This window comes from Sylvia atricapilla, chromosome 1 (genome assembly GCF_009819655.1).
Source record: "Sylvia atricapilla isolate bSylAtr1 chromosome 1, bSylAtr1.pri, whole genome shotgun sequence".
Classification (NCBI taxonomy): domain Eukaryota; kingdom Metazoa; phylum Chordata; class Aves; order Passeriformes; family Sylviidae; genus Sylvia; species Sylvia atricapilla.
In genome coordinates this window covers 126,891,568-127,035,746 of record NC_089140.1, presented here as the reverse complement: position 1 = coordinate 127,035,746, position 144,179 = coordinate 126,891,568, and the positions used below count along the sequence as shown (strand labels likewise).

Below are 144,179 nucleotides of genomic sequence, written 5' to 3'. Positions count from 1 at the left end.
AAGGTGATGGCTGTCTTTCTACTGCTGAGGCCTTCACCAGCTTTGATTACTAATTGGCAGTTACAATGACTTATGACATAGGTCCTATTTTTTCAGCTCTGGTTTTTGAGAAAACTTGGTGTTAACCTGATGGACATGTAAAAACTCTACCGACAGCGTAGTGTGTGAGTTTGGCCATGATGTTTCAGCACTGCTTGTAGTACAACTGACAGTTTTAATCCCCTTATGCCATTTTGCCCTGTTGAAATACCTCCATTTCCCACTGCATCTAGTAAAGAAAGAATTTCAATTTCTGTATATTCTGTTTCTTTAACAGTTTCAAAGTCATAATCAAGATACTTGAATCACTGTCTTAGGTTTATTGTTTAATGGCTCAACTGTGTTTAAAAGTGAGGTGTAGAGCCTCTAATCAGTATGCTTAAAAATTTATCAAAGCATTACTTAAACTGATTTTTTAAAATGTCCTAGCCATATAATGTGATACTAATTTAGAATATTCGCTATGTTTTTTTCTTGTGTTGTCTTTTGTTACTTAAAACTGAAGACTTTGGAGAAAGGATAAATGGTATTTAAAAAAAAATATTATGAGTCTTTCACGTCTTTAGTTTGCAATTGTGTTTACTGAAGAGTTCTATCAAGATAATGTGACTTCAACTAAGCCGTCAGAAATGCATTTTGTGCTTCAGGAAAACAAAACAGAGAAAAAACCCAAACTTTTTTAAAAATACAATAATCATGGCAAGGAAAGTTCTTCAAACCAATTAAAACTCTGCTGTCCAGTTTAGAATATTATTTCAAATATTTTCCTCACATGTTTTTTGAATCAGAGAATTTTTTGTGAGTCAGTTTCAATTTTACATCGCTTTTACTCAGGAAAAATGCTGTTCAAATGCACTGTTACTGTATCTGTCATTTTCATCCTAGGTGAAAGGGAAGAGAGTTTCTCCCCAAGTTGTTCCACAGATTTTATTCCCATGTCCTTTAATTTGTGGAGAAACTGAAAGAAAATATCCTAATTAACATTTCATGCAGTGTATGATCTCATGGCTTGACTGAAGAAGATGACTGTAATCCATAATTTAAGAGTGTGAAATGCACTTTATGCAATTAAACCCAACAATATTAAAGAAATACTTTTCATATTAGCTGGCCAGCCTTTAAAAAATTCAGCACAATTTATTCGTGGAAGGAGAAGTTTCTATTATGTAAATTCTGACTCAAAAAATTACACTTTAATTCTTTTTGGTTAGTCCAATGGGTTGAATATCCTTTAGTGCTGGCTTACCTTAATCAGCTTTTGATTAAAGTAACACTGGCATGAGTATAACAGAAAAAGAAGCATGTGAGGATTCTCATGACACATCTAAGCTTCTGTAAAGACTGCAGAGGGGAGTGGCTGTCAGGGAATAGATGTTACCTGTGCCAATTGATACATCTATAAAAGAGGTTGCAAGTAGAGAAACAAAATTTAGTGTATTCCCTGTACTGCTGGGCACTTCCTCCATGCCTCAGTCTTCTGCATCTGCCCACCTTCCTGTGTGTGTTGCTCCAGAAATTGCTGCTAGTCTGGGGATGCTTCTGTCATAACAATGAGCATGAACATTGCCCTGAAATTAGTCTGTGTTATTCAGTGTGCTGTTGTTAAAATTAGAAAGGATCAACTTCAGACTAACTTGAAAAGCATAAGCTTCCAAAAAACATTTATAAAAGTTAGATTTAAGTAAAGCATTAGTAAAAATAAATACTTGAGGGGTATTCTTAGAGTTATAGAACGTTTTGGATTGGAAGTGACTTTAACATTGAGTTCCAACCCCACTGCCATGGTCAGGGACACCTTCCACTAGTCCAAATTGCTCAAAGCCCCACCCAAACTGGCCTTGCGCACTTGCAGGGATGGGGCATTCCATAACTTCTCTGGGCAATGTCACAGTTTGAAAGCGCATTGATAGTGTTGAGACTAATGGGGCTCCAGAGAGGTGATTGGCGATGGTGGCTTGGCTTTCCTTTTTTCAAATAGCTTGACTGAATCTGACTTTGCTGTTCATGAGGCACTTCTTATGCCTTCTGGTAGAAGGTTGTCTGACAGCAGTCAGAGGTAAAAGCTAGGCGGGGTTAAGTTCTTGAACTGACAGCCATGAAGTTGCAAAACCAACAGACTAAGTAGGGCTCAATTCTCTTGTTAGCTATTTTCCTTGCTGTTAGCTTTGGTTTTTTTTTTTTTGTTTGGTTTTTTTTTTTTTTTTTTTTTTTTTTTTTTTTTTTTTTTTTTTTTTCCAGAAATTTCTGAATTTTCCTGATTTGAGAACTTACTTTTTAGTTCATGGCACCCCATGTCAGCCACTCTTGTTGTAGGGCAGATGTTTGTAAAATTTCCTTTATAAGAAATTCTTCAAAAGAAACCAAAAGGCTTTTAAATGAATAATTAAATATGTAAATTACCTTTAGGTTTTATTGGAATAGAACTAGATTACTTAGCTTTGTAAGAAAATTCAAAGAGTTTATGAAAGGCAATACAAATAAGAATAAATACAAAATGAGGTAATTGCAAAAAAGAATGTGCAGCAGATACTTTCAGAAAAATACTCAAGGCCCCTGCATGAAGTATTTTTTAAAATATTTTTGTCTGTGCATGATTTTAAAGTTGTTTTCCTTCCCTTATACATGCTGACAGTTTTTTGATTTCATCTGAAAATGTTTCTACTTAATTACAAGGATGAGTGAAAGATTTTTCATTGGGGGTCGCTTCTAAATGTTCCTTCAAAATACACTCAAACAGAGAAGTATTTCTCTGAATAATCCATAGCGGGAGTGTTGCATACACTTTTTTAATATGATGATCAGTAGCTTTTCCTCTCAAAACAGGGACTTAAGAGCAGTGACCCTGGTATTTGAGAAAAAGTCATTCAGTCACAGTTTGCTCTGACTGTGCTACTCTCCCTGTAAGCGTGCACATGTGAGTTCATGGGCATGGTGATTGTGGACATGGATGAGAGCTTTTTCAGGAGTCAATCTTATGAGTCCAGAGTCCTTTAGTCATCCCCTTGGTGACAGGCCAAGTGTCCAAAGAAATGCCGCAAGCTGTTTTTCCTTTCATTAATTGTGTGGTTTAGCTGGTCAAGTGTGTAGGTTGGACATATGAAAGCCCTTCTGGTGTGATGTGATAAGTGACTGTTAGAATTGGGCACTTTTCCTTCTGAAATAGGTTGTATGGGTTTTGTAAGGTTTGCTTGGTGTGCAGCTCTAGATGAAAGCAAACTTTTAGTTTCCATAGAAATAAGTACAGCATGTGTTTAAAAGCTTTGAATCATAGCTCTATTTAATACTATCAAAAGAGATGTAACAGCAATATAAATCTGCCTGCTGAATTTGCAAGCTCCTTGCCACTTTATTGCTATTTAGCATTTTTCAGTTTCTGGAAATATTTGTATATGCATTGTTTCTCTAATTTTTGAAAAGAATTATTGCATCAGCAGCTGTATAGTAGATTAAAGCTGAACATTCATTCAATTTACTGCTAATGTTCACAAATCAAAGTAAAAAAAGAGCTTAATATGTGGCTTTTATTTCTGCTGGTTACATGTGACATAAAAGCATTTCTGTCTGTCTAAAGCAACAACAGTGCAAAGCAGCTCAGTAACTGTGTATGGAAAAGCTTTGACAGAACATCATACTGGGCATGTACTGAATGTTATTTGGGTTGGTGGCTAAGTGTGAAAAAATAAGGAGAATGAAGAAAAAGACGTGTGAAAGTTTTGGCACAATTTGATCAACAGAGGGTTTCCAGGTCTGTTTGTCATCCTGCTAATACAGCCTAATGCATGTGGAATCTTGGAAGAAGTGTCTGGCAAGCAGTCTGTGATAAACTGGAGCCTGTCATTCAGAAACTGAATTCAAAGAGAAGATGGCTATTTAAAAACCAGACAGTAAGTCAGTGGGGTCAGCATTTCTTCTGTAGTAACTAACACTATATGGAAATGGTATTTTTCCATTCCTTTTAGGATATGGAAAGTTTTGCAGGAGCCTCTTGTTTTGGTGAATAATATTCTAAACCAGTATTGCACAGAAAAAAACACAGAATAAATGAGAAAAGCAGGCTTACAGCAGTTAATGCAATGCAATTTCCCTTTTCAAGCATTGACAGCCATTTCTCTAATTTCAGCCTGCTTCAACTTGAACATGGAAGTCAGTCCTTACAGTCTCAAAAAAATATGTAAGTGTGCCAGTGTCTTAAAGAGGTGGTGTGCCATTATAGGAGAAGTCCAGATTTTCTTTATAGAAATAATTGCATAACCTTATAGTTGTGATTACATTCTAGAACAATGAAATCTTATCTTTCAGTATTTCTCTTCAATAGAGAGTGTGTATCCCTGCAATAGATTTTTATGGTTTGGGATTCTTGAGGGGCAGTTTGTTAAGTGGGTAGAAAAAATCCTGAACTGTTACGACAGATTATAAATTTAAAGCAGGCATGAGCATAAGCATGGTAATGCTGATGTCCTAACTGAATATTTGGTATTTTAGGACAGTATCTAGATAAAGAACAAAAACTGAATGTACAGAAGGAAAGTATGCATGGTAAGAGAGGCTTATCTCTTTATATAATTCAGGAGACTTAAAATTCAGATTTGTTTTCAGATCATTGAAAACTTATTAAAAAATTCCTCATATCAGGGTAGACATTAGTGGAATATGAACTGGTAAATTCATCCACTCTGCAGTGTAAAGTGCTCCTTAAAGTATCAGAGTATCACTTGTAAATCAAAGTGTGAAAGCATAATTTTTGAAAGCAAAATATCTGAGGAATGTAGAAGAAGCCTCCAGGTGAAGGCTATGAGTAATAACTGGCTGTTCTGGCTCAGGAATAGCAGGTACTGTTTCTGTAACTGTTCATAAAACTATTGGACTGCTGGGAGTTTAAAACAGTAAAGAGATTTCTTGGTATAACAGAGTAGGAAGATGTGGGAAATCACTGCAAGTGAAATAAGCTTGCATTACAAAGTCAAGGCATTTTTAAGACTCAGCTCCCATAGTACCATATCATTCAGGGTTTATTATTGGAGCATGTTGTAATTTGGGCATATGCCTGGAACAGAAGCTGACAATCGTGCTTGCTGATAGTTATGAAGTGCTTCACAAATTAACCTGAAACTTACTGAGTAAGAAACCAAGAGTTTGTGATAGTAGCCAGGGCCCAACTAAAAACAAATTGATGGGTTTTGGTGTTCTGAGTCAGTTCAGATGGGAAAGCTCAGCATCCAAAGTGTTTCAAAGGCCATGAAGCAATCTATGTTCAACAAAAGATACACCACCTTGGACATTAAAATCTAAGAGAAGTGTAGTGTCAGATCTCAGGAACTCTTCTGGGGAATGTTCCCATGACATGATGCAGTGGTTAGTCTAATTAGCCATGGCAGAACACTTCTATAGTGCAGTTATACTGCCTCTAGTATTTGAGCTGGCTTGTGCAACTCCACAGGCAGCATTATATCCTGCTGACATAGGTTGGAATTCAGCTTACTGCCTATGCAGAACAAGAGCATTGCAGCTCAGAGCTAGTCTGCATGGAAAGTCATGTGATGAAGTAAAAATACAAGCAGAAGAGTAGGAGTCTGTTTTCATTAAACCCATTTCCTATGTCAGATTGTCTCACTGCTTTCTTTTGACATTCCTGTCCTCACCATGCTGTACCTCCCCATTGTTCCATAGCAGAACAGCTAGGCCCTTGATTATTACTGAGTGAAATGGAATGGATGGGTAAATCCCAGCTTCCAACAGTACCAAAGCAAGAGTGGCAACTCTTCCACTGATTTGTGTTGAATAGTCTGTAGTGATAGGACAAGAAGTAATGGGTACAAACTGAAAGAGAAGAAATTTAGGCTACGTATTAGAAAGAAATTATTCACTGTGAGTGTGGTGAGATATTGGAACAAGTTTCCCAGGGACATTTGTGCATGCCCCAACCCTGACAGTGTTCAAAGCCAGGTTGGATAAGGCCCAGTCTAGTGAAAGGTGTCCCTGTCCATGAGAGGGAAATTTGGATTAGCTAATCTTCTCTTTCAAAAGTGAAATTCCCTTCCAAACTGTAACATCCTATAATTTTACGATTTTTTCTTAGTGTAAATATATCATGGAGAGTTATTTGGAGGTTGTGTAGTCAGTGCCTGCAGCTGTACATAGAAAATTCCTCCTCCCTTCCCAAGTCAGGAGGTTTGAACACAGCTGTTCTAAACAAGCCGTTTTAGGGACAAACAACATTTCTGGAACCAGCATTAATTACCTCAATATCAAATGGAGAGTATAAAATAAACCTTTCTTTGGGCTACCAGTAAATAAGAGAAAAGACTCCAAATTGCATCTTCCTTCACTGAACCTCACAAACAAATGTCATCTGTTAACAAATACTAGTAAAAGTTTGATGTCCATGCCTGGTTGTTGAAAAAAAATCTGAATATTAATTTCTTCTGGCACAGGTTTACTTAGATATTTCTTCACTATCTTTGTTCTTCATTCCTTTTTTTCTGTTTATCTTACTCTTTAACCAAGAGTTTCTGTTTTACCTCCTGCTAGAGACCAGTGTTGTTGGTTCTTTCTGCGTGATCTCGTTCACATGCAACAGTGACAATGTCATGGAAAAACATTGGCACATCCCTGCAATGCTTAGTACTCTGCCTCCCAGCCTCATCTCTGAATATTTTTTTATCTTTTTTCCCTCCTCTGAGAGCAAAACTGTAAGGAAATAGTCACAGATGGAAATAGGAATTATAGAGACAAGTGCTTGTATAAAAAACCTCCAAGTAGGAGAAAAAGGCCTAGAATATTCTGTTCAAAATTAAAGGCAATGCCAAAAGATTAAGCCATAAGTTTACCTCTTTTAATGTAATTTCTTATAAGTTTAGACAAAAAAGACCTATGTTCATTTTGAAAATGAGAGCGAGATTTCTCTTATCAGTGGCTGGAATGGGAAAAGAGTTGCCCTCCTGTTTCATTATAATGATTATAATTATAATTATTATAATGGTTTCATTATAATCATATTTGTTGCCTGGGTGTGTTTCATTTGGATGACTTGACAGATAATCAAGCTAAGACATTATTTAAAGATTTTGTTTGATCCTTTTAGATATTATCTGAGTTAGCAGTGGTTCTAGTGAAAGAAGGTGTGTTACTTTTTCATTACTGATGATTAGTTCTGAAATGACCTTACTGCATGAGGTGGATGCAGACATGAGTGACAGTTTTCAAGGAGGAAGTAGCTATTGACCCACCACATGTTTTAGTGATATTGGTCAGTCTGCAGCACATATGTAGCATACATGAAAACATCTTCTCTCTCTTTAATCCCTTCCAAGAAAATATGCAGAAAGCATTCTGGTACATGAATGGAAATTCAGGTGGAATGTTAGGACTTGGATTGAAAGAGAGTTCTTCCAAAGCCCTGCTCAGAGCTGACCCCTTACCTACAGATGCTTGGAGAAAATATAATATTTCTTCAGGTGCTCAGGACCCATAACCCAGCTAAGGTTATTGAAACTTCTCAAATGATGAATCCTTAAACTCTGTAGTCTCCTTAGCAGTCAATGACAATTTGAGGAAATTCAGAGAACCTCCATAAAATTCGAGGATTTCTTTTATAACCAGTGCAGTTGTGTTTCTTTTGCTCTAAACAAACAATTCTAAATAATCTCTTAGGTAGATATTTACTACAGAGAAAAGAATTCTGATTTTCAGAATATCAATCAAAACAATTCTGGGGGTGAAAAATCTAGTATATTCTTAGATTATCTCTATCTGAGGCCAAAAGGCAGCACATCTTTTACAGACATTGAGAAAACTCTGAAAGGATTTCCCCTGTTTAAACAGGATTAGATTACCTGGAGGTTTATTTGATATGTTGAGGGATATGATAAAAGAGTCAAGGGTTAAAAGTATTTAATGAAAAGCAGGATGAAATTTGAATTTCTGGATAATCCATGTCTTATAATTCTGAAAAATAATTTCAAGTATTTGATGAACACAGTTTGGTTAAGGGGTCTTTACACATCAGTGAAGAATGTTAAAGCAATAGTATACTAAATTTGATATTGTAATAAAACAAGACTACTGTAAGTGATCAAACTCTGTTTTATGAAAATATGACATCACTGCAGAAATTTTGGAAAGTCATCTTTAATGAGGCCCTGTCCTGGGCTAGCTTTTTCAGTAGAGCTTTCATTTTGGATATAGACTGTATAAGGGAGCTCTCACAAGATGTAGCACTCTGAAAATATTTTTATTGTATTGTTTGGTTTATGACTTCAGTGGAGCATTTCCTACTCACTGCTTTTAGCATAGAACAGGAAAAGGTAAGAGCCAGATAGGCTATTTTTATTGCAGAAGAGCACGTGTCAGAAAACACTTGATAAACCAGAAAAATTTGTAGTTTATCTTTTCTTCTACACTTATTTTCTCCTGTGATAAAGACTCATGAAATATTGGGTGGGTTTATTTTCTCTGTCTCTGTTTCTTTGGGTAAATCCAGACTGGTGATTCAGAATTTATAGCCTGGTGCTGTGAATGATGGTTACATTACAACGTTCTACCTAACAGAATCATTTTAAAGTGTGATAGCAGTTTCTTGATAACTGAGGCTTACATTGATTTTGTTATATTTTTATTGAATTTCCTGATCTACTGGCATAAGCACTGGAAGGAACTTAAGGGCTCCAATAGCCTCCACTCAATTTGCTTGTTACATTTTTTTTTTTAAAGCAATATGGTCTTCTTAAAAAAATATAAACTTTGGCTGTAATTTTTAATATATTAACTTACAAGGTGCCTGACATGTGGAGTGATAACTCCCTATTTTCCTGCCTTTCTATCTATGTTTCATGAGGCTGTTTATGGTGAAATCACTTAATCATTTGTTTTATAACTTGGAAAGACTAAGAGCAGAAGGTGTTATTACATCAGATAAAGTGTTGCTATGTACTGCAGATGCCATGCTAGTACAAGATACACAGTCTATGGGGACATCCTCCCATATGGTCTGTGGTAAGCTAAACTCTTGGCTGATGCTGATGCCCACTATATTTAGTGTTATTCTGAATGTAAATGCTGATTTGTAAAACTTGAGTAAGCATTTGTTTAAAATATATCTTCTGGATGGCTGATTGAATGTTGATTTTGGCAAGCTCTCTAAGATATTCAGTTGTTTTTTTGTTTTGTTTTCTTGTATATCCATTGAAATTTAGAATGCATATGAAACCTATTATGATGAAATAGGATTGTCTTTTTACAAATGGTATGTTTTCATTCCACACTCTGATGCCTGGATCTTGAATTGCTTGTACTATCTCAATAAAAATGATGGCAGCTGCAAAATTTTATTTAATCCTGGAGGATAGCACTTTGACTGTTTGAATCTTCCAGAATTATCTATGCATGTTTATTTTAGATTGTTCAGAATATGATTACTAGTCAGATTTCTAAAGCAGAGAGCCAAAATAGGCTGCTGAACTGTATTCTTGGGTTTGCTGCTAACTTGAATACCTTACCAGGAAGATATTGCAAGGAGCTGTCTGCTGTTCTAGTGTCTGGTTCTAATACTTTAGAGTATCTTTAGAGTATCCTTAAATAACTGGATAGCTGCTTCCTGTGACCAGTTGAAAAGGGAATAAATGCCTACTTAATGAAATGTGTTTTTAGGAACCAGTTTTTTATTTTGCTTGATTTTATTATTTCAAATACAAACATTCTGACATTTCAAAGAAGGAAAAAAGTTTTGCAAGCAATTCTCAAATTCCATTACAGTTTCCATCAAGTTGTTTTGGTTTTTATCTATTTGTATTTGCAGTTGGTATCACATAGCTCTATCTGTGTGTCTGATGAGGTTTGAGAAGTGTCTTGAATGTTTTTACATCTAAGGACAGAAGATACTTTTTGGGGGAGAATCCGCATGTTCATACCTACCTTTGGTTAAAGAGACTGCATCAGCTGAAGTTAACTAATTTCCCTGTAAGAAGGTGAAGGCAGAGTTAAAAGGTCAAAGAAAAGGTGATTTTGTTTTCTCATCCTGAGATTTTAAAAACCTTTAATATTTAAATAGACAAAACTATTTTTTTCACTGTTATATCTGGAAGTTACTGACTAAGGTGAACGTTGCCTTCAATATTAAAAAAGCTCACTATGGCTTCCTGTTTGTTTTTTTTTTTTCTTTTCCTTCTTCCCTTTTTCTGTTCTCTACTTTCTGCCATTATCTGTTTGCCTTACTCCCTTTTCCACAGAACCTGACCTAACATTCTACTTCTAGAATGCTTTCATAACTGCCCTGTGTCCCCAAACTTTCTGCTTTTTCTTTCCCTTTTCTTCCTCAGCTTTACTTCCCAATCTTATTACTCCTTCCATTGTATTTCCATTTGTCATTGTCCATGTCCCTCCCTGGACACTGTCCCATTAGCTACCATATTCTATTCTCCATTTGCAATGCCATGTCCCAGCTGATGAAGTTTTGATAACATCTCAAATGAGAATATGGGATGAAGCAACCACAGAACATACCCTGCGTGACTGCAGGCACAGCAGGTGAAGCAGATATCAAAGCATAGCAGAGAAATGTTTAAGAAAAGTAAGCACTCCACAGGTAGGTCTGGCAAAAGCTATTTCAATAATACATTGGAATACCAATATATGCTTAAAAATTTAGAACAGACAAGCTTCTGCAGAAAAGTTAAAGGGGAAGGGGTGAAGAGAAAGCTTTTGTGCTAAGCTCATCCATCTACACTGAAGAGAAACATGTGGTTCTGCACATTTTCTTGTTCACTTTCTCAGCAATAGACATCCTACACTGCTTATCCCAGAATTCATCAGCTAAAGGCAGCTGTACCCAAACCTCTGACCTTAACTTATCTTGTCTAGGCTAAACTGTGGCTGATGAGCTACTGAAAAGTTTAATCCCACAATACCAGCTAGCTAAAGCTATTACTCTAAGATTTACTGTTGGAAAAACTTTACTTTTCTGTCTGTAAGTGACTGCTGAGTCAAATACATGTAATTCAGAGATGAACTGCAGTGCCATAAATACAACTCACTTCTTGCCTGCTACAAAGTGAAATACTAGCTCCAGTTTTCTGCTGAAACAAAATACATGGAAGATTTTATTATAATTTTTAATATGCTAGGCTCCTTAGACAAAGTAATTTTTTTAATAATATTGTCACATGGGCATGCACACATGAGTTTTTGTTGTGAATAACACCTTTGTAAAAACAAGGGATTTTTTTTTCAGTGTAATAATAATAAAAGAATTCAGCAACTCAGTCCTCAAGGTCACTCTGTCTCCCTTTCCCAATGCCTTTGAAGATGTAGATCTGCAAATAACTAGAGCTATGTATTTGTAGGTAAACTTGTAATTGGCTCTGTATATCATTCATTTACAACATATTATGCATACGGTATTATTTGTCTGGTTAATTTTTTCTTTGAGACAGAAATAATTCTTGTATAATAATTATTCCTTAAATTTTTTTCTTCTCTCTTAATAGAAGTCAGTCTCGAGGGCATGAGCACAGTGATGTTACTATATCAGCAGTAAAAGAACCAACCCCAGCTTTTTATTCAGGTCCTCAAAGATAATGGAATCAGACTACTTTGATTGCAGTGTTGCCAGAAGACAAACAGATATTAGTCTGTCATGATATATTATTAAGTAATAGCATGTCAGGCATCAGGCTCAGCCACTGAGTGTTATCATCTGCTGGGTTGTAGTCGTCAGATCCCCCATACCTACGACAGGTCACTGCTACTCTAGTGTGATATTAGGATTCCTAAAATCACTATTTCTTTGGAGTACACATTGATTTTGGTTCTTTGACTGTAATATTGATACATTTGAAAAGTAATCACTATTCTTAGGGTTTTGCAGCTAGCAGTCAAATGGTGGTAGCATGCAGGCAGAGATATATGGAAATGTCAAGACACTATGCAAGTTGACATTACACTTGTTAAACAAATGCAAGCATGCAAGTTTCACTTCTGATCAAGGTGAAAGGAGGAAAATCAATGCTTTCCAAATATATATCAGTGTAAATATATTAAAGGTTGTCTACGTCTTCTCTTACTTAAAGTTACAGTTTCTAATGGGTTATTCCCATCAATGCACTGAAAAATATGAACATCATTGATAATTTTCTTACCTGAAAAGGATAGAAGAGCACTGCTAAAGAGAAAATATTTTTCCTTTGAGTTCTTGGCTTATGTTTGGCTTATACATTTCTGAATGTATAGATTTCCGAGAGCGTGGAGTTAAAAACACGTGGTTTATGCATGTTATATGTTGAAATATCCATTTTAGGTAATAATAGACATCTATACTTTTAAACATATAAATGAGAATAATTTGCATGGTTAAGAAGGAGCACTTGACTGAAATAAGACAATAAAGAGAAGCAAACAATGCTTGATGGGTAATGAGTTTGGTCTCAATGACCTCTAGTCTAGTCTTTGAAAGGATACTGTGCTATGTGGGCTCATATACTAGACTCATACTAATATAATACATAAGATGTCATTTTCTGAGAATTTAGCTATACTAGCAGTGAGCAGTTTCTTGAAATACCATTTGCTGAATAGAAACGAGACCCTAAAATAAATGCTGCAGACTAAAAAGAGTGATACAGAACTCTCAGATCTGAAAGGATTTGCAAATTCAGGATGGTAAGTATCATGTGCAACATAACTGATATGTGTACTGCTCTGTAGGGGATTAAGACAGTTCCTAGCCTTTGTTCTAATGCAAGCACCACCTTCTCTCCATTCCTTTGAATGGGCTTTGTACTTTTCTATGGGATTCATTAGATAGATCTCATAGGATCTTTGTGGGTAGATGTATAAGCACAAGTTTTGATTCTTTTAGAAGCTTAACCCTTTAGTTTTGTAGTTTGCATAAATACAGTTAACAAAACATGGCACTGTTTTACAGAAGCATTCCCACAATTCCATCAGGAAGCTTTGGTGGGGGAGAATGCACATTCAGCAAATTTCCATTTAAAGACATTACGCGTTTGATGTCTTGTGATAGAAGCCACTGTGTTGCAAAAGGTTTTTTTTTCCTCTCTTGGAGGGGCTGATGTTTATACTAATTGTATAAGATTTTTTCCTAACTCTTAAGGAAAACAAGTCCTTTTTTTCCTCTTCAGAGCAACCGTATCTGTAGAACAGGTTTACGCTGCACATATGTACTACAAAGCATAAATTTCTTCATTTTTGATACACTTTATCTGCTCTATTTTCCTTCTTTCATTCATTTACTTTTCACCCAGCACTCTGTGAAAGTGAACCATTTTAGCTGCTTTTGAGTAGTTCTTGCTTTTATTATAACCTTTTTCCTTTTTTTTTTTTTTTTTCCCTACATTTTGCGTAGTCAAATAGAAAGAACTCTTTAGAAATGGAGTCAAAAAGACAGACAATTTTGCTTCCTGGAATTTTGTAGTCTGTAAGAGAATTTTATGTTCCTTAAAAGTTATTAAACCTGAATTAATATGTCTCAAAGTGCTCTGTAAACATAAATGGGTTTAATTATTCCTTTGTGGCATTGCTATGAAAAAAATATTGTGAACATTTTTACACTGAACTTTCCTTCCAACTTTTTGTGCACCTGTGCACATTTTTAATAATTCTATTTTCAATACATATAATCTGATGTTATTCTCTATTTTTAAATAGCTTGAATGAGATGTGTAACTCCTCTGAGGTAATTTTGGATGTTTGAATGGAGAAGGAGCATAGTTAAATATTCAGGAAACTTTTGGGTTGTTTTTCTGTATTGTACTGAATTTCAAAACTCTGGCAGTTTTGGATCAAGTTACAGAGTCTTAGAATAATGGAATAGTCTGGTTTGAAAGAGATTTTTAAAGTTCATCTAGCTCACTGGTCCATTCTAGCTCACTCAGGTAAAATGCCACTACATGAGTGGGACAAACCTTGCCTAGAGAGACTAATTGTATTCACCCCTCAGCGAGATGCAGATGTGAAACTGTTTCTTTCTCTCCAGGTACACTACAAGGTCCTTCTGCAAGCAAATCCTTAATCTTGCCAGTGACCTGTACTTAGACCTTAGAGCACGACTGCTTCTGCAGTCTGTGTGCTGGTACTAACCTTCAACTTTTCCACAGGAAATTCTCAGCTTTTTAAATAGACCCCTCGACTTAGATAATATCAATTACATTCTTGGTAGTTAAATAAATGTTTGAATTAAAGCCTAATGGAACATGAGAAAGTATATCTACAGTACACAATTCTGGGCATTATTAAGATACAGTTAATGAAGATAATATTTAGAGTATGAGGCAAACTGTTTAGCTTGGGAGGAATACCCAGGCAAAATCACTTTATAACATATTCATAGTTGAGCACCACTCCTGATTATACCTATATGAGTCTTAATAGAGTCTGAAGCTTATATTCTAATTAAAACTTCTGAAAAGATCTGATGGTGGGAATTATGACTATTTCATAACTAGCCATCTTCTTGATCTATTTAAAAACACTTTACTGCTGAAGAATGGTTTTAGGAAAGTCAGCCAGGGCTTATTATTTGCATGATTGATGTTTTAGTTGTTGACCTTGAACACTATAGCTCAGTGCTGCACCTTTAATTACACAGCCAAGTGCTGCAAAATGCAGGTGTTTGATTAGGTAATCTAGAATTTAACTTCTGACTACCTAAAATATTATGAAAGGTAGAGGTTCTTTTTTTGTGCAGTCAGAATGATTAGCTGCCAAAACTTAATTCTTTGCTAACAGAGATGATAGTTTACCTGTAAATATTACAAATGAGATATTGATTTATGGTGAAAATGTAAGGGGGTTTTATTGTGCTTGTGTAGTTTTTAAAAATATGAAAAACCATGAATACTAGCAAACATTAAAAAAAAACGAAGTTGGGGTGTAGTAATTTGTATCCTTATATAGCTTGGATTTACTCAGCAGGTGAAGGTGATTGTAGCCTTCCTCTTTAGTTTTGCTACACAGTCTTAAGTGCTACAGCTGCCTGACTGTATTTCCTCTCCATATTTTCTGCCTGTCTCCCATCTGCCAAGCTCTCAGACTGTGGTAGCATCCATGCTGATACCACTGTCCTGCATGCTTCACTGCCGGTCATTTGGTGGTGAGATCCCAGCCCTTGCTGTTGATGCTCTTTCTGTAGCAAGAGCAAGTGACAAACTGTTATTGAATTTTATGCCCAAAAATACGTATCTATTTTTCAGTGTTGCTTAAGTCATGTCATTTTTAATTGAAATACAGCTGCCCTTTATTCAAGGTGAGTTTCTAGAAATTGAAAGTGGCTAGTCCCTACAGAACTCAGTGCTTCATGGTGATTACAGAGGAGCATTCTCAAATAGTCACATTAATCTTTGGGGTCGCTACTTGTGCTGCCTTTCTGGTGTTACTTGCCTTCAAATAGCGTGTAAAAACATTTACTTTCAAAGGTGCACCTGGAGTTGGTATTTGCCAAGAATTTGGAATAGGTTGCAGATATGTTCTAATATGTGTATAGAATTTCTCAATATTATCAACCAAATAATTATTTTCAGTTAAGATAATTATTCCCTCCCTGCATTCACTGATGAGGGCAGTACTTCAGATAAATTATTCTTGCTGTAGTTGTCCCTTGGCTGTGTACAAGCTGGATCAAGGTTACTGGGGAAAATGTGAGAGAAACAAGCTTTCTGGTCCCATGCTGACAGCTTGAGAGTGGCTGGAGGAGGGAGTGGCATGCTTTGTTATAATCTTGTTACTTGTAAACTGATTGATAGATGCCACTAAAATACAGTAAACACTGAGCCATGCGGTGCTGTTTTTGCAGAACGATTCCTTGGAGTTGAATCATCCATTAAAATTAACTGTGCTCACTAGTTTAAGAAGCATATTTTGTTGTGCTACATTCTGTGACCAGATAATAGCTAAGGTGCCATTGGGACTCTAAGTTCTTTGGGGGTGTGTTTTCTCAGTGTGTATATCTGTCTTTCATTCTTATGTTGAATATGATTGTTGCTAAGACTGCGAGACTAAAATTTTCTACGAGTGAACTATTGCCCAGTGTGGGAAGATGTGAGAGAAAAGCAGTGCTACTGACATTGATTCCCTTTGGGAAAAATGTGAAAGTTCTTTAAGCAGTGCCATTTGCTCTGAGCAGCTCTCTGGCCAGAAATCCAGTAGCAAATGACAGGAGCATTTGAGCAAAAAGAACTGCCACTGAAACAGCAAAAGTAAGAATATTTTAAAAGTAGCATGCTGTCTGGACAATGAAAGCAACTTTTGCCCAGAAATGTAATAGGAAAGGGGAAAACAAAGTAGCATCTGGATGAGCATAAAGTTCATTGGAAGTTTGAGAGGTAAAATTTTATTCAGGAACCTGTTGCTACCTTAAGGAGCTTGCTTCTCCCCCCGAATTCTTGGTTGTTGTTTTTTTGGTGTTCTTGTGGGTTTTTTTTTTTTCCTTTTCTTTTCTTTTCTTACTTTTTCATCTTTTTCTTCTTTTTCAGGAGAATAGCATTTTTGTGTGTTTTAGAAATTCCACTGCTGAAGCTGAATTCTTTCTTTGTATTACCAACTTGTTGTTTCAAAAATTAATGATAAGCCACGATCTCTGGTACAGCTGTATTTTCTAGGAGAAATATATTCAATTAACGATGGTACTTAGGAGGCTTGAAAGGCTGTTCCAGAGTTGAGGCAGCTTAATCTGAGGATCCTACTCGGCTGAAATAGTGTCAGATTAGAAGTTGCATTGAGAGAGCCAAACGTAACCATGATTTTCACCCACTGCATAAACAGAGGGAACTTTATAGTGTGTGAAGGTCTGTGCATTCTGTCAAACAGACTAGCTTTCAGTGAGAGCAGCAGAGCTGAACCAAGCTGTGACAGAGGGCTTGGTTTTAATGTTATCAAGGATGAACCTATTGAAAATACATACTTGTTAGATAAATACTGAAAGACAAAAAGAAAAATACCTGAACAGCTATATCATGGATTTTCAATAAATTGAACAAGGAATAGATTATAGGCTTGTCATTTTGCTATTAGCATTATTTAAGAAACAGGAGGCAGCTGGGGTTAGGACCATGGTGATGATCAGAGGGGATGGAGCACCTCTCCTATGAAGACAAGCTGAGAGAGTTGGGGTTTTTCAGTGTAGAGAAGAGAAAGCTTTGGAAAGAACCTCGTTTTGGTCTTTGGTACCTTAGGCTGTCTTAAAAAAAAGAAAGGGTGAGACTTTTGATATGAGCAGGTAGTGTCAGGACAAGGGGAAGTGGTTTTAAAATGGAAGACAACAGGATTAGATTACATGTTAAGAAGAAATTCTTTGTTCAGAAGCACTGGAACAGGTTGCCCAGGGAAGCTGTGGGTGCTACATCCCTGGCAGCGTTCAAGGCCAGTTGGATGGGGTTTGAGCAACTTGGTCTACAGGTAGGTGTCCCTAACTCAGGACAGGGGGGTTGGAATGAGATGATTTTTAAGGTCCCTTGCAAACCTAAGCATTCTACAGTTCTGTGTTTCTATGATTCTAACCAATCCACTGAACTCACAGGAAATTCAAAAATTTTGGTTGCATGAAATAAGAAAAATTAATAATATTTGGATACGGATATTATTTACAGGAATGCATTGTGTGGCAAGAGACTATCACAAGTCTTTAATGTCTGAGTAGATAGTAAAGAAGAATTCAGAATTTTCATAAGGAAAAACTGGATGTATGGATACTGTTTTTTTTCTCAGTAGAATATATAGTGCTGGCTACTGGAGCATTGTTTTGCATATAGTTTGCATATGGAATATATTTCACTTAAGAATGAATCAAATAGTGTTTTGAATTGAATTTTAGACCTCTTAAAATAAGCAAACTAAAAAAAAATAAAGTTTGTAATGTTTTGTGTCTGGTAGAATTATGGCCTTCACTGATTTGCAGTAGTAAATCTGTAATGGAGAGAAACATTGTACTAATGGGAGAAGTAGGGGTGTGGACTTCAGCCAGACATGGCATTTTCTCATTTGTTTTTTTGTGCCCTACTTTTGCCTTTCCCCTGTCACATAAGAAGGTTCTTTTTTCAGTGTCTGCAATTAGATACTTCATACAGTCAAGTGTTCCTACCCAGTTACAGTAAGGAAATTAATTGTGCTACATGAGTGAACTAGTGCTTCTCATTCTGCCATGCATCAGTTATATTTGAAGCAAATTGGAGTGGTCTGTCTCCTTTGCAAAAGAGATATCAGTATGCAGTAGCCGTTTCTTGGGTTTAGCATCTGTCCCAGATAGGAGCAGTATCTCTAACATCACTGCTCATGCAAATGAGTTTAAGTTTGGAAAAAGATGAATAGCTTGCAGAGTTACTTTGCTCTTTCACAAGACTAGAAAGATGCTCGAGATGCATCTTTGTGCATTAGATCTACTTAAAAGGAGTGCTAATAAATCAATTCTCACTCTTAGTGTAGGTGCTTTACACTACAAAAGAGGGGAGAAAAACAGTGTTAGCACTAAGAAACAGTGATTGTAGGAAGACAAATTGGTGTGGGCATTGTGAGCCTATTGTGTACATGCAGCAGTGTATTTGGAAACTAAGATTATTTCTTACTCCTAAACACAGATGCATGTTGTGCAGGTCAGTATGGGTACATTTTTTTTTTTTTTTTTTTTTTTTTTTGTCTGTAGCAGAAGATTACAATTTCTGATCTTGCAAGTACTTAAGGCAATGATCTGGGTATACTGGAGTACTTTTAAGTAAGATAAGAATAGATTTTATGAGGTTTATTTTAAAGCTTTGAATTTGTGTAGATCATCAACATATCAATGTTTTATGCAAACCACAAGCAATGAAGATTTACCCATAGCTGTAATTAAGCAGTTGGAATTCAGAACATGATGTTGCTGTAGTAGACTTAACTAATGATAGCTGAAAGATGGACACTTGCTTTTTCATTTAGGAAGATAAAGTCTTGCCTTGCCTAAATTACACTTTTAATGTAGTTAGTTACACTGGCACTGTATTTCACTCTTTGTTTTGAAATGTAGAGGAAATTTAGTGCCAAAGTGGCACAGCAGAGCAGTGAGCCAGAAGAGCTGGATTCTGTACTTTACTTTGGCTGGAGTCCATCACTGAAAAGAGGAAGACATACTGCATAGTTAAAATGACCATAAATAAAAGTTCTGGGTTTTTTTAAATTTTATTTTATTTTTATTATAAAACAGTTGAAGACACCTCTAATGCAATTTCTTATGGGACAAGGATAATAATTAACTTTTAACCTTTCAGAATACAAATTGAAAAATGACGAATGGATGCATAGTTTATCAAAGTGATTTTTCTGTAGAGAATGTTATTTATCTTGGACTACTAAATAAAAAAAATATGGTGTTTTAGTAGTTTTTCAGGTCAGTCTTCTTTCAAAAGATAGATTAAAGGGAACTGAAAATCATCTGATCGTTTAGAAATCATCTTCTTTCGTAAGACCTCTCTGGCTATCTACAGGTTTAATGGGAAATAAGACTTCACAATTCAGCAGTTCCAGAGGAATTATATAAGGTTATATTTCATAAATATCCAGAGGCAGAGGTGTATGCACATTCTCAGGAGTAACTGCCATTCATTCACTTATGTTGGTTCGTTGGTCAAGTCTCCTGTGTGGCCTCTGAGTTTCTGTGGAAGTGACCCAGCAGGAGCTTGCTGGGAGACTGAGAATTGGCTTTGCAATTGTGGCAGCATTATCCAAGTAAACAGTGAAGTGGCCTTGTTTGTACTGTGGATATAAGAAAATAGGGAGGATTTAATGACTATTGCATATCCACAATTGAATTTAATTTTTATTCATAATGAAGTGATTGCACCCTGTAGAACTCACCACAGATTAAAAGATTTGCAGGTCTGTAGATTTAAATGAAATGTAGATTGCAAGGATAAAGATTGCCTTAAGAGGCTATAATATCCCAGCATTGTTGATGTCAGAGGCAGAGAACCTTTTAACTTCACTGAAAGTGGCATGGAACGGCTGCAGAGTAGCATGGTTTGGATGATAGCATATATTTTAGTCTGAAAGTGAATTAGCACAATTGTAACAACAAATGATACAAGTGATATCTTAAAATAGTAGGGAAAAAGTCAGTTTCAGGTCTAGTTATAGGTCTTTTTCTAATGCAGTTTTGAAATGTGCCTGGATCTATAATTAAACTGTCTTTTTCTGGAACAGCCCACAATGGGCATTTTTCATTCAGAGAATGAGAATTGATTCTCTTCAGCTGATCCAATGCTCATCTCTTTGATCTAAACTCAGGACAAATAAAGATTTATACAGTTGGATCTACAAATAAAGCAAAAGAAGTGTTAGTAGCTACTTACTGAATAAGAATTTAAATATAACTTCACAACAGCAAGAGCTGAAAACAGGGATTGTTTGTTATTGTTTGAATTCACCTTTTTTTTCATGAAGTGGCTGCAGGCTCTTTTAGGGTCCGAAGCCATTAGTGTGTGAAATTACTGTATCTAATTCTATGTGTTTGCTGGGAGATATTGAGAAGTTGCCTAATGATGACTACTGTTCTTTTGCATCTAAGGTTTACTCATTAGCCTTACACGTAATTGCTTCATATTTTAAGCTTTTTCAAAATGGAGTAAAACCATATTAAAAAATCTGACGAACAACCAAACAAAAATGAAAACCCCACCCCTGTTCATTCTTCTGTATCTTTTTTTAGTCAAATGTGACATATTCTCAAGCAGGTGCAGATGTTTTCTCCCTAATGCTCTGAAGGCATCTTCTCATTTATTTGGCAGTATGACGAAAGCTATTTAGAACTACTAAATATAACATTTTTGCCTTGTCAGAAATAGAAAGGTGCAAATTAGTTTATGAATTAAGCAAAGATAAAACTTAAGGATTTTGGGAGAGGCAGAGAAATAACTGAAAGCTGAGTTTGCTAGCTGCATATGTCTCCTTCATTGAACTCATGCCTCAAGCCCAGTCAATCAAAGGAAAAGTTCCATGAGCAGCCTTTAGTAATGCACCTGCTATATGCATATAAATCTCATGGATATTGGTTTTGAGAACTACTGAAAGTTCTTAATTGAATAAAAAGTTAAGCACATGTAACTGTTCAGGAAACGTGGAAATCATGATATTTAATTCCTTGGAGTTGTAAATGTAGTCTTGTTTTATCATGTCAGCACATGATAAAATAGAATTCTACACTGCCAATTTCAACTGCACTTTTCAGAAAGGAGCAAGTATGGTAGAAGTCTTTCAGAATTTGTGATCATCTACTTCCTCTGTAAGTATCAAGTCTCCTACTGCAAAAAAAAAAAAAAAGTTGGAGGAAGTGAATTGCTCATTGGTAAAAGCATTATGTTCTTTCCTTCCTCTGCACTCTTCATTCTACATCCAACAGATTCTTGCGTGTATCCTGAAACTGATTCCAAAAGAGTCCAGTACTTTATTGTAATGATGAAAGGCAGAATTTTTAAAGGATTTGTGTCCGGTTGGTTGGGGTGGTTTTGGAGGTTTTTTGGTGGGTTTGTTTGTTTGTTTGTTTGTTTGTGGGGGTTGGTTTTTGTTTTTGTTTTTAACTTTAGCTAATGAAAACATGTTTGTGAGAAATGAAAGATATTATTGAGAGTGGTTGGTCTAGAAATGTTGGACTCCCTGCTCTAGATAAAAGATTTGTGACATGACCCATATTTATTTGCAAAACATTCCATTTGTCTTAAATTCTGGTGATGAACAATTCATTCTCTTTCATTTATAGGACTTTAAATTTCACTAGACTTTTTTTAGAATTCTGTTTTGTCATAAGTTCTCAGTCCAGTTCATACCTTTATCTGATTTTGTAACTCTGATTCTTGGACCCCACTGCCAGATAGCAGAATATGTGATATTAGTAAAAATCTATGAATAGAACAATAACGTTGGTTGGAGGATCTGGTACAAGGATCTAATTCCAGTAAATTATATTAAATTTTAACACATATAACCTTTCTAAGTGCCTACAATGTATCACAGAAAGATTTTCTTTACAGATCTTTCCCGCCTGTTGACATATTTTTTGATTTGGGGATTATCTGTTTCATTTAACTAAAATGTCTCTTACAGTTTTTGACAAAGTTCTTATAAACTGGAACACATTCAACCATTGTTTTAATAATCTCCTTTAAGTTTCTTTAACGTTTTAATCTCATCCAATGAGCAAGATTTTCTTCAAGGTATAAGGTGAACTTTGGGAAAGTTATGGAATTTCTAGGACATTTTTCTTCTAATAAGAGAAAAAGCTTTGTTCCTTTCTAGTGGAAACTGTAAAAACATCTTACTTTGTTGGTTCAGGCACTGTAGGCTACTGCAGAAACAGAGCAGAGCTAACTTATTATTTTAACATCAAGGATGAATAAATTTCTTTGTAACAAAGTCTAAGATGGATTCATAACGTCTGACCCTTCTATTTTTTAATCTTGAAATCCTTGAATTTTTGAATTTCCCTTGAAACTTTTCCTGGTACTTTTTTTATAGACTATATTACACATTTCAAGACTTCTTTTAAAGACTTCTTTTCAATATTTTCACCATTACGGTTTTATTTCAGCTTTGACATTTTTAGTAAATTGGGACAGTGGAGAGATGGTGTTAATGCATCCTAGGGAAATCTGGGTCTTTTGTTGATTTTAATGTTCCTCTTTGATTTAGAGAGCTATAAAGTTTGCATTGGGCCTTTTGGCTTCATCAGGAATGTTTGTGCAATTCTGAAGGTTGTTGTGCTATAGCCTAATTAAGGTGATCTAGTGAAGAAATGTCTAGTGAAGAGATGTCATCTCTCAGTATTTAGATCTTTGCTGCTTCTCTTCTTTAATTTCTGTTTCTTCTCTGCATCAACTGCCATTATCTGATTCACTATAATAAGATAAACTATGAAAAAACTGTTTCCCCATTTTACTCTCTTCAGCACAGTGTGAGGAAGGCACTTTACATGATCTGAAACAACACCAGGTTAAGGCACCTTTGGAAATGATGGAATAAATTAAATGCTTTTTTGCTGTCTCTGATAGTTTTGGGTTTGTTTTTTTTTTTTTAAATAATACTATCTTGTGGTGGGAAAGACTTAATGTATACTGTTTCAATGATTAAATTTACATAACCTTAAAGACCCCAAAAGCAATCTCCTATAACTTCTTTAATAGAAGGCAAGAACAAACTCAAATGAGCTGAGGATAAAGGTCATTTTAGTGGAATAGACATTAAAGACAGTTGCTTTTAAATTGACATTAAAGAAAGTTGCCTTCTCTCCATATTTAGGTCCAGGTAAAATGAGTGGAAAAAAACATGAGAGAACTTCCGATAGCAGCCTATTATTTATCAAAAACACGACAAGAAGCTGAGCTTACCATCTTCTGGAGAAACTCAAAATACTTTTAAGAATGTGCAACCACAATGATTGACATTTTCATAAATGTTTGTACTGTAGAGAGATTGTTAAATTGCCAGGCATTTGGTAGTGAAATGTAAAAGAAACCCTCTCTTAAATATTAAGCTATACTGCAGAAGGCTGAAAAAGCTTTGCTGTATCAGAATTTTGTATAAAACAATGCTGAGAAAATGACTGCTGATAAATTCTCATGTGAATGCAACAATAGCTAATTAAATATAAATTAAACAGTTAAAATGCAAATAATGGTTCTCTACCAGTTGATAGTTACAAAATAAGTGTTTCAGTTCATTTGTTTTCTGATAGTGATGTGAAATGTGAAATATGCTATTGTCTATTACTAAAATATTCAATCTTATTGGAATTTATTGTTTCTTGGAATTCTTTTTTTCATTTAATTTGCTTTTAAGACAAAGGAGTTCTACATTTTTGATTCAGATGCCCAGTCTTTCAGTTGGTATTAATCTGACATAATAAATCAGTCTTGATTTACCATAAGCATAAGGTTTCAGAATATAATGGATCCTTTTAAACTTTCATTACATTTTTCTGATATGTTTATAATGCAAAATGCATAGACACTTTCTAAGATTTCTTACATCCATTTAAATAATACAGATTATGCATTTATTTCAAATTATTATATAACTGTGAAAATATTTGCATGTTTGGATGTATTTTTCCATTGTTAGATATGCTCCTAAAATTGTAGATGTTATTACTATATTTTTAATATAAAGAATTCTTACATGTTCAGCAGATTGCCTCAAAGTTGCATCTGGGAGTTGTATTGTCAGTGATGGAATTTCCTATTGCAGATCGACCCCTTTTGCACAACTACCTCCACGCAGCAAGTGCTGTCCAGTGTTTTGAATACACACTTGCAATGCCTATTTTAGTGTGAACTAAATGACTTACCTTAAGTCACACTTCTTTCGTTGTAATATTTGTAATTCTGAACTTCCCCACAGTTCTGGAGATAATTTAATGAAAATTCCAGCCATCATGAGATCAAGGGACGTGACTGACAGGTATTCACATCATACGTACTACTTTAAAAGGCACTTAGGATTGCATTGCTTCTGCCTAAAGCAATGACAAAAATGTTCAAGTCTTAAAAGACATATCTGTAACGGAATAGTTTTTAAGTATTAATTTTGAAAGACTTGATTAATATGGTTAATGTCTTTTATTGTGGAGCGTACAGATTTTATAAATACCTTTGTTTTCCCTTCTTTTTGATTTTGCTTCTGTTAGCCAAAATGTGTATATAGGCACACAATTAATAGAACTATTCTGATGAATTTCAGGAAGATAACACACTCAATTTTCAGCTCACTCAGCCATGAGGAGAGGACATTCAGATTGGAAAGCACCATAGAAAGGTTTTGATTGGAAGGGACCTTTTCAAGATCATCTGGTACAACTCACCTGTAGGCAGGAACATCTTCCTTTAGGCCAGATTGCCCAGAATCTGATTTCACCTGACCTTGAACACTTCCGGAGATGGAGTATCCACAGCTTATCTGGGCAACCTGTTCCACTGCCTCGCCACCAACGCAGTAAAAGATTTCTTTCTGATGTCCAACATAAATTATTCTCTTCCTGTGTAAAAAGGTTGCCTCTTGTCCTACTGCTGCAATTTTTTTCCTGGCAAAAGGTCTCTCTCCAGCTTTCTCATATGCTCCCTTTAACTATTGAAAGGCTGCAGTAAGTCTCCCCTGACCTTCTCTTGTCCAGGCCAAACAACCTCTGCTCTTACAGCCTTTCTTCACAGGAGAGGTGCTCAAATCCTTTTCACTCAATTTTTAAATGTGTTAATGACAAAGACCTACTTGTAAGTTAAGATATCACTGATAGGCTGAACTATTCACAGAACTGAAAATTGAGGCAGGAATATGAAAATTATAGAAGGATAATAGGAAAGAGTGAAGATTTGACTGGTAAGCATTGAGAGTTCTCTACAGAAATGTCTGTAGGGCATCTAGAAATGTTGCTTGGTATGAATCAAAATTTTGAATGAACTTTGATCCATGATTTTGGACTGGTAGGTTAGAAGGGTAAGACCTGTTTAGAAAAGACAAGCCAAGGAAAACCGGTAGAGTTACATTTCATTTGAAAAATGTATTTCTACTTTTCTGATGTTCAAGTGAGAAAGTGAAAAATAGAATTCTTAAAAGCACACCTTCATGGACTATTAAGGGAAAAGGGACGTCATCGTCACTGGAATCTATTTGCAGGCAGCTTAGTCAGAAGAATGGATACACTGGAAACATCTGAATGAATTGGTGTGGTTGAATTGTAGAGCATTGGATATTCAGTTCCAAAAGTAGTGCGTAAGCGTAGATAAGGTCTTACATATGAACAAGCTTATTTTAAAAGATAGAGAAAGTTGTTATTATCACAATCAGATTTGACTGAGACTAAGAGATTTCTTAAACTAGATGAGTATCTCCACTTGGAAGCCAGTTTGGGTGAATGTGACTGTAAAATGGCAATATTTATGGGTTTAGGAAAAATCAACCATAGTAGAATATGAGCAACTAACTTCAAAAAGAGCATAGTTTAATGAACTGGGGACCTAGTAGAAGTGATCTCCTGGGAGGATAATCAAAAGGATAAATGAGTGAAAGAGAGCTGGCAGTTACTTAAAAAGAACATGTTAAAACCAGAGCTGAAAACTGTCACAATTAGCAGGACTCATAGGAAGTATGCTCAAAAATATGGATGCATTAGGGTACATAAATAAACATTAAAACTTTGGGTGAAAAATTCTGAAGGTGTTAGAATGATGCATTAGGATGATAAATGGATAGCCCTGATCCATTACTCAGCAGAAAAGAATAGCAAGAACAAGAAAAAAAATCCCCTTTCTGTAGGCAAGTATATCCCCTTTCTGTAGGCAAACAACCTTGCCATTATCAAACAGAATTGGGAAAGAACAATTTACAGAATATTAATGTAACATGATGTATTCATGTTGACAGGATCCAATTAAATTTGCCCTTAAGTAATTAGAAAACCTAGCCAGCTTAATCTCTGAACCATTAGGAAACATAGTACCTAACCTTAAAAAAGGAAAAATAGACTATTGTAGAATTACACATGAATCAGTGTAATTTTAACATCTGGGAAGTTACTGGAACAAGTTATTAGCATTCAGTATGTGTGTACAAAGATAAAATAATAAAAAACAGCTAGAATGGTTTTGTGAAAAACAATCACATCAATGTACTTTAATTACTTTCTTTGATAGGATTTCTGGGTTAATCGGATCTGGGAACAGATGGGATTAATTTTGACTTCAGGCAAGGTTTCTGACACTGTCCCACAAAGAAGTCCATAAATAAATTAGGTCAATATGATCTAGATGAAATTAAGATGAGGTACATAACTAGTTGGAAGCAATACTTAAAGCTGAGTTATCAGTATCTGACTGCCAAGAAGCGTCAACAGTGGGCCTGTTTTTTTTCAATATTTTTATAAATTATTTTGCAGCAGACTAATAAGTATACTTCATATATTTTATGGATGAAATAGGACAATTTGGTAGCTTTTCAACAATAGGAAAGAAAAATCATTATCTTGGGAAATTTTAGCTGTTATGTATCAGATGCTGAAATTCAGTAATAATTGTAAAATTATTAGTGAGAAGAGGGAAATGCACAAATAGAAAATTAAGATAAAGAACAAGGTATTTATTCTGAAGATCAGTATCTGAATGCTAGAGTGGAACACAGAATTTGTGAGCTAAAAAATAGTGATGGTTTTGAAAAATACGCCTCAATGTTATTCTGGTTGTTTTAACCAGATTGCTATATGCAGGGTATGTAAGTTAGCAATTCCACTCCAGACCTGGTGAAGACTTCACTATGAGGTAATTTTGAAGTAATGCATCCACTCTTCGCCTCTCTACTATAGAAAAGAGATAACTAAAATTTATAGCATGCTCAGAGTAGAGTTGCAAAATTGATGCCTTAAGTTTTAGCTTTCATATTTTCCAGATTCTGCGCTGCATTAGTATATAACTCTGAACTTCGTATAAAATGTTAGCAAGTTCTCCTCACATCTTTAGATAGACAAACCAAGCCTTCAGTCTGAGAACCAAGGACACCATTGCAGCTTGAGGGCCAAAAATTATAAACAGCAGTGAATTGAGGAGAGAAAACTGGGAGGATGGGACTTCATAACCGGAAGTTGTAATTGGACAATTAACCCCAACATGTAAATGGACCAAAATTTTTAAGAGTGTGAAAATGTGTGATCCATTGTCCATCTTGGGTGGAGCCATGGCCAGGCTCTTGTACTGCCCAAAGTGTATCCTTTGAAGGCCTTTTTAATAAATACCTGCTTTATTCCTTTAACGCTGTCTAGCCTCTTAAGGCATCAAAATTATAAGGGGTATGGAAAATTCTCTTTAGAGCCGAAAGACATATTAAATTAATTTAAATTAGTTTAAATGGTGGAACTCATGATAAAAGATTTCCAGTATGCAAAAGACTGTTATAAACAAAAACCATATGTATAAACAGGTAATAAATAGTTTAGTTTTCAAGAAAAACCCTAGAGGTTTTTCTTGAAAACCAACCACATGCCTGCGCTTTAGTTTTGGTATGTAGAAAAACTTTAACCTTTGAGAATGAAATGAAGGAATGCTGAGTAACAGGAAACAGTGAAGGTTCTCTCACTGGGATTTTTTAAGGAAAAAAAAAATCTGACCTATATAGTCTAGCTGCACTTTATTCTGCTTTTGGGATAAGCAAGTGATTTCGTTACTCTTGTACACTCAGGCAACCTTTTTTTTTTTTTTTTTTTTTTTTTTTTTTTTTAATGGTTCTTTGCAAAATTTATGTCAAAATTCTGAGTTTACCCTTATCTCTATTCTTTTTAAACTTCTGTTTAGCTTAATGTGACCTTTAAATTGGTCTTCATATCTGGGCAACTTGACAGGTTTCCTCAAATGTAATGCCTTCCTAATTAATCAGTTATTCCAAATAGGTTTACACATACAGAAGCAAGGAACAGCGTTCCTAAATCAGCTCAGGGTGAGTGACTTGCCAGACTGTTGCTATTAATTACTGCACAGATACTTCTTTCTGCAGTTTTGCATGAATGCTCTTCTGTCTCGTGGATATTCCAGATGTGCATCTGGAACACAGCAGCCTCTCTCTGCAGTGGACTGAGAATGTCACCTCTCCAGGCTACAATCTTATCTATTTGGGGCTTTTTGATGGAAATGGCAGCCACCATATCTGAACACATGACATTACAGATAGCTGGAATCACAAATTTTGTCCCAAGGCAATTCTAGTCTTTTGACATTTGTTTTCTGTCTTCCTTACTAGATTAGATCTCTTCAATCACATTGGTTTCATTTAGACTGCAGTGTCTCATGGAAGATGTAGTTCAGAGTGTCTAACAGGTGTTTCACCACTGGCTTAGAATTAGTTGTGCTGGATATTCCATTTGCTTGCATGATTCTTTTACCAGATAGGTTATATAAGTTTTCATAAGCAAGTTTGTCAACCTGTGTGATTCAGTAACAAAACAGGACCTTATTTTGTAATTGGAGGGTTGCAGGGCTTTTCTCAAAAATATTTCCTGCTCTTATTTAAGAACTGGGAGATTTATATGAAGCACAGGTTTTGTTTTCATTGATGGTGAAATTAACTTCCACAGATTTGCACATCTTTGTTACTTCAATATATATGGGAAACGAAAGTCAAAAAACCCTAACCAACCAACAAAACAAAAGATACTTGGCTGGAGTAAGGGAAAAAATGGCTTCAGGACCAGCACTAATGTAATAATGTAATATTTTGCTTATTTTACTCCTGTCCAGCTGATGGGTGGCACTTAAGGGTATTCTGGATTTTAAGCAGGATTCTTCTGGTTTCCACTGTTAAATTGATTATGTAGGCAAAATTGTTAGTTGGAGATTTTTTATTATTTTTGGAAAAACACTCACATTTTCCCTGAATATATTACACTCTAGCATAAGCAGCTTATTTGTTCATAAAAATAAATAGTGTACTACCATGTCGTATTATTTTTCCATGTAAATTCACTAAATCTATAATGTTCCTTGAAAGCATTACAATATTTTCTATTTTGTGGATAATGAAAGCAACCTCATACAGAACTTCTGTCCATTTAAACTGTAGCAACCATATTTGTTCATCCATTGTAATGCTCTTGTTTCAGGCCCAACAAATGACAAGTGTAGTTTTCATTATTCATTTATCTTCATTGATTAGTTGTGCTTTTTCATTTCACTTCTCTTTGTCATTGGATTTTTTTTTTTCCACATGGCTCACATCCAGTAAGTGATGGGAATTTCCTGACTGGTCTTATTTTATAGCCAAACCTGCAGAGGTGCTTTCTTGCCTTTATATGTTATTTTCATGGGTCTTGTTTTCAAACTCTGCTCTTTTATATGGGAAGTGATATCTAGTGTTTACATTTTTCTTCAGTCCTCAACAAGAATAAATTATTCTGGCTTAATTTCCTTTCCTCTTCTTAGAAGAGCATGGGTGGAAAAACCTAGTAAAATGACTTCTAGGCCAGGGATTCCTAGAAATACCTGTCTAGTAGAAAATCCATGTGAGCTTGCTTCTTTGTCCATAACCAACCCTAAGGTGTGTCTGTTCATGGGGGAGTGTGGAAGGTCTCTTTCATGGCATTAATAGGCCCAGCAAGCACTGAGTTAAAATAGGAGCACCTTATCCAGCAGGACCACCCTGCTCTCTCTTCAAGATAGCTTTTCAATCATTTTGAGTTGTGTCTGCTTCTATCATAGCTGGAGTTTGGCTTGTCAGTTTACTTCTAGTAGTAAAGTCAAACAACACTAATGCCCTGCTGCAGAGCTACATCTACTGTGCTGGCTTTTATCTGTGACATTAAAACTCCTCAGGGCTTTGTCCCTGTTATTCAGTATAATTACATATTTTAAGCACTATGTAACTTTTGGCAATACCAGCTTATATAACAGAATGCAGAAAAAAAAATTTTGATAGCATTGGTAGGATGTATTTTTCATGAAGCAGGATGATGTTTCAATTTATTTGTTTGGATTTTTGATAAAGCAAAATCTTATTAGAGAAAGCTAAATTATACTGCAATCTCTAGTAAAGCAGACATTCAGTTGATTAAATAATTTACTACTTTGCCTTTTTCATATCATTAATTGAATCTAGCTCATCTCAATTGGACAAACAGGGCTCTTTGAAGTTTTTCCTTTATGTCAGCTTCCATGTATGGCTCTATATAACCAGGTTTGAAGCTTGTGCTCAACCATTCTTGTAACAGTAATTAAATACAATATTTAAAAAAGAGCACTAGAAAGCATGGTGATTATTGCTCCAGTACTTTGATGTAAGTCTTGCAGGATGGAACACCAGCTTTTTCCCCTGATTGCTTCTACAAAAGCAAGGAATAATTTCACCAAAGCCATCAGGATTAATGAGAGAACCATCAGATCTCTTGTTTATCCAAGGCCTGTAGGGGTGAGAGGAGACTTGTATTCAGGACAGGCTGATTTTTCAAGAGTAAAGCAACTGAATAAATAATAAAGCTAAAATTTGGTAAATCTTCCATTAAAATCCCAGGATTTTAAGGCCTTTTTTACTTTGATATTCCAGGTTAAAAGGCAAGTTTTCTTATTGTGGCAAATAAGTGAGAGTCATATAAGTGGTTTGGGTTCAGCCATGAGCGTAAGCATGACCTCTTACCTGATAAAAAACACCCAGAGACATTATAGTCAAAGGTGGCAAATGGGCAGCAGGAATTGAAAGAAAAGAAATGAAATCGACTTTCTTTAATTCGTTATCTAGGGGGCACAGTCAGCAGAACTAGCTCTACTCTGGATTTCTTGCATGTGACATTGCTCAGAAGTGCAAAACTATATGGGGATTGTCAACTGCTGTCTGATTTGAGCTAACTTTGCCATTGGGTGTCATTAATGAGGCTTCCAAGAAAGAGGGAAACAAATTGCCAGCAATGGGAGAAGGGGAAAGAAGAAGGAGTCGTGAATAGTTTGAAAAGCAAGAAATGGACCAAAAGCTTAAAAATCACAGATTTGTTGAAGTCTGGGAGGCATCCCTAGAGATAATCAGATCTACCTCCCTTTCTCAAAGAATGATCAGCTAAAGCAGATTACCTAGGGCTATGTTCAGCTGGATTTTTAATGTCTCCAAGGAGATTCCAGGACTTCTCTGGACAGCCTTTTCCATTACAAACCTCACAGAGAGAAAGATTTTTCTTAGGTAAAAAGAGAATTTATTTTATGTCAATTTCTGTCTGTTTGTACTTGTTGTCCCTTGTCTTGTCCATTGTCCTGTCTCTGGAACTCCTGACAAGAGTCTACTTTTTTCTTCTTGCTCTTTCTCATCAGTTATTTACACTGATGAGATCCTTCCTGAATCCTTTTTTCCTGCAGGCTGAACAGTCTCTGCTGTCTCAACTTCTTCTGGTATGACAGGTGCCCTACAGTAATCTTCATGACCCTTTGCTGAACTTCCTTCCATGTGTCTATGTCTCCTTTGTACTGAAGAGTCCAGAATGGGACACTGTAACTCATGACATGATGGTAAATGTATTCAATGTGTGGAAATAGGAAAATCAAAAAAACAAAGAGGCAGCATTCGAATCAGGGCAGCTGTACCTAAGTGAGGAACAACCTAGACTAGTGATCCTCTATATCCACATTGTCTTAGGTAGTGCTGACTCAGGTGCTTTTGCATCTTCAGCAGAAATTTTGTGCAAAGAAGTTTTTTATTTATCTTTAAATCCTGAACCCTCCAAAACTACAGAGGAAATACCAAGAGTAAACAAGAGGGAGTACTCTTGAGTACTCTTTTCTTTTTTTGCTTTGTCCAGGATGGTTTCCACACATTTGTATGAATGCAATGTGGCGTTTGTGACAGGAAGAAGAATTAGAAGAAAGAGGAAATGTCACTTAAGATATTCCATATGGGTATTTAGAGTCTCACATGTGAGCTCTGAGAAAGAGCAATATGAGTTGATCTGAGTCCGAAATACTTGTGTCTATTGACAGAATGCTGAGTTTGATCTGATGTATTTCATTATCTCAGGAGGGCTTTTTAAATTCAGGCTTAGCTCTATATAAAGCAGGTTAATCTTGGCTAGCTCATAGATTGGGCAGAACAGACTCATTACCTCCTGTAATGCACTGTGTAGACTCATGTGGGCCATTGCCAGAAAGGCTGTAATCTGCCATGGAAGCTGTTGGCTTGGAAAAGGCAGGCAAGAAGGCCAGAATAAAGTCTGAGTGAAGTGAGTGAGCAAGTGTGGCACTCAGAATTCATGCTTTAAATCCCGAGGCAGGTAACATAACAGGAGGAAAGGTAACATTTTCTTAAAATTTGTAGAGAGGTCAAATGGGGTGTAAGTAGAAATAATCCAGAACTGTGTAAAAATTGAGCAAGGCAGAGGCAGTGCTTTGAATATAAGTCTACGAAGGTAGAGAAGACAGGTGGATGACAGCAGGGAAAGCTTTAGGAAGAGTGTCAATCAGGTTTTCAGAGACAGACAAGTGGGCAAATAAATGGAAGCAATATATACTGTCACATAAAATGATGTACTTAATATGCTTTTAAAAAGGAAGACTGTCTAAATAGCTGGTTCATGAAGGAATGTCTGATTCTTCTAAACTCAAAAATGTATTGCAATTTATTTAATTCATAAAGAAGCTGTGGTGAAGCACAGTGCAGTTGATATTTACTCCCTCTCTCTATTGCTACCCCTTTGTAATCAGAGGGCAAAGACATGAAGTTGTTGAAGATTTTTCCAGCTGCAGTTTCTCTCTTTACAGTATAATCAACACACAGCTGCTTTAGAGCATACTTCAGGTTGATCATGTGGATTTAGTTCTGCTGATGGCTGCCTGCATGTTTTTATTTGAGAAAGCTTATGCATGTCATTCTGTAATGGTTCTTATTTCCATTTTAGGTCAGTATGCTTATGATGGCAAACTGCTATAAATGGCTCCACCAGGTGCAGGCATAAGAAACCAAGCAGAAGAATCTATCATCACAGTATACCCACAAGTTTTACCCTTGACAGCAGTGTTTCTCTTCTGCAAGATACAAACCCTGTGTTTCTAAATAAGTTGTCATAACATTCATAAAAAAAGATGTTATACTGCAGAATTATCATTTGTGAGACCTTGATCTTTTATAGTGGAAGTCAAATGCCGTTTATGTATTTGGAAGGTGATGGGCTGTGATGTGCTCTGGGTCATCTTTAGGCACATTTGTGTAAATGTAGCTGCTTACATGGTAACCAACAGCAATAGCATGGATGTCCTTTTCTTATCTGAGACAGATCTGACTATAACATATAGTTCTGACTTTCACATTGCATTAGGGTAAGCAATAGGTAGCTTAGTTTTCTTTTTATTCTGAATGGAAATATACAAGTGCATATATGTTCCATAAATCCCACAGACCTGTCATCAGCCTTCACATGCCAATCTACCAGCTGCTTGTGTTTTTGAAATTATTATACTTTTCTTTGTATCAAGGAAAACCTTAAGGGCTTCTTTTTGTTTATGAGTTGTGTTTTGGTTTATGCTTTCCCTCAAATATGGAGAAAAGTATTTCACAAATGATGTGGGGATTATTTACGAATAGGAGTAATTTATAAAAAATCAATTAGCAGTAGGGCTTAAACCATATACAGCTTCTGCCTCCTGCACAGTGTAGGTGAGAAAAATTGTTTTCCATGTGTCATGGCAAACTGCAAAATGTTTTCTGTAGGCAAATATTGGAACTTATTTAGAGTCAATTGAAATTTTTATCTTAGAACTTTGTTTACAAAGTTTTTATACAAATTTGAGTGTATACTATTCTCATCTTTTATGTTTTACAGCCTACTTATATTCCACTTTTCTCTCTTCCTCCTTCCCAGAGGTACCTCAGAGGAGTTCTGGAAATTAACAATCTCCCACATCACATGTGATGGTTCATTTTTCTTAAATCTTTTATACAGTATGTTTTGACCATGGAAATCACCTGCTCCAACCCACTTTTTCCTAGAGATCTGAGAGATTGTATGAGCAATAGCTGGGTGAGCTGTGATTTTCAGGTGGTCAAATGTTCTGAGAAAGATTATTGAAAGGATGAAGTAATGTTGTAATAGATATGGAAATGGAAAAGGAGAGAAAACTTCAACTGGTTAGAATTGCATGTAATTCCTAACTCCTGTTAACTCTTTTTTATTATTATTTTTAAGTATACCCTCACAAGTGCCAGAAATATGTGGCTGTGTGGGATGTGTAGTTTCTCTGAATTACATATTCTTGTATCTTAGAGTTGTCAGTTTTCCTAGACACTTCAGCTGTTTCATTTCTGTTCTGCTTTTGCTTAAAACAATACTGAAGTGTTGCTAGGTTGTATTGTACAATACTACTCAGGAACCATTGGGCTGTTTTCAGAGCTGGGCTTTTTAATTCTATCTGTAGCATACTATTAGACTTCAAAAGCAATAGCTGAATGTTGCATTATTTTTAAGTTACTTTTATCACAGGATTAAAACAGAGAACCTTACAGTTGAAATTCAGATTTTTCTCTGTCCTGTTGTGTTTCTGGACTTCTTTTGTCTGCATCTGTACTAAGAATGATATTGTCAAGGTAGCTGGAACTCATTCATAAAATGATCTGCTTTGACAGTTGTACCATCTGGAAGCTGTTACCTTTTTAAAGTGAAGGATGTAGGGGTTTTCTTGCAAGTAGTTGAGATTTTTATTTAGAGTCATAACTGTAAACAAGTAATGGTTAGCACATCTGAAGTGGAGGACAGTGCAAACATCCCTTCAAGCCAGGCTGGTTTCTCAGGAAGCTGGTCTCAGAGCACAGGGGAAGACTCCAAGTGGTGTGTTTTGACTTGCACTGGCTGTCTGTGACCCCAAAGGACTTTTAGGACAGCAGTGGCTTTGATTTCCTTTGTCTGTGTTTCCTGCCAGGCTTTACTGCCGTTAGCTGGGGCTGGTGAGAGCTTGGTACAAGCTGTCAGGATCAGAAGGTTGAATACATTTCATGCTCTAAAAATGTATGGGGGTCACTGTTCATCTTGACTGTCTGGAAAACACTGAGTTAAAATAGGAGCGTGCAGGGCTCGCTGTATTTATCATTGCACAATAGATGGGGAGCATCACTCTAATGCAAATGTTCTAGTTGGGCTTCTTCTTGACACCTGTGGGAATGGGCTACAGCCAAGTCTGAATTGATTTTGGGTATAGCAGAACTGTCTACTGCCATTGTTTTAGTCCAGAACATGATTGCCAAACTGCGGCATACCTTTATTCACCATTCAGACACCATCTATTCCATGCAAACCAATAAAATGGTATCTTGCTCCTTTATTCACAGAGGAGATGAATGACAGCTGGTAGGCAGTAAATGGTCCCTCCTGTATCTGTGTTTGGCACAGGGATGTGCCAGCTACTACCATTGCCGTACGGAAGAGGTGGGAACCAGAGCCCTCCTAAGTGTGTGTGTGTGTGTGGGACTCTGCCCTGACTCTGCACAAGAGGCTGCCCATTTTACAGGGAACCCCTTGGAAAAACTCACATATTGGAAATCATCACAAGCCAGGGGGACTTGCCAGAGAGCTAAGGGGCATTTCCACATGTTTTATCAATACTGTCTAGCTTTCATGTGCTATGTTTTGCTTAAAGATGCCAATGCACAGATGATGATGATGATGATGTAAAATAGGTTTACAGTTTAACTTAATATCAGCCGTACATGATTCCTTGCTCCCTACCATCCCAGTGGGACTTAGAAATACTAAACTAGCATGCATGAAGAGTTGAATAACACTGTCACACTCAGTATTTTGTTTGGAGTACTCATTTTAAAGCATTCTTTAAAATAGTGGTATAGCTGAGGTGACTTTAGCTGTTTATGCTCATTAGGTGGCACTACAGCAGCTAGAAGATGTGATAATCTTTAAATCATTCTTATCATATTTAATTCATCTAACCACTGCAAACGTATTTTTAAGTTTGGCGACTATCATAGGTTTGAGTGTCTTCATAGTCATAGTTTTCATAGTTTTATTTTGTGTTTGTGCTTCTACCTGTAGGCTGCTACACTAGATTGGTTGCAGGAGACCATCTAGTCAGCATGCTAAATATTACTATTACTGAATATTTCTTTCAGTGGTTGAAAAAATGAAAAGGAGAAACAGCTATGCATTAGAGTATGTAGTACTTCTGGAAGTTTCCCTCTTACTTTAAGTTACCTTGATAGTTAGAAGATATCATGAACTATTTAAAGAACTAAATAAATTATTTAATTCAAGTTTACTTAACTGCTCCATCCTGCCAAAGAAAAAAATCATCATAATTTATGAATCATTATTGTACATAGTATTTCAACAGTAGAAGGCAATGAGAGAGTTTGGGCCACATTTATACTCTCTTGTAGTCTTCTGACTGATTAGTTACACCTAGTGTACTGTGGAGATCAAGCAGTGCTTGATATTGATTTCAATAAAGCACTTTTTAGCTTTCTGTCATGTTACTTCTACTGTTTTTTCCTACATAATTTTCCTTAATTCTGCACAGGGTTCATTGTGTCTATCCTTATTTCCATGTAGTGTTTGTACTTGAATTTTTCATAGTTACCTATGAAACTAAAAAGGTAATGCTGAGCTTCCTTCAAGACTCAAATGTCACCAGATTACTGTAGTTATTTTTCTGACATTTCCATGGAAAAAGTTGAACTCTGAGCAAAGCAAAGTGTGAGTAATTCTACCTTGCTGTCACATTTTGAAGAGGAATACAGAAGGTCAAAGTGTTCCTGCAGATCAGAAGCTCTGAAAAGTTGCTGAAGGGCATTGTCTGCATAGACAGGATTGAGTAACTCATGAAGGAATAAAACAATTAAAGTAGGTTCATGGTCTGGAGGTTGTTTGATTGAACAACTTTGTAAGTAGTTAACCAGAATTTAAGCTTATATGAATTTTTCAATTAAACATAAATTTACAAATACTTTGAAGCATTTTAAAAGCTGTCATTTAAAGAAAACACTATTTCCTGAAGAACTTTTTTCTGATAACTTTTCTTATTCATTCTTTCAACAATGTCAAATAGTTTGAAGTAGGCTCCCAAAGTGGAGTATTATGCAGATTTGAAGGTGACAACATCAAAGAAAAATCAATATTTGCAAACATGTTAGTACTTATTCATAGTATATCCTGATATATCATGATTGATAAGACTAAAAGAGAGTATTTTCTTCATCCAGGCTGCTGAATTTTGTTGTGATGGATATAGCAAGCAAGGTTATCCTTCTGCATTGACCTTTCTAAAGCTGAACATGTCAGATTCTCATCACAGATGGCATTGCTTAGAGGTTCTATGTCAGATCCCTTGTCACTGAGATTGTGTTTGAATTTTGGGTCAGTAAATATAGGCTGATAAAAACCTTGAGAGTTATTTGGATATTATCTGAAAATGCAGCTCTTAAAATCCGCTATGATACTATTATGTGTCAGAAAGTTGATAATTTTTTTGCCAGCAAAATCAGGTGAAATAAGAACTGCCCTTCCAAAACACTCTTTATATTTTATTTAAGTTCTGAAAATACTAAAAAAGTATTGTTTTGCAATTCTTGATCAAAAAGAGAGCAAGTAGTTGACACCAAGTCTGACTTGGTGCTGCTTTTAAGCATTTCACAAGATTAAACATCTGGTGAGGCTGCTTTAATCCCAATTTTAATAATATCCCATTTAGATAATGAACTTCTGACTTTCATGTGCTTGAAGCTAAGCCTTTCCTCATGTGCAAGCTTGCACATGAATCTTTAACACACAGGGAAGGACATCTGGATCTGGATTTAATTCCATGTTTCCACAACCAAGTGTTGAAAAAACAACTTAAACTTAAGACTTTGTGTTTGCAGTTCATTTTATTAATTGGAGCACAGTTATCAACAAGAACTTGAGTGTTACAAGCAACATTAAAAGCATTACTCTGATACATTGAAGTAGGGTGAAACACGCACTTCTAAGTATGTACAGATTTTCTTACAAAAGTGGAAGATATTGAAAGTCAAGCCATTGTTACTGGGCTCAGTTACAGTAAAATGATAGTATTTAAGGTGTCTTATGGGTCTGTGTGCCTTATTGCTGATAATAGGACATGAAAAATTCCTAATATGAGCTGTGCTTGTGAAGCCTCTCTGTCTAAATTAAAAGATTCTGCCTAGCTTCCAATTTGAGTCATTATTCTATGTTGTAAAAAACTACCAAATGTATACCATAATAAAACTTAATTTCACAGTAAACTGAAATACAGTATGTTTAATCAAATGAAAAGCATTTTAAATAGTAGAACAGGGGTAAAACTGCCTGTGAAAGACAGTAGGCAGAGTCCAGTGATAATCATTAAAGTATTTTGTAACTATGAGACAGTAATGTAATTAATGTAGTAGTAATGGAAATAGAAAGCAAACACACTGTGAAATTCATTACTCATTTCTATCTGGCTGCAAACAGCAAATGCATATAAGTTATTCTAGTTTAATCAGACTAGTACATGTAGTGTCTGTCTGTAATTTCATTGGGAAAAATCCATGCCTTTTTGGTTTTGTCATGTAGTTAACATAAAAAGAACTAGTTGTGGTTTCAATAGCTCACTATATATTTTTGTACTTTGGATGCATTGTATTATTAATGTATATGGACTCTATTATTGTTTCCATTCCTTGTTTTTATTTACAATTGTAGATTTTTTAAAACATTTTATAGTAATGACCAATGTAAAAGTCAGGCATGTGCAACTATATACGAAGATATGCATTTTATATAGTTTTGTATATATTTTACAAATATTCAGATTAGTAATGAGTAGTATGAAAAAATTACTTTATTTGGGGAAAAAACCCAAACATTATGCTATAACCATCCCGGCCAGAACTGTGTAATGAAGAAATACTCACAATATGTGGCTTGTGTACAGTTCCACCTGACCTACTCAGCTGTGTTCCAGAAAAGCCTTGATTTAACTTTTTGGGCTTTTGATTTTAGTGGACACATTTCCAGATTATAATTTGCTGCTTTCAACTGACACTGAATATGTGTTCAAATTCACTATTAGGTTTCTCACTCTGCCTCTGAGTAGCTGCTCTGGACTTAAACAGCTTAAGCTACTATTTGAGGACTTTTGAGGATTTGTTGTAATTATTCATGTTATTCTTCCTTTTGTGCCATCTCTGAGCCTTCCAAAACCCTAGATACATTCCAGATTTCATATATGAGGGTGTGGAAGACACTTAAAATATGGGCTGGTTTTGATCAGAAGGGTTAATGCCTCCCTAGGTTGCCTGCTGTCCTATATAGGACCTGATTTTTATTTTTCTGTTGTTATGCTCTTTTTTTCTAAATGCTTTGAACATTTTCAGCAGTTCATATTGATATTCACTGTAGTGTATCCTGTGTGCAGTCACGTGTGAAAATGTCAGACCCAGGAAAACAAGCAGATGTAATGTGACAAAGTTGGGTGTTAGCAGGGCTTAGACTGCAAACAGAATTTAAAAAATCATGTCCCAAATCTGAATTCTTTTAACAGGAAAGGGAGAACAGGGTATTTATCCTCACGGGTTATAAGTTACCTTCAGCTTCCTCTCACAACTATGGACAAGGGAATTTATTTTTGTCAGTTGCTCTCCTTAAGCCTTGTCAAGTTAAAAAAGCTCTTTGAGTAGCATGGTCTTTGAAAAATACTTTAGCTGGTACTAAAACATCAGATTTTCCATTGAATTTTTTTAAATAAAGCATTTGTTCATATTCTAGGCTCTTCTTTAGCCCATCCCTTGTAATAGACTGTAAGACAACAGGCAAGTTTGAAGCTTCTCTCATCTGGAGAAGTACTGCATTTCGGAAGAATGCTACCTAAAGCAGTGGGAATGTTTCCACATGGGCACAAGTAACAGTTTGGACTTGTTATTCCAGTGGTTAGAATAGAAAAGAGAATAAGACCAAAGGCTGTTGATTTCTCTTCCTGTGAAGATAAATCTTCCTGTGAAGATTTCCTGTGATACCTGTGTGATATCTTTCTGAATAGCAAAAACCTGAGTTTGACCTGAGGAATCTGAGGGATGGTGCTTAGGCTACTCAAGGAAAATATGTTCATCTCCGAAAATGAGAGTTGAGCAATAGGTAATGAACTAAGATCAGGTACCAAATCTACAGAGTTCTACAATAAGGGGTTTAAAGGAATCCTGGGGTACATACGTTCAAATAACAGCTTATTTTACTTGTTTTATTTTCTTCTATATAAATATTTATTTCCATAGGTTATAATTATTCATACAAATAACTTACAGCATGCTAGTCGATATTGCATATTTTGTAATATGAGCACAATATAAATATGTTTACTTGCTTAAGAGTATGACAAATTTGCAGCTGTTTTTAAATATTAATTTATGATCCAAAGTAGACTTTGGGGTCACATATATAATGGTAGTGAGTAATACAGGAGTCACAGATGCAGAAACTCTGCTCTAGTATTTAACCATTATGGGGGTAATTTTTAAAATATACATTTAAATAGGAAATAAAGTATTAATTAGCTAACAGTTAAGTACAACTTAGCAAATTGGCTCTAGTATCTGAATAGGGAAATACTTTATAACGTAAAGTGTATTATAGTAAGCATAGAAAGTATACTTCCATACATGTAAAGTAAGACATCTTTTGCAAAAGACTTAAATTTTCCTGAAGCCTTTACCTTTGTGGGTATTTTTATGTATTTTACAAACCATTTGGTCAAACATCAAGGTGAAAGTAGTTTAATCAACTTCCAGCACTTGAAAGTATCACCATGTTTGTTCTGATGAACCAGGAGGAAGCTCAGTTGGTGTCCAAGAGTTTTCTGTCCTATCAAAGGTTTAGGGGGACAGTTCCTCATCTATGGAAGGAGAATACTATTGTTTGCCTCATTTGATCTGCTATAAGAAGAAACCTTTTAAAACTGAAAAATATTCAGATGAACTAATTTTTTAATGACAATGTTAGCTCTATGATAGATTTTTTAATGTGTACATGTCCAGGGCATTAGCCTTTCTGTAATAAACCTATTGCAGTCTTGTGTGGAAATTGAAGTCTGAGTATTTCAAAATTAAATTATGTACCTTTCTAGATAGAGCAGCTACTCTGGAAGCCTTTCAGAGTGGCAGAGTAATCCCTGAGGGTACCAGATCTGTATTACATGCAGAGTTCCTTTAAGCAGAGTTTACAACAGAATTTTCAACACATGATATGAAAATCAAAACAGTGCTTCTGAGACATTTCAGATACTTTCCTGCTGTTACAAGTTTTCTATATTTTAAAGTTAATAAGGAGAGAAGAACATAAAAAGTAGTATGAGTAGAAGAAAAAAGAAGTCTTGTCATGTATTTCTGTTAAAATGTTGAATTGTGTACTTGGCACTATTTGAAATGTTTCATGACCTTCACAAGATACGAAACAGACTTTATATATATTCTTCTCACACTGATTAGTGATAAGGATTTTACAATATTTAGTTCAATATTCCATTATGAAAAGTGGCGTCTATAAAACTTGGTATGCCTGCTGCCCTCTGTGCCCTACAGAACCAAACCAAACAAATGGCTCATTTAGAATCCGCAAGCAAATTTTAATTAATATTTTTTCACCATATGTTAGAAAACTGGCCTTGTTTAAGTTTGAAAGGATGTATACATACATTCTACCTGTTTAGACCTTGTGTGCACAATGAAGCCATTTATGCAAACAGCTGCTGATCCAGTATACCTTCACAGGCCTCATGGCTGACTTTGGTCCGTTTCTCTCAGACCGCTTTCCCTACAAAGCAGTTCAGTGCTCACTAAACCACATGAACATTTTGCAGATCCTTCCAGCCCCAGACTGGTCTATACTAGTCTCTCTGCAGACTTATGTCCTGTTTTTTTTTTCTTCATTAAGTCTTCTGCACTGTCCCCTGGAGGCATCAAATGCCAGACCTCCCAAAATCCTGATGCTGTTACTTAAATGTACAGCTTTTTAATGGAAAGCTTTACCTCTTTACTGTCACAGTCTCCTGTGATTTCTTGGAATGAGCTAAAGTGAACAGGCACGGAAGACAAACTGGTGATTTCTAGACCATGATAACTAAAAATTCAAATCTAATAGCTACTGCCATGGTGATTGTACCAGTATCCCAGCACATCCTCCTCTTCATGAAAAAATATTATCTCTGAGGAGATCATTAATTCTGGGAGGAAAAATTATGTGAAACCTTTTATCACAGAAGACTGTTGATCATTCTGCTTCCATAGTAAAGGTTATAAGACTTCCCTGAACTAATTCTACTTAGAAATAATGCAGGTCATTTAGGGGAAAATACACTCCATCCTGATTTTCATCTTCCCAATGAAAATTTCTTAAAACTTTGAAACTTATTCAGTCAGGCACTTAACCTTGAAAGAATTTTTCCCACAGTTTTTCTGAGAAACTTATGGTGAGACTTTGAATTGAGAGAGAGAGGGATACAGTGAGAGAAAGAAACAGGGAGAAGTTATTTGCTGAGTGCTGTAGTTGAGGTCTCAGCATGTGTGGATTGCAGTGAATGGTTGTCAATTTATTGAGGGTGGCAGCTGAAATTCAGTGCTGATGGGGTAATGCCTGCTAAAGGGGATCATTTGAATGCTTCAAACACATTGCAGATTTCTAAATTAATTGTAGACACTGAGAGAAGAGGGCTGGGCAATGTTTCAGACAGCTCAGCAGAAATAGCCATTCAGTGTGCCACAAAAGGAAAATGCTAGGGCATTTAAAAACATTTCTAAAAATCCTGAAATATTTTGATATCATTAGGATGTTTTGTTACTATCTTTTTGCATACTATTTTTTAGGTTCTGAGAACTTAATTTCAGAAAGTGAATTATCAAGACAGAATTATAGAAAATGGTGAAGGGAAATTTGAGTATGGGAATGCCATTTTGTAAGGTTCTGTATTAATATTGTTTCATTCAAGAAGACTAAATAGGATCAGCCTTAAAAGTAAGAAAAACTAAACTGAATTCTATTTATATTTTCAAAAATTGATGTGGATCAATTGAAGTGAACAGTAAACTTAGAAGTGAAAATTGCTTTTCAGAACTCAATGTTTAACTGATGGAATGAATATGAATTTTCTCAAACTGAATATTCCTTAGATTGGAAGAAAGAAGAAAGATTACTTTTCATTAAAAATTTCTTACATAAAAAATGATAATGATAGTGACAAATCTATATTAAAAAAATAAACCCTACAGTAGGTATGATGATGATTAGTTGCAGAATTTTAAGGTGAGTAAGGAAATAGCTCTTGATAAAAATGGGATTTTTACTGCAGATATTTATCATACAATCATCACCTTTAAACAGTGTAAAAACATACTATTCTCTCTTACCTGTACAAATTTAAAAGACATAGCGAAGTTTCTATAATTAGTTCTACTTTAGCTGTCATACAGGAAAACAGCACAATAGCAGGAGAATACTTCTTCTATGATGTCCACCACCTACTGGGAGAACTCAGTTGGAATCGTCTTCTGTATCTGTTCTGATTTGGGATAGAATCCACTAGAAGAACGAATCCTAAACAGTTGTTGCCATACCAATCCTAATCTGAATTATTTCGTTCACTATACACAGGTCACAGGTTGGAGGTTTTTTGGATTTCTTACTTACTCTGAGGTACCCTAATCTGTAGATGAGCTTGATGTTTGCAAAATTCAGGATTCATTTGATTCCTGACTCTGTTTTCTCTCTTTTCAAGCTTCTTTTCTTAAGCTTTTCAAGCTTCTTTTCTTAATTTTTATGTGGGGTTTTTTTGGTGTTTTTTTTTTTTGGGGGGGGGGGGGAGGGGGTGGGTTGGGGGGTTGGGGTTTTTTTGTGGGGGGTATTTTGTTTTTTGGGGATTGGTTTTGGTTTTGGCTTTGGTTTTTTGTTTTGGTTTTTTGTTTTGTTTGTTTTGTTTTTTTCTTTAGGGAGGAGTGGTGTGGGGTTGTTTTTTGGTTTGGGGGGGTTTTTTGGGGTTTCAGTACAGCAAAATTACACTGCTCCTTTTTCCTAAGGTTTTTTTCCTTCCAGTAGGAGCTGAGAAATACAATATTCAGATAGTTCATTATCAATTGTTAACTTAGTTACTATATTATTTTTTTCTTTTTTCTAAGACCAGAACTGAAAAAAATAAGTTTATTTTTTCTCTGAATCATATGCATATACATACACAGATAAGCTGTTGGAAACCCCCTTATCATTAATAGACACAAAATTTGTTCTCACTTGCACTTTGAACTTCTAAAAAATGTATGCATACTTTTGGAAATTTGAATTTAATTGCTGAGTGGGTAAAACTAGGTCTAATTTTGCCTCTAGTTTATGGTAGACCAAGTCTAAAAAAAGTAGGTTAAATGAAAAACAAATAAATATCAAATAAACTGCTGCTTGGGATGCTTAATATTGTATTTGCAGAATTAAGATACTAATGGCATTGCTATGAGAATACAGGCCCTGTGATAATTACTAATTGCAAATGTAATTTTCAAAATGTACTAGGTTACTTAATTTCATGGCAGATCATGTCTGTTGGAAGAAAAAAACAGAAAAGCACACCATATAATTTTCCCTGGCCCTTTCTGCCATTGTGATTCTATCTGCATATTTGAGCTAGAAAACCAATGCATTTATAAAAGACCCAAATTTCTAGAATATCTGACCTTTGCAATTATTACCGGTGATGATTGTAAGGGAATTATTTTCTTCAAGCAAACTATTTTTTGATACATGTAAAAGTATGGATAAATCCTTATCTTGTTGATTGGTAGTGACACTTGATTGAGTTGGGCTGGGCACTGAGTGCTCTAAGCACCCCTCTGAACCTCTGGCTACTGAGAGCAGTCAGGGATTTACAGCATCAGGTCCTTATTAAGCTGAAATAGTTCTACTACATTTTAAAATTGCAAAACATGTGACCATAGCCCATAGAGGAGCTAATAAAAGATAATCCTGTGGCTTGCTTTGAAGCAATTACTCTATGTCCCTCTCTGCCTGCAGGAATCACCTTGTCACGTCCCTCACATGAATCAATCTACCATTTCCCCTTCCCCCTTCTATTTTTGTAATTCTGTCCTTTAACAAAAATAGAATTTAGAGGATGACATAAAAAGGAGAGTTGCAGATGTACTGAAATATATTCAGTTTTTCTGAGGCTTACAAACAGCTGATGAGTTAGTGTACTGCAAGCAAAATAGACATCAAATGATGTATAAAGATTTTTCTCATGAAAGTAGGAGGCTAATAGAGCTAGCCTGAGTTGGTCATGTTCTGCCACTAATTTACACATATAATGTTTCTAGGAAAAGAAATATTTTGCCTTGGAATTTATGTGTCTTTCTTATAGGAAGTGAGATAGTTTTCTCTATACCTTCTGTCTTTTTTCCTTTACCTTAACATCATTGTCAGGAGTCAAATCTATGAATTCCAGTACTGAATCCACCTTTTCTTGCTACATAAGAGAGAAGCAATTGTATTCATCTATTTGTGATCCATGCTAAAACAGGATTAATGAAAGATATGTGATCATTGTTGAAGATGAATAAAAAAAAGGTAAAAATATTTACCGAGTGTTGTTGTTACCTTTTTAGTTATAGGGCACTATATGGCATTTGAACCATACATGCCAGAGGAAAATAAAGACAGGTGTAATTTGCATAAACTATCATAGGGAATCATTAGAAGCAAGCATGTATAAATGGCAATGCTAAGTTCTGATTGATCCCTGTGGCAGAGTCATCTCTCACAGGCATTTTCTGAAGAAGGGTTGGAAATGAAAGTAGGAAACATTAATTATAGATCAATAACCCATGGAAACTCTTCCCCTGGACCAGCATTTTCAAAACTGTGGAGTAAGCTATAAACCAAAACAGTATGGGAGAGAGGACAGGCTATTTTCTGCACTGCCTTTTCCTTTCCATCATTAAGGCCTCTGATAAGATACGCTCATTATATAGCTGAATTGATTGCGTTCATTGAAAAACAGTGATTGAACTAAAATATTGTCTTTCTTCCTTATGAAGAAATCATACAATTCAGGAAATGTACTTCCTTTTTCTATTAGATTCTTGGCCTCCTTGCAGATGTTGTAGAATGGTATTTTTCTTATAAATGTTCTGTTGTAGTATCTACTTCTGTTTAGTTTTCATTTTGCCATGTGGACCAAATAAAGTAATTTGGGAAAGACGGAATTACTATTTTTGTTCATTACATTTTCTTCTTGTCTCTCCTTGGGAATAGGCAAACTGATATCTTACATCAATTTTATGTATTTAAAAAATCTGTGTTCATCTTCTATCTGAAGATTTCAGTAGGAAAATATAAATGAGATTTTTCAAAGAGCTATAATAGTACTGTAAATATCAAAAATCTTAGACCAGTCAAAAAAACCAAAAAGGAAGTAATTCTAAAATATGCAATGACATCCAGCAAGGAAGTGCAGGATCTGAAATTTTGCGTCTTGCATCTCTGACTTTGAAAAGCAGAAGGAAAAATATTTTTTTAAGTTAAACATGGATATAGCATATATTTATATATTTACATTTAAAAAACTTTTGGGTGTGGTAAACAAACATGCTGTGCTATAAAAGTTTATGTTCCTAATCATCATGACATCATTAATTGCTTAAAAATACATAGAAAGAAATAAAAGTGATATTCATCCAAATAAAGGAACTAACTGGTTCAGTTACCTCCTGATTCCACTGAAAGCAGCTTTATTTTATTCTTGACTTCGGCATAGCCAGTTGGTTTTCTACAAACAAACATTTAAACACTGCTTATGCGTGATAAAGTATGAATTTACATACAATCTTCTTTATAAAGGTGTTGCAAAAGCCTATGAGGTATATATCAACAAAAACATGCATTATGCTGTTGCATTTCTGTTCTTTTGCTTTAATGCAATTTTAGTTTAACCCATAATATAAGAATATTGATGATATTGATATCTATTCTGGAAACATTTATGTAGATATTTAGTGGATGTTTCTATGGTTCAGAATATGATGTTTCTTAAGTTTATAAAATGAGGAAAAAAACCTATTAAATGAAGGAAATTTAATAGAAGCAATCTGAATAAAAAAAATTTGTTTGTCACATGTCCTTTCGATGTTTACGTTGCATTTCATCTGTTTCAGTGTTGTTAATTGAAACTGCATAAATTATAATAGTAAAGATCTAATGGATTCAAATGCCAAGTGCCAAATATGGTTTGAATAATCATTTCCCCAAAGGGAATTTGTAGATTACCCCTTTTCCTTTTTACAATGGTCCACCTTCCCATAAGCCTTTTTAAAGTGACACACCACCATCTGTTAGTTTCCAATGTAAATATTTTAGAACTAAGTTTTGGTACTTTTATAAAATTATTTGAAACAACCTGTTGGGATAAATAAAAAGGAAAGTGATCGTTTCTGTATTTTTGGTCCATACACAGCTGATTTTGTTTTTGTTTTGGTTTATATCATCACATGTAGTTTATAATTACACCATAGAAGACAGACATACCAAATGACCAAGACTTCTTACTTCCTATAGTAGTATGAAGTCTCTGTTTCTGGTGTTGCTGCTGCTCCTAATGATTTTACAGCCTATGAGGAAAAATTTTTTTTTTTTTTTGAGTTTTAGTGATGTGTGCACCTCCCCTTTGAAGTGCATGGTTGCCTGTAATGATATTCTCAGAGTCTAAAAAACATGTGGTCGTTTCTAGCTAGTGCCAGCCACTTTGAGACTTTGCTGCTTGTAGGGTAGTGATTGAAGCAGTGAGACAGTCCTCATGAATTCCTGATGAAATGCATTGCTTTGATTGTTTAGAATATGTGTGAGAGGGGAGATAGGCTTCCTCTTGAGAAAACTGAACCAGAAGAGACAAAAGTTCAAGTACAGTATTAAGCTGTAGGATCTAAGCAGCAAACTGGTTCCCTAGTTGTTGTTCAGTTCCCTGCTTGCCTTTTTTTGTAAGAATAAACAACTCTGCCCTACTGTGATGCTAAGTGTAGTCAAAATTATGCCATCTATATATATTTGAATTAGACCAAAATAATCAGCTTACAAGTGAGGTATTGCAAAGCTAAAGGGGTCAACGATGCTAATACCAAGGCAATGACAAGATGGGGTGATCTTATGGAGTGTGGTGAGACTCACTTGCCTTTTGAAAGGAACTCTTGCCTTTTTTAATATATCACTAAACAAAAAATGCATTTATATATTGATTGATATGTTCAAAGCCTCGTCTAAATACTTGCAGTGTTGTGAAGAGGAAAGTTGGGAAGCATCCCTCATTTTTGCTACCAAAAATTGGGTAATGATTTTCCAGGGAACTCTTTAAGGGCCTTTGGTTCAACCAGAATTGCTCTGACTCCAAGCTCATCATTGTTTTTGTTATATGCCCATCACCTTGATCTGGTCAGTGGTGTTCTGGGATCCAGCCATCTGAATGAACTCCATGGATACATGTAATGAGTCACAGAGAACCATAAAAGAAAAACCTAAACCCAGGAAAGATCAAGGATGTTCTAGGTGCGAACACATGAATAACCTCTCAGAAGATACAAAAAAAGAGGAACAGAAAGGGGCAAAAAAGTAAAAGGTTTGAGTCTTAAAGGAACCGGAAATTATGGTATCTTGTGGGCAATCTCCCTTCCCCACAATATTATGGTTATCAAAAGAGTGGACAACAACTCTTTCTAAATGTATACAATTAATTAGCTATCAGGCAGAAAGTTGCAAAGATGCAGCCATGTTCCTTGTTAGTTTGAAATTCATAAACCAAAGGTGTTATTGAATAGCTATTGTGGAAAGAGAGCTCTGTCCAACCCCCTTCACATGGCCATATCCAGATGGTTTTTGTCTTGTCTCCAAGAATGGAGACACCACAGCATCTGTGGGCAACCTGTTGCAACTGCACAATAAAAAATGTTTCCTTAGGCTCGAGAAGGAACTTCACGTGTTTCAGTTTTTACCCATAACCTCTGGTCAGGTTACTGGGCACTGCTGAAAAGGGCCTGACTCCCATCTCCTCTGCTCTCCCCTTTCAGATATTTGTGTACATAGATACAATACTCCTGGAGCATTTTCTTCTCTAAGCTGCAAAGCCACAGTTCTCTCAGTCTTTCTTCATAGGAGTGATGCTCTAGTCCCTTATTCATCCTCATGCCTTGGAAGTTTCTTTTTTTTTGGGGACTAGTGAGGACAAATTCAGCCAGACTATTCAATACAGCATTCTTATCCCTGCAGGGCACTTAGTATTCTTCTAGAAGCTATAGAAATTCTAGTAAGATGCAGAGACAGAGCTCTTTGACATGAGCTGTATGATTGAGTATTTACATCCACTAGAACTATAAATTTTATTTGCAGAAGTATTTCCACTGGTCTGGGTCTCTGCCAGATTTTGCCAGTGATTTCTATTAGTGATTGAAGAAAATTTCCCTGTGCAACTAATGAATAAGGTCCACATTCTAAAGCCAGTTATAAATGTGTTACAGGAAATGATCAAGAGTGTGTTTCCAGGCCAGGGTTTTGTGTCAGAGTTGTTATACCACTAACACACCCTCCACACAGGCAGTAGAAGTAGTGAATAAACAATGTAGCTTTTGCGTTTGAAGCTGAGTGGTGTCTAATCCCTGTTCCAAGCATATTTCAGTCGCTGAAGGACAGTGCTATATGCAGACCCCACATCTGCTGCTTACTGTTAGATTCCCATCTGCCTGGGATCTGTAAATGGCTCTGGCCTGGTGCTCCCAACAGCTCTTTTACATCTCCCACTTCTGCTGCTCTCCAGCTACATTGATTTTCTGTGTGTGAGTGTGGCAGTAAAGGAAATTATTTAGAATATTTAAACTAAACTTGAATTACAAATGGGAGGAATTCAGCATACAGTTTTGAATACATTTTGCCTTTCTTACTTTTCTCGCTCTTGGACTCTGAGTTTGAATCAAAGTCACAAGACTGAGCTTTTGGCTTTGGGCCGCAGTCTTCATTCTTGAGCTGCCTCTCACTGGGAAGAGGAACACTCTTTTAAAATTATCTCTATCACCATATGTGTGAGTGGGGAAACTCCAGATTGTCACCTCTTTGCTGACATGCAGTATCATGTGTTGGAAAATCTAGTTTTGTACTGTTGGAGACTAATATAATAAGATTGTTCAGTTTCACATCTATTTTGTAGCTAGAACACAGAAAAAACCAATAAGCAGTTACTTAATAGAACAGTGGAGGTGCCTCAATTAATTTTGAAGGGACTAGCTGCAGCAACAGTAAACCCAGTCAGGCCCAATTAATTCTCTGCTACTTCTGTATCTAAGTATTTACTGTAATGCAGACTGAAACCTAAACATCATACAGACTTGTCTGAATTATTAAGTGCCTGCTGTAATTTTTGAAATCCCCAGTAAAGATTACTATCATTATTGTGCCTAAGAATGTAGCAGTGTCACATGTAAATTGTTTCTTGAGGGGTTGCCGCAATAATGCACGAGAAAATAGGTTGGTCACTGTCTAGTTTATTTCAGTTGAGAGCCAAATTTTAGAAGTTGGTGTTTTGACTTCTTTTTCTGGTATGCTCAAAGTGATAAAAAAGATAGTTTACTGGTCTGAAGATGCTTCCTTCAAATTAAGATGTTTTCCAGATTACTATACAATTTCCAAGAAACTGATTTGTTTGTGAGCTTCACTGTACTCCAAACATGCAAGCTGGTTTTTGGTTATTAAATATTAGTTATCTCAACTTAAAGACATGAGTACTAAACCAATCATGTCCATTAAACTTCTGTTTTATCTATCATATTTCTTATTTTCATTCTGTAGACATTACTGATAGACTAGGTTAGACTTTCCTGGACTGTGTGTTCTTACATGCTTTTTCTTGGAAGTATTTTTCTTATGGGATATATGCCATGCACCATATACCCATTCACATCAGTGTAATCTGTTAAGAAGAAAAAATACCACTGATGACGAACTGGTGGCACTGGAGGCAAAAAGAAGGAAGGACATCAGAAGATTTCACATAATGCTTTGTGTAAACACTTTGGTTTATTTCTGGCTATCTGTCTATCAAGTTGTCACTGAAAAGTCAGTATTAGCTGTGATGGGCAGGTCTGTAATTAAACCACACTGTTAGCCGTGATTATTTGACTGAAATGAAGAAATAAGTTGGTCATGTGGATACTAGTTCTAGAGCTAGCTTATTTATCCTTACTATAGTTAAAGCCTTCAATCTCCTTCAAAACTAAATCAGCACTTGAACTACTAAATCCTGTTGTGATCTCTGTAAGTTCGAATCATAAATGTATGCTTTTTGGAAACATAAATCCCCTGAATTACTCAAACACTAAATCATTTCACTTCTAGTGTCTTTGGTGGAAGTGTATTAAAAAACAGAAGTCAAAATATTTTGAAATTATGAAATATCACAGTTTTACGCAGTGCAGTTAGGAATTCTGTTTGCAGATAAAATATAAAGCAGGAATAGGAATACATGAATAATAATGATACGCAGTATTACATCCTGAAGATATTTATGGAATTGTTCTTATCCGTGCTTTATTAGACTGATTTACTAAGCCTTCAGGTTCATAAAACATATCATTAATTGCAAAGTAGCTTATACTATGTACTGTCATTCAGGAACAATAATAATTTGTTGCTAAGCTTTCTTCTATCTTAGAAATCAGTAATATCTCTGAAACTCTGATTATCTTAATAATATTCTTGTTTAATCTTTAATGACAATACATCAGTTTTCTTTGTTCTTAATAAGAGTTTGGTGTCAACATACTGCTTTTAAGATCAGTCTTTCTTCCTAAGCTAGCAAAGACTGGAATGATCAAAATCCCTTGATGTGCTTAATACACTTTGAGTTAGCCCATCCTTTATTCTTTAGAGCAGAAAAAGAATACAGCCACGTGAGAAAGTTCTGTCTGTTCCATAGACAGATGATCCATACAGCATAGCATAAGCAGTAGTTACTAACTAAAAGGAAAAGATTTTTTCATCATATCAGTTAAAAAACCCCAAACCCTAGGTATCTAGTCAATGATATCCAAAATCTGGAAGGTGATACAGCTCATGTGCTGAGCACTTACGTGTTCCATGGATGCCTGCAGAAGTGTCAAGTCCTCAACAAACTCTTGTTGTGTCTGCAGTTTCCATCACCAATGGATTCTGTTTATTGTTTTCTTTACAATTGTGGAAGCAAAAGGTGGAATTAGGGTGAAGAAACCTTTCTGGTGGGCAAAATGTGTAAAACATAGGTTTAAAATTCCAAAATGTATAGATGAGTGGGACATAAACCTTGAAGTTCTTTTACTGAATAAAAAATTTTTAGGCTAATTTTTTTTTGTTTCATTTTGTTTTGTTTTTCTTTTCAAAATTAAATATTTGGGTGTCCATGTTCTTCCAAATTACTCCTAACACTTCAGCTTAACTCTAGTGTTTGTTAACAGGCCAACAATGGGAGCTAACATAGAAATCTAGTGCAAGCAAATGCTTAGTAAGGATAGATTTTAGCTTCAAGTTTTTTGGAGGTTAATGCAGATAATGAAATATGATTAAGCAAAAGAGGTTTCTTTAGTTCATTTTTAAAATAGTAGAAAGAGTGACTCACATCAGAAAGTTCAAAAACATGAAAGGCTGCTTCAGAGGGGAAATGAATAAGTGGCTACCTTTACCTGTAGCATGTAAAATAAAAAGTTACAGGCTTAAATTCTAGTAAGAAGTGTGGCAGAGTTTCTCCGAGATCGGGGACATGACTTACTTTTGGAGCGAGGTCTGAGCAATGCCAGACTGAGCCCTTTGGCCTGTGAGGTCTGTGGGCCCCTTGAGCCTGCAGGAGCTGTACGCCTCTGTGGCGCGGAAGAAATTCACAGTTGTGGCACAGCAAAAATTTACTTTTCACATTAGGGTGTCTTGGGGAATTATAGGGTTTCATATGTAGAATTGTAGCCTCTTGATCTTAGCCACCTTAAGGCAAGGACTGTTTACATACTTTGTGTAACCTGTAATGTCAACTATGTTGTTAAGGTATAAAAGTTGTTGTGATAAGCAATAAAGAGGAGAATGATATGATAACTGCACCAGTTCAGACATGTCGTTGCTCTGTTCCGACCTCCCATTGTTTAGGGACCCCCTTTTCTTCAAGATAGGATTCAATTCTAAAGGAAACTGCACAGCAGTAGGATCCTAAAGCACTGTACTGGAGAGGGAAGTGGTGGAACCTCCTCCCTTCCAGCTGTGGTTACCCGAGAACTACCATGGATCTCATTTTGCAGCAGGACAAGAAAGTCCTGCCCAAAAACTTGACTTGAGGTAGCAGTATTTTACCTTCTTAGATTGCATAAAGGAATGAAACATCACTTCTTTGGAGTCTGTGCAAAGGGTCCCTGTTGGCATCTAAGACATTAAATGTTAGATGGATCTACTTCACTGTTTCTTTGTTCCTGACACCAAAGATTTCCTCAGGATGAGGTTAGCCAAGACATTGTCATTGCTGAAGTACCCTAAAGGCAGACTAAGTCTAATTTTAGTAGAGGGGAGGGGAAAATTCTTCTATATATAATTTCTTTCATACTTGCCTCAAAAAAAACAAGCTGAGAGAAAATTGTTTTCTTTCATTCTCCTTCTCATACTGTTTCTTTTCCTTGTTGCTGTTTTGCCCACCATATATTCTGGTCTTTAAGTTGAGCTTCTCCTCTATAGTGAGCAGCATTTGGGGTATGCACAATAAAATCTGAGATGCATATTTCAGATAACTGGTAGTCTGAGCCAAGATCCTTCAAAATTTTCTGTGCTTCCTGCAGAAAATTGCCAAACCAGATTTGCTGGGTTTTTTTAATATTTCATAGTCCTTTCTCATAAGGATAGAGTAGAGAAATTTGTGACACTAAATGCTACTAGCTCTCAAACATTCACCAGGTTGGAGGTCAATTTGTCTGAATTTGCAAAAAGAAACTTACTTTCAGAGTGTCATCTGACTTTCCAATATGTTGGCCCTGTCTTCTAGGCTATTTTGAAGGGTGAGGGAAGACCCAGGTGGTCTGCTTCCTTTGTTCAATGATTGGGGGTGGCTTTCAGGCATCCTGTACTTACCTTGTATGTAAGACTTTTTAGATGGTGAAAGGCTATACTGTTCTCTCCTGCTGTTTCTGGGACAGCTCTCTTTTCCTTTTCTGCCAAGAGTCTCTGCAGTGGCACTCTGCTAGATTCCAATTTGCTGTCCCTGCTCCACTTCTCCCATGAGCAGAAGTCCCCAAGATACTTTTTTCTGTCTCTGTAGTAATACCTTTTCTAATTCAGATATCTGAAGGTTTAACTTCTGGAAAATTTTCTTACTTGCAACCCCAAACCACTGACTTCTTCAGTTATGCTGCAGTGAGGATGGTTTTGCGTGGTGCTAGGTGATCTCCCAAGCCTACCAAGCAATTTTGTCTGCCCTTACCACCTGAGAACTTCATAAAAAGCCCTGGTCTGTGTCTGAATACCAAATTTTTGCTAAGAAGGTGGCAAGAAGGTTGGCACCATTTTATAGAACCGTGACATGCTACTCTGAACTATTTTTCTTCCCTTACTATTTGTTTTGGTATCACTGACTTGAGAAGATGAATTTAAAAATAACCCCATCATTAAGTATACTCACTGTAAATATTAATGCAAAGACACTTTACATACTACACTGAAATCAACCCTCTCTGTGTCAAACTTATTAATTTCTTAGTTCCATGTCTTGTTTCCACATATTACATTGCTCTTGCCAACATTCAGGTCCTGTCAGAGCTGTCTTCCAATAATGTAGGGAAGAACAGGTTTTGTCTGCAAAGTGGCACATAAACGAAGTTATTTTTGTAATTACCCAAATCTTGCACACCTTTAGTGTGCACAAGCTCTGCCTTAAAGCTGAAAAGTGCAAGAAGGTATGAATATGTAAAGTAGTATGTAGATAGTGATTGCAGCAGTAAATTTATATTGTAAAAAAGAGTGTTTTCCTATTAAAAAAAAAAAAATAAATCTATTTCTGAATAGTTCCTATATATAGAGAGAGTGTGAAGGTAAAAGACTTTAGTCTGGGTCGTAATCCTGCCTATACCTCCCTGTCCTGTTGTATCTTCCTGTTGTGTGGAGCTCACAAACTGGTTGTGGGTTTGATCCCTGAGGGCCATTCACTTAAGAGCTGGATTCAGTGATACTTGTGGGCCCCTTCCAACTCAGAATATTCTGTGATTTTGAGTGGTTTGTTCTGGATCTGTGGTTGTTGAGTTTGTGTGTGAACTGCACAGGTAAATGGGTGTTTAAGATAAACATGTTTAAAGTAGAAATACCTGAACTCATAACCTGAAAATTTCCACAGTATTTAATGCCAGTTTGATCTTTTACTTACACTGAGCCACTGTTAACCTGTAATGCACATTTGGTGTTTGTAAAATGAACATTATTAATAAGTTAATTCAACCTGGTCATCTTCACTCTGTTCATGACCGAGGAGTGCATCCCAACCATGATTGACCTGCTGCAAAACTGAAATGCTGGACTCGGCAAGATAAATTTACAACTAAAATATATACATAGGTTGGTGTTAGGCTGCATATAAACAGTGTATATACAAACAGGTAAAAACTCAGAAGTGTTTTATGAGGCAGAGAGAGTCCACAAAACAGTGTAAGGTGTGGTGGGTGGATCCTGTTCATTAATGTGATGATTCAGAATCTGTGAATTGTGATGTGATATGTTTGAAAGAGGTGGCTGAATCAATTTTATTTTTTTTTCCTTTGGTTAAAGAACAGAAGATCAGATTTATGGAGTTACAAATATTTTGTTACTGAGGGAGTGAAATTGCAGCAATGCATTTTAAATGTGACATGTAGATTGGCAATATATGTACCTTTCATTCTAGTGAGTACTTTCAGTCCTCAGATAAAAAGACATTTTTAAGGCTGTGTCAGTGCCCTCACTTTCTCAAAAGTCTTTCTCGGTTTTCTGTATAGTCTTGATTTTGAGAATACATAGAAGCATTATGATAGCTGCAGCTACTTGTTCATGAAACGTTGCCTCAAAAGGACAGCATGTTTCAGAGGGCTTTTCCAAGTGTTCTTAAGATAGTGGCTTTAATCCATGAAGCTTTCTGTAACGTGTACCTCACACTTCTACACAATTAAGAGCATAAGCAGTTGACATTAAATCCATCTTGATTTAAAAAGGCAGTTACTCTTATTAGAGAGTTTTCTCTAAGTGAAGGCAGACTCTGCTACTTCATTATCTCCTGGACATCTGCTTTGCTATAAGTATGTGATTTTGATATTCATCTCAAAAGGCTGAATGTCTCCCTACCCTGTCTTTCATATTCTTCTGGAGATAATACCAATTTACTGTAAATGTGTGAGTTATTATGGATTTATTATTGTAGATGGTGAATATTATTATGTGCCCCGTGGGCAGTCAATTGTATGTGGCATATATTGTAGATTTATGTCTTGTCTGCTTAAAGCACTATTTGAAGTGCCTAGAGCCAGGGTTAGGTGCTTAAGTTGTATCTTCAAATAAATAAATAAATACATTAAATAAATAATTGAAGCAGGCGGTTTCAGATAATAAAGAGAGATGGCTTCTGGGTAGAAAACTCTGTAAGTCTTACAGCAACAGAACCCTTAATAAAGAAGGTGAAATAAAACTCACGAAGAATTTCTTATCTGCAGATAAAGTAAATAAAAAACCCAAGCACCCAAACTAACAGGACTTACACTTGGTGAATTAGAAGCTTCTTTATGTATGGTATGAAACTAGGGAGCATTTTATTTACCTCTAATTTCTATTTAATAGCCGCTGCACTTGTCATTGCAGGTATGGTTACAAAAGTATGGCTACCTTCCACCAACTGACCCCCGAATGTCGGTGTTGCGCTCTGCAGAAACCATGCAATCAGCTATAGCTGCCATGCAGCAATTCTATGGCATTAATATGACAGGAAAAGTGGACAGGAACACAATTGAGTAAGTAACCAGTACTGAACTGCTCTTGACTTTTCCGTTTCAAGCAGGGTAAAATAGAGCTGGGAAGCAGCAGTGTAACCGGAGTATCCAATTAGTTTTGCGGCTTCCGATGGGGAGGTAAATTGTTTCTCTCTTTCCTTGCCTTTTCATTTTCTTCATCTTCTGTATTTCATGGTGGCAGGTCATCCCCCGCCTCACTGCTGTCTGCCTTTGGGCAAGTGATTGGAAACAAGATGTTACAGGGTTACCTAAAGTAAGGGCCAAAAGGTTATCACTGTGGAAGGGAGGAAACATATTTGAAACTGGCAAGAATCCATGAAATGTTTCATAGTTGAAGGAGTCCTTTTTTTACTGAAAAATCTTCAGTGTAAATTTCTTTACTCTAGTTTATTAAACTTGGCAGACTCCACTGGCCCATTTGTTTAGTGGTTTGCACTAACAACAGACCAGGTGTGGTCATTTTAACATGCAGTAAAATTGAATTTGTTTTGCAAGCCCTTCACGATTCTAAAGTTGTTTCAGGCTCTCACTGTCTGATTTTGGTGACAGAATGGACACAGAGAAACTCTGTAAAACAGAGCTATTAAAGGACACTTTCAAACAACTCTAAACTATTCCAGATTGTAAAAATGTGCGCCCCCCCCAAAAAAAAAAAAAAAAAAAAGAACAACAACAAAAAACAATAACATGGACTATTAATACATAGTTATTAATGTATTAATAGAATGTATCTGGGATCAAGATAGCAGGACCAGGGCAGTGATCATGTCCTTGTACTTCACATTGTGGGGCCACTCTTGAATCCCACATTCTGTTCTGGGCCCTTCACTGCAAGAAGGACATTGAGGTGCTGGAGTGTGTCCAGAGAAAGGCAATGGAGCTGGGGAAAGGTCTGGAGCACGAGTCCTATGAGGGGCAGCTGTGGAGATTGTGGCTGATTAACCTAAAAGAAGGAGGCTCAGGGGCACCTTATCAGTCTCTAAAACTACCTAAAAGGAGAAAGGAGGCCATAGGTGGGGCTCAGCCCCTTCTTCCATCTAATAAATGACAGGACAAGGCTCACGTTGCACCAGGGGAGGTTTAAATAGATATTAGGAAACAGTTCTTCACCTGAAGTGTTGTCAAGCATTGGAGCAGGCTGCCCAGGGAAGTGTAGATGTGGCACTTTGGAACATGGTTTTATGGGGGATTTCGCTGTGCCATGATAATGGTTGGAATCAATGATTGTAGAGGTCTGTTCCAGCTTGAAACTGTTCTCTGATTCTCTGATTCTCTGATTTGAAGTGCTTGTTTGACTCAGTTAAATTGTGATAAGGATTGTCTTGTGATTTCAGAAAGTTACTTTGCTTGAAAAGAAAGCAATAACTCAATAGTGCTGTCACTGCATATCCAACATTTGCTTCAGTGGAATATGCTTCTACTGCTCTAAAATGCTTATTTGTGGGGGAAAAAAACCCTCTTTCATTTCCCATTTACCACCCCCAACCTGATGCGTCATCTTTTGTGGTAAAGTAGCTGACATTGATGATTTCTCTATCATTTAGACATTAGGGAAGAGACTACACAAAATGCTGGCAGGATTGGAAAAATCATTTTATTCCACTGACACATACTCTGTTGCATTGAAAAGCAATAAAACAAAGCAGACTTTGTGGCTGCCCTCAGGGGAGGTGAGTTGATCACACATCCCTCCGTTTAGGAATTTAAAGGACCTTAAGCCATGCAGTGCAATAGCAGTAAATGCCTTGTGAGAGAGCCATGCTCAAAAGCATGTTTATGGTCCATTTTGCAGGTGAAGAGTCTAAGCTCTTCATACAGTTTCAGTGATTGATCTTTGAGGAGAGAGTGCTGCCTGTAACTAGTACCCTTTTCAAGAAATGTCAGTAGCAGCTTTGTCAGAGACAATGTATTTCACTAAAAGTAAAATAGTCTATTCACAGCAGCACAGAAGAGACAGAAAGAGGTAACCTAAGGGAAAGCAGAGGCCATCTCTTAGTTTAGAGTATCAGGTGGAGAATTCAAAAAAAACCAAACCAACCCAAAATTCTAAACTCAAATGGAGGTGGTTAATGATACTAATTTGGCATTTTGGCCAGCAAGATTTTCTTTACTTCTGCAAATTAAGAGATTAAGAAATCCATCTATACAGCATAGTCTTCTATGGTAGGGAGAGACATCCTTATAATAGTGTAAAAATATGAGGGAGGCTCAGAATACAAGTACCATGACAAGTCTTCTGAACTGTTGAAATTGATCCAGTGGTTTATTTTCTTAGTAAATTAGTTAACTTCTTTTTTGTACAAAAGTGTACATAAGGTCTGTATCCCTAGCAAATATGAGTGAATGAGAAGTCTTGAAAAGAAATCATCAGAGCTGAAATACAATATCTTACATCACTCTTTGACTGTTTCCTATTAAGTGTCAATAAAGTCCTGTAGTAGCAGGCTACAGCAAGCAAAGATGCTTAGTAAGACATATCTATTTCTCTTCACTAGAAGTTTAAGGGTATAATTCAGTAGCTTGCTTAAATAGTCATCTATCGTTTGTCCAGCCACTAAGTTAAGTTGCAGTAAGTCGAGCTCTCTCTTTTAGTTTCCTTTTTTGCTATAATTCTGTCCCAAATAACCCCCAAAGCCCAACAACAACAAAACAATTGTGCAACCTTAGCAGCAATTTTGATAAGGGATTAAGCAGTTGGGGCCTTCAACCAAAGGTATGGTTTGTAATGTTTTGATTCTTTGAGGGTAATTTCTTTTTTCTTGAAGGCTTAAGAAAAAAAAGAGAAGAAAAAAGAGATTTTTCCTTCTAGACACAAAAGAACAAAACATGGTTAGGCAACTGGCTTGAGGTAGGAGTTCAGTTTCATCTCCCTTTCTACTGGAAGAGCAGCATGGTTTTGCTACATATTTTTCTTTTATTCTTTCTAGATTTGCTGTGAGTCTGAAATATTTAAATTTTTCTGACATATATAGCTCCTCAAGATTCAAAGTAATGGAATTAGAAGAGGAATGTGATGTGACATAGTATACAGATAGAGAACATTAGTCACAATTAAGCCTCTTTACTGAGTACTTATAAAATATTAATTTTGAAGGGCTGCTGCAGAAAAGATTCCTACAAGTTCAAAAAAATGATGAAAGAGAGGAAAAGTATGTATGCACCTTTAAAAAATGAGGCATATTTCAAAACATTTCAAAAACATGTCAAAAAATTAAACTCTAACAAACAATCACAAACATGGAAGACCTTGATCATATTACATTAGAAGAATCTGTATTTAGAAGATCATAGAAATCAATATTTTGTTTGTCCATTCCCCCAGGGGAAGACCATATTATGTGCTAAGTATCTGGAATGTCATGAGCATTAATAATTAATACTAAGAGAAGTTTTCCTCTCAGTGAGTGTGAGAACAATTAATGTTGAAAAAAAATTAAAGAGATCAAAGGAAAATTTATATATCAGAAGTTGTTAACATTTTGCCTCATTTCTGTACTAGAAAATCCTGAGCTCCCATATACTAGTCATGCACTAGTTTGTTTAAAATTCAACATCTAAACTTAGCTCAGCTAAGATCTAGGTGATAGATTGGGTGGTGTTCCAAATCTTTGGCTGCGAATTGCGTCTTTCCTTAAATTTTACATGAAGATAATTTCCCGAAAACCACTGAACCGCCCATGCAATGACTTCCATTTGATTTGTACTTGGATTTATATTGTGTGAACTGCAGTCCCAGGCCTCATGTAAGAACATTAGTGGTCCAGACAGCATGACAACTTGGAACATCCCCTCCCTGTCCAAACCAATAAGGGTACAATCATAATGTTCTTGATAGGTACATACTACTTCAAAATAAATGCAAGAACAAACTGTGACTGCTTGAATTTCATAACATGTTATTTTGGGCTGTGTTTTGTTTTGCTAAAAAAGAATTGTCAGTAGTACTAGTAAGATAATTCAAGGTTGACTTTTGAATCCATTACCTACTGTTCTTGACTTTTGGTATTAGTTCTAAAGTGTGAAAAAAAATTTACATTAACAAAATTTTCTGTAGGGTTATTAAATCTTTTGGCTTGAGAAATTATTCAATAGCTTTGAAGATTAATTTTTAAATTCAAAACCTAGAATATTTACTGTTTGCCCGTAGCTAGTCAGTGAGTAAACCCTGTTATTAAAATAGATCTCCATCAGTTAAGCTAAACGATGTAAACTTTCTGGAGAGGGGAAAGGTTTAATTCAATGACTTTTAAGTCCTTGCCCTTGAAATGATACAACTACGAGTGATATAATATATATTTTTATATAATATCTTTGTACAATGTTTCTGACAAAATATAATAGTGATTTAGTTTTGATTTATTCCTTCCTTTTTGCTCTTGGTGTAGGGATATTACCTTAAGGTGATAACACCAATCTTTTGTTATATTTACATCTTTTTCTGCAATGTGTGTGTGCAGTTTCAGCAACATAATTTATATATACCTTGCCATTAAAATGCTGCATACTGATCTAACATGCACTGTGAAAAAGTATTACTGACAATGTGTCTAAAAGTTTTCGAAGGTCTGAGGCATAATCTTATGAAGTGTAAATATATCACTTTACTAAGAAGAATATTATTGCCCTTCAGTCTGTAACAGAGATCTACTTCTTTCCTTTATTTTCTTTCATTATTAGAGCAAATTAAGCTTTTCAGTAATATTTCATCTCAAAATCCCTAATATCTACTTTGTTGAATTGTTATTTTATTTCAAAAACCAAAGGAACCTGAAGTAAAGTTTCAGGGTGTTTCAGCAAATGCTGGTGGGGAAAAGTTTTTTTATATTCTTGCAGTATGGTCTTTGCAGGCACTAGGGAAAGAACATTGTTTTCCTTGCACATCACCTGTTTTATGTGACATGCATAACTATTCTGACTAGGAATTAGAAAAAAAACATTCTATGTTTCGTATTTGAAACAAGTGATTATGAACTTGATGTCTTCAGTTAAGGCAGTTAAATCCCTGAGTTTTGTGTTCCTGACCTGTACTACTCAATAGATTTGTCTCACATCAGAGTTTTTGCAGGCACTTCTACATCTCTTATCAGTGCAAGTGGAGTGCAGTGCCATCTTGGTACTATCAAGAAAATTTTGTACTTTTCCACAGGCTTGTGAGCTTAACACCTACTTGTGCCTTTGAGAAACAGTTTGCTATATATCCATAGCTACAGCATATATGAAGTATTAAAAGTCTAATGGTACTTTTCAACTACTTCTTACACATTCATCAAAACAAGTGAGGCTGATGATTGACTGCTTTTTAAGAGTTTTTATTACCTCTGCATGTTTTAAATGTAAACACTTTCTGAGATGACATTTCAAATTACTTTTCTGTCATCCAATCACACGTATATGCAACTGCTGTGTGTACATCTATTTACAAAATAATGCCAGTTTAATGGTCAGAAATTCAGTCATGAAAGCCTGAATATAGAGTATGACTACTCTTCTGGTAAATGCCAGTTGAAAACTATAGCTTTTACATAAGTAATTGTTTGGCATGATAGAAATATAGTCCAATGAGCTGGAAAAATTAACAAGGGAGATTTGTCTTTTACTTATGCAGTGAAAGACTTTAGTCTTACTCTCTTCCTGATGGTAAATTGTCCTGCAGCCATTCAACTCATATAAAATAATTCCTTTAGCTGTGTTTCCTTTGAACAAAATAGTGCCTTACAGTACAAGTGAGAAACAGTTTAAGGATATTGCTGTAGAAATTATACTTTTGAATTAGATATCATCTTAATTATAATATATTTCAAATGCTGACAAGTTTAAAGTTTTTGAAATATCGGAAAACAATGAGATATTGAAGTGCACTGTAGAAATACAGCCCTTCTCTGGGAAATCTGGTGCTGCTGCAATGGTCATTCTTATTGCATACGATTTAGATTTTGTAGCTTGAGTTTGTGCAGAACAATAAATATTCTTAAGCAATAATTCTTGAGTTAAATATCTCCATTAGTTTACAGTTGGAATGAGATGCTTCTCATTGTATGGAAAAAGAGTAAGATAGAAGAAATTGATAGTATCAAAAAGCTAGCATTTTCAATATCTTGATTTAAAAGAATGCTAACAGTCTGTTGTTTTTATTAGTTTATATGTTCTATAAAATAATATATATACAGATAATTACATGTTTTTATTAGGGTGCAGGGGTTGTGAATTTACTTTCATGTTTCTTTAATTGTGTGGTGCTGTTTCTTGCAGCTGGATGAAGAAACCTCGGTGTGGTGTGCCTGACCAAACCAGAGGTAGCTCCAAATTTAACATTCGTCGGAAACGCTACGCGTTAACAGGACAGAAATGGCAACACAAACATATCACTTACAGGTACTAAAGACATTCCTATAGGCATACAGATCTCACTAGTAGTGATGATGTTTCATTTAAAGTAAATATAAATTCCTGAATGTTTTTCAATATTTTGATTTCAATATTTTAATTTTAATGTATGATATAAAAAGTGCTACTATGGATACCTCCTATAAGTATGTACATGCTGCATAAGAACCAAGTTGTTTTCTTGGATTAAAATTGCATGTATTTAGTAGCCAATAAATTCTCTGAAGCTTACAGCATCAATTTAACACCCAGTATGTCCTTAAGGTTACCTTTCAACTTTCTTGGCAGCTTCTCAGGGAATAATGCTCTGAATCTAGGAGTTCTTTAATGAAACTCAGATTTCTAATTTAAATGTGTAGAATAGGTTATTGAAAGGAGTCGATCTCTGTAAAATGTATGTGCCTATGGGTCTGTTCTAAGTACAAATTAATTTGATTATAATTTTATGGGTCACTGACCTGAGCATTTCCTATCTAGGTGATGATGGGCATAGGAGTGTGTGCAGGGCAGTACATCTGTATAACTCCTGAGTCTGGCATGTAGTCAGCACAGTGTGCCTGCTCACAAAACTGAGGCCTTGCAGGGAAAGGTAGATGGAAACTTTCAAGATGTACTCACTAGAGCTGTGTCAACCAGAGAAAGTTTCATGTATATAATATAAAATCCATAACCTGTCAGCAAACCAAGGATTCCAATACAGACTGTAGGAAAATTTACACATCCATGATGATCCTCATCATGGATTCCTGTAATATCTAACAGAGGTAAGTTCTGAAGGATAAAATAGTTTTCAAATTCATTAACTGATTCTATTATTCATGAACTCATACAAGTGTTAAATTTAAAGTTCATAAGCCCTAATAGTCATACATACCCTGGTGAAAATATAGTTTCATTAGTAACCCCATGTCACTACTGTGGTTTATGATTAAATTAGAGAATTCTAATTTAAGACATCACATTCTGATATAACATCAAGCAATTGGCAACTGACTTGGGGTTGATATGTTGCATTGGCCAAAGTCCTTTATTGTTAACGTAAATGTAATTTATATTTGCATGTTAATGTAGATATAATTTATAGTTGGTTAGAATAAGAATGCCCACCTACAGCACTTTACATCTATTTGCATTTTAGAACTTAAATGTAGTTTGTGTACACTTAGGAGGCATGCATAGTCATCTACTCATATGTATGGTTTTCTACCACTTTGATTTGTACCGAGTCTGTTTCCCTATCTCATTACAGAATTTTTTACAACTGTCTGAGCTCTACCACTTGTAAATCTTCTTGACTGTCACCCGAGGCATAAATCCAAATAACAAATGAAGGTCTCCAGTATTAAACTAAGTGACAACTATCTAGTAATCTTTCTCACTTTGAAGAATTTATAGCAGTTCTTTATCTCCTGCCTCCTCCCTTCGAAAATGTTCTCTCTCTCACTTTGACAAGACCTCCAGTCAAACAGAGCTTTGAAGTGAATAAGTCTGTAATATTTTTTGCAGTGAATTACAGCACAAAAGACGTTTAAACTTGAAACCTTAAATTTTATTAGAATAAAAAATGATTATTATTATTATTATAAAATAACCCAAAGCAAATAAAAACCAAACAAAAAGAACTAATATTCTTTTCACACTTATCACCAATTCTTTGCTTAGAGGCTTATGACATGCTGAATGAATGACATTTTAACCTGCTTTGTTTCCTAAAATTTTAATCATATATCTAATCTCATTTATCTGCTCCATTTTCCTCTGTGTCACTCCTCAGTCTCTTTATAATCTGCAAGTTTCCAGCTGCATTCTGTGCCATCCCAGCCAGTCAAACCTGGCAGTCTGAAGTGTGCCTGCTAAGCCAGTTTAGTAATTCCTTTACAGAAGGAGCAATTTCTCATTCACTTCAGTGTGTGCTACATCTTACAGTTTTCTGGAAACCAAAACCAAAATCTCACAACAAATACTCCCAAAAGCAAGGTCCCCACTCCTTCTTGCCCTGGAATTTTCCATATTTCAGCATGTAATTTTCCCACCTGAAACAGTTCTGCAAAATTTCGAGATGGAGTTTCAAAGAAGCGATTTAAAATTACAATTATAATTAGCAGTTACCTTAATAATCTTTTTTTTTTTTACCTCATATTCCATTTTCAACATTTATTATGTCCTTTTGGCAACAGATTAAGTTTTGGACTTAAGGTGGTACTTATTCTTAGAAAGCAATACATTTACAGACACAACCAAAATACAGATTTCTTTTATAGGGAACATCAGCATGGAATGGAGAACGTGCTTCATTAATTATGCTCACTCTCCCTCATGGAATGCAGCTTTCTTCTCATTTGAGCTGATGTGTGATTTTTCTTAGAATTTCTGTTTCTGAAGTTACTTTAAAGTGTTTCTCTGCCAGGTATAGTTCATGTTGATAAACCTTGTGAACATTATTAGTACTTAGGTTATAGACCAACATGCCTTTTACAAAGAGAGAAACAGAAAGTAAGTATTTGAAACTTTTTACCAGCCAGAGGGAGTATAGGGGTAAAAGAGAGCATCTACAGTACAAGAAGAGAATTATGACTCCATTACAAAAAAGGTAAAGAGACCTTAACGATATAGTCTTAATCTTTCCTTAGTATTTTAGACTGCATCAGGTTGCACAATGATCTTTGAACATTGTACACAATCAGAGAAGAAATATAAGAGAGCTATGAACAGATTTTTGAATACTATTTAAGTTTTTTAAAAAAAATTTAGGGGGCAATTTAATGAAGGCAAATACGATTCTCAAAAACTACAGTCATCTTCTCTTTTGCTAAGAAAGTACAGTACTTTAAAGAGGTAGCAACAATGTAAATCAATAAAGCTGTCAGTTTTTTAAAAACAGAATATAAATATTTATACGCCAAAGACAGAGAATCATTGAATATGAAGCCCTCCTCATAAGAATTCTGTGCATGCTATTCATAAATCTGAACTCCAGCAGTCAGTAATTTCTCAATTGCCCAGATTATTCTATCTGCAGAATGCTTTTGCAAGTAAAATTGGAGAATGTTCTGTAAAAAGAAAAGCTTTGCCTTAAATTATAACCATGACTTAGAACTTGTAATGATTTAAAATAAAATGAAATTTAAAAGCTATTCTGATTTTTTTTCCTTTCCTAAGGAAGGAAAAAACCCAAATTCAATCAATCACCAATATGTAGTAATTTAATTGGTGCAGGAAACTGAGCAGTAGATAGTCAATAGCTTCATCCCAAACCCACTATAAATAATTTAATCTTTTTCTTTACTTCAGTGGACAATAGGTCAAACCCCAGATCATTGGCATTTCCCTTTTACAAGTTAGATATATCCTAGATTTCATTTCTGAAAGAAGATGAAAGATTTGAACAGTTCTAACTTTATGCTTTTTAGATAAATGAATGAATGCTAGCTGGGAGCTTCATTATGCAATGAAAAGTCTTATCAGCCTTGTCAGCAACAGACTATGCAATTTCCAATGGTCCATATTTTATAGAATATGGAGAGAGAATTTTTTTCTTGCATATTTGAAATCCATACTAAAAAGTAAAGAAATACTGGATTAAGAAAAAAATTGAAAATACTGTTGGTTCATAGTAGCAAAAAGATTTTGGAGTGTATTACTATAAAGTAATATTTAGAACACATTCCATGTTTATGTTGCATTTTATTCATTTTAGATTACCAAGTAGTATATTATGGCATTAGATTTCTTAAAATAGCTTTCTTATTAAAACATTTCTCTGTCAAGTATTTTGCTAATCTGGGGTTTTTGTCTAGGAAATCTCATCTCTTTCACATTTCATCTTCTTTTAATGAATGTTGAGGAGAATATTATCCATGAGAATGAAGAGGCAAGATAATTATAAATTCTTTCAATCTTGGCAGCAGTAGATTAAAAATCAAACCCACGGAAAATGAAAAGTAATTGTTCTGGTTTAGGTTTAATCAATGTAAGCAAGATCTATATGAACCAAGATAGTTTTTAGTCTTTAGCAAGAAAGAGTCAGCAAACTGAAACTGGAAAGAGGTTGAAGCTAAAAAACCTCACATCAGTGAGAGACTTGTGAAGCAACTTCATAGAAAGCAATTTCTAGAGAAATTATGGCCCAAAGTGAATATAATATAATATAATTTATATAATTTATTATTTTCAATAAAAGTTACAGTGTGATTAAAAACTAACCAAACAAACCCACCAAAGGAAAAAAAAAAAAAAAAAAAGAAAAAAAAAAAAAAGAAAAAAAAAAAAACACCACCAAAACAACAAACAAACCCCCAGTGTTTTGAGTCAGTTTAGGTTTGATTTACATCAATGGCAATAAAAAAATTGCGTCAACAACTTACTCAAATTTAATGTATGTTTCAATTCATTTTACTTGAACAGCTCCATATCAAGCACTCATCTCTAACTTGCTTACTTCAAACAGATTATTGACTGCATCTTTTTACCTACTCAGTTTAAATTCCTGCTCTTTCATCTATTTAAATTTCAGATTACTGATTTTACACAGTCAAGTGAGGTATATCCTGACAATCTTGCAAGGCTCCTGAAGCTGATGCAGTCAAAAATATGTCAGTGAAACATGGATAATTTTTCTTTTAGGATATTTTGGGAAAGGAGTGGGAAGGGAAGGAAAACCCAAAGCTTTTCTGAAATCAGTAGGACTCGGGATTTAGAATAACACTCTCAAAACAAGACTCTTCAGGCATCTGTAGAAATAATAAATCAATGTGAAAAGTGCCTATGAGTGATAAAATCTAATTGTTCTTGTGGAAGACATGTATTTTAGAGTTATAATGCAATTTTAAGATAGAAATTATTAGATAGAAAGCAATTATTAGATAGAAAATCATAGAAAACCAGCAATAAACCACAAAAAAGCATGATCAGCTAATACATGGCTGTGGTTGTCTAAAAGTAACAGCTGTCAAAATTTATTAAATGTATCACTCAGTGTATTAATTTGTAAAATGGCATGAAAAGAAATGTTTCATCTTAGAGATTCCTTTTGTTTAGTAATTACAGGATCTTCAACCTCTTTATAAGTTCCACTGCCAGTATAGTCAAGGTCATCTTTGGATCTTTCTCTCTTTTGAACTTTGCTGTGAAATGATCACTAGACATTGACACTAGGAAAGCAATGCTTAGAAAAAAGATGGACTTTTATTATGAAGGCCTTGTTCTTGCTATGCTTTCACCTTGGAGTAAAAGTGGTTCTGAGTTGTCCCATCCTATTCTTACTTCCTTTTGAGCTCCATTATCTGGACATGTTGAGTGTAAGATATCAAATTAATCTGTTTTTTTACTGCCTGTGAGACTTTTCAGGTGATTGCTGGATTTAAAATGTAGGTCTAAATGTGATAGGAAAGGGCTCATATGATACTTTATCTGCCATTGCAATCATAGGCCTAAGCTGAAGACTTTTAAAAGATGAGTCCTATTATCTCTGGTAATTGATATGCTGTCTTTATAGACTGATTTTACTATACTTCCCCCTTGGAGGTTGTATGATAAACAACATGAAAGAAATGTAACATAACTTAGGTTTCAGATATCTGCACTGGTGAATTATTTTAAACAAAGTTCCCAGCAAGACAATTTCAATGTTTGTGTTACACAGTTTTGGTATTTGCTCTTTTAGGATTGAACCTGGATTGTGTTTAACATATTAAAAATAGAATTTTCTGTAGAGTATTCTCTTTTATAGGAATAACTGCTGATTTGAGTAATTTCTTTTTCAAGCTGCGCTATTCAGTATAATCTTGCCCACTCCAGAATGGAAGCCAGAAATCTCTCTGGTTTTAATACAAAAAGTATGATTTGAAAAAAAATATTACTTTACAATGAATCTGCAGATGTAGGATGCTATTTCAAAAGTAAGTCAATAGCTGAATCTCATGGAAAATGTCTGCTATCAAAGGTTGTCTAGCTTGTGAGTGTGAAACTAGCCAAATGGCTCAATTTCTCATTTGTAATCTGATTAAAACAATTCAATGTGCTAAAAAAGCAAGAAAATGTAAAATGGTAAGTTTGAGTCAAACCTTTTTAGACCAACTAATTGCTCACCTTACCAGCAACACTAGATTCCAATCCATTTTTATCCATTTCTCCATTTCACATATAATGGCAGAAGTTACTTTTTTTTGTTCTGTTTACTTAAGAACAAAGCGGGACTTGGACCAATTACTAAGATTCCTCCATACAAAAAAAAAAAAAAAAAAAAAAAAAAAAAAAAAAAAAAAAAAAAAAAGTGAAAAAAGAAGAACACACACAAAAACAAACCAAAGCTGTGTATTTCAGATGAACTTTTTCTATATCAATATTTCAGTTTTTCTAGACATGCTCTGTTTTTTATGAGAGCCTGTTGATTCATTTGCTATATTCCTTATACATGGCAAATAACAGAGGCTCTAATCCTTCAAAGAGCTCTGCTTCAGGCAATACACGTGCTTTAGGGAGCACACAGCAGGACTTACTAAGAGCACATCTGCCAGCTTTGTAAGGGATATTCTCAGCACAGCAACAGGGAAGTTTTTGGTAGTGGCAGTATAAGTGTGCCATTGTGATATGTTTTTGATTTCATGTCACAGGACAGGTTGCAAAATGCTGTACTTTCTCAGGGGGCACAAACAGTATTTTATGAACTTGCTAGTTAAAATATCTCAAAACCCCCTAAATCTCAAAGGTGGGAGCTTTGAGAGAGGAGTTCTGCAAGGGCTGATTGTTGGTCCAGTGTGTCCAATATTTTTTTAATCACAGAACAAGCAATACAACACTGATCATAAACTTACTGATGAGCAAGTAATTACAAAAGGGCATCAGAGAAAGCACATTAAATCACATGACATTTACATCATGTAAATTAAGATAATTTACATCATGCCTACAGATCGGAGGACGTTTTCTCTCTGACAGCAAGATCAGTACTGCAGTACTTTATAGCTCTGACAGAGCCAGTTTTAAAGGAACAGGAAAAAAATTGTTTTATTTGAATAAAAATCACAGAAAATATTCAACAGACTTGAGAAAATATCTAGATTATATAGATTACTTGAGAAAATATCTAGATATCTAGATTACTTGAGAAAATAACTAGAGATTTCAACCAAAAAGTTCAAAATTTTACTTTCTTTGAGATAACAAAAAGGTAATGACTTTGCAGTGCAAAAATGTCTTTTAAATGGTTTTGTATGGGTGAAAAATTTTGAAGCTTATGTATGTGAGAGAGAAAGGCACAATAAGAGCCAATAATACAAGCCAGGCAAATAATAGAATAGGCACAAGTATGAATTGATTGGTTAATTCACCTTTGGAATAAAAGATCAAGGAAAGCAGTGGATTCTCTGCAATGTATTATTTTATAACTTTTGTTGATATGTCTTTGGAAACTACATACCAGCTAAAACATAATGCTTTTGTTAGACAGCGCTATTGGACTCAGTACAATAAAATCTTTTTGAGTGGAAATCCAAACAGGTAACTTTATGCTTTTTATGTGAAGCTATGAACAAAATGCATGTATGAAGTAAAATCTATAAAATTACACTTGAAAGATTTGGTTTTATTTATATAAACATAAACACCATATAATCAAGCACATTTAATGTACAATCAATCATCTGAGGCTTATTCATGAGAGTATATTTGTTCTCTAATGTGCCTTGCTGTGTAAACTGACAAAAATATTACAAGTACTCTAGAACTATGCAATTTCTAAAATTTGTGCTGGACATTCAGTCAAGCACATGTCAAATGAACAAAGGCAATCTGATTGCAGCAGTTTCAGAGCAGACACAAACCTAATAAAGTTTTTGCTACCCATATGAATCAAGTGGAAATAATTGCAGAAAATTGGGTAGGTCTGAAATTGATTATTGTCATTCTTTTCTTGAATTCAATAATGAAAATAAAGATTTTTTTAAAAGATGATTTCACTTTAATTTACTAACTACGTGTATGTCACTTGAAGAAGCAGTGGAGAGTGAAATTTCTGTTTAAATGCGTGTTCTTGAGTTAGCACATGATAGTCTTCTATAAAATGATTTCTCTGATGGATTCTTTAGTTTTATGCAAGATTTACAGATGTAAACAGATCATGAAAGGACAACTTAACCTGTACTGAAGTCAAAAGTCTTTGTTTTGGATAAGGAATTTATCCAGTTGCAAATACAACAAGCCTTTGTGGATAGTCGTTGGTGGTCACAGTATGGAGTTCTGCTTTTGTTAATGAACTCACTAATAAGTAAAAGTTTCATTTAATTAAAAACATTTTTCTTTTGATCAGAAAGGACATGACATTCTTTAGCTGTGATGGATTCTAATTGTGGTCCAGGAGGTAAACAGTCAGTGGTTGATTAATCTGGTTATCCCACTGTTAAGAATTTTTCATTTTAATATATTTTTAATCTTCCAAATATAAGATTTTTTGCACTGCTGGGAGTAAGCTAGCTAACATAATAAGTTCTAGCTTAAAGGGCTGTACAGATCAACACCATAATTTTGCACCAGCTTGTTTTTAATACTAGAAGTATTTAATACTAGACTGGCATATTTTATTAAAAGCACAGAGCTTATAATAATTAGAGGAAAATGGTTATTAAAAGTGTAACTTACCACTCTGTTTAATTTAATCTATGTAATGTTTTTCTGTTTCTTTCAGCATAAAGAACGTCACTCCAAAAGTAGGTGATGCTGAAACTCGTAAAGCCATTCGCCGTGCCTTCGATGTGTGGCAGAATGTAACTCCTCTAACATTTGAAGAAGTTCCTTATATTGAATTGGAAAATGGCAAGAGAGACGTGGATATTACTATAATTTTTGCATCAGGTTTTCATGGAGACAGTTCTCCCTTTGATGGGGAGGGAGGATTTTTAGCTCATGCATATTTTCCTGGCCCAGGAATTGGGGGAGACACTCATTTTGACTCAGATGAGCCGTGGACTTTGGGAAATCCCAACCATGATGGTAAGAGAAGATTTAATTTTAAAAAAAGTAGATAAGTGACATGAATTTTCAGCTAACAGAACTATTTCCATATTCCCCTGTTGCTAAAGTCACATGTTTTTCTTTCTTTGGTTAACATTACTTTAGAAATATATTCAGTTAATCAGTGTCTTTGAATCCAAGGCAGAAAAGTATCTGTCAGAATGTAATACAGTATGAAAGCATGTTTTGCATGCAAAACATTGAATTCTTATTAGGAAACTTCATGATCATTCAAACATTGTACTGTTGAATATTTGCCCAAACTGTTTTAGTTTTGCATTTTTTTATCTGTCAAACTTGTTTAAGTTTAGGGAATATGTAGAATGTTCTTTAGCAGTGATATAAGAGAGATTAATAGCTACTCCAGCTACCCACCAATTCTGTGGATACCAATGTACATAAAACCTAGTCTTCAGTTTGTATCTGTGATGATGCAGTGGCAGCATTTAAAGGCAAATCTTAAAGATGCCATTGCAAGTGCACAATTGGTGTTTACCAAAAAGTTTTTAATGTCTTTTGGAGTTGTTGATGTTAACATGTCAAATTTACTTAAGTAGTACATCCCCATAGTCAAATAAATGACTGCATAGTGCAATTGACACTCCTAAAATTTACCAAAGACTAAATATACCCTTTATTCTTCACAACTAAAATCTGGCCATTGCCATACTCTACGGTGATGTGACTAAATTACTGCCATTATCTGGGGATGCTAATTAAAAGCTAAGTCTAACTTTTTATCTCCGCTAAACAGTATCAAAGAAGAAATTTTCTGTAGACATATTCTGTGTTTGATGCTGTGACAGGTTTTGTTTCCAAGCAGCTTCAGTTGTCATGGTAGATCTCCCTAAGCCAGTTCCATGAAGTTTGAGACATCTCTTCAACAAACAATGATACACCGAAGAAGATTCACAGATGCACAAATAGGATGCTTCTGGCATACAAAAAATGATAGATATGACAAGAAGTGCAGAACTGTTGTATTCCAGTGTTACACTGAATTTGTGAATGATGAAAGGCTTTATCTAATTCCTTTTCTTAGTTTTCTCACCTGAGATCCTCCAAGTAAAATTCAGAGCTTTTTATGTAGCAGTATTTGTAGCCTGGAGTCTGCAACAAAACCTTAATTTAGTATTTTAGGAGTATAAATATAAATTTGTGACTACTCCATTGGTGCCATTTTCTGCTGTGCCAGAGTCACTTGAAGCAAGAGCTGTGTATGGCACTGTGAAAGCCTTCAGCTGTGCAGTGGATTCAAGACACTTCTTCCTTTTGAAACAAACCCTAGATTCCTACTGGAGCAAAAAGTGTGGTATTTCACAGCTCACATTTGCCCTCCTCACATGTTTAGATCAAAGGAGCACTGGTGGGAGTCCTGTGTTTGTGCAGTTCAGGTACACAGTCAGTCACAGCATTGTGAGGGTAAATGAAAGGTGATTTTACTTGTCTGGTTTCTTATGTTGGTTGCACATAACAACGCTCCACATAACGTTCAGTGGTTTTGGATTTATTGCTTCAAGAACTCAGGAAAATCTGCAGGAATTTGTACATTGAAGTCAGAAGGTTAGTTTATTTGGAATAACTCTTTTGGAGTAGTTCCACACCTTGTATGAAAGTGAATGAACTTCTGGCTGTCTCTTTAACTTAAACAATTTTCAAAGTGCAAAATAGCACTCATTTCTTTATATGCCTTTTGAGGTTGAGTTTTGCGGGGCAGCTTCCAAAAGCTATTGCTTGTATAAATGAATTTTAATATATTTTGGTGAAAAAAATCAAGGGAAAGTAAATTGATGCTATCTCTAAAAGTGCTTTTATGTATGTTAGAACCTTGAACTTTTATAATAAAAAGGTTTGCTATCTATATCACCAAAGTTTAAGAATTATCATTGAATTTTTTCTGCAAATTTAATAACTTATGTACTTTGGTGTGCTCAGATGTGTCCCTTTCGAGGGACACATATTCCTGATAAAATGGAATATTTGCAGTTTAAAAATGAAGGATTTTTTGAAAATGCATGATAATTAGTAAAAATATCTTACTGATGCGAGTTCTCTGAAGAATTTTGGCATCTTTTAGTTTCATTCTTGAAATGGTGGGAACCATGGATCATAGGTCGTAGTTGTCCACAGAAACTCCCCTGTCACTGTAACCCTAGAAACACCAATATATGTGCATTTCATCTGAAAATGCACGGCACTTGTTTGTCTGATGGGTGACTTTTAGCTATCAGGTAGATCAAGTTTTCCTTATTGCCTTACTGATTAGCTTGTGTTTAGGAATCCTGGAGAATCATGCAGGTTTTGGGGTTTTTTAAGGGTTTTTTTTGTTTTGATTTGTTTTGGATTTTTGTTGTTGTTGTTTTTTGTCTGTTTGTGGGCAGTTTGCTTGGTTTTGGTTTTGTTTGTTTTGTTTTCATTGTTATTTTTTTGGGGGGAGTTTTTCGGTTTTGGTTTGGTTTTTTCTGTGCCTGGGGAAAATTTCCAGGGAGAAAAAGAAGACGAGTGTGCCATTTGGGATTGACAAGCAAGAAAGACTTACAGCTCTCTTAGGCTTCCTATTATTTTGAGCTGAGTCTCAGAACACTGAATAGCAGAATGTTGAAAAATATATATGTGATCTTCTATATGAGTCATTTTTCCCAGGCGAGTGTCAATTTTAAGATTCATTGCTCCAATAGTCCAATAGTCACCTTCTTGTAGCATTATTTTAAATCCAGTAGAATGGGAAAAAGATTTGATGATTTTTCTTTTATTTTTAAGCTAACTCTCACCCTAAGGGGCTGATTTTCTCTGATTCCTATTTCAGTATCCTAGAGAGATTCAAAAACACAGAGCAACTTGTTTACTTAGCAGCAAGAATGCAAAAATAAGGTCCTTTTGAAGAGTCCTAGCTTCATTCTTCACCTTGTACTGTTCTAATGAAAACAGTTTGTAAGCCATCTAACTCAGAAAAGACAGGCAACTTAATGAAATGCTTTCATAAACTGTTGTTCTTTTAAAAGTAATTTTCATTTCAAATAAGGAATCATATGAAATCAGTATTCTGAGTATAGTTAATTACTACAGCAATTTATTCTGACTACTTAATTGCAGTGTCTTCATTCTTCAAGTTTTTGGTTGATTTGGTGGGGGTTTTTTTCTTATGTTTGGTCGATTTTCTTGTATTTTTCTCTGGTTTAATAATGCTCTAGACTCCAAGGACAGTTGCAATAGAAGTACATCATCTGCACAGAGCATTGCTGCTTTCCTTTGTTCTCTATTCAATGGTATGTTATCTTATCAATCATGTTCTGTGAAGAGATCTGCTTTGACTCCTCCCTCATCCTGAAGAGTGAATGAGGCTTTTGTAGGAGTAAAGACTAATAGGCCCGTTGCTCAGGAAAAAACCTTCTGTCATACAATTTTACATTTGAAGACTTAATACAAGGATATATTTCTTTGCTTTCATAATACCCTGTAAGCAGAGTACAGCTGGTACCTCAACTCCAGCTGAGCTGGGGAGTTCTTTTCTCTGAATTTCCATCCATGGTGCTGCAGGTGATCCTAGAAATATTGTCAGAAAGGAGGACAATAGCGTCACAGGGATGCAGTGGAAACAAGGACAGAATTTCTTTTGCCAGGGAATGAGAGAGATACCAGAGGATAAAATACGATGCACTTGGTTTTTTTTAATAAGGAAAGGGAATGCTATTTTTTCAATACTTTATATGAAGTGTATGAAGTGACTGTAGTGTTCCTTCAGTCAGCTCTCATCTTCTAGTTTCCCATTGAGCACAACTACTTTTTAAGTTCCCGTGGGAGTAGGCAGTTTCACTTAGAGTAGACTCTATTTCCTTTATGATCTACCTATCTAGACTTCAGGTGAGATAAGAGCCTTAGTGTTTTTTTAATTATTTGGAACAGGATGGTTTCTTCATGCACCTTACAAAGTATTTTGTGCTCCTAGGCAGTCTCAAATAAAACTCAGGTTATTCTGGCAGTGCTTGGCAAATGCAGCAAAAGAAGAAACACTATGCAGGAACAGCAAATCAAAATGGATAGGATTTTACAAGAAAATATGTGTATGGGAAAAAAGTGTACAATATTACACATAAGATGTAAAAGAAGTAAAAGAGTAAACAGTAGATGGAAATCATGTTGCATAAGTAGATATCTGAAAAATCACCACTTTTCAAGAAAAAATTTAAGCCCTTATTTTTTTGAAGTTAAGAAATGTAAAAAAAAAAAAAAAACCACAACCAAAAACACAACCAAAAACAAAAACAAAAACAAAAACAAAAACAAAACAAACAAACAAACAAAAAAAAAAAAAAAAAAAAAAAAAAAAAAAAAAAAAACCAAAAAAACGTGAAGAAGAAAAAGAAAGAGGAAGACATTAATATACCAGTCTTGAGACTAGGAAGAAATTTCCTTGTTCCCATGACTACAATCCATTTAGGTGATATATATCCACTTACTGTTTTTAAATTAAAAATTTATGGACAATGAATGATGTATCTAGATCCAGAAAAGGACAATGACTTCTTCCTAGGAGTGGCAGTACTTTGCAGATATTGTACTGTCAAAACCCTCAACAAAAATCTTTTTCAAAGTATTTTCTTCAATGGCAATATTTCAAATTATGAAATTCAAAGTCAGTGCCAGGGAGAATCTGGGATAGGTACTGTTTCTGTACATTTCCTAGTAACTTGAAGAAAAATCCTGTCTTATGTCCTGTTTTTCTGTACCAAAACTGAAAGGGGCATCTTATGAGCCTTATTGCACTGGTTTATCAAAATTGATTTTACATTTGTCTGTCTACATGTACTGAAGTAAGTTCAAACCTTTTTTAAATCAGTTATTTTTTTCTGGGAAGTTACTGAATGCATCTAAACCTATTTAAGGGAGTGTTAAACCAGTTTAAATTGAGAGTGCACTACTTTTAACTAGATTAATTTAAGATTGACCTACTTGCACAAGTGCAGCTTTTTAAAAAAGGGCAAGATTTAGAAGAACTGCTTGGGGAAAACAAGGATTTCTTGGGAGCTTAGTTTTCAAGCACATTAGACATGATATGTAATGTACCAATTACTGGATAAAATGTGAGCACCGAACTGTGTCTTCCAGCAGCAGAAAATATTTGGCAAAAACTAAGGGTAGATAAACACAATAGATCAGTAGTGTTAATTTGATACTGTTACCTTCATATCAGCAAGAGAAATAGAAGTCAAACTAAAATACATTCTTTTTTATCTGTGTAGCAAATGTACCAAGGTAGATAGTGTACCATACTGAAATGCTGCAGAAAATAGTTCTTCCATCAAAGAACATATTAGAAATAATAACAAGGGGGACTCTTTTACAGAAGTAATAGATGGTTTTAGTATACAAGGACATGTAAGGAGAATATTACTGCAGAGTACTTACATACATGTGGGATATTTGTAACTTGTGTATACATAAAGCTCCAGCTTTGGGAAAATTAAATTCAATAATTCAGTTTTGTTTATCTTTTTGTTAACTCTCCAGCATTCAAAAATTATTCACGTTTGCAGGCAATAACAAGAAAACAATCAAAGAGACCTGTCACTTTGCACCATGCTGTTTGTAGGTTGCCAAGTAAAAGCTTCTTGGACCTGATGCAAATACAGTGTCTTGTGTAATGTACTTGGACTCCAGTTAGTGTGTGTATTCTGCTGCGGGCACTGTGCTGGCAGCCAAGAAAAATTTATGAAAATCCTGATCTCTGAACTGCATAGATCAACTTGTAGTAAATTTCTTTTGGCTGCCAGCGTGGTTGACACAGTGCAGGAGATATATGCTGCTGGAAATGTGAACCAGTGGAGTTGTGAAAACTGTCTCCTAAGGGAGCTCTGTGTCTTGAACAGTGCTCATGCTGTGGCTTGGTGTAAAGGAAGCCAAGCATTTCAGATCAAAGGAAGCTCTGTATTACAATGTTAACATGGTTTTAATTTAATAAAGCATAGTGCTCCTAATTGATTATGTGTGTTTTTTAATAAGCAATTATCAACATCAAATTTGATCTATAACCAAGCAGTGTGACCTTCCAGTTTTCACATGCTTATTTTCTAGTTCTACACTAGGATAATTATGGAAAAGATTAATACCTTATTTGAATTTTTATTTTGTAGTACTTGAGCATATGCTTGTAAACAAAGAATTGCAATAGCAGGTTCAGATCAAAGGTTATCCTACAAAATTTCCTATCTCCGGTTAATAGCTATTAACAGATACCTAAAGAAAAGAATAAGAGCAGGGTAAACATATGGCAGTAAAACCCCAGCATATTCCCTCTTAGCTTCCAGTAATCTGTGGCTCATTGAATTTCTGAGGCAGAGGCCATATTTTTGTGTTTAGTAGCCTATGAGGGATTTCCTTTCATTAATCGGTGTAATCTCCTTTTGAACTCAAGTAAGCATTTGGTATCCAAAACATCCTGTGACAATATGTCCTGTAGTTTAAGCAGATGTGAGATACTATTTCTTTCTGGGTTTTTTTAGACAGATGGATGCTTGTATTGTAAGGAGGTAATTTTCTAATAATTTTATCTATTCCATTCATATTTTATGGGCCTCTGTCATATCTTGTTTACAGGATAAAGAGACTGAGACTATTGAATTGCAGCCTTGTTTGTATATAATTATAAGGTTAAGGAAGTGGAACTTCCATTTTAAATTGAAACTATTTGAGTGCAAAATGAGAGAATCAGCAATATTATGAAAGATGACAAAACCCAACTATTGCACTTATAATATTACACAGTGATGGAGATGCCAGGATAATATTTCAAAGAGCTTTGCAAGTTGCAGGCATATTGAATAAGGATTGATTCTTTCAATTCCATCATTTTCCCTGAAATCCAATTTAATTCAGGAATCAATTAACACAAATAATGCTTTCTGTCACTAAACCACAGCGTTTTCAGTATTTAAAAAGAAACCAGTATTTCCCTTTTCAGTAAGTAGTTTTTGTGCTGGTAGAACATCTTCTGTCCTCAAACTTTCCAAACCTTCCTGGATTATACTTGCTGATGTGTACCTGCCCTATATCCAGTCCCTCCAAGATCATACCTAAAGTCTTAACTCTCCAATATCCAGTGTCTGGTGCGTGAATTGTATCCTTAAAAATATTGTCATGGTATGCAGAGCTGCACCGGAGAACAGAAAGATCCCTTTCAGCTATCAAAGAGATGGGAAATGATAAAAAAAATCATAAATGGCCCTGGCTGCTTGTAAGGACTCAGTCACTGGACATAGAACTATGCAGATAGAAGGGGATCTGTCTACTGGCTGGAAGCCAGATAATGGGAAATGTTAACTGTTGGCAAAGTACTGACCTCAGTTTTATAATTTTTGGGGAGGATTTTGCTTTCATGGAACACCCTTTTGCTTTGAGGAAAGCACTTTATTTGCATGTTGTTAAAAGGGAAATCTGTTTAAAACTGGCAGTCAGTGAAAGCAGTCCTGTGGATGAATCCAGCCCCATGTTCTAGATGTGTGTTTGACTAGATGCTTTTAATACATCCCAGGGGCTCTCAGTGTGTAATATCTTACTCTCGGCTTCCTTGGCCCAACATTTCTATATGCCCTATTACGCAAAGTGAAAGAGAGGCTGAGGAATATATTAAGAGAATTGACTTTGTGATATTCTTAATTAAAGCATATTAGGGATTGTAGACTAAGATGCACATCTTTGATCATGCTTTTCATGTCTCTAGAAGCAAGGTGATATTTAAAGTGTAACTCCTGTCCTGATGGAGGTTGCAAACCAAAAAGGCATCACAGCTCGAGTCACCAAATTGCATATTGCCTCCACCATGGCGTAGGTAAACACAGATCACTGCAATACTTTGTGGAGTAGTTTGGGAAGTTGCAAACTCAGCTATCCATTCAAACTGCAGCTGGAGGTTATTTCCCACATACCAGGGCCAGCAGAACTTGCTTGCTTGCATTTGCCATCTGCCTCAGTCTGTGATCAGCCAGCCTATCTTAAACTGCTAATGAAAAGTGTTAAAGCGGATCTGGCTGACTTCTCATGGAAATAAATGAGGAAAGTTCACATTGTCTGTTACATCGACTTTGCTGCCAAGGAAACATCTAGCTGAAAGGCAGCATGGGTCCTTGCAGACAATTTTGGCAGCATTTGCACCTACAATCACTGAAAAAAAAACCTGTCTTTTTTTTTTTTTTTTTTTTTTTTTTTTTCTTTAATTTTAAAGATGTCTCAAACAACTGTTCATGCAACAGTGAAGTCAAGTTTATCTACCAAAATTGATTCATTTAATCACACCCTCATATTAGTATTCTAGGAGAACAGAGTTTACATGGAGAAATTTAGGTAAAAAATATGAAATTTACTTGAAAAATGTTTGTTGAAGTTGTTCATAAGTTGAAACTAACAGTGTTGGAGTTTTTTGGCTTTGTTTTCTCTTACTGTCTTTCTCATTTTCGCCCTGCAGTATATGAGAAAAGAGCATTGGGAAGCCATTTTAATCCAGACAAATAGATTTATTTTAAGTGAGTCCAAACATAAAATGTGGGCCAGCCTCTTCAGGATTGTTTTTATGACCCCAGAACATCTCACATGCAAAAACTACATATACAAAAAACAAACACCCCTACCTTAATCTTTCTTCCTTTTAGGAAGAAGCTTAGCAGATTTTGAGTAGACACCTTCCTGTAATTCTTACATGTTTCAGAAAGTTTTAGAGAATGGGGAAAAAAGAAAAAAAAAATACATATTGCAGTGCTTTTTATTCTTATCATCTATGCATTTTATAAGTGCTTGCCATCAGCTTACCAAAAGGCAAAATTTCTTTAAAATGTATGATACAAACTAATAGTAGTGCTAATAATAGAGGAACTGCCTTATGAGCGATGAGATTTCACACCAGAGATTGAATTTTAAGTTCTTGAAAGATTATTTGCTATGGAGAGCTTGTAAAAAGCCATATCTCAAACATGTTGAATTAAAAATAATTTTTTTTGTTATTGCTTATTAAATTAGCAATAATTAATTTTGACGTATTAAATAAGTAAAAAACTGTTTATTTTTTTTAACGTATAAAAAATCAGCTAATGAATGAATGGCTTGAAATTATTTTTCTTTTCAGTCTGGTCTCCTAGTAGCAGTAATTTAGGAAAGAAACATTAGCCTTCAACTGAAAGTTCTTCCTTTAGACAGAAAGTTACATTTCAGTCATTTAAAGCAGGCATCAGGCTTAGCATTCCAACTCCCATGTGATCCAGGGTTCCTCAAGTCTCTATCTGTTGCTAGGGCCACGTAATGGAGACTTTTTCTTCAAGACTGCAGATTTAGGAAATACCAAAGATGCTCTGTAGAATATTATTATTGCATTGCCATCTCATTTCCCCTGTCTTTTTGGGGGCAAAACAGAATCTGAAAAATCATGTTGCCAATTAATATGGATGTTGTCATGGTTTCCTGAGAGAACAAGACAAGAATTTTACAGTAATTACATATTTTATTACATATTTGTTTATTAAGCAGAAATGTAGTGGATACTGAAAAAGTAGAAATATGTAGATAACCCTAAAATATAAGATAATACTAAATCTGAATTTTAAGAATAGTATATAATTAACTTATGAAAGATTTTCTACAATATTAGCATTCTGCAGTCTGTAATTTGTTCTTTTCCTGACAATTCTTCACTTCAACATGTCCAAACCGTATGTTCTTGAGGCCAAAATGGTTTTAATCTGTATTTGGACTTCTTCCTAACTGTTTAGGTTCCAGAAAGTGCTTAACAGGTAACACCAATAGCTGGAAACATTACAGCTAAAACCTTAGGCTGTGAAAAAAGATAAAAGCAGAATTAAAAAAATATAAACAAAAAAAACACCAAAAATAGCAAACAGATAAGTTGAAAGAACTATATTTTTTGTGTAAGGTAATTTTTGTTTGGTTGTTGTGTTTTGGGTTTTTTTAAGGTTTAAGTCTCTCCTTCAAGTCAGCCTATGATAAGTATTTCCTGGGTTTGTACATATATCATTTAAGTCCATATCCTGTACTTCTATAATTAATGTTTTGCCAGTGACTTAAAAGAAAATACCTAAGTCAAAAGCCAGAAGACTTGAGGGGGTGGAATTAATCTGACCATATGTTGATGTTTATATCTGAGATAATCTCATGGAGTCCCTTCAGAGTTATAGGAGAGATATATTGCCTTCCTGGGTAAGGTTTGTTGCATCCTGAAGTAGGTGTCTAAAACAAACTAGATGAATCATGTTCTGAAATACCTGTTTCTCATCTCTTGCTGTGAGAGGTGCAGGTAGAGACATTTGTGTTACAGTGTTGAGTAGCTAAATAACTTCCACTAGTGATGTTGAGTCGTGCCATTTCAAATTAGAGGAGAACTGTAGTGATAAGAACTTCAAAATAGCAGCACCAGGTGGGGTCAAGAGAAGTCTGTCTCAGCCCCAGAGATGGTTGTTTTGGGAGCAGTTCAGTATAGCAGCCAGAAAGGGCAGCTGCAGACGTGAGCTGTTCCCTGCCCCTTGGTATGGCAAGACAAACACTCGTATTGGTCTGAATATCGTAATTCATGAGTGGATTGCACCTCTGAAATTTTGAATGCATAGTTGGTAGTATGGTAACGTGTAAAAATACTCTTAGTTTCCCATTTCTAAGAATCATACGGAGCACCTTTATTGTGATGCAGTTTAGAAATTGAAACTATGTTTGTATGAGGAAATGGGATTACCACTGAGTATTCAGGATGCTGAAGATCCTGTAGTGGCATGGAATTAATGTTGTTAGCTGTGCTCCAGCTAGCAGTGCTAGCAGAAGCAGCAAAAGTAGTAGGGCCTTAGCTTCAGGAAGAGTTAGCAACTAAAATACAAATATAATCAGCCATCACTCCTAGCTGGTTTTTGTGTTTAATGATCACTTGTGACACTGGCCATAGTGGCTTGCAGAGGTGCAGAGATGTGCTGCATTTCACACTCAGGAAGATTGGGACCACAACAACTGTGGAAAATTGTGGCCCCAATGGCTCTATGTTCAGATCTCTACTTTCCCAGTGGGAAGCTCTGGTCTGAGAGACATGAAACATTGGGACCTTTGGCGTTGTCCCTTCTTCCTGCTGGGGCAAACTTCTATTGCCCCAAGCTGGGGTCCTGCTGAGCTCCTAATTCAGAGAAAGGGAAGTGCTAGGATTGACTTCTACACTGGCGTACATTCTCATGTCCAAGCTCTCCTGAACTTTGCCAGGGACACAAACTCCTGCCTTGATCTTCCTCTCAAAGCAAATTCTTGCACAGTCTTCCTTCTGCTGGGAGGCCCTAGAGTATGGCTTGGCTACCTGACCATCTTGTCCTTTCCACCACCCTTTGCTCTGCCCTCTGCAATCTGTCATCCTGAAGGCTGCCCCTCCATGGCAGGGGCTCATTCATCTCCATGCCAACAAGTCACTAGTGCAAACTGACCATGTTCCCCGAGTTCTAGAGAGGCTTACAGTGGTCTCTCTAGCTAGAGGAGCATACAACTGTATGGATGTAGAATCCCTGGGATCTTAGCAGCAGGTTCTCCAATAGATCAGAAAATTTCGTGTGCGTAAATTTTAACAAAGTAAGACCTAAGTAACAGATTTGTCTTTCTGTCACTTTCTCTATATACACGATCCCCAGTTTGAAGTTGTCTCAATTTAAAATATGGTGCACACTTGGATCAGGTTTCCCTTTGAAGTCTGCAGACTTCTTAGAAAACTTGTCTTCTTTTCAGATCAGAGAACTTTTAATGATTTTTTTTCTTCTAATCACTTTGCCAATTAGGATTCAAAATTCCCACTTCTTTTTATCAGCAGTTTAATGAAAAAGACCCAAACCATGGACAAATCCATCTTGACTTTTTTTTTTTTTTTTTTTTTCCTGATGTGACCTAAAAAAAGCAAAGTAACAGTGAATTGTAGAGTGGATTGTTCATATAAAAACTTTATGTATATATACAAACCACTATGTAATTTTTAAAAAACTCTCTAAGTCCGGTGTCTGTGTTAAGATACAATGGTATGCTAATAATAATAATAACAACATGGTTTTGGTGGGTTTAATGTAAGCAAATTTAGAGGATATTATAATTACTCTCATTAGTGTACTAGTACAAGGGAAAAAAATTATCAAACAAAAATTAAGCCAACACAAGATTTGCACATAAATTAAATTCTTTGTGCATTCTATTGTGGGGATTTCAGTGATCTCTAGGACTCTTTCAGATTTCTAAAAGATGGTGAGATATTAGAACAGGTTGCTCAGAGAAACTGTGGATGCCCCATCCCTGGAAGTGTTTAAGGCTGGGCTGAGTGGGAGTCTGAGCAAGCTGATCTAGTGGAAGGTGTCCCTGTCCATGGCAGGAGGGTTGGAACTGAATGATCTTCAAGGTCCCTTTCAACCCAAACCATTCTGTGATTTCTGCCCCATGACAGATTACATCTATTGTGAATATTTGCAGTATTTGACCTTCCTCCTAGCACTTAGAAGTATTTCTTCATAGGAGGATACACAGAACTTAGGAGTAAATGAATAAAAATAAAACAAAAGAAGTCACTGTGTTAACAAACCTGCACTTTAGCTGAGTGTCTTAGAGACAAACCATACATTTCTTTTGTCAAAACAAGGGTTCAGTTTTAGGACAGCTTCAAGCACAATTAAGGTTCTCTTGCATTTATTCTCACTCAAAGTGTCACTTTGGAGTGGTAAAAAGATGTGCATTCCCTTCACATGAATGATCCGCAGGGACCAGACCATGGAGGATAGCTGAGCACTGTGTGATACATGCTCTTCTCATGTACATATCCAAATCTTAAATCCCAGCCTATGTTCATTTTCACAGCCTTCAGAAAGCAGTTTTAAGTCCTTCTCTACCTTATTTTTCCCACTAAAAAAATAAAAATAGAAACAAAAAATAAAAGACAAGAAAGAGTATTAATAGGTAAGACTGTTGCAGTATTTGCAGCATTTTTAATATCAAGACCTTTCTAGCAAAATGCAAAATTGCATTAAAAATCAAATTTATTTAAGATAATTATTGTCTAAAGATCACCATGAAAACAACCAAAATATTTTTCTTTTTCATTCTGTTAATCAATATGGTTTTATAACTAGTAGAATTAAAATGCCATTTGAGTATAATATACAAATTCAGTAGTGGACCTGAGTGATTAAGAAGCTCACCCCAGGAGCTAGAGATGCAACATAAATGTAGCAGTTTGTCTAGTTTTCTAGGTTTCCTGTCACAGCAGGGTTTCCTCAAAACACGAAATAAAGCCATAAGCATTATATTTGCAGAAGGAACAAATACCATCACATTGAAGCAAGCTCTCATGTCTTCTCTACCTCCCCTAGGATCATCTCTAGCTGCTTCATTTGTCTCTCTTTGGGGAAGTTGGTATTGATTCACTAGTCAGAATAATTTGCATTTTTTTCAGTACTAGTGATTGAAACTGTGAGAAAAAGTGGAAATATTCTTATATCTGTGCTTTTTATAGAAAGAAATTTAAGAATACATGAAGTAATTAATTCCACCCATTTCAAGCAATTTGCTAAAAGTTGTAGAATGTGATTTGCTACAGATCTAAGTAGTAAGTCAGAAAATTCTTGTCTTTTGCATGTCTTTGCCTTCTAAAGTAGAGGCTGGTATGTGTTATAAAAGAAAGAGAGCTCCTGACGACTTCTAAATTTGCCCAAAATATAGAGAAACAGTACAGCACTGCCAGGATGGACTCACAGGCCTCTAAACTCAAATGTTCTCATCATATCTCATCAATGATCTGAGTCACCTGAAGGCAGCTTTGCTCTGTAATAATGTCCCCTTGTCAAATTTCAATCAAGCAATTTTAAATTTCATGCTAATCTGTTAATCTTTTTAAATTAGAATAGTTTATCAAAAATATACACATATAGGTGTAGGTATTCTAAATTATAGACAGTGTGATTAGAACAGACTTTGTATATAACAAACTGTCTCTACCTCCTGTTCTATCTTCTTATATATATATGTACAAATATATATATATCTCACTAAGACTACATGAAAGGAATTTATTATGTGTTTTATGTATTAATAGAGTGAAATAAGATATTTAATGTCACTGTAATATGTCACAATGAAAAAGCAAAAAAAAATATTATTGAAAAATTATTGTTTAAAATACAGTGTGTAGAAAATAGATATGCTAAGTTCATACAGAAATGATCTATATGATACGTTTTTATATAAAATGAGAGAACATTAGTTTTGTTCTTCATTTTTCTAAGGTGCTCCACCTTTTAGTAAAATTCTCCTTCCAAAATAAACACCAGGCTACCAAATTTTAGTGCCAATGGCAGAAATCTGAGATAACGTCAAGCAACTATATATGATTTCTTAGGCTGGAAAATGTAGCACCTTTATTTGGGTAAGAGTATTCCTATGGTTTATATTTAGGTCCATGTGTACTGTCACTATAGCATATATATACATATATGGTACTTATGTAAGTGCATACATAAGCGCTCAGTTCTGCTGTATTGTAATAAGGTCAGAGAGATAAAGAATCTTCTTGTATGACTGACTGTAGAAATAGCATCTTCAAAATTCTGTCCTGTCTGGAAAGGATAATAATAACAAAGATTTTTTTTTTTAACCTTTTTTTTCTTTTTGTATGCTCTGTAGAGTAAGACTCTTACTCTACAGTTTGTAGCATTTCAGCTGATTGGATGCATCAGGTGGTACAAATAAACAGAATAATTAAAATGCAAATTCTGCATACATCGAACAGAAAACGATGGGTATTTCGTGTATGCGTAATATTTCTGATCAATTGTAAGTTTGCCTTTGAGATACTATCTTGTTGGTAATAGGGCTATAACAGAAGTCTTGTGCAGACTTAAATTTCAGTTTGATATGAATTTATTAAGAAAATATCTACATCATAAAAAATGAAATAAAATAGTCTATGGAAGAAAGAGTGTATGTCTATGTATAAAACATCTTTGTATTTTTACAGTTTGTAATTTGAAATTCAGTTTCTAGAGTTTCTTTTTTTTTCCTTGAGATGGAAAAGTTTTCAAAATTGAAGTCACGTGTTAAGCCATTAAGTTATTGCTTTTATAAATTGTACTTACATACCATTTAAAATGAAAATTAATATCTTCAAAACTAGGTTTTCTTAATGTCTTACTGTGGACAAACATATTAGTTTTGTTTATCTGTACATGTGAAAAATAGTGTATATATTAGCTACAGAGAAAGACTTCCCCATACAACATGCTCCACACTGCTGGCTGTTGAATATTTGATATATTAATACATATTTATATTCTGGAGTTTGGGCAGTGTTTATGAAGTCAGGCAGATTTAGTGCCTAAAATAGTTTATAGCCTCAGAGAAAAGTGTCAGCATAAAAATAATAATTTTACCTTAGTTCTTTACACACAGTGTCTTTTTTTTCTTCCCTTGTGAAATCAAACTTGAGATAAAATAACAAAAATAATAACAAACTTTTTGAGCTTACAGCCATTCTATTCCAAATCTCCATGCTAATAGGGAACACAAGAATAAAAACAAGTTTTTGACTTGTGAAATTTATTTTCCAATATTTTTCTTCTACTCAGTGGATATACAACAAGATGTAACTGAGACTATGACAATGAGTATTCACCATTGTATATCCTTCAGTGGCAACTTTTGCTTTAAAAATAATCATAATCATAGGCATTTTAATTCTGTTACAGCTTTTTAAAGTTCATGATCGCGTTCATTTTGCCGTGTAGACTGAAATATGTCCTACTTGGATAATGTATACTGAAATACAGAATGATTTGGGACTCTCTTCTTCAACGGTAGGAACTGAAAGTGTAAAAACTCCCCAGTGTTGGTAGGATTACAAAGCTATCCTGTGCAAATATGAATGCTCCCTTGTTTTCACACTTCTTCAACTTATTCTGAGCACTGGCCAAGGAATTGAAGGTGGACTACCATTAACCTTGCAGTCAGGAATACACTTCTATGCAGCCTTGAGAAAAAGAGCAAAACTTACAGAAGGTTGTCCTTCGGTAAGGAGGACTCTCAGGAGCTTTTTTCAGTAACATCGAGGCTCTCAGGGCAAGTCTGCTCCCTAAAGCAAAAAGGCACTGAATAATTGTTGCCTAATTAGAGAAACCTAATTATGCGCAAAATAAAAAGGATGGAAACTAAGATAATAATAAGGCCCTACCTGCATTGGACTCAGACAGCTCATCTTGGGCTGGTTTAACCTGAGTTTCAGTTGCACCTAAGTTATTTGGGTCAGTTTAAATTCAGGATGCCCTGGAGACAATCATGACTCTTGATGGAAATTGTGATGAATAATGGGGCTATTTGGCTACAAGTAGAAAATATGTTCCCTGTTAAATCATTGTCACCCCAGGCAAGAATATTATTCTCCCATCTCTTTCCTGTGACCTTCTCCCTTCCCCTTTATTCCTTTGCTGAAGGGCTGCTCTGCCTTTGCCACGCTTAATGGGTCCCCTGATGGCTAAAAGTTGCATTGCATGAGGTGGAAATAAAGACTAAATCCAGAGGGGCAGTCAGACACTCAACATAATATTTGGGGTTTTTTGTTTGTTTGATTGATTGTTTGTTTTGTTTTGTTTTGTTTTTCTCTTCACATAATCTCCCCTGTCTAAAAGACAAAAGGAGAAACATCCAGCCCCTGCATAATGCCTACTGCCTGACATGGTCCACTCTCACTTAGTACTACTTTGGAAGTGCTCTACCATGTGCTTATTATCTGTGATTCTGGAAGGAAGATATGCCAGTAGCTGAAAGCGGGTTTTATTTATTTCCCTTCTACTATGTATTTCACATCTTTCACATCAACATGGAACAAAATGTAGAAATTGCTGGAAATTGCTGGACTCAAGAAGGACTGAGAACCACAGGATGCATTGATTCTTCATGTGTTGTGTAACTGGCACAAATAGAAGTAATAGAGTCTCCCAAGACTGTTGATTAACTGTGGTTTCTTTACATTTTGGAAGTTAAAACTAGTTAACTTCCCAGACCTTTTGCCTCAAACTGTAGAGGTAAAACAGGTAAAAAATTGTTTCATCTACTGACAGTAACAAGCTTAATGATAGTTGTAGAATAAATACTCTTAATTCAAAACTATTTGAAAACAATTCATAAATAATATGGCCGAGTTGTTAGTGCATTTTTTAGATATAAAACATAGTTAATATTCTTAATTATGATGTAGAAAGCATGGGTATAGGAGGGAAATTTGCTTTCAGAAGGTCTGAAAAGCAAAATAAAGTTGCTTCTTAAATATTCAAGCTAATACCAGGGAAAGAAATTTTGCATTCTAATAAACCTAGTTTTGAACTTTCACAAAACTCAGAAAATAATTGAAAAATAATGTGAGACTTTTCATCATAGCATGAAAGCTGCAGTACAGTAACATGATCTTCTTTTCTGTCTTTCCATCTTAAATCCATGATAATTTAAAATTACATTAATTATTCCATTATAAGTGCAGAATTAAAACCTTTACAAAGTTCCTTCTGTGCATTAGTTCTTATGCTGATGTTAGCTATACAATCTATAGATTATTCATATGAGATGATGTCAAGATCAGCTTTGTCTGGATATAGAGGGCCAGATTCAGATATCAAGACCATTTGTCACCAGGACAGTTAGGCTTATCAAACCTATTGAAACAGCACATTGAAATCCTGCTTTACTGTAAAAAGAGCTGCATCTAAGAAAAATACTGTCATAAAACATTTCATCTGGAAACCATATAACTATAAACGATAGGACAAACTTCTCATTTCTAAAAGCACAATATGTCACATTAATTTTTGAAAGATGTGATTTTTTTGCACAGTTATATTGAATAGAAGAACAAGAACATTTAGTTGTCATATTTTCAAATTAGGAATCAGAAGTTATGAGAAGACTGTGAACTAGACATATAGTTTTACTTGTGTCTGTTTTCATAATTTCATTCAAACATTTATTTTACAGACATCAGTATGGCTTCATACATCATGAAGGCATTTAGTGTTTCCTCTTTCATATGTACTTTGGATAAAGTTTATTTTATTGTATCAACAAGAGGAAATGTTTGAGAAATTGAAATACTGTCAACTATGTCCTCAAAGTTCTGTAATGTATATATGTGTAATTTTGTTGCTGATGAAACTTAATATTATTACTACTGACATTTTAAAAGTACTTCCAGATCAAGTTCCAGCAGTGGAAAATAGCTGTCTATCCCCAAAGGATCTACAGATTATAGGATAAGAGATAAGGTTGAGCATTTTTTTTTCATATTTGCAAGCAATAAATGACTGTTAGTCACAGCACAGGCCTTTCATTTTTTGTAAGTATCTTTTAACAAGAAACTACTTACTATAGGTAACAACGGTTTCACATGAGTTCAAAGTTTAAAAATTAGATGGTCAGAATAAGCTGCTGATCCAGAGTACTTCTCTTGTCAGTGTGACAAGATCACACTTCTGGATGATGGTTCTGCTCATCCCTAGGTGGTGAAATGAGCTGTATTCTGGATGTGACCTTAAAATCTAAAGATCTAAAGCACTTTTCCAAAGTCTCATTTTGTGACAGATTAGGTATGACAAAATCTGTATGAAAGACTCATAGAAAGAAATCTTAGATCAGGAAAAATAGACAAAATTAATACCATAGAGGTCCAGCTCTGAAACATTTTTCTAGAAAAGATCCCATTGTCTTTAACTAGTGTTTCCTTCAGAAGAGTGCCATAATTCCACTGGCAAATCTACCAGTTCTGTCTAATACTCTGTAATAAAAAAAAGTAAAGATGAGAAGAGAATAACAAAAACATTAAACTGGTCTACAGCATGAGTACATGGTTTTGGGGTTTTTCTTTAGTCCTACAAAATTAAAAAAGCTCTAATTCTTAAAAAATTAGTTTTTACAAGGAATTGCACAGTGGAGTATATTAGGACATCTATTTTCCTCATCAGGATTTCAGTTACTGTGATTCAGAAATGAACAACATCTACACATAATCAGCAGGGGTCTGATTACAAGTGTTTGGATCACTGAGTGCTCTGTGGGGTTTGTCCTAAATAGGTAGTCTTCAGTTTGTGAAGTTTACCAAACAAAGCCAAGATATTTTCCTATTGGAACTATGTCTTGATGAAAGCATTTTTAGTTGGGTTCATGGCAACATCGACTTCAAGTCATAGATTGCACAAAAGCCTAGACATGAGCTATGACACTTGAACCCTACACTTACCATGTGTATCAATTAAAATACCATATATTATAGCATAATGGTTTCCTTGTTAGGAAAAAAAGAGACAAAACTGCCTTTTCTGCCATGTTATCCTTGATAATCCTTGATGATCTATGCATTACCTTGTGAAACTCAAATGCAGTGAAAACATCTTGCAAGTGCAGAGTCTTTCATGTGTGTTATATTTTTTGCTAGCTTTGTGGATTCAAAGGTGTTTTTCCTTTCCTTCTCTTCACAGGAAACGATCTCTTTCTAGTTGCAGTGCATGAACTCGGACATGCTCTGGGCTTGGAGCACTCTAATGATCCCACTGCAATCATGGCTCCCTTTTACCAATATATGGAAACTGACAACTTCAAACTACCTAATGATGATTTACAGGGCATCCAGAAGATTTATGGTATGTCATGTTCTCATCACACAACACGAGCTTTTTGGTTTGGAATACCTTTGAGGTCTTTCTGTCCATATCACCACTCCAAAGAGTTCATTAGTGTGGACTTCACCAGGCGTTATGCCAGAGTCTCTGTGTAAGGCATCCAGAGATTTTGAGGATGCTATTACTTTGTTTTTCACTGTTCACAACTTATATTCAAATTTGCACGTGTCAGGAATAGTAATTTTAAATGTTTTAAAAACCTATAAAGAAAATTTATGCAAAATAATTACAAAGTATGAAAAATATTAAGAAACGCAGACCTTTAACTATAATGAGATTATTTACACCGGTGTCCAAGCTCATGTAACTGGATGAATTGATTGCTTCTCATTTTATCAATTTTAGTACAGAAAATTTCTCTCTAAATCTGAGGTCCAGAAAGCACCCTTTCTTATGATAAATATAACAAATTGATCTCAAAATAATGTAATCACCAGTCCCTAGAGAGGGTAAAGAAGGGATTATGTCTTTAAAATATGTTAATTTAGATTTTTTATGGCCTGATACACCCAGGATGCAAATAAATTTTGCATTTAACAAGGCAACTGATTTTTTTTTTAATAAAAACAATAACATAATTGTGATTATGGGTTGAATGTAACACTAAACCCCATATTAGTATGCCTTAAATTTCCACAGACATAGTTTTAGTTTTAGTTTTAGTGACTTTGATTGTCTTGGTGTATGTTAGTCTTCTTTTTTCTCTTTAAAGATATATTTTATTTTTAGACTTGAAAATTCTGTCATATCTCTGTGTTAATGCTCTGTATCCAGTGCATATAATTTGATGCTGCCTTTCTTGGTTTTCCTTAATTAAATCTGCATTGGATTAAATTCTGTACTCTCAGTTTTTCCTGTTTGAAATTTGTAATTTTTATGTTGAATATTGTGAGGGCCACTCCTTCTTTATCTTTCCTACTGGAAAGGATATCAACAATCATCTCTACTGGTAACTAGAAATCTGCAGACTCCATGTTCTAATATTAACAAGAATTTTAAAATATCATATTCACAAGCACAGATGAATATTTTCATAAAGCATAAATAGCAATTTCTGAATGATTGGCTGATCAAGTTTTGTTTGGTTGTTTTTGGTTTTTTTTCTGTGTGATTAGCTGCAAGGGAGGTTGTTTCTCATGACCTCATAAGTTGGTAGTCTAGACTTAAGGGCTAGACAAGGATAATTTGCTGAAAACTAGCTGCTAAGCTCAAACAGCTGTGGGCTATACATTAAGAGAAATGTGTTACCCCTGAGAAGTAATATCTGACATCACCACCAAATGGCATTAAAAAATCTTTGATTTGGGGTTAAAAACTTCCCAACATGAGCTACTGCAAACTGATTCCTTTGCTCCCTTTAAAATCAAGATGAGATCTGGAATCATATGCCTCAATAAAAATGTCACAACTATTAAAATAATTACTTTGGTCTGCAGTATTCCTTGAAATACTGTTATTAACTGTAAATTATAAATGTCACAAGTCTTAAAATTGTGAATGAAATAAATGCCCTATTAAATTGCATGGCAACCATTTGGTGAGTTTAAGATTTCCTTACATAATCCATCTTTTTCTTTATAAAGTATGTGTTTTTTTATAAAATTCTCAGAAATTCAAATGTCATTTGTCCAGTTTTAGAGTTGTCTTACTATTCAAAATTGTTTCTTAAGGGGGTCATGTAAACAGTATTTAGTTTGTAAAGTCAAAATGTATTATCTATTTAAATGATTTGGAGAGAGGCCTAAATAGAATGAGAAAAATTAAAACACTCATCTTGTTTCCAGACGTCTTACTGATCCAAATGATCATCTTATCTTTTTGTTCATGAAAAATAAATGTTGCTGATATGTGTAAAGAGGGGAAGGCATTTTCAGCGCACTCATGTCAAGTCATTCAGTATGCCATTAAGGTTATGATCAGTATCTGTCTACCTGATGACTTGCAGGTAGAGAAATTATGAGTGGGATAGTAATTTCATTAAACTCTGTATATTTTGACAAATAATATATTTGAAAGAAGAAATATGTTTTAAAAGTGCTCTAGAGAGTTTTAGTTTTTCACTTGAAGAAACTACGTGAATCATGGTAGGGGGGTAATGGGGTATGCTTGTTTTATACACGCCTAGAACTCGAGGTCCAGTTTTAGGAGCTCCTGTACATACCAAGGGACATGGAAAAAGCTGGGAATGTCCTGTCTCTCATGAATATGACATTACTTGATCTAAAAATTTAGTCACTAGGAAGTAGCAATTCACATATATGCCTGTGTGAATTGATGACTATAGATTAAAAATATAGGTTGAAAATCTAATGACTGATGATGATCTTATAAGCAACAAGACTTTTTTTTTTTCATCTATTTGTATGAAAGAAAATGATTCTGTTATAAGAGTTCTTACTTGGTTGGTAAATTATTTGCTTTGAACTACTTTTCATCTGAAATTATGGTGGCCTCAAGCTTCCTTTGAAGGTTTTATTGGAATGTTTTTCCAAAAGGAAGATTTTGGATAATGAAAACGAATTTTTTCCTTGGTTTTGGTAGTCATTCTGTATATCCTTTATAACCAATGCCTGGTCAGTAACTGGAACAGACTCCCCAGGGAAGTGGTCACAGCACCAGAGTTCAAGAAGCATTTGGACAAAGCTCTCAGGCACATGGTGTGACTCTTGGGGTGTCCTGTGCAGGGCCAAGAGCTGGACTCAGTGATTCTAAAGGATCCCTTCCAAGTCAGCATATTCTATGATTCAATGATTCAATAACATCAGAATGGTATGTTAGGTCACCTTTTCTTTCTCCTTGCACTGTCGGGTTTGTACAGTTTACAGCTGTTTTCTGTTGTGTGTGTTTCCTTTAGTGGGTTTGTATATTATATCCAGCTGCTGTGTTTTTAAAGGTCCACCTGACAGGATACCACCACCAACAAGACCTCTGCCAACAGTGCCCCCACATCGTTCAGTCCCTCCAGCAGACCCACGGAAGAATGACAGGCAACCTAAACCTCCCCGGCCACCCACTGGTGACAAACCCTCCTATCCCGGAGCCAAGCCCAACATCTGTGATGGGAACTTCAACACTCTGGCTATTCTTCGCCGGGAAATGTTTGTTTTTAAGGTAGGAGGCTGTGAATTTTTAGTGTTACATCAAATGTCTACATTTTTCTTTTTTTTTTTGTAAAGCAAACTCTCATTCATCATGACTCTACATTCCCAGCCTGCTCACAGTCAGAAAGTTCAAGAGAAAAAATTAAAAAATAAACATACACATGGCTTAAACATGTAGCAGGGGACTGCTGTAATGTTCTATTTTAAGAAAATAAGCATGTCAGCAGAAACTAATGCTCAAATGTAAGGGTAAATAAATGCTGCATGTTAGGAAATATAAAAAGTGTAAATCAATTCATGAATAATAGGGTTGCTTTTGTTGGGAATACAGCCCCATACCAACATACAGTAGATAGATACTGTGTCTTCACTCCTTGTTCCTTTTTTTTTATGGAACTATAATTTTAACTTTACAGTTAAATCTGTCATTTACAAAGGAAGTTTGCCATTGTGTTGTGGTTGCATTGAAACCACAATATCTTACTGAAGGTCTCTGCCACAAAATTCTTATTGCAAATATGTCATTATTTATTTCCATTCATCTTCTTGCTCTGAGCTGAAAATGTGGTGTATATACAACAAATTGAAATAAACAAACTGAACTGAAAGGCAGTCTTTTAATAGAAGCACTTTACTTAGACACATGGACTTCAAAGGTATCTTTAGGAGGATGATCTGTAGTATGGTTTCCAGAAGGCATTGAATGTTGAAGAAAAATTACAGAATCATTATTGCTCACTCTCTTAAACCAATTTGCATGTTGCATTTGCTTAAGCAGTAGGAAGTGTGAGATCTTTGTTTTGTAAATGTGTGATAGGATCCTTTTATTCTTCAGTATTATAGGTAGAGAAGAAGGGCCTTTCATGTGACTAGATAAGCATTTTCTCTTCAGCAATAGTATAAGGCACTGTATTTGCCCCAAAACATGGAGCTCACAGTTCAATTTTGTTGTCCTTTCTGATAGGACTAATTTCTGCCTTATGTGTTTTCTTTTTATATAACCTATTGTAATGGATAAATCTTATTAGCAATGCTACCCAGGCTTTCACTTTATTTAGCATATTTAAAAAAATAAACATGTACTAATAACTTTACATGAATTGATTCAAAATTATTGAGCTACCTTCACAATCCAATGGACAGGAAATATTTTTCTCATAAACAGCTAAGGATTTTTGTAGCCTGGGGCTGTCAGCCCATTCCATTTGAAGAGATGGTATATGGTGAAACACTGGGAGGTCCTGAACCATCAGTCTTTTATGACTAAAACTCAAAGGTTGAGGAAGAACCTAATTTTCTAACTTGACATTAAACAGGATATTAAAATACCTGCTTCAATCTCATGTCATCCACCTCAAGAGCAATAGAACATATTCTCATTTAGTTTAGACATAAATCAATAAACTGAGAAATGCTGTTCCACTAATACAAAATTTCCTGTCTAGGCAGACCTGTCTTCCTGGATAAATGTATTCACCACCATTAATTATCACTCCTATCTGGTTTTTTTTCTGATCGAAAACAAATTAAGTTTTCTTCAAAAATGTTTACTGCTTACTGTCTTAATACCACATATTTACTCCACAGTGTTCATGCTTGCTAGTGTGCAGACTGCATTTATGTTCAAAAATTAAAATTCCTTTCATGATTATTCCAATGAGGAAATATGTGAACAGAACGTTTACAGATTTCATGTATAGAGTCTGACTCCCCAGATGAAGTCACTGCAATCATAAAAACAATGTGCTCAGAAAGGAAGTAAGAAGTCACCTTTGTTGAGGTTAATTTCTTTAGGGCCCCACAGTTTCCCTTTTTCTCCTCAAGATGCCTCAGAACATAACAAAGTGTGCTTTGGGTTAGCTAGGCAATGGAATTTGCCTAAGTATTGACTTTGTAGAATGAGTGTCTTTGCATGCTTGATTTAGTGAGCCTTAACTCTCTTGTTTGTACATTAATTTGCTATTGAAGATATTTGTCTGCTAAAGGATTTTTATTTGCTTTTTACCATCTTTGGGTGGGGGAGCAGGAGGCGATATATATAGGGAAGACTATAAAAGGGGCAGAAAAGTTAGAAAAGTCAACTTTGCAGAATCCTGGGGTGTGGGACAGGTTGTAAGGAAAACCTGAGCATGTCTGAATGTAGCAGGAAAAGGGCAGGAATTAATTCTTAGGAGGTGTAAACAGAAATAGGAACTGAAACAGAGAAATCATCCAGCAAAGGAGGAAACCAAGCTGGAGGTTATGTGACAACCCAAATAAATAACACAAAATAACCCAAACCTCTTTTCCCTTGTCCCTTAATGATAGTGCAAGGGAAGAGTGGGAGGGCATGAGTGATGGGCCAAGAGCCAAGTACGGAAAGGTGGAGAACAGGGGACTGATGACAGTACTGTACCAGGTGGAAACAATTAAAGAAGAATTATGACCTTCATTGGAAGAATTATTGCTGGATAGTTCCCAGATGAGTTAAATGAATAATGTTGGAGGCTAATCAAATTAAATCCTTTTCTTTCTTTTTCTTTATCCAGAGGTCTGTAATTATTGTGTAGTGGCAGATTTCACTGTCTCCTGGATGGAATGCATGACATGCACTGATTTCAAATTAAAAAAAAAAAAAAAAGAAAAAAAAAATTTCTTATGGGAAAGTCTCAAAATATGAGCTCAATTTGTTTAAATAATCCTTGAAATTACTTGGGAACTTAGCCACAGAGTTGAAGAATTTGAGCACTTTTGAATAGTTAAATTCTAATGTAAGCATAAAACTGAAACATGAAATCTAACACATTGAGACACACTGTGGATTTTCATAGTAGATGAAAAACAATACTAATTTCAAAATTATTTTCTCTTGGGCATTGAGCTATTAGGTATACTTAAGAGCATCAGAATATTAGAAACAATTTCTATGTTCAGTCAAATTAATGAGCTTTGTCTGTGGCTTTATGACTATCTGTCATTCTCAAATGGGTATATCCAGAGTAAAACTGAATAGCACTAAATGTAAAGAGAAAATGCAGTTTACACTTATCTTTTTTATTGCTTTGCCATCACTTTGACAAAGTAAAAATCCTAGAAACACATGATAAAAATTGTAGGGTCATAGAGATAAAAAAAGAGGAACTGTTCTTGATCTAACATAAAAATTAAACACCAAAGTAAAGCAAATAACTTACTAAAGATTCTCCAGTGTTCAACAAGTAAAATCATAATTTTGCAGGTCAGCTTTTTTTGTAGGAATGATTGGATTTTAAAGAAAAGATAATTCTTTTATACCAAATATATACATATCACTGACATATAAATGTATTGTCCCAAGAGGATGTCTTCCAGAATTCTTTAAATTTAATGCCCTTAAAATGTTGCTGCTAAGCTATAAGGTTTAGAAACACAGTATGCAATGCAACAAAAACATTTGTTAAAATCAGTACATCATAACTATTGGTTTCAGTTGCCATCAACTGATAAATACTGCTGTTATTTGATTCATGGTTGAATTGGTATAAGGAACTATCAGGGCAGAAGAATTTCTGTGCCAAAATTCACGTGTGCCAAGTTTTTATCTTTGGATAGCTTCTTAGCTTCTGTATTTATACTCAGTGCAATTGGTATTTTTCTGTCATACTCATTTCCAATCTTTTCTTCTTCTGTTTAGTTAGAAGTCCCCTGAGACACAGAGAAATGACTGAAAATGGTGAAAAAGAAAGGTCTTCCTTTTCTGGGCAAGTTCTGCAAAGTGACATGACACTGTCTGCCTTTAATGAAAATCCTCTCTGCCATTGTGTGTAGCAATATGTGGTATCCAACAAAAATGTCTTATTAACATTTCCTGTTAGTACCTCCAGGGCTAGTGCATCATGAAAAGAAGCCCCATTGTCTAAGGTCTGCAGAAAAGATCCATTAGTGAAGAAGTTTGTAGCATATACTTCGACTTTCTTCCTGTGTTCTGTGCAATTCACACTTTGTTCCATGGCAACAAAATTACCTGTAACTCTTCTTTAACAAACAGTGTGACTGCCATCAATATCCTTTTCCTTTACGTTCTTTTCAGTCTCACAGATTTAAAAAAAAAAAAAAACAACCTGCTTTCTTGAGCAAATTGCATCTAGAAAAGTAAGCATATGTGGAATTTGTCCTTCATAAGCATCAAATTACAAGTTACCATCCTTTTTTTTTATGTGACACAGATTTTTTTGTTTCACAGAAGAACATTTCATAGAGGTTGCACTGGTCCTTTGTTTAATGCTAAATCCCTAGGAAACAAATGAATGGATCCTATATAACCTCTAATGGTTTGAATATTCATGTTAGAAAAGTTAACTCCTTGAAGAACAGCATTTTTTGTCCACTCTCATATACTCATATTTGTTGAAATGTAATTTAAGTATTAGATAAAGAATTTTGTCCAGCAGACAAATAGCATTTACAGCTCAGAGAAATGTCTTCTGAACATTGCAGATGGTAGAATAGGGAACCAGTTTGAGGAAGGCCTTAACGGCCTGTAATTTCTCCACAACTTGCAGAAATTTGTTTTCTGATTCTTCATCTGCTAAGAACCATTGTAAAAACATTTATGACATGCTAAACAAGCCAAGGCAATTAGGCTGTAATTACTCCTTGGCATTAGTTTAGACTGCAATTGCTTTCGTACATAACAGTATGAGTTCCATTTAATATCCCTCTTAGAAGTGTGTATTTATATAGAGTATGCCATTAAACACGAAAGGACAAAAATCTGTTTCTTGATATGTGGTAAACATATGAGAAACTTTTAAAGCATTTTAGCATTGGCTATTTAATCTAATTAAAAATCTGTGAGGCAGAGGGAAAGTACTACTAATAAAAGCAGAGACAAAGAAACAGCTATAGTATGAGACTTGATTTCACTGTATTTTAAGTAGACTTTTTTCAGAGCTTTTGTGGTCTGTTTGTGTAGCTGTTTTTTATCGTGTCATGCTGTGGGTGTCTGAGCTGTCAACTGCTGCCTGGGAAAGTTCAGCAGAGGATCCTGAGGAAGTAGGCACTTTGTGATCTGAGAAGGAAAACCACTTAACATCTTGGCTACAAAAGACTAGGAACAGTAGTTCAGAAGTACCTAAGTCTGCAGAGAGCAGACTCCTTTTCCCTTATTTTTTTAATCATGTTAGGAAGAACAGCTTGATGGAATTTGCCAGTTTTGAACTAATCAGGGAAGGAGAGCTGCTTTAATTTAGGTAATTCAGTTTATATGTTGAAAAGGAAAGAGGAAAGCAGCAAAAAGTCAGTGGGGATTTCAATGTATGATAATATACCAAGCTAACTGGAAATGTACAGCATGGTTGTTTTAGGAAATAAAACCAAATTGTAGGATGTCATGAAGGCTAAAAGCAGGGACATGCTGGGTTGCTAAAAAGTCATAGCTTGTCTGTTTTTGATAATTGAATACTTTCACTGACAGATGTAAAAATATTCTCCAAATGTTACCTCAGCCTTTCAATCTGCTTCTAAGCTAGGAAAGGTTTCTAGCTAACACATTTCACAGGCTTAAAATGGGAAGTACAATCTGTTCCTTACAGTGTGGAAAGTGGGTAGTATATTCCATCCAGCTGCAGAGTGATTTAGGCAAGAATGTAATCACCTGGGTAATAATTGTACCAGAATAGTTCTGTTTAAAATCCTTCTACTGTCTCTTTAAAAAGACAGTACTTTATGACACAATTTGAAAGATGGCATACCAGTCATGGCAGTACTTATTATCTAGCACCTACATGCATAGCTGTATATGTATATATATATATGTAAATTTTATGTATAGAAAGTTCTAAAAAAAATCATAACTATTTTCAGGGGCTTTATTTACAAAGGTACCAATATAGTTGATTTACATCTTACTGAAACTTACAAACAACTTGAACTGATGAATAGTCTGTACTATCTACCTAGTAAAATTCCGATTAGTCATGTAGTAGCCCATTAAGAAGTATAACCTTACCAGGATGTATGACTCAGTACCTTCCACAGGGCTTTAGATTTGTCAGGAGAGGGAATACTGGTTTTTTTTCCAAAAAAGCTATGTTTTCATTGGCAAACAGTGTGGTGTAAAAGGATTTAATCAGTGGTAGAGCAGATGGTACTGAGTTCCTCTCATGTCCATCAGATGTGCTTTGCTTTTAATTAGATACAGTTTGTCCTCTGAGGCCAAACAGTGGCACAATGCACGTGGTTCAGATTTTTCAGAAGGGCAGCTATCCCTTAGACACTGGTGTGTTTAACTGTGGACCCCATGAGTGCACCACTCAAGTGTTTCATCTAAAGGTGGGTGTTGCCATCTTATTAATATGTAATTGCTCACAACGTCTTGATCCAAATAAACTCTCACATTCAAAATATATTATTTCTTCTCATACAGCTTTTTGCATAACACAGTTGTACCTGTTGCTTGACTACCTCCAAGTTTGCATTGCAGTACAGTTCAGGGAGATGAGATAGATTTAACAGTTGTGCTGAGGCATTGCCTTGAACTTGAAAGCTAATGTTCTGAGTTTTATTTTCCCTGAGAGAAAAGCAAGACAGATGATTTGTTTAATTTCAATTTTAGCGTGAGGAAAAAACAAATTGTCCCTTCTGCGACTTTTTGTAGCAACAGAAATATGAGCACTAAAAAGTCATAGCCTCCCAAACTGTTTCTGTCACTTATTTTCCCCACTTAACTCCAAAGGAAGTTTCAAGTATTCCTACATACTCCCCTAAAACTTCCAGGGGTCCTTTCCAAGATAAACCCTTCTGTGATTCTGTGAATGTGCTGAAATTTGACTGTTTCACACACTTATTTCCCAGTAGCATTTGTTTCATCTCCTTTGGAATATGACTGTTAGAGGCACTAGCTAGTGAGATTTCATCGGGAGAATGTTTTGTGACTTCTTCATTCCATGTTAGAACAAAAAAAAAAAAAAAAAAAAGAAGACAGAGGAGATTGGGCTGTGTGGCAGTTGCTCACAAACACTAACAAGAGAAGTTCAGGGGAGGAAATGTCCACCCTTTCTGTCTGTGTGAGACAGATGCTCTGCTGCCTCCTTCCCCTGGGTCATCTTTCAGAGGAAATCATCCTCCTTCCTATGGTCAGGCTCTGAGCTAAAAAACTTTATTCAAAAGCTGACTTGCTCCTGTTTCTTTGAAACTCTCACCATCTCATGATGAGCCATTACTACCCACAAGGTGCACTCCCTAACCCAGAGAGTCCTCACAGATAAAAAGGAGCACTTCAGACTCTTCAAGGGTTTTTTCACACAGAGCTGGACGGTCTGAGTTTAACAGGAATACTGGAGTGAATTGTGTGAGTAACTATACAAATGTAGTAGCAGGCTTTGGGACAATGTTTAAAAATTGTGGGCAGCTAAATGTGAATCTAAACAAATTTTTATTTCTGATTTAGTTTTAATCTAATAAATACTGAAAAATATTATACTAAATATTTGCAAACCATTGGCCACAATTCAAAGAATTAGTCATTCTTTAGAAGCATTTTTTTTAAGTGTAATGGAACCGGGGAAATCTGAAGCTCTCTGGTGCTTGCTTTATGCAAAAGGATAGAGTGGGTTAAACTTTTATGTATTCTTAGGAAAGCACTTGTCAGTTGAATAAAAAAATAGAATTGTTACTTTTTGTTGCTCCAAAAAAACAGTCCTCCAACAAACGAAAATATGCTTGTATGATGTTACTTGTGCATTTAGAAGTGCTATTTTTATTAGTTGTTGAAAATAACTGTTCCTTTTTTCCTGCCCATATGACAAGGGTTTGTCCTAAAATCTACTTGATCATTAAAAATTGGGTTTTCAATTACAAGTTTTTCATACTACCAAATGTAAGTAATACTGAATAATTATGGTTCTGCATAACACTATTAAATAAGAGAAAGACATTAAAAATACAGATAAATAAATGCATGTGAAAAGCATCTAATCTGGTAAATTTATTTCTTGTGCACAACTCAAACATAGACAGAGAATTTCAATAAGGAAAATAAATGCCCTCAATGGACATTATCACTTGAGAAAGGACTAATGATGTCAGTTAAAATGGAAAGATGTAATCTTGGGGATTTTTCCCCTCACAGTTACAATATTTGTTTCCTAAAGTCAGAGAATCCTGTGACTCTATTAATTTTTTACTTGTTATTGTAATACAGTAAAAATGAATAACAAAAAGTTTTAACTAAATTCTAGTGTGCAAAAGGTATTTGATTTTGTAGAAGCTGCCTGTTTTCAGAGGCTCAGTGTTTGGGTGTGCTGATTAAAAATATTTTATTGGCAAGAGAATAGAAAAAATTGCTATTGACAAAAAATAATTGTAAAAACTCGCAGCAAGGAATAGTCTAAAATTACATGGAGGCATATCTTCAACTTTGTGCCACCAGCAAGTGTTATCTTGTAATATTAACAATACATTTTAATTGAGGCTACATCCTAATGGAACCAAAGGGAGCAATTGCAGAAACACTTCAAGCACAAGGCTTAATTAAAATTTCTTGTTGTATAAAATTGTGGCCTTTCAACTAATTTAGGTGAACATTTTGGAAAACAATTTGAATGACTTGTAATGTAAGGTTTTTCAAGCAGTGGTATTATTTGCTTATGCTTTCCTAATCTTTGTTTACAGCCAAAGCCGCCTATTCTAGCAGTATTTTTATATTTATAATTTTCTTTGATTTTTTTTTCTTTTGTTCCTTTCAAGGGGTTGAAGGTCCACGATGTAGAAATTTGGCAGGGGTTTAAATGCAAATAAACTAATCTTATTTGTTCCTCTGAATTAGCCATTTCCTATGCAAAGCACTGCACTACTAAACAGTTGAGATCTTAAATAATGTAAACCACATGTATGTGCATTTTTTCAACAACTTGGTGAAACACTATTCACGCTCTTGGCAAGCTGTTGGAAAAATATCAAAAATTTAAAACATATATTTACTTAAATGCTGCATTTTCTTCTTTTTATAAGGTATAAATTTGGTATTTTTAAGTGTTGCTTTCCTTGCCTATTGAGTGAAAACTTGGCCCAATTGAAAGTAATGGTAAAAAACTCCACTGACTATAACACACTGATGATTTCACTTGGTTTTTATAGTATAATGAGGGACTATCTATTTTAAGTAATACATATTAGGGAAAATCACAAAAGAAACAACAGGTAAGCTTGTAATACTGAGCGTATGAAATCAAAAACTCTTCTTCTATTCAAAATCAAATTTTATGATTCTACATTTCCAGTCATTAAATCAAAATTACACAGGGGCCATTTTAATTATATTATTTCATTTTAATGATTTGACATATCTAATGAAAATATCTTGTCCAAAGAGAATAGGCTGTATTAGGTCGAAGATTGTACTTAATAATGGCAGAGTTCAATCTTTTCCCATTCTCCACAATATTGCACTAGCATTTCTCCTCAATCTTGTCATGATGGAGCCTTTGATTTTGTGTTAGAGTGATGTCTGGCCTTTATAACACCCACAGTCATTTACTGCTTTAAATTGTACATTCCCAGCTTACCTGTAATCAGATGTGGTTTACAACATTACATATTCACTGAAATTCCTTAACTTTCTACAAGGTCTAATCCCTGTATCTGGGTGACAGAGGCAGTAAGCAAAGACAATCGAATATCTAATATTTTCATATTTCCATTGTCATGACAGATGGTATTGTTGGCTGCTGTTTTCTGGATGTTTCACTCTTAATGGCCTGTTTTGCTCATTGGCCATTGCTGTCAACCTCAAAGCTGAGACACTCTAGAAACTATCACTGTTCACCCACTGATTACTGTGGCATTTTCTACAGTCTTTTTTTTTTTTTTATCCTTCCATGTCCAACAAGGAGACCATTTACTTAGCCTTGCCCCATACCATTCAGAGTTACATTTGGTACCCAGATTTTGTTGTTGTTGTTGTCAGCACAATATCAGAGAACACAAGCATTAAAATGAGAACAAAAAGCATATGTTAGCCTCTTGCAGCAGCTTGAATACAAAATAACCCTTATACTCACCTTCAGGACATGGAGCACATTTCTCAAAGGGGAGAAAGGACCTTAGCACAGGAGCTACCAGGGCTCACTGACAGAGATTTAAAATAGATTGAAAGGAGAAAAGGGGCAAAACAAGTGATAAGCAATTGCCAGTGATAAGTAGTGGCATGACATGCCAGAACTTGACATTCTGAGTACAAGTGAGAATCCTTGGGGCTGAAGCTGGCCCGAAATGTGGGGGACAATAAAAAGAGACTATAGAAAATGGGGTTACATGAGGCTGGTGGCCAGTCACTAGTGGGGTTCACATGACTCCATCTTAAGGCTAGTTCTCTTCTACATTTTCACAAACCACTTGGACACAGAACTTGAAGGGATGCTGGGTAAGTTTGCCAATGACACTGTATTGGGAGGAGCTGATTACTCCATTGAGAGCAGAGAAGCCCTGCAGAGACATCAACAAATTAGAGGGCTGGGTAACCAGCAACCATATGAAGTTCAGCAAGAGAAAGGGCTGGATTCTGCACCTGGAACAGGCAAACCAGGTCCTGGTTGATGAAAAGCTGAATCTGAGTCAGCAGTGCCTTGAAAACCAGGAGGGCCAACAATGTCCTGGGGTGTACCAGGCACCGAGTCACCAGCCAGGCAAGGGAGGGGATTGTCCCACTCTGCTCTGCTCTGGGGCAGCCTCATCATGAGTGTCTGCTTGTTACTAGGTATGCATATGTAGACAGAGGTAGTATGACCCTAAAATGAGTATTGTAGGCCCTCAGGCCCTCTTCCATTTCCCCTACAAACAGTGTATTCAAGACTGAGATATCATCTTGAGAACTTCATCCTGCTTAGAATAGATTCAGTATCTCATTTATCAATGAAGTGTTCTAAACTACTGCAATCAGGAGGAAATACTTTAATTACTCCCTCTTTTTTGCTTCCACCTGTGATTCTGACATGACTCATTAGTGTACTCCAAATTATTCTGGCTTCCTCAGAGATTTCATGCAATGTGCAGTGTGGAGAAGGCAGAGAGACAGGTTAAGTGGTAGCATGAACACATACTGCATCTGCACATAGAATCACATTGAACTTCAAATATATGCAAAGCCATGAAATTTGGTTTCATGAATTATGAAGATTCAGGGGAGGGACAGGATTATTTTAGGTCTTCAGAAAGATAGTTAATGTCAATATGAGAGTTACTGACACAGCTGATTTCACCTGTTGAATTTCTGCTTGTGTGTATGATGTGTACATAATGATTTCCATCAATTTATGCTGTGTCTTCTACCACTGACATCGCCCTTTCTTTACAACCGTAATGTACCTGTTTCATTTACTTTTACTTCATATTTCATTTATTCATTAAATGTTTTATTTTTTTCTTCTTACTTCCTTGTAAATGTTTTCCTATTATTAGTTATAGAAGCATAGAATCACAATGGTTTGGGTTGGAAAGGACCTTCAAAGATCATCTATTCCAACTTCCCTGCCATGGACTGGGACATTCATTTGCATATGGAAAGAAACATATTTGCATATGAATTTATGTGTGTGACAGAAATATGGAAAATGCAGGTGATAGAGGGATAAATCATATAAATAATACTATACCACAATTCTTTCTGGTAAAAAGGTCACTGCTTAAAGGAAATTAAATCTTTCATTACATCTGGAAAAAAAATGGAGTGCTAATTTCTGTGGTCCTACAATATCAGTGATAGATTTCTGATGGTTGATTTTGGATAGTCCTGATAGGCCTGGTTTGTCACTGCATCATCTTCAAAAGCTTTTGGCCAACAGGAGTGAATGATAATGACTTCTGTTTTATTTCCACATTGAAAACAGACTTAGAAGCTTCCTTTAGCTGAAAATTATGCTAAGTGATCTCATAGATATGCCATAGTTCACAAGTCACAAACTTATTCATGTAGGTGCACATATTTTTTTACCAGATGAATCCTTCTCTATTTTATTTGAAGTTTTCTAATCTTCATGCTTTAACAGGAATATCTACCTAGATTAATGAAACTGGAAATAAGTACTTATGAGTTTGACTTATTCATAATTTCTCCTTTTGATTTCTTTCAGTGTTTTTGTTACCTTCCTCTAGAAATTTTTGGTGAAAAAGGTCATACCCTGTCTTGGATTATCTGTAACTTTTGTTTGTCAAGGAGTCCATTCACTGCTCATTTAATATCCCATGTATTTTGGGGGTAAAAATGAAGAAAGGTAGTTGAGTTTGCTCTCCTGTGACCTTTTTGTTTTTTAGAGAGTGTTTGAGTCATCAGACAGCATGATGACTCAGACATACTTGTATTTTTTAAAATCATATGCTCACCTCTGGCAGACAGTGAAGCATCATATTGCTAGTGATAGAGTGATAAGGGTAGACAAGTAGGAAAAGAACCCAAATTATTCTGATTTCATTGCAGTGGTTGGTCTGTTTTTCTTGGAGAAAGAAAAGTGTCCTGAACTGTTTTCACAAGTTTATATGTGAAGTTACAGAAGAAATATATGCACACAAACCCCACTAAGCTTTTTTTTCTCTTTTCATGGTCCAGGATTGATAGCAAAAATAAACTATGGAAAAAAAACCTTAATTTTTCTATAGGATCCTAGGTTGTACTCTTGGTCTTCTCAGGGAAGGAAAATTCTGTTTCTGTGCTACTGTTTGTAAGGCAATATAGGAAATACTGTGCAGCTGGGAAAGGAACCTTGAAAATGCTGTTATGCTTGTATTCTCTCTATTCCTAGAAAATTTCACATTTTAAAATCTTTTTGACAGCTTTGTTAAAGGGAAAAAGGTAGTCCACAGTTATTGATCTTTTTTTAATGAAATGGTAAAAGAGGTTGCAAATGGATAGAAGAAGATTGAAGCTTATGACATATAATATCAACAATTATTTGAGTGATGGAGAGAGTTGTACCATTAATGTTACTGAGCTTTCAAATACAGGCGCATAGGTTTGTCGGATTTAAGCTAGCAAAGTGTCATAGAAAATAATGAGTTATCTAGTTTTCCAAAGAGTGCATCAAAAGTGGTATGGGAAGAGAAATATCAAGAAGTAGGTGTTGGTCAATGCAAAATGAGTTTTGATTCATTCAAACAGTATGTTCATCACATGTCCCATGATATTTTGAAGAACCACAAACATATGTTGACAAAACCTATATAAATGCAGGCCTCTAAGAAAGCCAATCTACATTCCAACTTGGTGTTTGCCACTATTGTTTATAAAGAGAAAAGGATAGCTACTACAAACCACATATCTTCACCTCATACCATAATGCAACTACATATTAAACCTTTTTCACCCCTTTTCATTGTTTAGTCCCTTCTATATACCTGCCTGATTTTAAAGATGATGCATCAAGATGATGCACCTTGTTTGTATCGTATTACATAGATAGACACATGTATTAATGAAATTGTGGCCTTTTTTTACATTTGACTCATCTTCATTAGAATATTTACAGTTTAAATATAGAATGCCTCAACAGAACACTTTTTCTCAGTACCAGGAGACAGTTTTTCAATTCCAACCAAGAAAATTGTTGAGTTTTTTTTTAGTATTAAAAAATGCCCAATTTTCTTATCTTTCCATGATGCAGAACACATCACTGCTCCATGAGTTTGTGGAACTCATTGCTTTTATCTGAACTCCCTATGGAGAAGGGCAACAGAACTGAGCAAGGAAATTTCCAGGTGGTTCTGTAGTCTCAAAGTGCAATCACTACTGAGGAAATAAATGCTTAACTGCTGTGTAAAGGCCTAATGTTCATCGTGTGGATGAAAGATTTTGTGCACTACTTCATGGGCATGTGCTGATACCTACAGAGCATTAGGGAGAATCTGAACATTCCAGAGATTTCTGGCTGCAAGCCTAGATTTTATGTCATTACAGGTCTTTATTTTGCTTCTTTTATGTCTGTCTATTTGTTTCTTCATATTGGATCATAACCATATGGCAATGGGAACATTTTATATAGTGTCTCAGTCAATGTAGTTATTTGGACAAAATCAGAATGAATTAAAATGCTCAATTCAGTTTGGAATACAGAAACCCATCCAAATGGAGATTGGTTTTATTTATTTTTGTTATTATTAAAAAAAGTTGTTTGTTCAATTGGTAAAAATAAAACATTGATGACATTGAGCTGTCACCTTTTATATGTATATTGTGAGACAGAGGAGAAATAGAAATACCATCTCCAACAGCATCAAAGTGCAAGGTCTATTACTGTCATACTTGTAATCTGAAGAGATACAGTGGACAAGTTCTCATGTGGAAGATTTTCCAGAAGGAGCCAAGTACTCTTTGAAAGTATATGGTTGTAATATAGTACATGGTAACCATCACAGAAGGCCCAGATGAACCCATGGTGTTTTTAGAGGTCTCTAAATTTGCTCAGTTTCATGTACAATGTGAGATCTAGTGTTATCCAGCCACCGGAGTTAGCCAAAAACTCCACAGCTTGTTTTGTATGGATTCTACAGAACAGATTTTCCTTGAGCTGAAAGTGTTTTATAAATACTTACAGCTTTTGATTACTTCAGGATATTTTTGAAAGGTTAATGTATACAAAGGGAAGAAATTCTAAAATGCCATTGGTACTGTCTGCACAGGAAAATAGAGAGGACAGATGGATATGCATCAAAAAATTGATATAAAGTTCACATACAATTTGATAGTGAAGAAGTTAAAAAAAATATTTGGATCAGACAGAAAGAATTAAAATAAGTGCTATAATCAAAGAATAATTTACTAATAAAAACAGCTGTAAAAAATGAGGATACAGTAGTAAAAAACTAAATATTAAACAAATGCACATCAAAGTATCCTTAAATTATTTACTTCCATAGAACACCAAATAATAAGAGCAGTTCTAAGAGATGTTTATTTTAGAATTAATTTTTTTCTTTATGCTGTAATATGAATTTGTTAGTTTGAAAGGTAGAGGACATATTTTTTTAATAAAGTTTTCATCTGCACTAGAAATTGGACTAGGCAACAGTGATCATATGACCTTTGCAACACAGATGAAAGTAAGTCAGATAGTTACTGCAGTTATTTTCTGCACTCAGATGAATGGTGATGAGAAATGGCCAGGATTTCAATCAAGATGTTTTCCAAACATGAACTACAGCCACGGCTGTGGATGCCTCTGCAACTAGACTATCTTCATTAAAAGAGATATTTTCTCAGTCAGTTCACTCTGGATTATTCAAAGACTGTTTATCAAAACAAAAAAAGATAAATATTGGCCTTTGAGCATTTTTTTAAGCCTAGGGTCTATTTTTAAGAATGTTTTTCTTTGTATGTCTTACACATTAAATATTCAAGGAATCACACAAAGTGTATGGATACACTAATAGTCAACCAAGTAGATGTCCAAAATAATTTCTGCACAGCAAATGACTAAATTGCACGTGGTACTTGGTTGAATATTTTGTTATAAGTTGTTTAGGAAGAGGTAATGTGAGTTCACAATATTGTGTACTTTTTACATATTTGCCTTGTAATACACTTGATAATTAGGAAAAATTCTACATACAACACCTAAAATAAGCTTCACAGGTATATTAATGGCATGATTTGGTGGGCATGGTGGTATTCAGTCAAAACTTGGACTTAGATGATCTTAGGTCTTAGAGATCTTTTCCAACCTTAATATTCCTATGATGCTATGGTTCTAAAAATAACAATACTTTTGTCTTCTCTTTATTTATTACGTTAGACAAAATAACTCCACTTTTAAAATAGCTGAACAATTAATTTCAAACTGTTGTTTTTCAAATGAGAAAAATATAGCACAAAGGAGTGATTTGCAGAATCTAGTTTAAAAATGAATGGATGCTCTTCAAAGTGTCTTGAAGAACTGCAGAATTCTTGCGTAGTTTGTTGTCAAACATTCAGGTTTTTTTATATTGGAAATAAAATGAAAATTTTCTCAAATCTGCTACTGATCATGAAGTGGTTGTGAATAGGGAAAAGGCTTCTGAGTGGGAAGCAATGCTTTTGCCATTTCTTAAATGAGGGGCTCAGGCATTCCATGCAGAATTCCAGCACAGGTCAGCCCTGCTGCTCCCTCTGCCAGTGCTTGGGCACTGGCACCCTGAACAAATGACCGAAGTACACATCAGAGGAAGAATAAAACAGAGAAAATTGGAGAGAAAGGAAGAAATTAAAAGACAAAATAAAAGAGGAGAAACTTTGCATCCTGGATCTATCACTGCACAGCATTAGAAGTAGAAGTACTTGACTGCAGCTTATTGAAGCCATTACAAAAATTTGGGATAGGTTTCAGAGAGACTGCCAGTGCTTTGGCTAATCGACCAAACTTTCAGATTTGATGCTGAGGGTAGAGGAGGTATTTTTGTTCCAGCTTCCGTCACAGTTCCTCTTGCTACATCCTGTTGTTCTGGTGGTACATAAACCAGATTTCAGATAAACAGGAGTTCACATTGTGATTTTGTTGTGTATGTGATCCATGAAGGAGATCTGTACAGCAGTTTACAAATGAGAGAGGAGAAAAAGTCTTCTCTTACGAAGATAATCAGAGTGCATATGAGTCTTTTCTGAAAAATAAATTAATTATTTTTATATTTTCCTTGATCTTTGAAGTCTAGTGTTTTTTTGGTGGGTTTTTTTTTTTGTTTTTTTTTTTTTTTTTTTTTTTTTTTTTTAAGCATAGCTATAGATTTCAGCATGAGCAATGAAAAGCTGTTGTGGTGTTGTGGCATCATCTCAAATGAAGGAAAGAGAATATTCAGGCCAATAGTTAGGACCCAGGATAAGATGCCAAGAAGACAGGTTTTAACATAAGGCTGTTTTGGACCCTGAATAAATTACCTGACATGATTTAATTGTGTCAGTAATACAGAAGAGGAGATAAGAACAGATAGTAGAAAATAAATGCTTTGCATACTCCTTAGCAAAGATTTCTTACATAAAATTGCTACATAATATTTCCACTTGAAAATGTATTTCCACCAGTGAACCTCAGCTTTAAACTAGCACTTCTCATATTCTACAATGGGATATGTTTGCCAGTTTCTCACTTGCTCCTGTACTGAGTCACAGGAGTTAATTGCTTTGTTCGTGGTGTTAGTTAGCCATAGCATGTTGGCAAGGAAAAGAATAAGTTTATAACAAACAATGGTTTTAATTTGTCTAAGGTTGTCCAGTGTCTAAGTAGGTACCAACAGTAAATAGTTGGTATTTTATATATTACGCATAATAATTGGAATAATCAAGGAAATAAAATCTTTACTTGAGAAAGTAAGGAAGAAACAGAACAAGTATTTGGTGATATCTTTCCATATCTTTATTCTGAGTCCAATGATTTGGTCTCATTTCCAGGGGAGATATCACCAGGAGGTTCAGGATCTCAGCATAGGAAGTGCTGTGATTTTTCTGAGTGGTATTAAAAGCTCTGACTTCTCACTGTGGCTCTCAGGCAACATTTATACCCTGTTCTAACCAGGTAACCATGCTGTTGTCCCAAGCACATTTGGAAAGATTAATTGTTTCTGTAAGTTCAAATAAGTGATGCATTGTATGTCTGTTTATGAATGGATAACAGTCCTTTGTAGATTTAAAGGAGCTTTGTTTGTTCTTGATGTGAACCAGCTCCATAATGAGCTGCGCTGAAGTATTCTGTGTGTGTATAAATTGTCCATTTAGTTAATTGTTTCCTAAAATGAGCTAGATTGATAGCATCTATTTAATGTCTGATTCTAGTCTCAATAGAGCCAATTGTTTTCCACTATGGAATTAAGTAGGAACTGAAGTAGGGCTATAAGTTTCATTGCAAATTCTATATTGAGAAAAAAACCCCAAAAAACAGAAAAGAAAAATAATTTCAGAATCCTTCTCATAGCTGAATTATGCTAATAATTTTTCTGCATTTAAATCTCCTTGACTATATCTTCTTTTTTCTGCTCCATGAAAATTATTTCCAAGAAAGTTGCTCAAATTGGGGTTTTTTTTCCCTTTTTTTGTGCAGTAATGTGCTTTGGCTTAAATGCTATAAATTCCAAATTCAGGATGTTGAAAATGGATGTTACTGAAGAAATAGTGGAATTCCCCAAATGAGTAGGCACATGCCATAGGCCTGTTATTGCCAACACTGAGGTTCCCTGATGAAATTCACGACCTGATGAAGTAGCTGTGGAAAAGTGCCATTTGAGATTAGATCAAGATTTTTAAAAGGATATTCCAATTTTATTTTGATTTAGATACTATAACTATACCTTGCATATCCCAAATTCAGTTTCTTAATATCCCATAAAGGTGTATAGTAGGAGAATTTTATTGTCTCCTTGATCACATTCTTGAAATGTAGTTTCTGCAGGCTTTGTCCTGTGGTAAATTTTTCTGTATATAACTGGAACTCTTGCTTTTTGCTCAGAGAAGAATTTAAAGTTACTAAATTGGTTACTAATTGTTCTTATTTTGCACTTCTCCAAATGCTGCCTTAAATCTTTACCTGCCTTCATCTCCAAGTGCTTAAAAAAATGTACCAATTCAAAGGTTTCTCGTTTTTTCCTTCTTTCTAGCTTGTTGTAGATTTTTAGAATGTCTATCACATTGGGTGGTCTTTCTGTTTTTACTGGGTATCATTTGACCTTGAGTCAGAGTGTCACATGTCATGACAGAATTGTAGATAGAGTTCATTACGTATAAAATAAAGGTCAGAGCTCTAGACATTTTGCAGCAAATTAATCTTTTAACATTGACAATGGTTGCTGGTCCAGAGACATAGGATCAAATGAGGTTTTTAGACAAGAAAGCTCCATTAATTTTGCACTAAAAGCTCCTCTAGTTTGTGTGTTATGGATGAACCAAAATACGTGGAGATTGTTTTTAATTCTCATACATATCAGTTGTGTCCCTTAAGGAATCTGAAAGATATTTAAGTTGATAATAAATACTGAAATGGAAATCAATTATTCATAAGAGTAAAGATTTAAACATTCATAGAATAAAACATATAGAAGAATTTAATACCATCATCACTAAAACAGGTGAAATTGTATATTTTAAGAGTGGGAGGAGACTGTATCTACCAACAAAGTATGGGAGCTATGCACTATGAGCCAGATTTTTTTTTTTTACTTTTATTCTGTCTTCCATTCAAGATTCTCTGAGTTGTTAATAAAGAAGTGTTTTTATGATGGCAGTATATGCTCTGATCATACATAATAAACTATATTTTAGTCCCATTAAAGGCACAGGAAAAAATACTTAAAGCAATTATCGACAGTGTGGAATGATTTATATATGACCTTTGTTTAGTTTTTTCTCTTAAAAAGCTTTATTGTCTTTTTTTTCCCCATCTTCTAAATGAAATGTCAAAACATTCAATTTGCGTGACTGCTACTGTTTCTTTTTTTGACTGTTACTCTTTATCTCTTTAGTGCTATACTCTTATACTCTCTAGTGTTTCTGAAACATTTTACAGTCTCTTCTCACTCAATGCCCATTTTATGAGTTTTAGATATATTGCTCTAGCTTAATTAAAGGTTGATTTTTTTGTTTGTTTCAGTTTTGCTTTTTGAACTGGGAATAATTGTCCAAGTTTAATTTACTTGATATGTCTAACAGTCATAATATTTAATGATCCATTATTATGCCGGATCTCAGCTGCACAGGAGTGATCCATATTTTTGAAGCAATTGGGTATCTATGGATGCTTACAAAGGGGCATTTTCTACCCAGCAAGGAAAGACATTAAAATCTGTGCATTCAATGTATGCATTTGTCAAGCTTTGCATTGCAATGCATGTGACAAGTCATGTGTTCAACCTGTCTGCTGTAGTTAATGTTTTTTGGGAAAACAAAATAATAAACAGTATATTTAACCAACACAGTGAGAAAAGGAAAGGGTTTCTCAATACACACCATTTCTCAAAAGAGACAAAACTGTGTTTATTCAACATAAACAAACACACTGAGAAATATTTTGCCAGAGAAGCTGTTTCAAGCTATTTACTTAAAGTGTGAAAGAGCTTTATTAGAGTGAATATGCTTTCTCTAGGACTATGCCTCTTTTGAATTTCAGTAATAGCTAAACTCTTGTGAAAACATACTTTCAGTAAATGTACATGTTTATCAAAATGCAGATGATAAAATTGCTGGTAAATATAACTTTAAGATAAATTGATTATATTTACATATATACGCTGAAATGAGGCATTCTTTCTATAAGCAGAGCCTATCCCATCTGAATCTTCAGAAAAGTCTTTGGCATGCTTTACAGCTACATGCTGGATTTCTTGAGTTCCAGAGTATGAACTCTGTCAGTCAAAAATCATTGAGTCCAGCATGTTTATAGGAAGGTCTGCCAGGAAGACTAAATTTACATAAACAAATTATTCTATCAGCCTCTGCCAACACCTACGTTCCCCAATTTTATAAATGGTCCAAACTTTCAGTTCTGACCTTAGACATTTCCAGATATTTGCTGATTCTCTGAGATGATATCTATTGAGAAATCATATGCTAGCCTCTGTATATTTAAATAAGACCATAAAAATGCTAAAATTATAAATTTTAGTTTTGTGGAATCCTGTAGGATCCTTACTGATGGCCTATACCCCATTGTCAATTGTTATTGCAAGGTAAGGTACGTATGCTGAAAATAGATGAGGAAAATAAAAAGTCTACACCAGCAGAAAAGAGAACATGGCATGTTAAATTCACAATTATGCTTCAGAATGGAATATTTCAATATTAAAGGCAATGACCCCTATACTTCTATGTATGCATCTAAACAGATTTAAAAATAAATTCATGGGGATATGCTGAATGAAACATTCCAGTTTTGCCATAACTGTATTATTGTTAAGATTTTAATAGTATAGCAGGAAAAGTTATTGGTTTGCTAAGGAATTTGAGCAAATAATAGATAAGAATATTCTAACTATTATACTGCAGGTCAGTAATATGAAGTATGAAACACAGTTTGACATTCAACTCAATACAAAATCTGCAAAATATAATTTTATTGATCTTGCTATCAAAATAAAATAATGCAAGCATACCCCAAAAATCGCTGTCTGAAACATAACCTATTCTCAAGAAGATATTTGTTGACTTGATGATTTTACAGGTTTTGTTGTACTGTGAAATCTGTGTTTCTTACACTGAGGAAGAACTGCCATGTAAACTGTGATAGATTCTGACAGAACATCACTTCCTTTGTTATTAAAGGGGGTCGTTTTGCATAATGATAATGCTGAAAAATGTTCAAATTGTGTGTAAGAAGTTAAATATTTAGTCTGTCCTTCATCTCTAAATGAAACAGTTCCAAAGAGGTACAGTCATAATATCTTTATTGATACCCATTTAATGTGCCCCATATTGGATTTAGCACCTATTATATATAAATATATATCTATAGCTGTAATATTAACTACTCCATTTAATGTCACTTGGAAAGACTGCTAAACTTCACTACAGTAAAATTGCCATCAAAGCATAGTTCTTACTGGCTGATGTAGTAATGTTACATATATATCTATCAACTGTTAGCAGCCACTGCACAAAAATGACCCACAAAATTAATTGGTGTTCAAAGCCTGTATGTAGTCCCATTATTTTGGACATTTACATAGGCACATGGTTCAGTCTAAAAGCACTGGTAGTCAAACCACAAATTTAAAATTGTGCCCCTTCCAAGAATGAAATTGAGAGAGTTGCATCATCTTGTACAACGTGCTGTATGTTCTGCCGAGGGCTATCTGCTCCAAACACCTGGTTCATGTGTGTAGCTTATTCCGATCTCAGCAAAAACCAGTTCAGAAACATTTGTAATGTGACACAAATGCAAACACAAATGCTTATCCACTCAGCAAAAGGTCTACTCTAAAAATGCCAGGATAGGCTGGTAGAATAGGATAGGTATTTTCAAGACAGTGGCTGAACACATATAAATGTAGTAAGCAGTATGTGTTTGGTTTGCAGGATCAGTGGTTTTGGCGAGTCAGAAACAACAGGGTGATGGATGGATACCCCATGCAAATTACCTACTTCTGGAGGGGACTGCCTCCCAGCATTGATGCAGTTTATGAAAACAGCGAGGGGAACTTTGTCTTCTTTAAAGGTAAGAAGTACAAAAGCAAGAATTTGTGTAACATTGTTGAGTTATGATGATGTCTTGAAACACATTTTATTTATTTTTACTAAAGATTTGTAAAATTTGTAAAGATTTGTTGCAAATTGGTAGCTCAATTTGAGTGTGTAAGTTAACATTTTTTTGTTTGGCAATTACATTTTTAATTTATGATTACCCTTCACAGTATTAGGTCATTTTTTTCTTACATTTTAAATAAAAACTTGAAAGTACAAATATGAGACATAGAAATTATCTAATATGGAATAATTTTTTAAACTATATTTTAGGAAGACACTGTGAACACATTTCCATTGTTAATTTTTGTGTCGTTCTCTTTGCTCTTCTTCCTTTTTACAAATGAATTTCTTATATATTTAAATGGCACCTCTGCTATATATACCTCACTGTACTGCATTGTATTTGTTACATTTAAGGCCTGTGATGTTAGAAGTTTCATGTGGTGAAAAAAATCTTTTTCATAGATGTGTATTTACTGTTTTTAAAAAAGCATAGACTCCAGAAAACAGGTGATATAGATTGAATTGTTGCTAACAATTATTTTCAAATTTCACTCCATACATCAGCTGTTTTTCAAAATTAAAATTCTCGAACATGTATTTAATTTGGTTTTAATAATAAGGTTATCTTATATGTTTAATAAATGCATAGTCAGTGACAAAAGTCTACAAGTTATGCAAAGTATGTTTTATAAAATAATCCTTTGAGAGAAGAAGAAACTGACTAGGTAACAACAATGTGAAAAATTATTCAGCTGTTTAATGTTGCGAATGAGTAATTTTTTAACTCATTACAAAAAAAGGTAGATTTTTTAAAGTTGTTACATTAAAAAAATCATTTTTACAAGTGCAGTCATTAACAGGGAGTCAGAAGTAATATTTTATTCATTTTTGAGACAGGATCCTGAGAATGTTAAATGAAAAATATTTAATAACATGCAGAAACACTTCATAACAGTACAATGAATTTTATGTTTTACTAATAGTGAAATTGTATTTTTTCTGTGAATCATAAGGAAAATTACATTCCATATAGTACATTTTCTATTTATATGATTTCATACATCAAATGCTTTTACTTCTACTGCCATAAAATAAACTTCAAGTCATTAACTCTGGAAAGTTTGTATGATTGGGAATCATGTTCACGGTACCTCCAAATCTCCATCCCACAGCTTGATTTTTAGGTCCATAGAACATGGCAGGGTAAAAATATTATTCTGTAGCTATTCCTTTGTACCACTTCTACAAAGAGCAAAGTAGTTACTCTGGGCATTCCAGATTTTTCCCTTGAAAATGCTGGGATCCATTACCTGAGCTTCAGACAGAAATGATCAAGCTTACTCTTACAGCTGCTTTCTTTTCTTTCCCAGTGACCTTGAAATCTGTTTCATCATTATTTAACTTTTCACCCACAGCGGACTGGCTCCTGTTAGGTCTTAGAGGAGTAGGTTGATCCTGTAGTCTGTGGGTTATAGATAACAAACAACAGGAGGAGGAGGGAACTTCTCTATTTTCTCTCTGGGAAATTAAATCAGGACTAATTAAAGCAAGCAGGAACAACAGGATTGTGCTCTTAGAAGTCAGAATTGTGTTTTCCTTTCACGTCATCCCCACCTTGTGCTATCTGATTTCAGACCAGTTAGTTTTGTGCCTTCTAGCTGATATCATATTATCTTTGGAAATTCTGCTGTAGGTATTTTTCCATATGACTTCTTTTCAAAGTTCCTTCCATTATTTTTCCAATGACGTTTGTATTATCCCTTTATTTTCCAAGGTCAAAAGTCTTTGTATTTTCGTGTGCAATTAAAAAAAATAAAAATTGCTTCTCTGACATGTCTTCATGAATCTTAATATCTAACTGTTGGTGTTTTCTATTAGGGTAATTCATATTTTTCCACTGCTACAGAATCAAAAAATTCAGCTGAGTCTTCTGTGTGGGTGTCCTTGAAAATTCCTGTTCCAAGGATCTCAACTGCCTTATGGAACATGATTACAGAAATCTATATAAATAGACTGTAGGTAAATGATCATTGTCTCGTTTCTTCTATTCCATCACAAAATTTCCTGGGAAAAGAGTATATGTCCTCCTCCCAAAGATGCTACAAATAGACAAGTTGATTGTTGCTAAGATGATGAGAAAGTAGAATGTCTTATCCAGGTAGTGTGCCTTACCAGTCTAGAATTGGTCCAAACAAGTAAGTTCTAGAAGGAACTTTAAATCTGAAGTCTAGCATACAGATGTGTTAACACAGAACATACCTAAGCTGGTGTCTGCATCCATTATTCAGAAAAGATGGATTAGTGCCAGCAGAGAACTTGTACTGGATTAATGTCACTATGCACTCCTCTGACCCACACTGTAGTGTCACCTGTTCCTGCCCTCCATTTAGTTGTTGACCCATAATATACTACAAATATACAGGCTAGACAAAAAAAAAAAAAAAAAAAAGTCCTCACAGAAAGAGTGGATGGGCCCTGGAATGAGCTGCCCAGGGAGGTGGCATAGTCATTGTTCCTGGAGATGTTTAGTAAAAGACTGGATGTGGGCATGGTTTAGTTGATAAAGTGATGTTAGGTCATAGGCTGAACTTGATGATCTCCAGTCTTTACCAACCTAGCTGATTCTGTGATTCAATGACAAGTTCCTCATCCATCCCAGCAGATCTCCATGCACTCCAGCTGGTCATTGACACAGACAACAAGACCCCCATGCTCTCTTCCCTGCCCATCCTTGGTAAAGAGCCAGTAGCCTTCCATTCTAACATCACATTCTTAGAAGCCATCCCACAATGTCTCTGTGATGCCAGTAAGATCACAGCCCTGCAGGTGTGCACAAATTTCCAAGCACATCCCCAACTCCTGTTGCTTATTCCACATGTGTTTCCATAGAGCCATTTAATTTGGTGTCCCCAGTGAAACCAATTTACTGACTGGAGTGGCTGGAATTCCTTTGAGCTGTTTCAGGTGCTCTCCTGCTGACCTGTGATCCCTCCCCAGGCTCTGGACATCTCTTTCTGGCACTAGCATCAAACTGGTGGGAGTGGGATGGATTGAAGTTCTCCCTCTACCAGCAACTTTAGTTAAAAGCCGTCTTTATCAGCTTGGCAAGCCTGTGACCGGGATGCTCTTCCTGTTCCCTGCCAGATGGACTCATCAGCCCCCAGTAGACCAGACCATACTCATAAAGTACAGAGCAATCTGGTGAATAGCTGCTTGTAAAAAACAGATGTTTGAATTCTTGTTATTATTCATTGCCAGTGTCCATGCTGAATGATAATAAGATGGCCTCAGAAAGATACCTTTTTATTTTCTTTCCTTTTTTTTTTTTTTTTTAATGAGAAAACATGAATAGTAAAATTCATTCTGTGTACCTTTGGGAATTTATATAGTGCTAAAAATGAAATTGTCAAGCCATCTGCACTGTTGAATGTTATGGTAAACCAAATGTAGCAATAGAAAGGCTGCTGTAAAACTCATACTACCAGTGCCTCCATCATAACATTCATTCCAGCACTGTACTTACCTCATGGCATGACAGTTTTATATTGAAAAATAGATTAACTATAGTGTCAGTTCATGGAATGGAGGAATGACAAACTTGATGTGGGAAATAAGGAATGGGGGAAAAGGAAGCATGAATAGTAATTTCAGGATAGTAATAAAAAGACTAGATACAGTCTTGAAAGACTTGAAAGACCAAAATTAAGAGGAATGTTGACTGGAAAAAAACAACATTCAGAATTGGATATTAAATTTTTTAATGATTTAAATTACATTATTGTTTAATAATTTGGGAATTCATCTCACCACTGTAAAACAGTGATTGTATGCCACACACTTCTTGCACTACACATATACTATAATTGCAAATAATATGGACAAAACCCCCATAAACACTATTATTCAGAATTCAGATTCTATAAAGGAAGAACTAATTACTAAAAACTGCATATTTGTTGGCAGTAGTAAGTAGGAAGTTAAACAGTCTGAAGAATATTTAAAATGTTGTAATTTTACATGAAGCATAACAATACAGGTGTCCTTTATTTACAGTACTTTTTTAGAATGTCAAAGATGGATGTTGAAAGACTTCAAATAATTCCATGGTTCATCCTTCTCAGCTGTTTCTCTACAGTAATGATATTTAACAAAGCCTTATTTCAAGAAGTAAGATATTTTAGGTTTTTTATCACTTGCTTCACTCTCAAATTCTAACCTTGCCAATCTGCTTCTTATTATGTTAGACCTTACATTAGGGAATAAAAGCAGAGATATTAAACATTCTGAAATTTCAGACTTTATGAAACATGTGGTGCTTTATTCTCTGTGAGAATAAAAAACCTACCAATGAGACCTTAAAAAAACAACTTTGCAAAATAGGCACAGTGGTGGTTTCTGCCAAAGTCATAGGTTCTGACTCCAAAAAAGGATTAGTTATCTATAAGAAGAATAAAAATATGATAATTTTGTCATAGTTCTTTCCATTATGATCACAATTAATGAAGTCTTATTGACTATTTGTTAGGGGAAGAGGAGCTACATGCAAGTATAATAACTTTAGTGTTAGTTTTTTCTACATTTAAAGTTACATAAATGTGTAGGAAATTAAATTATTCTCATCACAGTTGGGCAGCTTTTGCACAGACTTTTAGCTTTAACTTCTCCTAACATTGGGTTCTGATCAATATTCTATTGATCAGATCAATTCTCTGATCAGAGTCAGTAGTCACTGACTTTCTTCCAGGTGAGAGACAGAAAAAAAATACAAAACAATAAGGCCGACAACAAACCTCCTAAAATCTCCTAAAAAAACCCCAATCAAACAAAAAACTGAAGTGAAAACTATCAGCCAGATGGAACATTTGATTTCTTATATATAGTACTTCTCATCAACAATCAACACAGTTATAGCAGACTAAACATATCTTCTAAAGGAAATGTTAAATAAAATTCCCTCTAGTTAGCATCAATAGGCCTTGCTTACTTAGAGCTCTCTATGCTCCCATCTCAGAATACAGTTAAATTTACCTTTTCTCTGTTTTCTAAGAAAGAATTTGCTTCTTAGTAAGAAATTATGTGAAGAATTCAATTTCTTATGTCTGTTCCCACATCTACACTTTCCTCTTATTTCAGTATATTTGGATGTGCAAAAAATACATGGCTCAGTGGTGCTTCACTTAACAATGGTTTGTGCATAACCATTGTTTATTTTTGTATGACATGATCTTGTTAATCGTTAACTTTGCCTCCTTGGGTATGGCTAATAACGATCTATTCATAACAATTGCTTTGACTTTTATTTCTTGTGAGGCACAAAGAAAAGTATTGGCATTACATACATCACAGCATATGCCTCTCAATGCTGTGCAACAGCTGTCATTTTGAATGATCTTCTGAAACTGAAATGAGCTGGCCTGGGATCATTCACTGGATGCCATCTGTTGTTCACACCATAAGTACCAACTAGCAAGACCAAAATGCATGACTTCTCTGCATTGCATTTGAAACTGCCGTTAACATCTGAAGCCTTCTGTGTCCAGTCATGTGAATTGGCAAAAGATAAACCACATGGAAGGAGGGACAGAGAATGATTGAAGATGCTCACCTCTGTAATTGTCACCTATAAGTGAATTTTTATAAGGCATCTTTATAAGGTAAATCTCAGGTTAGCAATGACCTTAATCCCAAGTCAACAGAGAACTCAGCTTTCTGTGACTGCCCTTCATAGATCTCTGTGTCTCTTTTATTTTCAGTACTTCAAATGGCTCTGTACATACTCATTCTCTGAGTCCTTTTTTCCTTCAACTGGCAGGGGAGAGAAAATGGATCTGTTGTGCAAACTGTAGTGTCTCTGCTTGAAAGTGGGTGACAAGCAGCTGTAAAGAAGCTGATAAAAAATTAACCCTGGAAACCCAGCATGGGAGGAATGGAAACTATACCCCATCTCCTAATTAAAACTCTGATAAAATGAAAACAAGCTTTAAATCACCACAGTACAAATAGGGAGATTAAAGAAACCCTTCCTTTAAACAAACATTTAATACCACAGAGGGATAGCTAAAATTTAAAACCAACTGTGAAACAACTCTCTGGATTTTCCCTCTTGATGATTCTGGCATACACCTGATCCTAGGTCTTTGGGGTAATATTACGTTTCTTTATAAAATATTTATACAGCACAGTACTTTAACCTCTTAAATCTGTATAACAGTCTGTCTAGCCTTAAAGGTAAGTACAAAAACTAATGTGAACAGCCATGATTTTATCTCTTACATCCTCTTTCCAAATGTGTTTGAGCAAAATTTGTTTACAAACTTTTCCCCTTATATTTTAAGTATCATTGTCAGGTCAATATCCATGTCAGTGCATAGAGCAAAGTGAAGAATCCAATAAGGCAAATTCAATATATATGTTGATGGATCTTGTCTAGTTGTTTTTGTGATTTAGCTCAAAGTGTCCATGTGATGTCAAAGAGTATCTTCTCCTTCAGTGTAATTATTACTAAAACTAGCAATGTTTTTTTTGGAAAAAATCGTGACGGTATTGCTTTGAAGAGGAAACCAACACATGGTTCTTTCACAATGGAGCCTATAGTCTAACCTGAGAAGAGTGTCCTTGTGGTCTAGGGGGTATAACACAAAGAGAAGACAAGCATCAAAGCTAGCTCGTCAGATAAGTCCATAAAGGCAAATTATGCTCCCCTTTCTTATTTCTAGGGAGCATATGGGGTCTTTATTCCCTTTTTTCAGCCAAAGCTGTCTGTATTTGAAAGAGAAGTCTCTGCTGAAAAGACACAGGTGAGAAGTGATGTCTGAAGAAGAAGTAAAAGCAGAAATGTAAAAAGGAGCAGATAGTTGCAAGAATAGGACAGGTGGCACACTATGCTCATAAGTCCCTAGGAGGACAACAAAATTATCAGGGAAATATGGGACTATAGGCTTAATATAATATGGTGAAGAAGGTGAGATAATCATGGAAGTATTCAGTGAAGGAGAGCTTGGCCAGGAAGTTAGAGGAAAAACTCAAGCTTGGAAACTGGAGTTGTGGGCTGGTGAGGTAAGCTATCCAGCTGGAAGAAAGATCACAGGAAGCATCCTCTCTCACAAACTGGGGGACATCTAGACTCTAAAATACTGGTGTAGCTCCTACTTCTGTGGGCATGGATCCCTATGTACACAAGATATTTAGCTCGTAACTGCAGCTACCCTTCTAGCAGTGAGGGTTTCAGCCACTCAGCATTGCAGTCTAGGAAGCCCATGGCTCTCATTCATATTTAAGACAGTAACCTGCGTAACCTGGGTAATCTGAGGTGTTTGCAGACATTGTGCTAACATACAATACATACCTTGTATTTTCGTCACTTAATAAGTCAGTTGGGTGGTTTTGAATGGTTTGTCACCTACAGACAGAGCTTAAGTCTTGCTGCCACTGGCAACCTCCCGTTATTTCAACAAGAAAAGGTTTTCACCTCTGGGACTTCAGATTCCCAGTTTTCTGTCTATAGGCAACCCTAGGGAAAATGCATTTTAAAATTAATTTCTGTGGTTATTTCTGAAATAATCATACATCCTTCAAAAGTAATTTAACTTCTTAAGGAGAAATACAAAGTAATGAAAGCATTTGGTCTCTATGAGGATTATAATTTCTATTTTTTTGTTATTTTTGTAATTTCTATTTTTTCTCATAAAATTCGCTCTTGCCTCATGAAGTATAAAACTGCTGCATAGTTTTTCTGTAAATGTATTACATTATCAACCACACAGCCTCTTAAGATGATTTCATTTTTGTTCTATTTTTGATCACTACATAGTTGTATCAAAATATTCTGTGGAATTATTTGAAGAAAGGTGCTTTATAAATGCAAGATATCCATAAGGCATATTTAATTTTGCGTTATCTGCAGTAATGAAGTATTTTTCATTTCATTGTATTTAGAAGAACCATTTCTATAGACCTTTGGGATTCTCTCTTATTTCTTAGGAGTGTATTAATATTTCTACTGACAGTACTGATGACTAACACACATATATGTGTGTATATATATGCTTTTGTACAGGTAACAAGTTCTGGGTTTTCAAGGACACTACTCTCCAGCCAGGTTATCCTCATGATTTGATAACACTTGGAAGTGGAATTCCTTCCCATGGCATTGATTCAGCAATTTGGTGGGAAGATGTTGGAAAAACCTACTTCTTCAAAGGAGATAGGTTGGTATAGGATTTCTGCAAGGGAACAATTCAGTGGATATTAGCTGAACATGTTAATCTTTTCCTCTGTTTTTCAAAAGGATGAAATTATCTCCTCCTGCATAGACAGCTGTACTGTTTTCATATGTCTTGTAACCTAAATTATATTTGTGTGAATATCTTGCAATGGGTGTAAGTATCTCCAGTAGAAAAGTTAGGTTTTAGAAGTCAACAGGGGAGTTACAATTGTGGCAAATTTAAACTTAAATATTCAAAGCAATGTGTTTATGTACACTCTTACCTGTTTCTTTATATCCACATTTCCAAACCCCAGCACATAAGCAGACAAGGCATGATCCAAAGCTTTTAAGGTCAGTGAAAATGACTTCTTTGCTACTATTTAATAATGAGGTAAAAAAGGGAACTCAGAGCTAAACCTGAGACCTAGAGAAGAATTAGAGCATCTTCTTGGAATTACTTCTAAATAATCTTATAGGGACCCATAGTTATGATTTTAAAAAAAACCCAAACCAAAACCAAAACCAAAAAACAAAAACAAACAAACAAACAAAAACAAAAACCAAAAAAAAGAAAACCACACCAAATCCACAAAAAAACCCAAAAAACCAAAAAACAAAAACAAACCAAAAAAACCCCAAAAAACAACAAACCACCACCCCCAAAAAAAGAAAAACACATACAGAAAAGTAAAATCCAAGGGTTTTTCAATTCCTGAAATACTTGTACTAGTCACTTAGTGTCTGTATCTTTATTTACCTGTCAGTAAAAAAATAGGAAAGGACTATATGTCTACTTTATAGAGAAATCAAGAGAATTCAGTAATTTTTGAAGCTGTGAGTTGTCTGAATGATGGATTTTACAGGTTTTCAGTATGGTAATGTGTTGGTTGATTGATGTATTGGTGTGCAAATTGAGTGTGCTCAGAGACAAATTATTCCTAATTGATAACTGTAATATTTCTATTAGTCTTATTAAAAGTATGATTGCTTTTGTTACTATGTGGTACTTAGTGTTCTCAGACACTAATAGTATTCCTGGATCACTTAAGAATTTAATGCATATCATAGAATATGTTTAGGATCATAGAGTTTGTAATTTTTTTAGCAGTACTGTAAAAATTGCACTACAGAATGCTGCAACAAATTTTATGGTTAAAGCTATTTTTATTATTTAAAAAAATAGCTCTCCAAGACTCATGGTGAGAGGAGTAGATAACTAAGTCAAATTTTTGTAATGTTTTAAAACCAGGTGTAATTTCAAGCAATCGATTTTCATAGTGATTTGAAGATGCCTAAATAATTTGCTTCCTATGGTTGAATATTATTTTTTTAAAAATTCAAATTCTCTTTGAGGTAATAATTTTCCACCTCCATATACAGATTGTAAAAAGACATTCAGTAGGAATTTTTTTGTGATTTTTACTTCTTTTAGGCTTTATTCAGCAATGTTCTTTTACATTTCCATGCATAGGCAGTTACTTATATTCAGAACTTTCCTAAAACATGGTTGGTAATAACAGAAGACAAAAAAAAAACTAGCAGAGAAAACAGGTGCTGGCAGAAAAGTTGCTACTTAGAGCTAACAAGCACAGTGAATCTCAGCAGGATATAAATGCAATACAATATGTTAGAAGAAGATTGAACATGAGCCTTGCAGAGATAATTGAGCCATTATAGGATATTGACCATCAGTGGAAATAAACCCTTATAACAGTAAGTTTCTCAGTGTGATTGCTTATGACATCAAATATTGGCTATAAAATAAAAATAATAATAAAAATAGCTAAACAAAAAATAAGCAAACAAGAAAATCTCATTAACCAAACCAGTAAGAAGATTTGAAAGTAAAACCAGTAAACAGACTTATGTCTAAAGCAGCTCATGTATGGAACATTTTTGTTGTTATTTGACATTATCTATTTCAACACCAACAATAATTCTTCCAAATAATTATAAACCCAAAAAGAAGAAATTTACTACAGAAAACATTAGTCCCTCTGTCATTCCTATCCTAACAGAACTGAGTCATTTGAGACTAGAAGATAACAAGTTTGATGAACTTCTTGACACATGTCCTTGTTTATGACCCTGTTTGGTCCAAGTGGTTTTATACACTTTAGAGTTTAAATCAATGTTTTTTCTTTATAAAACCTAATCATCCAATGGCTCAGGATATCATTAAGTAAATAGGCTTAGCCATAGAATATAGTTTAGCAAATATTTTCCAATTTCCCTTTTTTTAAAGTTATGAAGTGGACTTTCATTTTTTCCCCTCTGTTATTTATCAGTCTTTGAGATACAGCAACAAGTTTATATAGAGTGTAGAGCTCAAACCATCATTAGGAAGTTTGCTTGTGAACATTTGGCATGCCAAGTAGAATCAAGACTAGGCTTTTCCTTATCCTGTAGACAGGTTCATTATTCCAGCACAGATTGTTGAGAAGGTGTTGTGATTAGTCCTTCCCTAACAGAATTTCTCATCAATGATGAGAACCCAGAAGTTTTGTGATTTCTGAGTGTGCACTGAGTATATCCTCAAAGACTTTGAATGACGAGGTATATCCTTGAAAGTAATTTCGGGCTAATGGAAAACCAGAGGTTGGTAAAAGAAAAAGCTCAAAAAGATGAAAAGATTGGAAGAGAAAAAGGAAAATGAAAGAAATTATGCAGGACAGAATAGAGTTCTGAAATAGTGGGAGAGAAAAAGAAAATACATTTGTTTAAAAAATGCAAGCTAAATACCAAGAAACTTAAAATTAAAAGACAAGGAAGAAGTGGCTTCAAAAGTATTAGTGTTAGGGCTTTGTTTACTACTTCTACATATTGTTTCTGCATGTAAACTTTCAGAGATGCTACATATCCAAATAAAGACTGGTTGGTGGCTGGTAGCTGATGTATATGTGACTAGATTAATAATTGAGTCTGTAAAAATAATTTAGGCATAAGAAACAAAAAATACATACAAATGTCTTTTTAAGCTAACCTGTCAACACTTAACCTACTTGAAATCTGCCATCTTTTAATTTCATTGAAAGTTTAAAGCCAGAGAAATGCCCCACAGGGAGAAATGTTGAGGAGTTTAGACCACTATACTTTTTTAAAAAGATTAAAATGTGAATCAGTTAGAGTGGCTAAGTCCCTTCACAGTGATAAAAATCATCCACTTAAGAATTTTTTAATATAGAATGATGATAACAAGGATTTCCAACAATTGAAGTAAAATGAATTCAAATGAGAAAAAAGGTCAAGTTTTTAGCAGTAACCAGATTATCAGTGATAGTGATAAAACTATGATCTAAATTAATCAAGTAAATCAAAATATGAAATGACACACCAAAATATTAGGATATTCTTAGAACCAGCTTATAAGATATGCTTAGCAATTTGATCAGCAGTTATAGGAAAAAGAAATTATCAATACTATCTGTAAGTGGAAATAAACCACAAGTGTAAATACTTCTCAGATGTTCATGATTACTAGAATTGCATGCCGAAGCTTTTTAAGTTTGAGAAAGTCTGGCTGGCAAAAAGACACACAAACAGGTTGAATTTTATAATGCACTGCATCGATTTAGTGATAATGAAATGATATTAAAAGCTACTGTAATGCACACATATGAAGAGTTAAATTAAGGTTCCTGGTGGTATTTTAATATTAATCTATTGTCACTTGCATTATTACAATATTATGAAAAGCATTAATGTACATTGGGGTTTTTGCATATGTTACATCTCTCTGTGTCACTGTGCAAAAGCCCTGGGCATCAGAATTGTGGTGATTATAAGTGAGATGCATGCTGGTTTAGTTGTTGAAGAGCAAAAATCTTTTATCTTCTATCTACTTCTATCTACTTTTTTTTTTTTTTTTTTTTTTTTTTACATGCAACAGCAAATAGATTTATTTGTAATCTAGTAGTATGTTCAAAGAGAAGAAGTTCAGTATTTCTGCTTGTGGCTAATGAATGTTAGAGGGGGAAAATGTAAAGTTACTCGTCTGCTATCTTACAAATGTGGGGTTTTTTTCCTCTAAAAAATATTTCAGGTACTGGAGGTACAGTGAAGAAATGAGATCCATGGACCCTGGTTATCCCAAACCAATCACAATTTGGAAAGGTATCCCAGAATCTCCTCAGGGAGCCTTTGTCCACAAAGAAAATGGTATGCAAACATGTTCTTGTTTAAATTATTTATTTATACCCTTTATGTAATATAGAGTATTAGAGGCATGATTGACTGTTCAGGTTAAGTAGTGAAGGAATTCTTGATATCTGAACAGAGTATTTCCTGCTATAGAACTGGCTTTAGTGAAAATGGCTCTTTGTTTGTATTTGCTGTTTAACTTAGGGCTGAAAAAGCTTTCAAATTCAGTATTATAAACCCTAATTTCCATCCTTTTTATTTCTGTTTTAATTAATTTTGGTTTTGTTCTCTGCTGAATTTTAGCACCTCTTAAAACAAACTTCATAGACACAGTATATCTCTATTGAATTTTCAAGGTGTTGGCTTTTTAAACAGCTTAGAAGGTATTGCTTTCATTCTTAAAAGATAGCAAAGGGAATAAAAATCTTAATCTAAGCAGAAATATCCCAATGAATTTATGTAAATCAATGATGTCATATGTCCATGATGTAGAAATGCAGAAAACAGGGATTTTGGTATGATTTATTATTACCTTTGTCAAGATGCAGCATCATATACATAGAGCATGGAGTCTCAGAAAACAACTGAGAGCAGCCAAAATCTCCTCCACCTTAGGAGAATTTAGTGCTACCCAGGGGATAGTGGCTGGCTGCCAAGAGAGCTGTCAGTTGCACAGAGTTTTTAGATAATTTTGATGAAAATAAAAATATGCATTTATTGTATCCTATCATTGTGGACAATGGTTATATGGCATATATATGATTTATTTATTAGTAGGTTCTGTATTTATTCTGTTTGCCTCATAAGACAGGACACATTATCTATTACCATATTATTTTAATTTGTTTTAAATAAGAAAATAAAAATATTTCTTCCCTTTTATAAAACATTTTAGTCTCCTATTTCAACCTCTAACTTGATTAAGTAATTCACCATGGAAATGTTTGGGCTTTTTCAGAAATATGTTTAATTGCTTCCTTGCTTTGTGCCTGTTTTATCCAGAAGGAAAAAAACCCTCTGTATTTTGGCCTTTTTTGCTAGATTGGATTCTTTGTGTTGCTTTTAACTGGAAAGTAGGTCATTCAAGATGATATTCTGCATACATCACACTCAATAATTAACTGCTTTTAAATATGCATATATATGTATTATACCAACATTATATAAATATATATATGCATATACATCTATATCTCTGTGTGTATCTATCATCTATATATCGTTGATCTCTATCTATATGTATATGTATACAGATATACACATATCAGTATATATAAATATGTTCATAATCTGTGCTGAGCTCAGGTACACGTGCCTCCCATTAAAAATGAAAATTATCCTACTGTAACACCCAGACCAGTGAGTTTGAAAGCAGTGCAAAGGCAGAGGATGCATTCCTAAGGCATAAAAGGCTTTTGATTCCATAAAAGCCAGTTCTCTTTCTAACCCCAGTGGTTCTGATAGTCTGCCAGACTCTTTAGATGAAGCGGTTAGTAAAACATGACATGAGATTGTGGAGGAGGTGAAAGGAAAGATGGAATTCTTGAGCATCTCAGAAATCCTATAAGGGCCCCAGGGCAGAAAAAGGGACTGAAAATGGCACCATAAAGTTCCCAAAAAGACCACTAAGACATTTTCCCTGAAATCAAGAAAATAAAGTCGTAAGAAAGAGTTTACAACTGTGCTATTGACTGTATGAGGAGAGAAAAAAACAAAAGCAAATGCAAATAAATACCACAGCTCAGTTGGAAAAAAGTTGATTGCATTTTGCCTGAAACTTTTGTTTCTTTGGACAGAAGTAGAGTTGATAAAGAACTTTAACTGTAGACCTTCAAAAGGAAACATCTGAAGCATGTCTTTCAGGGAATCCATTTAATTCTAAAGTATTCTTTTAATCCTTCTTTTGTCTTTCTATTGTGCAAACTGTGCAGACGAACACCTACAATAACTGATAATGCAGGGGCTTCCTTCAGTGATGGCAAATGTTTTGGTAATCTTGCATTAAGAGTCTTGGAAAAGATGAGAAAAACCAATTTTCTACTGTAGTCAGTGTCCCAGCTCAGAATCCTAAAAGCTTGATAAGGTACAGGTAACATCTTTGAAACTCACCCTGCTACTTCCCATATTGTGATTCGTTTTCTAACACTGTGGTAGAAACTCTTAGGAAGGAGTGGAGAAGAAATTTCCTTTATTTTGCTACACAGAATCTGAGATCACACAAAGTTCTCTAAATAGAAGAAATAATTTTTTCTACCTTGAGAGCAGCACAGAAAATTTAACTTTCCAACTAGAAGTTCTGCTAAAGTGGATGGTGGGGCAATTTTTAGGTAGAAGACAAAAGGTAGTCTATGAGTCCACTGACCTTTTTTTGCCTTATACTTACTACATAAGTACATTTGAAGTAGTAGTGACTGCTAAGCCCTTCAGTGCTGTTTGGATTCAGTATTTAACTCACTACTCAGTGACTAGTACCCAGAAAATTGTAAGGAACAGCTCTCAAAGCAGGTTTAACACATCTAGAAGATTAGACGAAATGACTTCCAGCAGTTGTGTGAAGCCATTTGTTCTGTCAGGAGAAGCAGTAAAACTGCTCCATCTCTTAGAACTGTCCTTCTCTGCTGGTAGCTTCCATCTTTCAGCTGTAATTGACTATTATCTTGCTTCCTACCTCAGCAAAAATGCAGAAAAGTTTAAACTATATTCACAGCTTTCCAGTGGAAAATGCGCTCTAATTGAAAAAAATCGTATTGAATTTCTAACAGCTGGCAATTCCTTTGCTTCTTTAAGAGTTTTAATTTGACCTTTTGCTGCATAATATCAAATACTACTAACTGAAGTCTGTGGTTTGACTTACCTCTATCCCTGAATATACATACATGTATTCTGCATATATGTATGAATAAAGATTTAGAGATGTGACATCTGTATATGGTCTATCTATATGCATTAGAATATTGATAGAGATAATACATCAAATTTCCATACATGAAGTACTTATCCATGGCCAGGATATGCAGTACTTTGCAAAAGGTGTATTATTATACGGAATGCAAAGATAGGGTAACTGTGGTTCAAAATAATGAAACTTTGCATTTGATAATGCTTTTCATTTAAACTACAGATTTCTTTAAGGAATTTTATACGTGCTAAAATTTTGAAACTTCATCATATTTAAAGAATTCCTCTTTTAGATTTTTATTTCAATGAAAATAGAAGGCATTTTCTGAACAAGTCTAGCTACTTTTTTGATACAAATCAGTACTTTTTGTATTTGTTTTTCCAAATTGTATTAAACCTTTCTATAAATATACTATCATATTTTAAGGCGATAAAAATGCAAGAGATTAAGGAAAGGAACATAATACCTTTTAATTGGCTAGAAAGGCCATTAAAATAAAAAAAAAAATACCTAATGTAGAAGAATGATGAAATACTCAAGGTTTTCTGGAAAGTGATAATAGGTGATGAAGACTTTTCCTACAGTTTGAGCTGCAAAATAGACTATGAAATATTTCTTTTTAAAAAATAGAATTGAAAGAAAATAACTATTGATTGAATAGATGGTTAATAATTTTATCTCCTGGCAAGCAGTTACCAGCCTTTTCAGGAAGCATTGTTAACTACAAATAGTGCCCTATCTGTCTTAGTAGCCTTTAATACTGTGGGAAATATATGAGATGTATAAAGCAAAGATAAGAAAAAAATCCATCTCTTTCCATTCAGTTCATAAACACCAGGAGAAAGTTCACCCATCCTGAAGGTTTGTGTGTTTCCAGATCAATGTCATTTTTCTGCTGAGATAATAAAGTAATATAGATTTTTGGCAAGAGTCAAGTTTTTTTGTCCATTTAAGCATGTTTAATAATAACATTGGATTGTGCCTGAATGAACAAATAACGAGTCATTACAAAAAACTTAAGTCTGGTTACACCTGTTTTCTTATGTGAAAGATGCTGCTATCTCATCCAGGCTCCTTCTGAAGTACAGCAGTAGGGTATGTGAGATTAAAGAGGGTCAGTTCTCTATTCAGGATAGCATAGCATAGCATTGCAATTTGTTTCAGACCTCCCACCTTGAAGAGGTCATGATGCTTTGAAGTCCTGTCCCTGATGATTCCTGCTCTAGCTAGTTTTTCAGCGAATGGACAAACTTGACAAACCTTTACTTTTCGTAGACCATATTCTTTGGAATTATTTGATTATTTTTGTATTAATGAAAGAAAATAAAATCTTGGTTTACTGAATGAAAGAACAACTAAAGAACAAACAAACAATAAAACCAAAACAAAACCCACAATCAATATTAGATTTCTAGAGATAATAAAAAAATTGTAAAAAAAAAATTTGAAAGACCTGTAACTGAAGTCTATTCCATATGTCTTCTGATTTTTTCAGTTACAAAAAAATTGATACCAATAATTTCCATCATGGTACATTGATGACATGAGTTCATATGACCATGAATAATTTCTACTTTCTTCCTCAGGCTTCACGTATTTCTACAAAGGAAAAGAGTACTGGAAATTCAATAACCAGATGCTCAGGGTGGAACCTGGATATCCCAGATCCATCCTCAAGGATTTTATGGGTTGTGATGGACCAACAGATCGAGATAGAGACCGACACAGCCCTCAAGATGATGTTGACATTGTCATCAAACTGGACAACACAGCCAGCACTGTGAAAGCCATAGCCATCGTCATTCCCTGCATCCTGGCCTTGTGCCTCCTTGTCTTGGTTTACACTGTGTTCCAGTTCAAAAGGAAAGGAACACCCCGCCACATACTGTACTGCAAACGCTCTATGCAAGAGTGGGTGTGATGTAGGGTTTTGGGGTTTTATTTCTTTCCCTCCCAGGAGTTTGTGGTTACTTGAGATTCAACACAAGAGCTGTTATGCAGTTTCCTAGCTAGGAGCGGGCATCTGTCAGTCTGAAACAAAGCTGATCTTTAAAACCCAGGGGGTTGCCTGTCCTGCGCATGAGTGGCGATTCACTCAGCTGGGAAGCTTCCATGATGCACAGTATCTGCTGTTTCTTCAGTCTTTTGTCTTTCTTTGTCATTCAATTCTAGGCCTTCCCTCTGCACGCTCAAAGCCCTATAAACTATCAGGATTAACTAATGAAGAGGAATAAAAATATCTCCAACGTTTCTACATTTTTCCCCTAAGGCCTGTTCCCCTTCAACAAATTTTTTGCTGAAAGTAAATTTTTTTAGAGGAAACACAACAACCAACAATGGAACTTTCAGGAAAGTGAGAAGACCCAAAACAGCTTTGTCTCCAAAGAGGATTGCTTTCTGTCTGCTACGGATAAAGTCCTATACTCCTACTTCCAGTTTTGTCAGGTGGGAGACTCGGATGACACGCAGGACTTCAGACTGTTCGGACAGCCATTTTCCAACAAACAAGGGGCCAAAATATCTGCAATATAGTAACAGCCTTAATACATTCATTTTGTGTTTTTTACAGCTGCTCTGGGCTATGTCCTCAATGTTTTAAACTCATATTCAGTACTATATTCAAGCAGAACCTTTTTATTGGTTTGTTTGATTTCTGGTTGGTTTTCCTACATTATCTTTCCCAAGCTGTACCAAGCCAACTACCCCAGGCCTTCTACAGGTCTGTCAGGAGCACTCATTCCAAAGAATGGTAAAAAGCAGTGTGTCTCTGAAGTGGATTTCAATGAATTAAAACAACAGACATGCTATTGAGAAACTTTACACTGGTATTATATTGGTGGTATAACCCTTTGAGAACTATTGCATCCAGTTTTCAGAGTCTGGTGGATGTTAATCTTGGTCATCATTACATTATAGAATTGTGTTTGGGTAATACAGTTTCAAAAGAAAATCAGCTTTTTGAAACAGATCTCTTGTGACTGCATTTTAAATTATTTCCATTATTGATAGAAAATCATTTGTAACATGAATAGAAAACAAAATATATTTACCAGCTACTTTCTTGTTAAAGAAACCAAATGTATTTTAATCATTTCTACCACTTACCAAGAATTTTTCTGAGCTGGCAACAATTTTATAGCTTAGCCTCTTAAGCATCTTGGACTTTTCTCTTGACATTTTGTTGCATGACAATTCCATTTGCCTTTGCAGAAGTGGAGTTACAGTTTCAAAGGAAAGCTAAGAAGATTACTCTGACAGTGCATGAGTATCCTCTGGTGTGTTACCCCTTTGCATGTTCATCGTAGTTCTCAAAGGGTTAAATTTTCTGGCCTTCAGTCAAAGGTGATATCAACTGACAGAGCCAAGGGACCACCAAAACGTTTTGTCATTCTGCGTAATTTGTGCTAACAGCAGTATTGTCATTTTCATGTGACCTGCAGAGCAGGTTTGTATCAATAATTTTTTCCTAGAGAAAAGTCAGCAACTGACAGACCTCTTTATTGATTTTAGGAGCTGCTTCTTGCAGTGATAGGCTTTACAGTCACTGGGCTGTGAACTTTTTAAAGATGGTCAGAATGATGCACCCCAAAAGTCAGACACCTGGTTTTTTATGAAAGCCAGGTTTTGAGGGGAGTAGCTTTTGCAACAATGAACAGCTTGCCTTGAACTTGATTATTGACCTGTTGACTGTCATTACCAAGTTAAACATTGTCTTTTGTGAACAGCTTCACTTGTCTGAATTTCCTTAAAGTGTACTGTCCTATGTCTTTGACCTTTAACTTGCAAACTGGCACAAACTGAAGGGAATCTGGTGTTGCAAATGAACTAAGATGAGTTTTATTTCTTGAAAGGCCTGATAGACATGATCCAAAATTTGAGAAAAAAGATTTGAAGTGTTTTAGTAGGAGAGAAATGACATAGACTAAAATATTTATGATAGGTCTGTAGAAAGGTATTTTGCTATGTATACATGCACACTCTAAAAATGAATTGCAGCAAAAGTTAATTTTTATTTAACTTGAATACAATTTTCAGTATAAAATTATTATTTCTACAAATATCTAGTTATTAATGAAAAGGGTATAGGAAGGTATTAAAATACTTGAAATGGCCAGTATGGGCTTTTACATAAAATGAGACTTTTATACTCTGTTCAACCAATTTCTTACTGGTTTCTTAATCCACATAACTGGATCACTTTTTAGAGAGTGTAGGTATATATACATATATATTATGATTATTATTGTTTTGGTAATGGATAGCTTGACTGCCTTGAATTTATATTTATATTGAGCATAGCATGAAAAATAGTATGCCTTTTCTTCAATTACATGATTTTATATTGATTTGAAGACTTACGAACATATGTGGCATGCTATAAAGCATTGCAAACTTATTTCTTAGAGCATAAACAGATATACATATGTATGGTTAACAAAAATGAAGATTAGAAAAAGATATAGTTTTACGAAAAATATGCAATGCAAGATGGCATTTTGGAGATGTTTTGTAGAAGTACTGCATACTGTAGGTTAGAGGCACACCAGTATCAGCCCATAGCATTATTTAGTAAATCCAAGTCAGTTGTTGCTGAAACTAAAGATCTATTGACAATTTAATTGCACAGGATTTTTGCTGCAGATCAGCTCATTTGGTGAATTTGAAATTCTATGCTGTTCTTCGTATGTATTAAGGTGTGTGTGTTTGTATACTTATAAAAGCACACAAACACACACATATACAGACATGCACATTTAAATCCATGGAGAAATTTTTATTGTCAACAAACTACTATAACTTATTTTGTGCTGTGGACAGAACAAAATTATTGATGTTGCTGTTCCAATTTTCTTTTCCCTAGGATAGTTGGAGGAAAATACTAAAAGAAGTACTTACTCTGTATTTATTTTTCCTCTACAATAGGAGATTTTTTTTAAAGTCAGAACAGCATCTCATCAGTTTTTTATTCACTTGAAAATTTAATTTCAATTTTGAAATATCTTTCACAGCAGCTTTAACTTTTTCTGTAACCGTTTCCCTGACAGTAATGAAGTGCTGAGCATGTTGACTGTTGTTTTTTGATAAGGTAACAAAAATATTTGTGTTTGGAGAATTTAACTGTAATTATGCAGGAAGGTAAGTGTGATAATTCTAGTGCTTGGTGTATGGTACATCGTAGATACATGAATACATGACAAGTTGATCGTTGAATCTATTTTCTTTTGCTTAAAAGTGCATATATGCTATATACAGAGAAAGGGAGAAAAAAATTATCTTGGCATGTTTATGTCACACAAAGCAAGATAGTGTCAACTTTTCTGTTACATACTCATGTTTTCAGTAGGTTGTAAGACAGTCATAAAGGTTTGCTTTAACTAAAAGGTGTAGGAGCATTTGTGTTCACTGTAATTTCCAAATTCATACTGGCTAGTTTCAAATTATAGAATTTCAGAGTAAATTAGTGATGTTGACTGATCTAATTTTGAACTCAAATTAGTAAAAATTCTAAGACAATTTTATTTTTTGAATAGTTGTTTCTCTACAAGGGCCTATAACTATCAGAATTAAGAAAAAAAAATTGAAAATATTTTCAGTTCTGCAATCTGGGTTCCTGCTCATGTGCCATAACTCTTTTAATAAACATTCCCATACTGCTATTGTCATAATTTGTATTTTGGAACAATACAAAACTGAATATGTGTTGTGTTAACCAGCTACAGTCTATCAAGCTGACTACACAAGGTTGTGTATCTTCAGAGTACTCTGGTCTGTATGATGCAGAAGGCCCGAGTAGATTATGGCAGTGTTTCCTTTGGCCTTTCAATATCTAAACCTATGAAAAGGTTATTGACTGTAGGCAAAATTGATTTTTATCAAAAATAATTTAAAAATATGTGACTGTATATTTACTGGATAGGCTGGGATGGAGAGACTCAAATGGCTCCAAAGGAGCCCTTTCAAGTCTCCTGAATAAATGTAATACATATTTTATATATTCCTATGAACTTTTGGGTTTTTTTCTTCTTTCAAAGTGGGAAAGGGGAGGGGATAATTAAAGAAAAAGATTTTTAAGGCTAATTTTGTGAATTAAAATAGCATAAGCTAATAGATCCAAACATAAGGGGCAAACTTACACTTTTTCTTAGAAGCATACTTCACATCCCCAGTTGCTTGATCATGACTCCTGTGCTAATAGCACTGTGGGTTAAGAAGAGTGTGTAAGACTTAATTTTTGAATTTTCAACCTTTTTGGGGGTCTTACTTTACAATCTAAATGTCAGTTAAATGTAGCTTTTGGTACCAAATTATATAGAGTCTAATTCTAGTTTGTTGGTTAGAAAAAAGTGCATAGTCTAGGAAGTTGATCTGCCTATTAGCAATGGAAACATTACATTCCTATTATTTTCTTTCTTTCTTTCTTTCTTTCTTTCTTTCTTTCTTTCTTTCTTTCTTTCTTTCTTTCTTTCTTTCTTTCTTTCTTTCTTTCTTTCTTTCTTTCTTTTCTTTTCTTTTCTTTTCTTTTCTTTTCTTTTTCTTTTTCATTTGAACAATTGTTAGGATAAATCTTAAAACACACTCATAGTAAACTGAACAGTGAATGTTCCAGGCACTGGATTTTTAAGGAAGTAGAAATGCAAGCTACCATACCATTAGCAGCCTACTTTGGAAAGAGCATGAGATAACTGGGCAGGGGAGCAAGGATATGGCTGCAGGAGCTTGCTGTGTCCTGGCTTCCATATCTCTTTACAACATGGCCTAAGTTTTATCACCTATTTCAGAGGTGAAGGAAGCCATGCACCATGGTAATAGGAGGTGTGATGCAGCCATTACAGAGCAGTAGCTCCCAATTTGCCTTTTGTTGCTGTCAAGCCTGTCTCTGGACACCTGTTTCCAAAAGTATAAACACATGACTGCAGGTCTATGAGCTGTCAGGGAAATCACTGCTATCAGCTGAGGAAACAAATGTCACTGGCCACCTAGGTGTCCAGCTATGCTGTAAATCAAATAATACTGTCTGGAAGCTGAGGAACAGATAACCTGTTATTCAATACAATGGTATAGTTGTGATACCCCAGCACTGTAATGTTAAGCATGCTTCCTTAGCTCCCAGTACACAGACTGCAGACAGAGTGGTTCTCATGAGATAAAACCATTTAAACATATGTCAGTTACAAAAGCGGGTGTAAATGAACCATGTGCTCATAAAATAATCTCTGATATATGCATGTAATTCAATGAATTGTCTGCCACTAGTCTCATGAAAAATATGTAATGTGTGAGTCAAATCTGTCTAACACTTTCTTGTGACTTGCCATCTGAGACATCAGAGGCTGATGGAGAAAGACATTGTCATCAGTGCCATCAATGCTGAAAATGCCTGGTAAACATCGAAAACATAACATCACTTGCTGCAGACTGGTTCCATTTGAGCCTTGATCTAAGGTAGCCTCTAATGTTAGGCAGCATAGATTTTGTATGGTGTGGAATTATTTGATATACAAATGTATGTAAGTAAAAATGCCCAGTAATAATCAGAAGATCATATTTTGAGGGATAATCAGTCTGTGAGCACAGCAAGCATCTGTTCCTAAAATCAAAATGTATTTCAAGGAAGGACGTAGACAGCGTTAAACACATGTGTTATAAACAGCTTTTCTTCCCAGTATACATAAGCTTTAGGATATCATCTACAAATTATAGTCAGTTAACATTTGGAATTGCAGCTGCCCATTTTGTCTTTGAAAGAGGATGTTCTGTGAGTGGTGTCCATAAAGTATGTTTATTTTGTGGAGATGCCTTAAGTATTGCTCTGGTCTACCAACAGTATAAATTAAATAATTTAGATGCAGAGAAGACATAAATGAAGAAAGGTTGATATAAACTAGCATGCCAAACACAGTTTTCTATACTTGGATGTATAGAAATAGCACTACTTGCAGCATAGAACTACTTACTGTCACAGAAAAACTTCATAAACAGTTTCATTACACAGGCCAGCCACTTATGGTGGCATGAAGCTTTCCAGTCACACATCTTAGTTTCTTCTGCTTCTGTAGAATACCATTGTCCACAATTTATTATTACTATATCAACCACATAAACCAAGGTTTTTGCTTTAGTTAATAACAAAATCTGTCATATGAAATTGAATCATGTTCTTTTTATAACTACAACCTTAATCTTCTTGGAGCAGCATATCTAAATTCATAGCCTTTTATGACCTTATTTTTTTTTCATTCTTGCAGTAAAATATATTCTGAATATTGTCTCCTGTGGAATAATCCCATTCATTCTGTGCCATGCATGTGCTTGGATAACCCATTTACCAATCTATCATTCCAGGAACTGGCTTTCTAGGAACTGGGATTAGTAACAGAATGCTGACATAAAATAACTTCCTAAAGTACCTGTTTAGTCCTTAACAATATCACAATGGAGTTTTTAGAAGAGGTTTTAGTGAAGTATTGTGTTACTTACGTACTGGCAACAGAACAGTGTAACTATGCCAATCAGTGAATGTCCATATGGGTTCACCACTTGCAGGGTTGTCTATTGAGTCAAAAAATAATGTTTCTAATTCATATTTCCATCCTAATGTGTTGGTATCTAATACCCAGTTTACATACACATTCATAGCTTACATGGCTGTGCATACATTCATCTGCCTTGTTGAAGCCAAGAATACTTAGTGTCAGCAGGTAATCTGTGCTTCTAAGGCATAAAAAAATTGGTTTTGCTTACTATCATTTTGATACCTTAAAGAAGAGAATTTTTTCTGTAGTATCACTTTTTCCATCACTTTCCAAAATGAGGGTTTCTACTACTCTTTGTAATGTTTAAAATTAGATGACATTAAATAGATCTCAAAAAGTACTGGTTTACAACTGCTATATTGAAGGTAAATGCATAGCCTCATATTTGGGCATACAATGATTCTAAACAGAGAAGGACGTATTGTATATGCTGTGTTTGGCCATTGCCACAACATTGCCAGTGCTCACACACTGATCACCTTCACATTTTTGGGGAGCACTGTGTTGGAGTCAACTCCACACAGTTTGCCTGCTTGGATATAAACAGAACTATGTAACTTAGGAAATTATACATGTGATGGCATGCATTCAGAAGACATCATCAGCAACCTACAGCACTGTTTTAAATGATCATGACAACTACATTTCATACCTGCAAGGCACAGGTGCAGCTTATATGTACATGATTGTGTTTTACCTCATATGAAGAAGTGCTATGAATTCTGGCCATGCATCAGCAGGCAGATGAAAACAATCAAAAATACTTTTCAGAATAGCTGTTTAAAATACTCACAGTTTATGGAAATAGCTGACATTGTTATGCTCAACATCCATAATTGAAAGAATGTGTGATGATGAAAATACTCTATTACCAACTCTTATGCTAGGTAAAGAAATAGGTACAGCATTGTCAATCATATATATATATGCATATACATAACATCTATCGTTACTGTTACCAAAACATGCAGATATCACTTGTCAAATCTGTCTTACTGTGTCTGGTTTTAAATCATGTTATGGGCTAGATCAAGCTTCATGATCCTCCCTTTTCACCATCCGAGACATGCACCACCTTCAGAGGAATGTATACTAATAGCAGTGCTTGGATCACATCGATGGCAAGTACAGGTTTAAATTAACATCCTGTTGAAGTCATTCTCAGAGGAAACTTAAACTAGTCATGAACTTTCTTTCCATAACTTCTAGGACCCACAGGAAAGCCAACTAGGTCTTTTGGTCAAAGCCTACAGACAGACACAAGAAAAGTAGCATAAGAACATTTCCATATTTGATTACCAAAGAAAATAGGAAAAGGAATGAAAACATTTTGACTTACAAGTTCAAGTACAACACAAATTTGTCAAAAAGGACAACAAGGTTCACTAAAACCACTAAAATTTCATGTAATCAACAATAAAAGAGAAGAGATATTACCAAGAACTTGTTGATAGCTTGGAAAGTATTACTGGCCCCCAACATCAAAGATATCTGTTAGGCTGTAGAAAGTCTACTGAATTCTATATTTGGAGTCATAACCCACCAGATAGCAGTCAGTCAAAAAGCTTTTCAATAGGGTTGTTCTAAACCTGACTGCATATATATGTAGTAATATATAGTACATTATTTATCTGGTGCAATCAAAGTATTTTTAGATAGATTTAGTCAAACTAATATTAACCTGAATGTCTGTACAAAAACTGATCACAGTGAAATGTCCTTCTGTTTGTTCTCAGAAATTAGATCCAAGATGATTTGAAGAACTCCACTGAATAAAATACTGGAAGTCAAGGCAGTCTTTAACCCCTACTAGTCTATATTACAGCCCTGTATCTTTATTTCTGTGATAGTCCTGAAGTGTTTGATATGACAAAAATACTTTTGTGGCCTTTGGATGGATCATTTATTTCTATTTCTGTATGTAATTTGATAAATATAGTCAAACTTCTATTCCACTCCATCTCCTTTTCTCATTGCACTTTGGCATGTTTCCTTACTAATTAAGGCAATATTTAATTTTATATTCTCTCTTCTAAGTGGGAAATTATCTGTTCACTATACAAACAAGCAAAAAAATTTGTTGTCTATCTCATTTTAAACATGTACAAGGTTTTACAGTTTGTCACTAGGAATTACAGCTTTTTGTGTCTCAAATGAAGAGATAGTACCTTCTCAAATCTCCTGCCAATATTTGAGGAATTTAATGTATATCTTTCACTGAATCTTGTTTATTGTCCAGTACTCCAACACGGAGCTCTAACTAAAGCAGACTATTGAGGACTTTGCCGTCCATTGACATTGCCATCCTTAAGTCTTTTGTGAAAAAGGCACAGTACAGCCAGGGCTGATCGTCGTGGAGTCTTTAGTTGCATCTTGGAACTACTTGACTTGTCAGATGTACAATAATATAACAAGAGAGACCTACCATTTTTTATGCCAGCCATGGCATACTATTTGTATGTATGGCTTATCACATCTCTGAAAGGTGAGCAGACTAGAAAGCTGCATCTCAACAGTCTGTGTTATTTTCAGTGGTTCCAGTTCTCATCTTTAGCCTG

At 35.1% G+C, this 144,179-nt stretch overlaps 1 protein-coding gene across 1 annotated transcript; it reads left to right on the top strand.

Moving 5' to 3' along the window:
* The first annotated feature begins 57,349 nt into the window (after positions 1-57,349).
* Positions 57,350-136,010, top strand: MMP16 (matrix metallopeptidase 16). The gene is made up of 9 exons (XM_066333116.1): positions 57,350-57,504; positions 63,754-63,876; positions 72,569-72,873; positions 92,400-92,561; positions 95,494-95,711; positions 117,672-117,810; positions 125,899-126,049; positions 130,091-130,206; positions 134,674-136,010. The coding sequence occupies exons 1-9, from the start codon at positions 57,401-57,403 to the stop codon at positions 135,006-135,008; spliced, it is 1,653 nt and encodes a 550-aa protein (XP_066189213.1). The 5' UTR covers positions 57,350-57,400; the 3' UTR covers positions 135,009-136,010.
* Positions 136,011-144,179: the final 8,169 nt, after the last annotated feature.

Excerpts from the sequence above, each read along its gene's own strand:
- MMP16 (XM_066333116.1), top strand. The coding sequence starts at position 57,401 with ATGTCGGTGTTGCGCTCTGCAGAAACCATGCAATCAGCTATAGCTGCC. Across the intron at positions 92,562-95,493 it reads GGGCATCCAGAAGATTTATG|GTCCACCTGACAGGATACCA; the intron begins GTATGTCATGTT and ends GTGTTTTTAAAG. Across the intron at positions 117,811-125,898 it reads GAACTTTGTCTTCTTTAAAG|GTAACAAGTTCTGGGTTTTC; the intron begins GTAAGAAGTACA and ends GCTTTTGTACAG.